At 29.6% G+C, this 120,733-nt stretch overlaps 11 protein-coding genes across 14 annotated transcripts; 6 read left to right on the forward strand and 5 right to left on the reverse strand.

Annotated features, from left to right (window-relative positions):
• Positions 1 to 6,948: 6,948 nt before the first annotated feature.
• Positions 6,949 to 11,166, forward strand: LOC100245659 (mechanosensitive ion channel protein 10). 2 transcript variants are annotated; one of them, XM_002279719.4, is made up of 5 exons: positions 6,949 to 8,870; positions 8,961 to 9,081; positions 9,533 to 9,826; positions 9,913 to 10,115; positions 10,705 to 11,166. In XM_002279719.4, exons 1-5 carry the CDS (start codon positions 7,486 to 7,488, stop codon positions 10,982 to 10,984), a joined length of 2,283 nt encoding a protein of 760 aa, XP_002279755.1. In that variant the 5' UTR covers positions 6,949 to 7,485; the 3' UTR covers positions 10,985 to 11,166. The 2 variants fall into 2 exon arrangements, with proteins under 2 accessions (XP_002279755.1, XP_059592136.1); XM_059736153.1 differs by lacking the exon at positions 9,913 to 10,115.
• A 417-nt stretch (positions 11,167 to 11,583) lies between these two features.
• Positions 11,584 to 16,661, reverse strand: LOC100242399 (thermospermine synthase ACAULIS5). The gene is made up of 10 exons (XM_002281075.5): positions 16,391 to 16,661; positions 15,638 to 15,704; positions 15,460 to 15,554; positions 15,020 to 15,122; positions 14,711 to 14,799; positions 14,214 to 14,370; positions 13,984 to 14,059; positions 12,985 to 13,043; positions 12,747 to 12,883; positions 11,584 to 12,486 (listed from the first exon to the last, which is right to left on the reverse strand). Exons 1-10 carry the CDS (start codon positions 16,537 to 16,539, stop codon positions 12,408 to 12,410), a joined length of 1,011 nt encoding a protein of 336 aa, XP_002281111.1. The 5' UTR covers positions 16,540 to 16,661; the 3' UTR covers positions 11,584 to 12,407.
• On the forward strand, positions 11,625 to 12,146 carry LOC104878987 (uncharacterized). The gene has a single exon (XM_010650075.3). It carries the CDS (start codon positions 11,625 to 11,627, stop codon positions 11,994 to 11,996), a length of 372 nt encoding a protein of 123 aa, XP_010648377.1. The 3' UTR covers positions 11,997 to 12,146.
• Positions 16,662 to 22,666: 6,005 nt separating the features above from the next.
• LOC100259512 (small ribosomal subunit protein uS3x) lies at positions 22,667 to 26,781 on the reverse strand. Its single transcript, XM_002281105.5, has 6 exons — positions 26,611 to 26,781; positions 26,164 to 26,311; positions 25,240 to 25,411; positions 23,861 to 23,915; positions 23,652 to 23,783; positions 22,667 to 23,541 (listed from the first exon to the last, which is right to left on the reverse strand). Exons 1-6 carry the CDS (start codon positions 26,638 to 26,640, stop codon positions 23,371 to 23,373), a joined length of 708 nt encoding a protein of 235 aa, XP_002281141.2. The 5' UTR covers positions 26,641 to 26,781; the 3' UTR covers positions 22,667 to 23,370.
• A 5,705-nt stretch (positions 26,782 to 32,486) lies between these two features.
• Positions 32,487 to 38,728, reverse strand: LOC100262831 (peroxisome biogenesis factor 10). Its single transcript, XM_002279748.5, has 11 exons — positions 38,344 to 38,728; positions 37,915 to 37,946; positions 36,854 to 36,943; positions 36,181 to 36,275; positions 35,839 to 36,049; positions 35,506 to 35,575; positions 35,332 to 35,410; positions 34,743 to 34,876; positions 34,142 to 34,233; positions 33,579 to 33,667; positions 32,487 to 33,499 (listed from the first exon to the last, which is right to left on the reverse strand). Exons 1-11 carry the CDS (start codon positions 38,549 to 38,551, stop codon positions 33,397 to 33,399), a joined length of 1,203 nt encoding a protein of 400 aa, XP_002279784.2. The 5' UTR covers positions 38,552 to 38,728; the 3' UTR covers positions 32,487 to 33,396.
• A 357-nt stretch (positions 38,729 to 39,085) lies between these two features.
• On the forward strand, positions 39,086 to 41,355 carry LOC100257708 (NAD(P)H-quinone oxidoreductase subunit U, chloroplastic). Its single transcript, XM_002281191.5, has 5 exons — positions 39,086 to 39,517; positions 39,721 to 39,782; positions 39,856 to 39,945; positions 40,102 to 40,242; positions 41,188 to 41,355. The coding sequence occupies exons 1-5, from the start codon at positions 39,262 to 39,264 to the stop codon at positions 41,281 to 41,283; spliced, it is 645 nt and encodes a 214-aa protein (XP_002281227.1). The 5' UTR covers positions 39,086 to 39,261; the 3' UTR covers positions 41,284 to 41,355.
• A 6,220-nt stretch (positions 41,356 to 47,575) lies between these two features.
• Positions 47,576 to 59,772, reverse strand: LOC100252571 (E3 ubiquitin ligase PARAQUAT TOLERANCE 3). Its single transcript, XM_010650076.3, has 15 exons — positions 59,489 to 59,772; positions 57,478 to 57,565; positions 53,782 to 53,839; positions 53,299 to 53,435; positions 52,655 to 52,725; positions 52,486 to 52,564; positions 52,267 to 52,397; positions 51,322 to 51,492; positions 50,913 to 51,230; positions 50,644 to 50,691; positions 50,492 to 50,535; positions 49,723 to 49,813; positions 49,441 to 49,633; positions 49,220 to 49,351; positions 47,576 to 48,793 (listed from the first exon to the last, which is right to left on the reverse strand). The coding sequence occupies exons 1-15, from the start codon at positions 59,655 to 59,657 to the stop codon at positions 48,136 to 48,138; spliced, it is 2,388 nt and encodes a 795-aa protein (XP_010648378.1). The 5' UTR covers positions 59,658 to 59,772; the 3' UTR covers positions 47,576 to 48,135.
• Positions 59,773 to 60,568: 796 nt separating this feature from the next.
• LOC104878988 (uncharacterized) lies at positions 60,569 to 68,369 on the forward strand. 3 transcript variants are annotated; one of them, XM_019219236.2, is made up of 3 exons: positions 60,590 to 60,824; positions 64,677 to 64,758; positions 68,103 to 68,369. In XM_019219236.2, exons 1-3 carry the CDS (start codon positions 60,653 to 60,655, stop codon positions 68,110 to 68,112), a joined length of 264 nt encoding a protein of 87 aa, XP_019074781.1. In that variant the 5' UTR covers positions 60,590 to 60,652; the 3' UTR covers positions 68,113 to 68,369. The 3 variants fall into 3 exon arrangements, with proteins under 3 accessions (XP_010648379.1, XP_019074781.1, XP_010648381.1); XM_010650079.3 differs by lacking the exon at positions 68,103 to 68,369 and adding an exon at positions 65,258 to 65,553; XM_010650077.3 differs by lacking the exon at positions 68,103 to 68,369 and having other exon boundaries at positions 60,569 to 60,824; positions 64,677 to 65,152.
• A 7,004-nt stretch (positions 68,370 to 75,373) lies between these two features.
• LOC100264614 (transcription factor MYB123) lies at positions 75,374 to 77,185 on the reverse strand. Its single transcript, XM_010650081.3, has 3 exons — positions 76,966 to 77,185; positions 76,223 to 76,352; positions 75,374 to 76,097 (listed from the first exon to the last, which is right to left on the reverse strand). The coding sequence occupies exons 1-3, from the start codon at positions 77,096 to 77,098 to the stop codon at positions 75,563 to 75,565; spliced, it is 798 nt and encodes a 265-aa protein (XP_010648383.1). The 5' UTR covers positions 77,099 to 77,185; the 3' UTR covers positions 75,374 to 75,562.
• A 19,221-nt stretch (positions 77,186 to 96,406) lies between these two features.
• Positions 96,407 to 97,606, forward strand: LOC100254320 (transcription factor MYB1). The gene is made up of 3 exons (XM_002279838.5): positions 96,407 to 96,624; positions 96,729 to 96,858; positions 96,947 to 97,606. Exons 1-3 carry the CDS (start codon positions 96,492 to 96,494, stop codon positions 97,512 to 97,514), a joined length of 831 nt encoding a protein of 276 aa, XP_002279874.1. The 5' UTR covers positions 96,407 to 96,491; the 3' UTR covers positions 97,515 to 97,606.
• Positions 97,607 to 112,835: 15,229 nt separating this feature from the next.
• On the forward strand, positions 112,836 to 114,621 carry LOC100244051 (transcription factor MYB1). Its single transcript, XM_002279864.4, has 3 exons — positions 112,836 to 113,219; positions 113,387 to 113,516; positions 113,799 to 114,621. Exons 1-3 carry the CDS (start codon positions 113,087 to 113,089, stop codon positions 114,352 to 114,354), a joined length of 819 nt encoding a protein of 272 aa, XP_002279900.1. The 5' UTR covers positions 112,836 to 113,086; the 3' UTR covers positions 114,355 to 114,621.
• Positions 114,622 to 120,733: the final 6,112 nt, after the last annotated feature.

Below are 120,733 nucleotides of genomic sequence, written 5' to 3' on the forward strand. Positions count from 1 at the left end.
AGATTCTCAACTCTTTTGTTGTTTTGGTAATAGACATTTGTCCAATAATTGAAAAATAATGAAGAAAATACTAAGTTATTTAGCATATATTCAACTCCATCCAAATCCTTAAAGTGATGAAATCTAAATTGTTCAATAATAATATAAATAAATAAATAAATCGAATACAAATCATTAAGATTTAAAAATATATACATAATATTATTTGATTGATGATATATTTTAAATATTTATTAAAAAAGAATATATGGTTAAATTCAAATAGAAAAATTATTCGCTTTTTATAGTCTCCCTTACTTAAATATTTAAAAGTAAAGTTATATTATTATTTTATAGTTGTATTTTAGATAATTTTATATTTTTGAATTTAATTTAAAAGTCAAGATTATAATTTTAAAATGATAATTTTTTTAATAAAAGTTTGAATATATATATATTTTTTTTTAAAAACCTTCTCATATAAATTAAGAACAAAAAATATTTTTTTTTAAAGACATATTATTTAAAAACTAATTATTTAAGTTGATTTTAACATATTAACACATTTATTTATATCAATTTTTAATATTTTTTACCTTCATTAATTTTAAACAATGAATTTATCATTTATTAAATATTTATAATACAAGCCTCATAAATACATAAAATAAAGGTAAAAGTGCTTTGAAATTTAGAATAATTTAATCATCTTATCTTAAGTCATGCAATTAAGTTATTTTGTTAAACACCAGAGTATTTATATATGGCAAAAAAGAAAAGAAAAAAGACGCATATTTTACTTCTCAAAAGCAAATTCAAATTGGACCATATATTCTATAAACACCTATTTTTAAATTTAAATTTAAATTTAAATTTTATTTTATTTTTCAGAGCTACTTTGGATCATCTTTCACCTTCACTTGTTTTAATTCCTTTAATTATAAGCACATGTGACTTTGATTCAATCCTGAGACAGCGAATCAACACAGGGCCCAAAGAGAGAAAGGGGCAGATGAGAGTCTTAATTTATAATTTCGTATTTTCCAATGGAGAATTGCATTGATAACAGGTATCCGCATAAGGTCTTTTATAAGACATGATTCATTGTATGATACTTATAAGTTGAAATTTAAAATTAAAGTACTACTTTATCACGGAATTGTCTAATAAAAGTCATCATCAATCATGTATTAATACATGTAGATTTCCAATCTCCTAATTTTATAACCAAATCTTATTTGTCTGTACTTTTGTAACTTAGTTTCATTTAATTGTGTTATCTTTAATAAATGAGGTTGGTCGAATACATTGAACATTGCCTCAAAATAAAAATATCAATCAGTTTAAACTACTCAATCTCCTAACGTGCTTAGCTATTAATCACGTGTGTTCCACCAACCGATAACATTTATTGAACTAACTTTTTTAGTGGTTTTTGAAGTCTAAGATAGATGATTGATATCTATGCTTTTTTCTTAAAGTTGTGAGTTGAGTCATACAATCTAAATAATTTTTTTATTCTTAAGGCAATGCTCGAGTGTGTTCCATAGACCTCATTTATTAAACCGACTTTTTTGATAGTTTTTGAAGGGTAAGATAGACAATAATTAGAGTTCTCAGTCTTTTGTTATAGCTTCATTTTTCTAATAGAGAGTTGCATATCCATTTAAGGCCCCAACTTTTATAAGACGTGATTCATTGAATATGCCACTCATACGTCAATTTAAGTTATGGTCTTACTCTATCACAAAATGATCTTTTTTTTTTTTGTGTGTTTGTAGGTATCATGAAGCCATCATCATCATGCATTGCTATATATACATTTTAGATCTCATGATTTTTTATATGAATCTCATTCTTCTATACTCTTTTACCTTGGTTCATTTTATCGGATTATTTTTAATAAATGAGGTCGGTGGAACACGTTGGAGCGTTGCCCTAAAAATAAGAATATTATTCAATTTGGATAACTTAATGGTTTAAAGCGCTTAAGTGTTGGTTGAGTGAGTTCCATTGATTTTATTTATTAAATTAACTTTTTTGATAGTTTTTAAAATCTACGATACACTATTGATACCTAAGCACTTTCCTTAAAGTTACGAGATTGAGTCATTTGAACACGTTACTATTTTTATTTTTAGGATGATGCTCGAGGGTGTTCCACTAACCTCATTTATTAAACCGACTTTTATTTTTATTTTTTATAGTTTTTAAAGTCTAGAATAGAAGATGATTAAAGCGCTTTTTGAAGGAGTTGAAGTAGTCACAATGCTCCATGAGCTAAATGTTTGTATTTTTTTCATTTGCTTATTAATTAATTAGAAATTAAAATTGAGGTTTTGAATCACCTAATATTTATCATTTTTATTGTACTTAGAATCATAAAGAAAATGATTAAAATTCATGGATTTAAGGCAAGGACATTTTGATATGGCAAATGGATCAAAGAATTTAGGAAAAAAAGCTCATGCAAATACTAGAATTATACTTGCAAAGCAAAACTTTTTGAACATAAAGGGGGTTGAGACTTTCTTTTTAAATCCCTTCTTGGATTATTGACTTAGATTATATTTGATTATCGGAAAATACTAAAGAAAGAAAAAAAATTATAAAGGAAAATGATTTTATCATGTTTAGTAAAAATATAAAAAAAAGTCAAATATAATTTAAACTAGTTAAAAACTTATATATTTTTAAATTATTTAATTTTTATATTGATAAGTTAAAATAAGTTTGAAGTAGCAAATAAAAATAATTAATCAATTTTTAATCTTTTTTTATATTTTCTTTTACTCATTCTTTTCTTCTATTTTCATTTGTATTTTTTTTCCCTTAAATTTTCTACAATCCAAACATAGCCCAAAGGTTAATCACTTTTGAGTGAAAAATATTCCACCATGTGCAATATTAATAGAAAATATAATAAAAATGAAATGGAAGATTTAACTAAGATATGAATTAAATAATACAAAATTCAAACATGTCTTTATCTCCTTGAATGGTTCTTGGAAAATTTAAGAAAAAAATACGAAATAAATAAAATAAAAATAATAAAAATTAAAAATTATTTTTACATGTTTTTTCTTATCTCTATAAAGATTAATTAATTAATTTAAAATTACCTAAGTTTAATGGAGGAAGAAGAGAATAAGAAATGGAAGTAAAATTAATTATTATATTTAGAAACTAAATTTTAAGAACATTTTCATTAAAGAGAATGGTAATATATTTTTCAAAGTTATAATAAAATAAAAACATGTTTTATAAATGATATTTGAGAGAAAGAAAAAACGTTTTTCTAATTCTTCATAATATAGATAAATTACATTGAAAACTACGAAAATTATAATTGAGTTGTTTCTTTGAAAGCATCGTAATTATTTAAAATATAGATAAATTATTTTGAAAATAGTAACACTCATAATTGAGAGTTAAAGATTCTTAAAAAGTATTTTTGATTTTTAAATACTATTTTAACTATTAGAAAATAATAATTTTTCCTTTTTCAAAAGCTCTTTATTAACTTATCTAAAAAATTATTTCTCTAAGATCATGATTAACTTCAATTTCAGTTACAACTATGACAAAAGAATCTAAATGAATGTTGGGAACCAAAATGTAGCTGTCTTGGGAGTGATCAAATTATCTTGTGAGAGAAATTTCCAAGCATTATCCTTGATGAAACTCTATTATTAGAAGGCCATTATTGGACCGTTAGTGGCAAAAACAACTGTCATGCTTTTGGTAATCAAATATGGAATTGTCTTGTTCCTTCACCAAAGGACAATTATACAATAATTTAAAAAATCATTCACTTTGAATAGCCTCTTTGCTTCGATGTTGAAATAAAATCACACTATATACTATTAATTGTTTTTTTATTTTCTAGCTTAATTAAAAGTTAATAATTAAGTTGGTGTTCGGTAAAATCAACTTAATAACTTAAAAGTGACTTAATGACATAATGGAATAACTTAAAGTAATAAGTAAAAAAAAATTAATTTATTCTTAAGACTATATATTTATTTTATCTTTTTACCTATATCTATCTTAATTATCTCTATGATCTTTTTTACTACTCACAATACCTTTATTATTATTCGATCTTCTTTGTTGTAGTTATAACTTATGATAATAAGCATGTCAATTTAATGATTTAAAATAAATTTTAAATTAATCTTATCAAATAATCTTAACACTTAAAATAAAAATTAAGTAATAAGTTTTAAGTAAATAATTTAAAGTATAATTTAATTTAAAGTTAATTTAAATCATTAAGTAATAAGTATTATATTTTATTAAATATTTTTAAATGAAGTTATAATTTTGATAAAATAATTTTTTATTAAAAATATAATGATTTTTAATATGTATTATTTTCAAATTTAATAATCTCCATAGCTAATCCTAAGGGATAGCTCAATTGATCCGGTCTTGGGTTTACTCCCCAATGGTTATCAGTTCGAGTCCTCTTAAGGCCACTAAAGGTTTTATCCGATCGTTAACTTCATGGCTTCGTAGATTAGTCGAGATCACGATTATCAAATATAATAATAAAAAAAAAATCTCCACAGCTCTATCTGTTTTCTAGATAGTTCAGTGATGATTTTTTTGAATAAGATTTTAATCCACTACTGCCACGTGCCTTTTATTCATTTACTCACGAGGCAAAGGACAAGGCATTAATGCAGGTGCAGGACCCTCATAAAATAAAGCAAGCGAGACTTCAGAGCAGACTTCGGAGGTTGTTGCTGTTCATGTTCTCACGGAGAATTTTCCTTACACACAGTGATAGAGAATATAATAAAATAATAATAAATAAATAAATAAACCTCAAAATGCAACGAGGGTTGAAATGAATGACACGAGAGCATAGACCATTGTGCCCCATGAGCTTTATGCTTGTGTTTTTGTATTTGCTTATTAATTAGAAATTTCGATTATAATTTTTTTAATCACCTACCATTATCATTTTCTTGAGTCCTTTAATTATTGTCTTGTGAAATTTCTATAGGATGAGAATTTGGGAAAAGAGCTCATGCAAATATAATACTCGAATAATCCTTAAAATGCGAGTTCTATTTGGTAACATTTTTAAATAATTTTTTCATTTTTCAAAATAAGGAATGGTACGATATATATAATAATTAAGAAATATAAAATAATTTTTATTTTTAAAAATATGAAATATGATATTTTCAAATAATATATTTTAGTTCTTTTGATTTGTTTTTACTTATTTTTTTAAAATATGTTTAAAAAAATAAATATAAAATTAATTAAAAATAAAATATTATATATAAAAATAAAAATTACTTTTAAAATATATTTAAAAATATTATTGGAAAGTATCCCAAATTTATAGTTAATAAAGATTTCTTTTTGTAAAGAATAATATAGAGTATTTCCTAATATATTATCTTAATATTAGATTTCCTTATATAATAAAGAAAATTGTTATAAATATTTTAAGTCATAATGCAAAAAAGTCATGAGATAGAAATGAACGATAAAAACAATACTAAATAATAGAAATGTGACGAAAAACATGAGATATCCGATAGAGCAAGAGGATTCGTGGTGGGATATGAATACAATAACGAGAAAATATGGGATTTTTGAGAATTTAATAATTTTATCTTTTGTAATGTTTTTTATTGTATAATCAAATTATTTTTTCTTGTCTATAGATATAGACATTATTAGTTGAACTACATTAAAACTCTATATTGTGTACTTTATCTAACATTATTTACATTAAAGTTTATGCATACACAACAAATAGAGAAAATAAGTTAAAAACATTCAAAAATTTTAAATAAACTTTTGTTTTATAAAATATTATAATAAAAAAAATTTTAAAATATTTTTCATATTCATACCTTAGGATTAGTGACTTCACGTGGAAAAAGACATTATATTTCAAAAAAGAAAAAGAAAAAAGAAAGCAAGGTATTAAAAGTAATAAAGTTGAATTCAAAATCAAATTAACTTTTAACAAGTCAAAAGTTTTTTTTAAAAATAATTTTATTAAAGGCATTTTTTATTTTTTTTATTTATTCTAAAAAGGTGAATATGAATCTAAGATAATATTTGTTCCTTTCAAAAGCTCATTGTTATATTATATGAAAATAATATTTTGCTTCAACTTCTAAGTTTTAGAAAATACAAAAAATTAAAGAGCTACAAATGGAACCAAATGATGGAAGAAAATGAAGGAGTTGTTGGTACTTGCAGAAGAAATTTCCAAACCTTGTCCTTAATCAAACTCAAATAATAGACTGACATTGTGGTACAAGTACTTAGCAAGGGGAAACATCTTTGGGCATGAGAAATAGAATTCTTTTTGCCTTTTATGTAAGAGATAATTGTACAATAATTTTCAAAATTATCCACTCTCAATAATCTACCTCTATATTTTTTTTAGTTAAAAGTTGAATTTTACAAAAATAATACTTGATTAATAAAATAATTTTGAGCCTTAATTTCTTTTACATAGCAATATTATTCACTTATATATTAATTTAATAAATATACTTTTTTTTTGTGGGGAAATTATTTTTGAAATTATTATTTTTAAATAAAAAATAAATTTCTAACTTAGATGTATTAATAATATTTTTAAATTTTATTTCCAAAATATATTACTTTTAGAATAAATTTAAGGTATTTTTAATTATTTTTATATAATATTCTAAAAATTAATTAAAAATATGAAAAATATTTTGATGATTTTTGTATTATATATAAGCATGTAACATCCAAAAAAATAAATTATTTTTCATATTTAAAATTTTGAGATAGAATTTTGTTTGAGAACTAGTTTGGGAAAGGCTTGTAATTTCATTAGTCACTTTTATTTTATTTTATTATTATTATTATTATTATTATTATTATTATTTATGATCATTGCAGCTTCGGCATCTCTGTCTTTGAATGAAGCCAATGATTCAACTCATAATATAAATTAAATAACTCATGACTCAACAGCCAAACACCATAGACTATAATGCTCCATGAGCTTCACACTTCTGCTGGCCAACATTGAAAAACCGAAGCATTGATCCTCAATACGCCCACCGCCCGTCTCACTCACCGATCTCTTTCTCTTTCTGCCATCTTTCTTCTTCAGTATCATCGTTTTCACACGGGTATCCCCGGAATCTGGCCGGAATATTCTGTTTTTTCTTGGACAGTTGCCGGAAAACTGACGCTGTCCTACAACCTGGCGTGCTTGTCTGTACTTTCAGTGTCTTCTACTATTTTTGTTGATTTTCTTGAAGAATCTTTCTTTCTATTAAGGGTCCCCTATTTTGTCACTTTCTTCCTACATCACCTGTTGAATATATACTGTATTTGATCTCAACTTTGCCTGAGAAGTGACTTTTCTTTTAATGTAAAGAATCGGGGTAACGTTTTCTGCCAGGAGGGAAGTGTTTATGTGGTGTTTTTGCAGCTGGGTAGAGAAAAGAAATAGTGTTGAATGTACTAGGGTTTGGAGGCTCAATGTCGGAGAAGAAGGAAACGGGCGGAGCTGAAGTTGTCGTGACGATTTCAGCTGAGAGTAAAGAGGCTAATGCCAACACAAAAGGGTCTTCGCCTATGGATTCGGAGACTTCAGCTCCAAGACGGAGCGGTCAGGGGGTGACGGAGGCGAAAACACAGCCTCACTGCCCTTCGCCGGAGATTGCTGGATTCACCGGGAGCCCGCACAAGCCTCCGAAAATCCCCACTTCGGAAGCCCTAGCTCGCCGGCGATCAGTGGCAAAATCGGTGTACTCGAGGTCTAAATCGAGATTTGGAGACCCCCCAGTTGATATCAACTATTTTGAGAATAACAATGGGATACTGCAAGAACAGATTGGTGGGTCTTCGTCTTACAGGTCTTATAGGGCGTCACCCGGTAGCAAACCCGGTAGTAGAGCAGTTTCCATCAATCAGAGAACTCCGTTGATGGCGTCTCCAGGTGGGGTTGAGGATGATGATGAGGAGATATACAAGAGAGTGAATAGTACTGAATGGAATAAGGAGAAGCATAGGAGAGTGAAGGTTAAGGTTTTGGTTGAGTGGATTGCATCTTTGGTGATTTTGGGGTTCTTGGTGGCTAGTTTAACCATTGACAAGTTGGAGAAAACTATGATTTGGGGCTTGGAGCTCTGGAAATGGTGTGTGCTTGTAATGGTGATCTTCTCAGGTATGTTGGTTACCAAATGGATTATGAACTTTATTGTTTTCCTGATTGAAAGGAACTTTTTGCTGAAGAAGAAAGTTCTGTATTTTGTTCATGGTTTGAAGAAGAGTGTTCAGGTCTTTATTTGGTTGGCCTTGATTCTTGTTACATGGGTTTTGTTGTTCGATCGAGGGGTTAAACGATCATACACTACCACCAAGATTCTGAATTCTGTGACATGGACTCTAGTTACTCTGCTCATTGGGAGTTTCTTTTGGCTGCTGAAGAATCTATTGCTAAAGATATTGGCGTCTGCTTTCCATGTCACTACATTTTTCGATAGGATTCAGGTCTCGGTTTTCCACCAGTATGTTCTTCAAACCCTTTCAGGGCCTCCACTTATGGAGTTAGCCCAGATGGTTGGGAAAGAACCCAGTGCTGGTCGATTGAGTTTTAGGAGTATAAAGAAAGGTAAAAAATCCAAAGAAAAAAAGTTGATTGATATGGGAGAGATTCATAGGATGAAGCGAGAAAAGGTCTCTGCTTCGGTCATGAAGGAATTGGTTGATGTGATATTGAGTTCTGGGCTTCCCACAATATCGGATACCCTTGAAAGCATTGCTAAAGAAGGTGAACAGGCGGATAAGGAGATTACTAATGAGATGGAAGCGATCGCAGCTTCATATCACATATTCAGGAATGTTTGTCAGCCTGGTTTCTCGTAAGAAATTCCTCCTTTCACTCTTTTGATGTTCTGGTTATTTTTCCCCTAATGTGGCCTTTCTTGAAGCACCTTTATCTTTGTGATTAGGTACATTGAGGAGGAGGACCTTTTGAGATTCATGATTAAAGAGGAGGTGGATCATGTGTTGCCACTGTTTGAAGGAATGGAGAATGGACGAATCGAAAGAAAAGTACTCACCAACTGGGTGGTAAGGCCTGTTGAATTCCACCTTGAAATTCAATTTCTTACTGGTTTCCTCATCTCTTAACGCTATGTAATGACAAAAAATGTGTTCATTCAGCCACTGAATCCTTGCATCTCATTTTCAGATTGACATGTAACTTAGGAAAAAAATATTATGAATCTATGCAATTTCTTCAGCCTTTTTTATTTATAGATGCATACATAATACTCCATTGAATTTCTGAAAAGCTGAGAAGAAACAAGATTCAGACAATTTGAACTATTTGGGAAAGTCGGAAAAGCGAATTCTTAGCTTAATCCTGTTTCAGTTCTGAGTCGTAATCATGTAGTATTTTCAGTAGTATGATATTAAATTGTTGTAGTTTTGATTCATTGAGACCACATACGGTAGAGGAAGCTTTGTTTGGTGGGAGAAAGGCCCGCACCCAAAATTTATTACCTTCTTATTCCTGCAGGTGAAGGCTTACAACGACAGGAAAGCACTAGCACATGCTCTAAATGACACCAAAACAGCTGTAAAGCAATTGAACAAGGTTGTGTCAGGGGTTGTAATTGTTGTCGTCCTCATTGTGTGGCTTCTTTTGATGGAAATTGCAACTACAAAAGTTCTTGTCCTCCTCTCGTCCCAGCTTGTAGTGGCTGCTTTTATGTTTGGAAACACCTGCAAGACAATTTTTGAAGCTATCATATTTGTCTTTGTGATGCATCCATTTGATGTTGGTGACCGTTGTCTCGTTGATGGTGTCCAGGTAACTCTCACAAGACATGTCTTATTTGGTATTGTTGGGGCTACTTCTTGATCATTAGCTCTGTTTGACACATTGTATCCTGACAGTTGATAGTTGATGAGATGAACATCTTAACAACAGTCTTCTTGAAAATTGATCGCGAAAAGGTGTACTATCCAAATTCTGTTTTGGCTACCAAGCCCATCAGCAACTTCTACAGAAGCTCGCCTATGGGTGATAATGTGGAGTTCTCTATTGCATTTGCAACCACAGCAGAAAAGATCGGGGCTCTAAAAGAAAGAATAGCAAAGTAAGTCTTTTCTCCTATTGACTAGGGTATCAAATTTAGGTTTGTTGGTATTTTTCTCTCATTCTGGGGTGTAATGCAACATGAATTTTTTTATTTTTATTTTTTTCTGATAGACATCCTGCCAAAAAAATTGATTGAGCTAATAACTTTGAAACAACATGAGTTTTTTTTTTCCCTTCCAAACAAATCAGTTCCACCACCTTCATCCAAGCTAGACCCGATATGGTTCATTCTACTTATTTGCCCTTGTATAAAATTCAAATTCGGCCTAGGGAAATTGAACTACTAACATTGTGGTTGCCCTACTCTTTTTCTCATCTAGGAAAACATCTTTGAAAGAGGTAGTATGTCTGAAAAATCGCAAAATTTACCTTGTTTTTACAATTGATTCCTAGACTCCTATGTATGTGCAATCTGAAAGATTGATCTAAGACTCTGGATACTGGCCTAGTATCCATCAAAATGAGGAATACCAGCCTTGACAGGAGCAGCCAATGGATCCACAAAAGGAGTGCTATGCATTCTGAATACATTTTGATGTAATTATACTACTCAATTTGGAAATTTTCTTATCAATTTCTTTTGCCAGGTACCTGGAGAGAAATCCCCAATACTGGTTTCCTGCCCACACTCTGGTAGTAAAGGAGATTGAGAATGTCAACAAGATCAAGATGACTCTATTTGTCAATCACACCATCAACTTCCAAGACTATCCAGAGAAGACTAATCGGAGAACCGAACTGGTGTTAGAGCTGAAGAAAATATTTGAAGACCTAGATATCACATACTACCTCCTGCCCCAAGAAATTCAGATCTCTAATACCACCACGCCAGCCACAATACACGGGCATGCCACCAAACATCTGTGACCCACTAGATGATTGTTGCTCATGGCTCAATAGACTCCATTTTCCTCTTTTTTTTGGTTGCTGTTGATTAGCTACTAGTGTGTACTTCTTCCAATGTTCTCCCTCGAGACGAACTTGTATCAGACTTTCAAGTCCCTGACTAGTGTTTCCTCTCATTAAATTCTAATTTTTGTGCCTCAAAAGTATATGTTTTGCGGAGACTGGGTTTCTTTTTGTGATAAACACAGGAGTCTTTATTCTTTAAGGGAACCCAGAGCAAAAATCCATTTGAAAAACCCTTCTCATGCTATGGATTCTTGGATTTATTATGGGATTCTAATCTTTTAGGAGCATGGCATGGGATATTACAGTGGCCAATGGGGGATGATTTGTGACCATGCGCTTCCCAAAGGGGCCTATGTGGCATTTGAAGAGAGGTCCATTCAAACAAGATCAATCTACAAGGATAACCTTATCCACCAACACCGGGTCGAGAATATGCCACGTAGGATAACAGTTGGGTGACACATCAGCAGAAAATCTCTTATTTCCACCTCTCATTTCCTTCTCTCCAATCTTTGTCCATCTATCTAAGCACCAAGCCCCAATCTCTTCCCAACAGCAACCACTAGAGCATATCAACAAAGAAGAATTGGAGACAATGGCTAGTGTTTCTATGGCTATGCGACTGACTTCTGCAAGCCAGAATAGGCTGCTCCAGAGGCCAACCTCTGAAGCCTTTTTCCAGCCACTGCAAGTGAAGCCATCAAAGAAGGCTGTGGCAGTGAAGCCGAAGTCCAGGGGCAGTCGGCTTGAAGTGAAGGCTTCTCTCAAAGAGAAGGCAATCACAGGTCTGACAGCCGCCGCATTGACAGCTTCCATGGTGCTGCCTGAGGCGGCTGAAGCAGCCTCCGGCGTCTCCCCATCTCTCAAGAACTTCCTGCTCAGCATTGTGGCCGGCGGCGTCGTCCTTGGTGCAATCGTCGGAGCTGTTATCGGCGTCGCCAACTTCGATCCCGTCAAGCGAACCTGAGAAGATGAATCCCGAATTTCTGTGAATTTTCTTCTTTCTCTCTCTCATCTTGTCATTGGTTTCTGTTGCCTAATTTAGCAATCTGCAAAACTTTTACCCATATGTATATGGATCTCATGATTTGAATTCAAAGACTCGTTGTTCTTAGAACACTGGATCAAAGCCAGATTCAATGGAGGAATGCCTCATGATTTATTCAAATATATAGATAAAGCTTTTCATACAGTTTTGTTATCTGGAGTCCTACAACACCCACAAGAGAAAGCTAACAACGTTTACTGTATAAAAACAAAAGCTTCTATGAATTGTTGTTTGATTGATTTTCTTCCTTTTTAACTTCTATTTTCATCTTCAACCCTTCAACATATCTTTCTGTACAGCAATTCCCCACAACCCGAAAACCTTTCTTCTTCAATCGCGGTAAGCCACCCCGTGTCCATGAATGAACCTCGCATCCTCTTCAGTGTAGATATGAGTTTCATGCAACAGCCTGAAACAACAGCTGGGTTAGAAACTCAAAAAACTTATGCTATGTTTGGTTCCCGGGAAAATAAAAGGGAAAATGTAAAGAAAAGACAGTAGAAAAAACAAATTAAAAAGGAAAAAAAATTAACAAATAAATTTAAAGTTAATAATTTGATTTTTTTTTTTTTTTTCATATTACAATCCTTTAGTTTTTTTTTCCCCTTAATACTTTTCTAGAATCAAACACATTCTTGATCTTATAATCTGAAAGGTTTGTGAACTTACGATAAGGAAACACTCTTGTTCATGGTGGTGGAGGAGATGAAGGAGGCACCATTCAAATATAGCAATTCCCCGTCTATTCTTTTGTCGATTTTCTTGTCTATTTCTTCAGCGTTTATACAGAATGGCTGGTCTGAGGCCTGAATCGATGGAAATATATGAATGAATATAATCAAATACTGATACTGACGCTGATATTCATTCAATCCAATGGATTTAAGATAAGCTTGTGTCTACTCACCATCACCCAACCCCATGTATCTGCAAAAGACGGAACATGAGCTGCATATGCAACCACATCTGCACAAACATAGAAGAACCAAGCCTTTAATCTACAATTAATTTATTTAAAAAATGAAATTACCAAGAGTATTTATTTGAAATGTTTTTAACCAAAGTATTTTCTCCAAAAATATTTTTGGAATAATCACTTATTAAATACTTATTTAAGAAACACTAGAAATTATTTTTCAAAGTTTTAAAAATATTTTCTAAATTTTGTCAAATTCATATCATTTTTATTTTTCTAAAAACTCTTTTTATGTTATAAATGTGTTCTAAAATTATGGTTAAACAGACTTTAAGATTATATTTGGTCCTAGAAAGTACTAGAGAGAAAAAGAGTCAGGAAAATGATTTTCTTGTATTTGGTTGTACCATGGAAAGTATCAAAGAAACTCGAATATAATTATAATTAATAAAAAATTATATATTTTAAAATTATTTAATTTTTATATAAAAAAGTGTAAATAAATGAAATGACTTTAAAATAATATATATAAATAATTTATTAACTCTAAATTTATTTCTATTTTTTCATTTCTTTTACTTTCTTTTTTTATTTTTTTTCCTTTATATTTTCCTTCACAATTTCTACTAACCACACATAACTTTAGGGATTTTGATTTCCATCTTCCCTTATGGGGCTTTCCATAAGAAAAATTCTAAGTTATCAACTCATTGAACTTGCAATCTCAATCATTAAAAGCATATAGTAAAATTTAAATTATTGAGCAGGCATACAAATATGTGATATTATGGCACAAATGAATGGTATCAATGTATAAGTAACGAGGCAGATTCAAAGTAATAAAATCAAATTATACATGTGGTATGTTGTGATTGGTTCGATTTCTAAGAAGTACTAATTTGGTATCGAAATGGACCCTTTCCATGGTCTAGAGCTTATGAATGACAAGACCCGAAGCTTTTGAATTTTGTGTAGAGATAAGAAACTTACACTTGAAGACCTGCTTAATTGTGTTGTATATGGATGAGAAGACCTCCTTGTGGGTAAAAATGCCTGCAGGTCCAGCCTATAAAGTGGCAAAATTCTCAGAATTTTGGTCTTAATTTTATGAAGCAAAAGAGAAAAATACAATGTCATTATGGCCATGAGAACAAGAGAAGTAGTTCTTGATGATTGGCAAAAGAAAACATGAGCAAAATAAAATGCAAAGAAAAACCCACTTGAGTAACAAAGATGCCATTGACATTGAGCTTAGGCTTGAGGATTCGCTCATAGAAGGATTTTGTATAGAGTTGATAACAAGGCCCTCCTTCAACTGGGTCTGCTAAATCTCCGACAATGATGTCGAATTTCTCGTTCCTCCTTTCTAACTCGGCCCTTCATGAACAATTTCAAGTTTTATCAAAAACATGTTCAATTACAGTCATATGCCATGCAATTTTTTATTTATTTATTATTATTCTATACTTGTATATGCTCATATGGGCCAATGGGCTTGTAATGGCCCATTGATTGATCAAAACGGCCCAACCCGCTGAAACATTAACCCAAATGGACCTACATTTGGGTTGGGCTGAGTAGGTCAATGTGCAACCTGACCTTATTAAGGTCTGGGCCGTGGTGCAAATTTGATGAGTGTTTTGAACACTGATCTAAACAGGCGCAAGCCTTAAAGTTAATTAAATAGCCTTTAAAATCAAAAGGGCAAATTGCTTACTTGGCATCATTGATAACCAGATTGAGCTTCTTGTTTCGGAATGCCTCTTGATTTACTGTGAGATATCTACGGCAAAAATCAACCACCTCCTGCAATCAACGGCAAGAGATCATAACACGTGTCTCAAAAATTTTTCTGTTTCCTTCCATTCCTCAAATTTTCTCGATAACCAAACAAGACTGAGTCCTTGTGGAAAGGAGAAGATTTGTATTATCTTAGTATGAAGTTTACAATCAAAGCCAAAGATAGGGGGTCAGTGTGAACAACGATGAAGATTGAACCACGTGGACTGTGGACTATACTAATTACCTGGTCGATATCACACATAACCACTTTTTCTATGGAATTATGCCTCAGTGCTTCTCTCGCAGCAGACCCTTCACCACCTCCCATTATGAAGATAGTTTTTGGGCTGTAAATAAAAAAATAAATAATGTGATCTCAAAAATCTTAAAAGTGCTTTCAAAAAGTAAAAGGATATATTAATTTAATAGCACCCATTTATTTATTTATAAAAAAATATATGCAATGAAATTTATTGAATACTCTTTTACACGATCAAATTTATCTTACAACATAATCCCATCAGAATATTCCATCAATCCAAATTCCATCCATTCCTCAGTTTGTCACAAAAATAATATTTTCTGAAAAAAAAAATTCAGATATTTTTCTAAAATATTCACCATACTAATACCTTCTTATAATATCAAAAAAGAAAAAAAGAAAAAAAAAAAAGGGAAACTGACTTTGGGTGGCAAAGGAGAGCTGGATGAATCAAGCATTCATGGTAGATAAACTCGTCGACTTCAGCACTTTGCATCTTCCCATCAATCACCAGGGCCTAAATCCAAAATCCAAGAGAAATGAATATGGGAGATACTATATATAGAAAATTAAAAAAAAAAAAAAAAAAAAAAAAATTACCTTTCCAAAGTGTTTTGTGTCCAAAAGAACTATGTCCTGGTACTGGCTTGTACCCTTATGCAGCACACTGCGGAGAGACAATGGTTATGGAGGTTTTCAGTTGATTTCCTTTCCATTATTCTTACTAAAGATGAAGGAAAACCATAAAAGAAATGGGGAAAACTCAATAAAATAAATGAAAACATGTTTTCTAAATAAATAAAAAATTGTTAAATTACCAATTTTCCTAAATGAAAAATTCATATTACGTTTTAAATCATCGTAGGTGCCTATGGAGAGAGAGTCGGTCATATGTAAATAAATGCAAATAATTCTTGTTATAATAAGGAAACAAATATGCAAATTTTGAGTAACACGTGATCTCTTATCAAAATTCTCATGTTAACACGGGTAGACGTGACCTCTTATCAAAATTCTCATGTTAACACTTACAGAGATAAATAGTTGATAGCTAGCCAAGGGTAAACAAATGCAAATAATTTTTTTTTACCTAAGGAAACAAACATGAAAATTGCGAGCAACATATGACCTCTCGTGGAAGCTCTCATGTTAAACTACCAATTTTTTTTTATTCCCATGTAAATTATAAATTTTTTTAACAGTTCAATCTTGTAAGATTTGAATTCAACATCCTATTTAGCAAAATAAAAAATAAAAGGAGATGAAAAAGAACCTACAAGAACCGTTTAAGCATGCATGCATGGCCATGAAAGAAGAAAGTAATATGAAGATGATGAACAAGGGATACCCCACCTATTCAAGGCAAAGGACCACTTGAGATTATCGTCAATGACTTCTTCATACCAGCAACACATGTGATTTTCATCGATTTTTTTCCCGGATTCATTGTGATTAATCCCGGAGACGCCATTGGAGTGGTAGAATTCAACAGCTTCACCCATCTTCAATGAATAGAAAAAGAGAAGAGAAGAATGAAAAAGAAGAAGCAACTTTCTTTATGTGAGTAGAAGAAGAAGAAGAAGAAGAAGCAACTTTCTTTATATGAGTAGCGATGGAAGTTTGTGTTGAGCTACTTGAGCCTTTTATAGAAGTAGCCCAACATGTGTGTTTAGTAGTAATTTTACAAAGTGTTTTTAATATCTTTAAAATATAAAAAATAAAAAACTTCAAGTGTTAAAAAGATTAAAAACACTTTCTAAAATTACTATCAAACGCACTCTCATGCACTTTAAGATTGTATTTGATAGTGATTATAGACAATGTTTCTAATTTTTTTAACAGTTAAATGATAAAAAATTTTAAGTATTTAAAATGTTAAAAACGATTTCTAAAATAGTTATCAAACGGATTCTAAATGTCCTAATAAAATAATGTTATAATTTTCATACAAAAATCTTTTCACATTTTCACATAGTTTTTATTTTATTTTTGCCTTTATTAATTAAAAAAAACTAAGATAAAAAATAATTATTGATCTTATACAATAAATTTATGTTTAAAAAACTGAATTTTAATATTTTTAAAATATTTAATTACATAATAATATTTACAAAAGACTTTGAACAAATAAGATATAAATTTATATTTGAAAATAATTATGATCTTAAATTTTTGGAAATATAGTATATAAATATTATATTAAGGAAAAATTATGGTATGAAAATATAAATTTTAATTAAATATGGTATTATATACTAATGAAACCTGTTGTCGTACATGTCGGCACATGACATTGATTGGATAGAAATTTTAAGAGACTGTAGGTAACGCAAGGATTACCCAAGGAGCATGCGCATTTGCGTGACCTGGAAATTATGGAAGGCAATTATAAAAAATAATATAAATAAAAGGAGGGAGAACACGTGGTAGATAAAGAGTAGGTCTGGTTGGATATAACAGGGGGAAAATGTTAAGATGGGGCCCACTGGCCCGACATCACAAATCAAGTTGGGCTTGGGTGGAGTGGGGCCCATTACTGTGCGATGGGGCGGCCTGTCGAGCGTGGGCTGACTCCACTAGTTTGTGGAGAGCCCACTCTAACACTATAACCTCCATCATATCACCGTGCCTTTGCGTGCAGTTCATCTGTCTGTTACTTGTCCAATGACCAAAATGCCCTTTTCATCTATTTATTTTTGGTTCGTAGGTTCAATGAATGCCTAAAGTTATATAATTCCCCCTTTTTTCATAATTAGAATTATGTACGAATAATAAATTGGGGATAATGAAAGACTTTGGCTTTGTCTCATTGTCATTAATGGATTAGAACATGGTCACAACAATTGGTCACTTTTTGTCAATTGTAATGAGAAGAAAAAGAATGATTTTATTCGTATATTAATTTAATATTTCAATTATATGTTTTGGTATATATTAGTATGTATAATTTTTTTTTTTGTAGCTAAAAATCTTCTTATTTTAAAATCAAAATGGTATGTCGTGTAAATATTATACACTTTAAATTCAATAAATCATCACAACATGAAAATATATTTATAAAACTAATAAAAGTTCATCATATTTATTGTATCAGAAATTTTTTCTCATAATCGATATGAAATATTACAATTCTTAATTATAACATTAAGTTCCAAACATACGTGCATGTTATAAAAGTGTTTTTTTTTTCTCTCTCTCCTTTTAGTATTTTTATTTTAAAATTATTTATTATAACAATGAAATTTTCAATACAGATATATTAATGTAAGAACACAAAGATCAAATAATTCACACACAAAAGTATAAGTGGTTCAATCAATCATGTTTACCCTATTCTTTGTATATATTAATTGAATTGTAAATCTTCTTACTTTATCGATTATCTTTTATTCTTTTTTATAATCACCACATATATAATTTTCATAAGTTGATCCTTATTTTATAACTTTTTTCCTTCATAACTTGTAATATTTACAAAAAATAATACCAATACTCTAATATTATAATAACATAAAATTTAGAAAATACTCTTTAAAAAAACAATTTGTATTTGAGATATTTTTCAATAATTTTATATAAAAATATCAATTTCCTATTAGTTACTTATTTTATTTATTTATTTAATTAATTCTTTGGATCCAATGTTTTATTTAAAAATATTTTGAATCGCATCTTACATCCAACCTCACACAATTTTTGCTTTAGGTGTGCCCTTGCCCTTGATGATTATTTTCCACTACAAAACAAAACCCATATAAGAAAAAAAAATAAAAAATAAAAAAATCTCATTGTTGAAGAGCAAATGAGTGGTCTATGCATTTGAAAAGGGCAATGTGGTAAATTAAAAGAAAAAAGTGCAGAGCACCAAGAAGTGCTTAGTTGGGTTGCCAGCTTTTCTTGTAATGGGGAGACAAGGGGGAACAAGAATTTTTTTAATGAATCCACAAGCTGTTTTTTGGACATTTCCTCGATAGCAAGGGCGGCTCACAAACAATCATTTTCAGGCCTTTGCAAAATTTAAAAAACCTTTTTTTCACTTTTCTCCCTAATCTTCAAGTCAATAGCTTAATAATAATCCAAAGAGGGTGACCTCCCGCAACAAGTCAAAGCTTTTTCCATATCCCTTTCCAATTTTTCATTTTCCTCCTCAAAGGGTCAACCCTGACTTAGGTTTATATAGATTTCAATGGCTTATAATCATATATGATTTTATTCTATATTAACTTTTAAGCCAAATAAAAATGATTCATCAACTTAATTATTATGTGTATTCATTTATTGAAAATGTCACCGACTTTTGTGAAGCGTGTTTAAAATAGTCTTATGCAAATATTAAACATAACGCCTGACTTATCTTCATTCATTATCTCAAATTACATTGCATGATTAAGAACACTAAGGTTGAAAATTAAAATTAGTACCTTTTTGGTTAAATTATTTTAATTAAAAAGAATGATACCCTCTTAAAAAATTTGTGAAATTAAAACTATTTATGTAATATATTGTATTTTTACCCAAAATAATTAAAATAAATGAAGTTCATAGGAGATGAGTGTTTATGTATCAATCAAAATTTTGGACTCTATGTAGAAGTAATGAGATGTTAATTGATAGATGAATAGAGACATTTAGGCCATATATCATATAATTGACATGTTACAGAGCGTCTATATATCTAATTGAGCTTAGAAAAAAAAAATTTAATTTAAATTAAAGTTTATTTAATAGTAATTTTAGAAAGTGTTTTTTGTTTTATTAATATTTAAAAACAAATTTTTAATTAAATTTTTTAATCTTTAAAAAAGTTATAAGTACTTCATAGAATTGGTAAGTTCTTAATAAGAAAAAATTTAAAATTTGAGTCATAAAAAGAATTAAAAAAAACTCTAAATTATAACAAAATTATTTCATGGCAGCCCACTAATTATCATAAGATGGAGTGAATGTGGTGGGGTTGAGAAAAATGATATAAGAAGGGAGTTGGGGACAAACTCATGTCAATTTTCCCTTTATTATTATTATTATTTTTGAGGGTATGTGGAGGGTGGGCTGTTGGGTGCTCAAAATCTTCTACTTTAATAGATCTCTCTCATTCTATGTGTCAAAGTGTGGGGCTGAGGAGTGACATGCCGTCAATTTGTCTGCACACGTGCTGTGAGTGCTTGGAAGATGACCAATTCCATCATCTCATACGTGATAAGGTTGGCGTCTGCATTTGCCTTTCACTTTTAAAATGTGTTTGTGATGCCATAAATCCTCCTCAACACCCCCACATTCACATGCCCATACATCAAACTCAACCAACAAAATTTATATATGAATTCTACTCTCTTTTTTTTGTGCTTTTTTATTGTTTCTTTGAATCGGGTAAGTAGATGCGTGTACGCACAATTTTTCTCAAAAAAAAAAAAAAAAAAAAAACAAAACAAAGGGAAAAGGGAAAAAGGAAAAAGAAAAGTGTGGTCAAATTAGATTTCATTGATTTGAAAAATGGTATGGGTATAATTTCTGTTTTATCACCCAATTTTCTCTTTTTAGTTGTTAACCAAAAGTTTAAAATAGGTTGATTTCATATATTTTGAACTTACTTCAGCTTTAAGTGTTAAGTTGACTATGGATTTATTTTTTTAGGATTAATTTTATTAAGACCTTTTGAAGTTTAGTGTAAATACATTAAGGTTATGTTTGGTTCCGGAAAATACTAAGGAAAGAAAAAAAATGCAAAGGAAAATGATTTTTTTATGTTTGGTTATTTAATGAAAAATATCAAAGAAAATCAAATATGATTAAAACTAATTAAAAACTTATGTATTTTTAAATTATTTAATTTTTATATTGATGAGTTAAAATAAATAAAATGAGTTTGAAGTAACAAAAAAAATAATTTATCAACTTTTAATCTATTTTTTTATTTTCCTTCACTTTTTCTTTTCTTCTGCTTTTCCTTTGTATTTTCTTTCAAATTTTCTGGGACCAAACATAGCCTAAGTCATCATAAGTTTCAAATTTTATCGTCCTTATAAATGTACTTTATATACAAATTTTATTTTTTAAAGAGTAAAATTTAATTTTTAGAGAATTATTAAACATTCCAATCTAAAACATTTTTATTTTGAAATCTCTTTAAAAAAATAAATATTATAAATAAAATAAATTTCTAAGAATACTAATTGATGAAATTTAAAACCAATGGAATGTACACCTAACCTTATGAAGTTTCAATAAAATTATCCATTTTTTTCATATGATTTAGATGTTAAAATTACTTGAATTTTATATCTTGATACCACTTGAATCTTATCTTGAAATTTAATTTAATATGAGTTTTGATGTAACTTATACATTAATATAATTTGAATCTTAACATGAGTTAAATCTCCATATGATTTAAACCTTAGCATGATTTGAGTTTTGACTTGACTTATGATTTGATATGATTTAAATTTTTACGAAACTTTAGCATGAATTTTACTTGGACCTTTACGGGCTTGAGTTTTGCCTTGACTTCAACAATGCCAACTAAAGGTTGAGCAACTTGATCTATAAAATTTTCCTGTTTTAAATGTTATGAAGGAAGATTGCTTTTATCTATAGATATGTTTCATATATAATTTTTTTTAAAATTATTCTTTTTAGAGAATTTTTAAACATATCTAATTATTATTTATTTTTATAAATTTTATAATAACTGAAATTTAACTGTAATGGTTAAGTCAAAAAAAATTTTCTGGAAATTTTATATGATGAACATGTTATATTTTACTTTAGTACTCTATAATTCATTTAATTAATGGTACCGAGGAGTCATATGGTTGTAATAAATTAAGTTATGTTTGGTTTTTGAAAAATACTAAAAAAATAAAATATATATATATATATATATATATATATATAAATGATTTAATATTTATAAATAAAAAATTAACTTTAAATTAAATATTTAAATATAATATTTATATGTAAAAGTCAAATAGGTAAAATATTTACATGTAATTAAATTTTAATATTTGATTTTATAGTATTTGGTTTTTATAGTATTTGATTTTACTATAAATTCTTTTAATATAATTAAAATAAATAAAAAAATTATAAAATTTTAAATTATTTAATATTCATATGTAAAAATTAAATAAATAAAATAAATTTAAAATAAGATATAAAAATAATATATTAACTTTAAATTTATTATTTATTTTCCTATATTTTTTTATTTCTTCTTCTTTCACTTTTTCCTCTATATTTTCTCTCTATTATTTTCACGAACAAATACAATTATAAATTTACCCAAAAGCACTTAAAAAAGAAAAATTACTTTAAAAAAAAATAATTTCCTCATATTTGGTTATTATTATGAACAATACCAAAAAAAATAAAATATATTTAAAATTAATTAAAAAAACTCGTATATTTTTAAATTATTTAATTTTTACATCTAAATGTTAAAATAAGTAAAATAAACTTAAAATAACATTTAAATATAATTTATTAACCTATTTTTTATTTTTTCTACTTTTCGTCTCAAAGAAAGTCAAAAGGATTCTTATAACCACAACGTCCCACGAAAAAACATACATTAAATTCCACCTCCCATGGATTTAGTAACATAATAAGCTCCATTCCAACAACCAATTCAAAAGACCTAACAGCTGTCAATAGTTCCAATACTATAATAACAGGGAAGCATTATCCCAAGAATTCATTACAATCATGTTCACCACAATAGATTGTGCGTTTACCACAAATGTGAGTCGACATCACTTCAAACGATGCCCATAACACAACTTTGTCTGGGCAACAGTCCCTTGGTGGCACCACAATACCACCAATTCAGTGGTGGGTGGGATTGATCCTCTCAACTATTATTTTCCCTTTTACAAAGAATGAGCACATCACGCATTTTGAGCTTCATAATCGGAGCATGCACATGCAATATTGGCTGTTCAAATCGCCATATTAGAATATATATCACTGGAGCATGACTCAATGACTCAATGGTGATAATAAAACAACTGACAACATCCAATAATTTGCCACTTGTGTTTGCTATTATAGGTAATGCAACAAGTTGTGATAAACTAACCCAGAAACCTCAGTGCTGATCTGGCACCATCAGATTCAAACCAAACATTTTTTTCATCAAATTCTGTAATGTAAGAAAAAAAGAAGCTTAAATAGCATGGAGAACAAGTGGTGTACTGAAGATATCCGAAAGGTTTTAAGTCTCAAAAAGGGGGTGGCTATTGTTCTATTGCTCGGAAAACGGAAGGTTAGGCTACTACACTAAAAGATAAAGCAACCTATCATTCCGGACTTGAAAGAACCCAACTCGGATTTTATACTACGATTGGGGGAACCTCAATATTGGTTGTGAGCACTGGGGGAACATACTCTTCTTCTTCCTTGGGTGTGTGAATAGTCACCAGATCAGGCAATGGAGTTGTGGGGCCCTGCTTGCCCTTGGGATCCCAGTCGAGCATGATCTTGACCTTGATACCAAGGACGCCCTATACACCATAGAAAAGGAAAATCAGCCGGGATTCAACAAATAAAATGATGAAATCAAGATGTGGCAGCTAACAATTCAACCAAAACCAGGAGACATTATAGCATGTACCTGTCTGAGGAGAACATGCCTCACAGCTGAGTCAATGTAATCCTTAACAGGTTGACCAGAGGAGATCATGTACCCATCCTTAAACTTCATTGACTTGGCACGCTGAGCACGGAGCTTCCCACTCACAATAACCTGCAGAAGAGAGATTAGATTTTCCAACTGCTCACATGAAATGGTAGATGAAAACATGGAAAGCTCTATAGACAAACCTCACATCCTTTCGCCCCACTTTCCATAACAAACCTCAGAACACCATAGCAAGCCCTAAAATCAGAATCAGAATGCAGTTCCAAGTATTAAAACCATATTTCAAAAAGAGAAAAAAAAATCTAATTGCTAACCTAAAAAGTACTTCTATGGGCATATCAAGACGATTCTACTAAAATGTTAGCATTAAACAGAAAATTGTCCTCCATTGCTTGTTAATAAAGATGATATTTCAAAAAATGGACAACATAGGACCTAAAGATATATCCTAGGGATAATTCTACACATATAATGACAATAAATGCCATCATTTAACAGATACGGAAAATTGCGGATTGTTGTTTATTTTTGGAAAATATAAACCATAAACCAAACAAATATAAGGCAGAGAAGAGTAGAAAACAACCTGTCTTCAAGCAATGCCCATAGATTCTAATACATAACTACTAAAAGCAACACTAATTATTAACTAAGGGGAAGGGCAATGAATACAGAATAATTCCCCCGCTGCATGAGACAAAAGAATAAGCGCCAGGTTACATGCTGGTCAGCAGCAGTAACAGACATTTTCCATCCTAACTTTTGTCACAAGGAAAATGAGCATTATTCCTTTCCTTGGGCTTTGTAGCAGGGATGGAATCGATGAATATAGTCATCCTCAGACACGAGCAGGTATTTGTGAATGACCAACTCGCTGTAAAGATGACTTAAAAGAAGTCCAAGATGTCATGCTATACCAACCTTACATGGACACATCAGGTTCTAAATTTATAAAACCAGATAACTACAGCATAACCAGGTATTGGTGCATCGGAACTATGAAATGTCTGGAGGAGAGTGATTATTGCTCCTGCCATTCATCTTCCTCTTCTTTCTTCTCTTGCCTACCATATCCCTTCTTATTCTGTCCTTTCTTGCCACATATGCTACGTTGCTTCTCAAAGAACTAGCCACACAGGCCAAAAGAAAAAAAGGAGAGGCTTCTATAGACTTTACACAAGTTGGGTCGGGTATGAAAAAACTTGCTGAGACTTTTCTTTATGGGATAGTGTAGTGCGTAAGTATGCAATGGATAACAGAGCAGAACACAAAACAAGTAAAGATGATAAGGAAGATAAACTGTGAGAGCAATGATCACAATGAGAACTTAAGATAGCTTCTTATGTGACAGTAATAGTGGCCAATCTCAGGTTTGCCTGAATTCAAAGCACCAAATCATGATGGGACTTCATTTCATTTGGGTAAGCATATCAATAAAATTTTATTAGTTGCACTAGCTGCTTCATAGGTCCATTAATGATTCAAACCGATTTGAAAATACTGTATCTAGTAGCATGGTAGAGCAACCAAATTAACATCAGATAACAAGAACTTGATTTACCTCCGAACAGCAAGTCCTCCAAGAAGCTTGTATCGCAGTGACTCTGCCTGAGCAATGGCACAGAGGCCCCTATTGTTAACTTTCTCAGCATAAAGCTCCACACTGTTTTCAGGAAATTTAAACCTCTTCTGAACCACTGAAGTCAGCTCCCTGATCCTTTTTCCCTTTTCACCTGAAAAATAAAAAATAAAAAATCAACCCATTCAACCAATAAAACCCTATGGTTAACAGCATGAAACCACATTTCTTCAATGCCGAGAAACAAGTGACAAGTAAACAAAATGCAAAATTGAAGCCTACATAACTCCCCCCAAAAGAAAAAAACGTTCAATTCCATGTTTTCTACAATGAATTTGCCTGTGTTCAGTATTCTAATTTATTTAGAAACTAATGCTCAATTTTGTTGCAAAGAAAATTGCCAGGAAGAAAAAATATGAGAATTTAGATCTATATATTATGCCACTTTGGTTTCCAAACAATCACAGAACTAAAAGCAAAAGGTCCCTAAAGAAATGAAAAATCAAAAGTCAAAATTTTAATACACTCTCACGCCCTATATTTTATCAGCAACAAGTGGAGTCTGGCTAGCCGATTTTGTAGAACACTGGAAATATTTTCCCCTTTTCTGTAATTTTCTAAGCAATCAAAATCGAAGCATAATTACAGACAACAATCCAATTCTAAAATTTTTTTAACTAAACTTCAGATATGTTTTCCCCTTTATTCCAACGTTTTGCCAGCAATCAACAAAGAATATAATAATAATAATAATAATAATAATAATAAATTTCTTTAACTAAACTTCAGATATGTTTTCCTCTTCGTTCCAACGTTTTCCCAGCAATGAAACAAAGAATATAATAATAATAATAATGATAAATTGAATAATAATAATAATAATAATAAATTGAAAAGCAAAATTACCGAGAACATTCTGAGTGCGAGTGGCACGAATGATAATCTCCGTGCGCATCGGAGTAACCCTAACTTCGACGCCCGAGTATCCATCCTCAGCAAGTTCTCTGGTCAACACCTCATTCAGCTCCGCGAAGAAGACTCCATCAGCCACAAACTGTTGAAAAAAAGTCAATGCCAAAACAGCGAGATCAAACACCTTCCAAAAATAACAATCTTTGTCCTGTTAGGACACCGCCAAACAAACGAGGGAAAAAAAAACTTTGAATCATTAATTGCCCATCATTAACCGGATTTGGCTAGAGATGAGTTCCTCACCTCTTTAATTCAAAAGGTTTTGAATCAGATTCTTTCCATCAGTTGTAATATAAGTAAATGAGAGAGTACTCTAAAATTTTCTTCGTTTTTCTGTTCCTAGTTTTCTCGGGAACCAAATGGATGGAAATAGTTACTGACCTTTCGCTTCTTGCTCATCTGCGTCGCCATGTTTGCAGAAACTGAGCTTCGGCGCTTTGGGAGTGTTACTCACCAAACCCTAGCTCTGCGTGGTAACGTTGGCGCATGATTGAAATAGTATAGAAGGAAGCGTATAAGTGAGTGCATCGGACGGTCAGAAAAATGGTATAATGTTTGGACGGATAAGATGAAGGTTTTGGAATTCTAGCGGACAACTTGGGTTAATTAAAACTTGATCGAAAATTAATTACCTATTTCACTATTTGTCACACTCCTTTCAAAAAATAAATTTTGACGATAGTAGTTAAAAATGGTTATTACTTATTTTTATAAATAGACTTTCATTGAAAACTGAAATGTGTACGAAGATATTACATGTACAATATAAAATGTTTTAAAATATTCTTTATATTTTTAATTATTTTTTAAAATATTATTTTAAAAATATTTGAAACATCTTAAATTTATTATAAAATAGCTTTTATTGAAAAAAATTCTCTGAAAATTATTTGTAGTATAAATTTATTAAACATTTTTCCAAATTAATTCCCTAATACACTTTTAAAAATTAGAGACAATTATGCTTAAGGGATTGTCGGGTCTGAAAATTAGTCTCCAGATGTTATACTTTGCATAATTAGTGTGATAAACCCTAAATGATGAATAAATGGGAGATTAGAGGTTCCAAATGTAAAACACTTTTCTTTTTGGTTTTAATGTGAGGTTAGGGCGTGTTTGGTTAGCAATTTTGGGAGAACCTTTCCCTAACTTGTACACTCTCAACTAGTGATGTGTTCTTTGACATGACAAAAATTATCTCCCACTTTTTATATCCCTTCACACTAATTATTATAACCCCTTGAGACTAATTTTCAGCCAAACAACCCCTTAACCATAATTGTCCCAAAAAGCAGTAAAGGAAATAGAAGCAAAAACATAACAAATTTTGCTTTGAATTTATGTTTTATGTCACGAAATATGGGATGAAAAATAATAAGTTTTGCATATTAGATTTATTATACACATAGGTTATATTGAAGATTACAAGAGATATAATATGAAACTAACTTATTCCTAAATCAGAAAACTATCTAACTGAATCCCTCAATTTAAGGGATTTTAAATTAATTCTCCTATTCTATTTACAACTCAATTACAACCTATTTACAACTTGACACTCCCCCTTAAGCTGAGGAATAGATGTCTTTCATTCCCAGCTTGAATACAAAATCATGAAACATTGAATTGTTCAACCTTTTTGTTAGGATATTAGCTAATTGATATTCTGATGGAACATATGACATACACACTACTCCTTTCTCCAATTTTTCTTTGATGAAATGTCTATCAATCTCAATATGTTTTGTCCTATCGTGTTGTATAGGGTTATGAACAATATTGATAGCTGACTTGTTGTCATAATAGAGCTTCATAGGACCATCCCACTTGATTCTCAAATCATCTAAAATAATCTTCAGCCAAAGTAGTTCACATAATGGTCCTAAACTCTAATTCTGCAGACGACCTTGTTACCACATTCTGCTTTTTGCTTCTCCATGCTACCAGATTATCTCCAAGAAAAGTACAATACCCTATAGTTGATCTTCGATCCACTAGGGAACCTGCATAGTCAACATCGGTGTATGCTTCTAGAGCAAGAGCATTGTTCTTCTTGAACAAAATTCCTTTCTCGGGGTTGTCTTTCAAGTAATGCAACACCCTGTAAGCAGCTTGAAGATGAGGTTCTCTTGGATCATGCTCACCGAGTAGGCGATGTTTGGCCGAGTGTGAGCAAGATATATGAGCCTACCAACCAACCTTTGGTACATTCTTTTATCCATCATTGGTTCTTCTTTAACTTCTCCCAACTTGTGGTTTGAATCCATTGGGGTAGAGATTGATTTACACTCAATCTTCCCTGTTTCTGCTAATATATCAGTCACATACTTTTGTTGAGGATGAAGATCTCTTATGTGGAATATGCCACCTCAATACCGAGGAAGTACTTCAGTTTCCCTAGTTTCTTTATCTCAAACTCTATTGCTAATCTCTACTTCACTTCATGTTTTTCTCTCTCATCATTTCCAGTCACTATGATGTCGTCAACATAGACTAGAAGAGCAGTTACTCCCCCTGCAACCGAGTGCTTAATGAAGAGAGTGTGGTCACCTTGACTTTGTTTGTACCCAAACTCTTTCATAACTTTTGCAAATCTCCCAAACCAAGCCCTAGGAGATTGTTTTAGCCCATAAAAGGCCTTTTTCAATTTGCACACTTTGTTACTTGTGCTTCCCTTAAATCTCAGTGGGATGTTCATGTAAATCTCTTTATCTAAATCACCATGAAGAAATGCATTCTTAACATCATACCATAAGAGTTGCCAATTGTAATGGGCAACCAGTGACAACAGGATTCTTACAGTGTTCATTTCTGCAATTGGAGCAAAAGTCTCCTGATAATCAACTCCATAAATTTGAGTGTACCCTTTGGCTACCAATCTTGCTTTATGTCTCTCAAGAGATCCATCAACCTTATATTTCAGTGTGAAAATCCATTTTTAATCAATAATGTTTTCACCTTTCAGTCTTTCAACAATCTCCCATATTTTATTATTTTCTAATGCACTCATTTCCTCTCTCATAGCATCCTTCCATTCTCTTTTTGTCAATGCCTCAGAAATAGTGTTAGGGATGATAATGGTGTTTAGACTCACAATGAAATTCTTGTGGGCTAGTGATAGGTGCTTAAGAGACACATAGTGTGATAGTGGATAGAGTGGTTGGTTAGTGCATTCTTTGGTGCCTTTTCTGAAAGCAATGGGAATGTCTAGGTCTAAGTTGTATGTTGAGTTAGTGGAAGTTTCACCAGGTTGTGTATGTAAAAGTGGGTCTGATCTTACCGTGATTTCATTCTCAGGGTCTGAGTTGGATTCTTGGACATGCTTTTGTTCTGGAATGACCTTTTCCCTTGAGTACACCTTAGGAAACTATGGAAAATTGCGAGGAGTGACACTAGTTGGAACAGGGGATGACACGGGTTTAGTGGTAAAATTGGGTGACTCATGTGTGATTGGCTCGTATGACTTAGGTTCTTCATCACCATGGATTGAGACATGAGGAAGGTCAAGAGGTTCAAATGACTCACAAGGACTATCTTTCATCATTGAAATCTCCCCCTAAAGAGATGTCTTGGATAAAAAATGTTTATTTTCTATGAAGGTGACATCTACAGAGATGTAAAATTTTATGGCTGAGGGATTGTAACACTTGTATCCCTTTTAAGTGGATGAGTAACAAAAAAAGACACATTTTATGGCTCAAGAGTCTAGCTTGTCTCTATGTTGGTTATGGACATGAACAAATACAGTGCGCCCAAATACCTTAGGAGTGAACCCATTTAAGGTTCTGAAGTGTGGATAGAAACTCTTAAGTATCTCTACGGGGTTTTTGTTGTCTAACACTCATGAGGGATTTCTATTTATCATGTATATGGCAATAAGAACAGCTTCCCCTTATAAGACTTAAGAACATTCCCTTGAAAGAGTAAGACTTGGGTTGTGTTGAGTAAATGCCTATTTTTCCTCTCGGCTACCCCATTTTGTTGGGGTGTGTTAACACATGATGAGTCATGGAGAATGCCTTGTGATTGAAAATAGGGTGACAAAATCTGGTTGAAGTAATCTTTAGCATTGTCTATCCTAAAGTTTTTTATTTTAACCCCAAATTGGTTTTGAACCATTGAGTGGAAATTATGTATAACAATGCTAACATCAAATTTTTGTTTAAGAAGAAAGATCCATGTAACTCGAGTGCAATCATCAATTAAGGATATAAACCAACGAGCCCTAGAAACATTAGGTATAGTCGAAGGACCCCATATGTCACTATGAATAAAATGAAAAGGATGAAAACTTCTTTTATTGCTAATAGGAAAAGATACATGAGTATGTTTTGTCAATTCACAAGTTTCACAATGAAACTCATAAATATCTAATCCTTGGAACAAACGAGGAAACATAACCTTTAAAACCCTAAAAGATGGATGACCTAAACGTAGGTGATACAACCAAATGGTATCTTTATTTGAGGAATTGAGAAAAGACAACGACAAATTATTACAAGTTTTCTGAGATGATTCAAGGTAGTAAAGACCACTCCTTTCCTTAGCAAGTCTAATCCTCCTCCTCGAGCCTTGTTCATGAAAAACACAATAAGAAGGGAAAAAAATAGCATAATATTTAAGATCATGGGTAAGTTTTTGAATGGAAACAAGGTTGGCCGACAATTTTGGTACATGGAGGACATTTTTAAAAATAAGGGTAGGTATGATGTATATGTCTCTAAAACCTGCAACGGTAGCTAAAAAGTCATTGGCCACTGCAATTTTCTTGTTTCTTGGGCTTAGGGTATAGGTATGGAAAAGTTGAGATTTGGAGGTCATATGGTCTGTGGCATCGGAGTTTATTATCCAAGAGTCATCATAAACCCTATGTGAGACATTTATGCAAAAAGAGAATGAAGGTGTACCTGAAAAAGCCAAATAACAAGTTTCAATAGGTTTGTCAAGGGATCCCAACAAACTTCTCAACTTCTCCATTTCTTCACTATTGAACCCACCTGTTGCTGAATTTTCCTCAGTTTTGGGTTGCTTTGCCATGTGTGCTTGAGGCCTTTGTTGCTCTCCACGGTTTCCCTATTCACGACTTAGTGGCTTACCATTCAACTTCCAACACTTCTTTTTTGTGTGCCTTGGTTTCTTGCAATAGGAGCACTAGAGATTGTTCTTGTTATCCTTCCACTGATTGTCTTTACCTAAATGTTTAGGCAAATCATTCTTTCCTTGCTCTGAATATTTTGTTTTTGCAAGTAGGGCTGATCCATCCAAGGTTTGTGGTTCAAGCATAACACTCTTTCGGCTTTCCTCGCCTCGAATCCGTGCCGCCACCTCATTAAAGCACGGAACCTCCTGCTTGCCAAGTATCTGGATTCTCACTTGATCAAATTATGGGTTAAGCCTAACAAGAAAATAATAAACTCTATCTTGTTCAATAAAATCCTTTAGAACAGTGGCATCCTCAGGACATTTGGTTTTTATCACCCTATAATGATCAAGTTCTTGCCACAAAGCTTTTGATTGATTGACATATTCAGTAACTGTTTTACTTCCTTATTTTGCAGCAATCGTCTTCACCTTAACCTCATATACTTGAGCCACATCTCTAGCTTTTGAATACGTCTGTTGGATTGCGTCCCAAATATCCTTAGTCGTAGCCAAGAACATACATGTGTTACTAATCTCAGGAGTCATAGAATTCCATAGCCACGCCATAATAATAGAATCTTCTTCATCCCATGCTTTAAAACGGGGATCTCCTGGTTTTGACCTTATACCCATAAGATGGTTGATCTTCCTTTTCCCTTTCAGCACAGTGCGAACAAGTTGAGACCATTTAAGGTAATTTTTTCGATCCAACCTATACACAGCCTGAATGTTTTGCAATTCCCTAGGTTGTTGAGATCGAACAATCTCCTCCGGTTGTGTTGTAGTAGTCGTCTGAAAAATCTGATCTCTTGGGAATTAAGGCAGATCGCAAAACAAAAAACCAGCAGTAATGAAACTGGTAAAAGAACATGTGAAATACTCTGTTTTGCCTTCAGAAATAGAGCAAAATAATGCAGAGAAAGAAAACATGAATATAAAAAATCTAGCTATGAAGGCAAAAAAAATGGTGATGAAGGCCAGAATGATGCCAAGGTTTTAAAAACTTACTACTCTGATACCATGTCACGAAATATGGGATTACAAGAGCCATAATAGGAAACTAATTTATCCGTAAATAAAAAATGCATTTGTTAAAAATATGAATAACTTTGAAATAAGACCGAGAAACAAAATCTTCTATTTTTCAAAATAGAATTTCAAAAATGCAAATCTCGAGTTTAAAAGTTCTATACAAATAGGATTTTAATGTCCAAGAAGCTTAGGGATTTAACAGAAGCCCATCCGATGAATACCCATCACTCTCGCAAGGCATAAATTCGAAAGGAGAGTCGCACAGAATGTTTGTTCAATTGCAACCCAAATGGGTATTTGACTAAGAAAATTTTCTCTTCCAGTATGTGGACAAGCACAGAAAAAAGGATAGCTAGAACCAGGAAGGGAAAGTGGCCAAATCTATGTCAAACCTCTAGCCAAAACTTAACAGGGGAGAGTGATACAAGCTGCTCAAATCAGAGGGAGCCCGAAGAAAAATATCTTGTAACAGGCTCGAACCCGTGGCAGAGATCATCATCAGTAACCTGTCCAGAGAACCATCCAGCAATGCACTGGATCCAAAGGGTGCCCGTAAGTTAATTATTTCACGTGGCGTAGTTGAGTTTCCAAACATCTGATGAAGATTGCCATGGATGAAATCCGAGGAGCCTGCAACAACAACGTGCTCAAGAAAGCATTGCCCAGTATGTAGACTTTGATGTGGAGTGAACTTGCACCCACCCAACCAATCATGGAAGAGGCACTCCCATTTCCCTTCCCCAGAAGCTCTAACGAAAAAATGTCTCTACTCTCCACCACTTTATGAGATCGCGATGCTTGATGATGGCTAAAATGACAATAATTATTGCCACCCTGCTGGGGATTACAGCTTCCGCTCAGCTTTATTCTGAGATGAGTAAGTGATTGCTTAAAAATGCATCATATGTTTGTACAAGAGAGAACAGCTGCTTGGCTCCAACCCTTTGCTCTCCAATTGTGCTTATTAGCTAGTGAGATCGCCATAGTCAAATACTAGAAGTCTGAATGATATAAACAAACTAGGCTTGAATGAGTCAAGGGTGTGCGGCAGAGTGGACATTCAGGCTTTTCATTGCACCATTCCATAATGCAACTCCTACAAACAGAGCAATGTCAAACACACAAAACACAAACACACACGTGCACATATTTTTCAGGGTGTCGAGAGTTAGTACCAACAGAATACATGACCACAAGGTGTGGCTGTTGGGTGTTGGCGATTACTCAGGCAGAGCGTGCATTTGCTGACCCCACTTGCTTGAGACTGCACAAATACAATAAATACAGTTGCAAAATCAAATTAGTGGGATTCTGATCATGTGCTCTGATAAGAATCCAGATTGCCAATCTCAATATGGACATTGAGCCATTTCTAGAATGAGCATGGGTGTTTAGATAGAATGACATTTTGTGAGGCCATAAAGGTGTTAAGCATTTAAGTGAAATCGGTTTTAAGGATAGAACTTTCCTAAGTTCCCAAAACAAAAGATACCAGATCCAGGCTAGAGCTCTCAAAAGTTTCTTTGCTATGTGGAATTCATATTTAAAAACCCGATATTCATGCCCTTTTTTTTTACTTAACTAGAAGAACTACTGCCCATGTTATTTTCAATATAGTGAAGCTTTTTTGTAATCTGCGCAAAGGGAAATGGCACTATACACCTTAATGATTGAGCAGGCACAACATAATGAAATAAAGTATATGATACAGTTTTTATGAGAGAGTTGGAAAATCTACCTCTACATATGTGGAATCAGAGACCCAACTTCCCTTATCAGCATCAGCTGCTATCAAATTGCCTTCTTCATTTAAAACAGGCAAACCTTGCCCTACAGACCAATGGATGAAAAGGCAAATTATAATTATAGTAAAATAATGACACAACAGTACACATGCCAGGAAAATCTCCTTTGGGGCTGCAGTGCAATGAAGAGGATAGCTAATATACTTCCCAACATCCGGAACTCAAATTCTTTGTTGGCTATTTCAGGTTCTCCATTAGGCTTTGCTATAAATGTAAGAGACTTATATTTGGTATTCCTAGTTCTGGTAGTGGAGCTGATATGTCTAAACTGTGCAGTTATTGTGTCAGACAACTTTTTATATGAAGTTAATGGAAAAGTACAAGGATCAGAATGAGACACTGTCATGATGAGACGGAAAATCCACAGAAGTTCATAATAATCAAAATAACAAGGGAGAACTAGTGATGATGCACAAAAACAGAGGTTTTTTTTTCAAGAAGAAATAGCATCACTAGGGTCATTTGTATAGAAATGTGAAGTAAAACTCCAGTAAATGAAGAAGATAAAGTAAAACGAGTGTATAATCAAGAAACCTGTTGCAGTTTGGTGAGCCCCTAAGGGGGTACGATGAACTGAACTTGCAATAGAAGATAAATTCCTGCGCCGTAATCCTTCAGCGGCAATGATACATAGCTGAATTAAAAGGAATACTCCCAATATTTGATATCTGCACCCAAAGCCAATATGATGAGTTGGAATATTTTAGTTTACAGCAGCATGGAATGTTTAGCAGCCATGGATAATTCAGTGTTTGTATAAAAATCCAGCACTTACATAATATTAATTTTTTAAACATGGAAAATAAGAGAAATCACCCAAAAAAGAGCCCAGCACAATCAACTAGATTGCACACTAGAACCTTCAACTAACACTCAATATGTTCCCACAGAGTGAAGCATGGAACATAAGACAAACTTTACATGTTCAAGTTTCCAAAGCCAAGAAAATACAACACACAGGAACAAGGAGTACTGTTGAAAGAGCTCTTCAAAAAAATGCTTCAAAAAAATGCATCAAACCAAAAACTGATGTCATTTTTCTTGCCCCCTTTGGCAAAAATCTTCTATGAGAAAAATTCTTAAAAATCTTTTACATATATATATATATAATTTAACTCCTAACCTAGGCCTTTGATTCAATGATTTTCCAATGAAGACATAACGAATGCCTGCTGCACGTTTCGAGATATGATAATATAAGCCTGCAGAAATACATTGCACAAAACAATTAGAATTCTCCCAAGACCTTCACTAAAACTTCCATTGAATATATGGGTCTTTGAGGCATAGTAAGAACCTTCAAAGTAGAAGAACATTAGATTAGTACGAAGAACCAATTGCAAGAACTCACGAGCTAAGGGAAGTACCTGAATACAACAGCAGAAATAGTACCTAAGAAATCAGGCATTTTCAGACGATAAAACAGGTAGTGAAGTGGTTCTTTAAGTTCAAATAAGAATGAAAGAAAAAGTTGAGTGCACTCTGCAAAAGTTTATAGAACTGTTAACCCAAAGCGTGAAAATATCTATGAGGTTTGTTTTGAAGGATGCTTGAAAGAAGAAATTTAAATTATAATTCAGAAAACATGACACCAAATCATATCCCCAATCCATTAGGAAGATAAGTATACCACAGGCCACCTCTGAACTGCATACAACCATGATTGATTGAATTTCTCCTTCAACCTTGAAAGAACTGAAAGAGATGCCCCTGATGCCGAAGAAGATGGAATTTCAGTAATTGCAGAAGACTGAACTTGACTGCTCCCAGGAACATTGTTTCCATAAAGCTCATCAGCCTGTGCATCAGCAATGGCTATGCCACGGGCCGCAACTCTAGAGCTGCAAAACAAATAGTTTGTGTTTTCCCAGTGAATAACAACCACATATGCTTCATAGATTACTGTGAAATAAAACTACATCAAAACTAGAAGTATCTAAAATGAAGAACCAAAAGGAAATATCAATTGAACCTGACTCTTTCTGCAATATAAGGAACTGCAGTCTGGTATAAAATGAAAAGAGCACGCCTGGCTGGTGTTGGCGAAAGTCCATAAGGTCCCGCAACCTACAAAACCCACAATGAAAACGTTGGAAATAGATCAAACAATACAATATTCATGATGGGAGTTCAAAGACCATTCATAAAGTACGATTAATATTTTTCATTCAAACAAGGATGGAAAAAAGTACATTTTTGCTCAAATTACACAAATTCCATTTAACATTTTAAGTTTTCATTAAATTGCCTATGCTTTTGAGTTCCATAGTTCAGTGCATATCACAATCATATTTAATTGTTCGATAAGGAGCAAAAAATATAAACCTATCAAATTGTGTGTTCTGGGTCGGTGAAGTTTTACTCATTGACCCTATTTTTTATTTTTTGATAGGTTTACTCATTGACCCTATAAATCACATAAGATTTCTTTAGTCATACCTGAACTAGCATTTCCAAATGAAAAAATATCTTTTGACAAGCAAATTATAAGGGATAACTATGTTATTTAATGTACAAAAATCATGGTGTTGATACAGGTTTCATTTTTTGACATTATTATAAGTCTGTGCTGTAACAACTTAAGTGGATGAGCTACTCTTTAAGTCCCAAGTCATAACTGATAAAAGAAACTAAGGCTTGCATACCTGAGTGATGTCACAATATTCTTCACCCAGTGTCTGCTGCCCTGAACCTGTTGTTAAGATATAATAAAGCATCTGTCCCAAAAGTTTTGTCTGCAAAATGATAGCCAGAAATATAATAATTGAACATCCAAATTGACAACGTATGCATGGCCAGTGGTAAAAAAATACCAAAAATATAGACCAGAAACAGGGCTTGGTTTTAAAGTTGAAAATTTTAAAAATAAAAAATATAAAACAAGAAAAAAAGAAAAAAGAAAATCAGAAGAAATAGAATCACTCAAAAGCATTTATTTCTATATCACAGAAGTAATATGAATCATTTAAAATGGACTCTCCAAGTGACGGTCTACACTTGTCTTACAGAAAATTACCAAAGGTGCACCACAGCAAGCAAAATGACATTCCATCATTCCTTTTTTTAGCAGTTTTTGTTTATTTTTTCCTCATTCTTTCCAAGAACCAACCAGAAAGTGAAGGCCTCCCAGAGGTGAAAACGGGCTTTTCAGACATGTATATTTTTTGAAAAATGAGAACAATAAACCTGTTCAGTTTTGCAATATTTTCAACACTTCAGTACTTGAAATTTTCAATAAGATGGAAGACAACAATACGCTATTTCCTGAAAATTTCAGGAGACGTTTTTAAAACAGTTTTTGAACTCATGTTATGAAACATTTTTCTGTCATTTTCATTTTCCTCTAAACAGAAAAATGCTCTCGTTCTTGCTATCAAACAGGTCCTAAAACTTATAGTTTGTCCTATATCACCAAAATTATGATTGCAGTATTGAAGTCACTTATTCCAGGGCATGACTTCAATATAAGATTGAACATAATTACTCGCATCTCTATTTCATTTTTGTTCACCTACATACGGACAAGAGCATAACAAATGGATCTTACAAATCTAAATTTAAATTGTTACAAGAGCTACAAACGGGTTGATAAAGATTGTAAAGTATAATGCAAATTTAAAACCCAGGAAAAAGGTAAGAGGAGAAAAGGGAAATAATGTTCAATCATACATGAGGGCAACCAAAATTCCAAGTTGGAAGGACATACCTCGCTCTGGTAAGCTACAGCAACTCTTGTCCCTGAATGTAGCACAAATTAGAGAATGAGAAATTAGTGTTTTTTTTTTAAAGTTTAAAAGAAAATCCAGTGCAAGAACAAAAAATAAATAGATTATTCAATAAGTTCTGTCTGTTTGAAGGAAAAATGAAACCAAGGATAACTGAATCAATATTCTTATAAATTCTGAAAAAGGATAAAGCTTCACCGATCATAGAGATTTATCTCCAGGAAAATTTTCTCCAAGAAAAAAAATGTTCTAGAAAATCTACCTATATGGAGTCTCAAAAGTGATGAAAATATTTCCGAAATATTTCCGCGAAATAAACGGAACCAGAAAATGGAAGTGAAGTGAAAATTTAAACAAAAAAATATATATATTAAAAAAAACCCTAAATTTTGGGACTGAATAGAAGAGACCAAAGAGATGGCGAAAAGCGTCGCGACAGGCTTCGTAGACGTGGGAGGCGTACTGGTCATCCTTCTCGGCAGCTCTCATTATTTCCGGCTGAGCCGCCAGCGGGAATCGCCGTGAACCGGACGGTTCTGCAGCTGTGGTCCGGCCCACTTCTCCGGTTGTGTCTCTTGGGTCGACCGAACCGGATGTCTCGGGCCGTCCCAACCCCATCTCTGTCTGCCTTCACAAGGCTACTCTCCTCACTAACTCTGGAGAAGATCGTATGAAACACAGAACTTAGAAAATAGTTTTGCGGGTGTTCAATAGATAAACCCAAACGCAAGAAGGCATGAAATCGAGATGCAGGACGACGTCGTTTTAGAAAACTGGAATCTTCTTAAAATGATATTACCTAGTTATTGTAGCTTGGAGGCTTTAATTATGTATGTGGGAAACCAAATAACTGCGAAAAAAAATAGACTTTTAGCAATTGTTTGGCATACACTTATCATTTTTCCCCTCATTATTGTAATGGAATGTAAGCGGTTAAAAATATGAATGATTAAAAATAAAACATTATCAATAAAATTTATTGTTAAAATATATTTAAAAATATAAAAAATAAGTTAAAAATATTTCAAGTTTTTAAATAAATTTTTATTCTACTAAACTGTTCTGAAAATAATTGAAAATAATAATAATAATAAAATAAAAAATAAATAAAAAACAGTCTTCTGTTAATCAGTTTTTTGAAGCAAAAATAGCTTTAGATATAAAATCCTCGCTCTGGTGAGCACTTCGTTTATTGGATAACGTTCCACTGGTGAAAAAGGCTCTCCTATCTCCACCAAAGAGCCAAATGAGCCAAGTGAGAGTGCCAGACCAATAAAACCCCCCAAAACAAACTCCAAAGCTTTAACACAAACCGGTTACCAGAGCCGATGGCTGTGACTTCCACTTCCGCCACCGCCTCCCTTCTCCGGCCAAATTTCAGAACGTCGCCGCCACGACACGGCGGCCAATTCTCAAATTCAATTGCGATCGCGTTCAAGCCGCGAAGATTCCGGATAAGGAGCTCCGGTGATGCTCCGCTGGAAACTACAGATGAATCAGACTCAAACAGTCCTGTTGAGACTCCGAAGGGACCTCCGTCTTTGATCTCGGCTTTGAATGTTGAAAAAGCTCTTCGCGGCATTGGTAAGACAGAAAATTACATGAACTTCAAACTTTTGTTCCTTTTTTTCTCGTTTCCGGATCTTAAAATTTACGTTGATTCTGAATTTAATTTTTGATTTGAGTCTACAACATCTGCATCGGATTGATGGATCGGGATCGGTAGTTTCTAATCAGCCTTTTGATGATTGTGCATTTAATTGATGAAGTTTTTCTTTAGAATGCAGCGATTACTGATGCAGATCACTACGGCAGACTTGGACTTCAGAGAGAATGCTCATACGATCAAGTCAGAGCGCAAAAATCTCATATGTTGGTCTATTGTTTTGGTTCTTTCTCTCATATTGTTTTTCATTACTCAGGTTACAGTTGCATATAAGAGAAAGGTTGAAGAACTGAAGAGTCAGGAATTGGATGAAGAGGAAGCTAACAACAAGCTTGGCCTCCTAAAGGTTAGTTGTAGGCTTGTGGCCTTCTAGCCTCTGGTTTTGCATAAAGCGCTATTCCTTGAACTTCTGATTTTGAAATTCGTGTAGGAAACACACAGCATTGAATATTTTTTGAATTTGAATTTGTTGATAAGAATCACATTTTCATTCTGTGCGTAGGAATCATATTCGATTTTGTCATCTCCGAAAGAGAGAAGATTATACGATTGGAGCTTGGCCAGAAGTGAGAAACGAGACAGATATGCCTGGCCTTTCGAGGTCGAGAAAGCAAAAACTCCCACAGAGGAGCCTCCTGCTCAGGTATGGCCAAAATCAATTCCTTCTCTACCTTCTTATTTATTTATTTATTTATTTTAATTACTATTATATTTCTTTTTAATTAGATAGCCCTAGATTTGATTTTAAATTTAAGAGAGGAATGATGTTTAGGTAATTTCTAAGTCGTTTTTTTGGTTCATGTCCTGTCAATTTTTCTCTTCAAATGTTTTTCATACAATCAGGTTAGAAAAATTGGAAGTTTTAACTTTTTTCGTTCTTAAACTTTTATGCATGTCTCACATTTTAATGAAAGGAAATTTAATTGGTAATTTAAAATTTGACCTTAAAGAAATAGTGTTTTATGGTCTATTTGACAATATCTTCATCCGCAATTTTCTTAAAAATAAATTTCAACAAAAAAAGAATGGCCTAAAAAAAAACATGTTTTAAGAATAATTATAAAAAAGTTCTTATTTATTTTCAAAAATAATATTTTTTTATAAAAATAAGTTTTCTCAACTTATTTTTTCACAAAAATTTTATTCACTTACAGAAAATTCTAAAACTCGTAGTATACGCAATATTTTCAATGATTCCTTGAAACATTGTATAAAAACCAGCTAAAAGTACATTAAATTTGCCCTCATAACAAATTTTTAAAATTTAATTTTTATCAAAAATTTGTCAAACCTATTTTCCAATTTAAAAACTATCTTTCTGCTTAAAATAAAATAAAATAAAATATTGTTTTCAAAAACAATTTTTATATTAGATATGTTATATAACGTTCCACTGGTGAAAAGTTATGTTATATTAGATATATATTTTTCTACAAAACACAATTTCCCTTGCATTTATCACAAATCCAGTCATCCAAAATTAGGGAAATCGAAATTGAATATTAATTTATACTCAATGGAAAAATGGAAAAATAGAAAACACAGTAGAAATCGAAATTCTCAAAACCTTTAATACATTTCATTGCAGGAACCGGAAGATGTGAGGCCTACTATTTTAGTGGGATACTTCTTGTTTGCTTGGTTGATTTTATCCTTCACGTTATCTATCGCTCTCAATAGATAGGAAAAATTTTGTATTGGAGTTTCTATTTTGGAAAATTTTAAAATGAAGATGTAAAATTCATCTCTTCCACCATTACAATTTTCCATTGTTTTAATATTTTAAAACTATCCACGAAGGGCAGTTTGTAACTTACAATCTTTCTACACTAATTCTAAAAAAAATTGTAATTCTTAATATTAGTTCTTAATTATTTTAAAAAATAAAATTTTGCATAAGATGAAAAATATTTTTCTCAAATTATTCTCTATAAATATAGAGCACCTACATGCAACATATATATATATATTTAAATGTTTATCATATTTTATATTTTTACTCAAAATTATCTAAATAAATAATTAAAAATACTTCAAATTTTATCGAAAAAATAATTATTTTCAAAACAAATTCTTAAAAAACTATTTTTATTGAAAGTTTGTTATTTTTTTAAATTACAAAAAATAGTTTTCTGTGGTTTTCAAGAACCATTTTTGGACATATCCTTAGCTTAACCAAAAATTAGGAAAAAAAATGACATAGTACTAATTAAAACAATTTTAAAAGATAATAAAAATTATAAAAATAAAACCATTCAAGAATTTGGTAAAATTGTTTATGACCATTGCCATCCCTTACAAAGTTCTAAAAATAATACATACACAAGATAAATGCCCCACACTCCGTGTAAGTATTTGCATTAACAAATAAAGAAGGAATTTTGATAAATTAATCATTTTTCCTCTTGAACGGTAGCAAACTGTCATGGCCTTAGATTGTTGTAGCAGTTGCCCTTAATTGGGCCACGTTTGGGTACAAAATGAACTGGGCTTAGAACATGTAACATGACTGGTTGATGCTTTCAAATTACTGATTTCTAATATCACATTTCAAGTGAGCTTATAGTAAAATATTATCAATTATATAAAATATACTATAACATAAAAAATAAATAATTAAAAAAACATTAACAAAAATGTCAAAAGATACACTTCATAAAAAAATAAAAATATACAGATAATAAAAAACCCAGTTATATAAATAATAAGGGATGAAAATATTTTAGTATAAATTGTTTTTTTAAACCTAAATCTTATTTTTAAAGAATATAAACAGTACCAACGAAAATGGTTTTACAAAGAAAACTAAGTGGAATATATTTTGACCTAACCAGAGGCTACTTGCCCTTTTTTTTTGACAAAATTCCTCAGGTGCAAAGATTGTTTGGCCTTTTCTAATTCATATACATATGCCTTCCTCGTCTTTCATTTATCCCCATCCAAATTCTAGAAAAAACTTCTTTATATATATATATAAGAGATGTCCAATAGTATAGTTCCAAACAAGGCACTAAACCTCTGAACATCGATTTTTTTTTTGTTGGTTAATTTCTTAATAATCAAAACCTCTATTATTCACTATTTTCATGCCAAATGATCTCTAGATCAAGCTTAGATTTCTTTTAATTTATTTATATTTATATCTATATATTTTCGAAGGAATTAGAAGAGGTGGAAAAGGAAATGAATATTTTAGGTATATAACATTTTGGATGGTTAAGTTTCTTATAAGGTTTCAAATTTTAGGTCCACCGAAAAAGGAGTTTATGTTAGGATGAATATATGGATCATCCTTTACTATTTTTTTTTTTAAATACAATAATATAAGAATAGATATAAAAAGTTATATATTTTATCCTATTAAAAAACATATTCCATATTTTTAAAGTAAAGATTATTTTTCCTCATTTAGAATTATTTTATCCATTTAATTTTTCAATTGATGTTATTTTTCACATCAAGACAAATGAACTTCCTAGAAGCCTCAAATATCCCCAAACAACTTCCCAAGGAAGCAAAAATGCACTCACCTAAATGATGGTGGTGTTGAATTTCATAAAAAGGTTTTCCTTTTATCTAGAAGGACATTAATTAATTTTCATATGAAATAGTCAAACCCCAATTCAAGTAAAACCATCTCAACTCAAAAACCTAAATACATGAATGTGATAATCCTTAATAACACTAAAAAAAAAGTAGTAATAGTAATAATAATAATATTTGAAACATGCACAATTGTATAAAAAAGAAAAAGTGGTAGGAGATTAGTCTTAAAGTTTTTCATTGTATGTATAAAGCAACTAGGAAGGGGTCAGACTTTGGAATTTTATACCCATATTCACTTTCCTTTTGGGCTATCAGCCTATCACAACCAATGTTTTGAAACCCAGAATGAACCGACCGATCCTAGTTGGCCTAAGTGAATTGATTTGCCATCAAATTGATATTGAATCGTTCAAGCCGGATAAATCATTCAGTTCCAACAAGTCCAAAATGACTACCTACATCTTAAATAGCTTAATAATAATAATTTTTTTATAATTATTATTAATTTTATATAATATAAATCATATATTTATAATATCATTTATTCGACTGTAATTTGACTGTAATTTGACCACAACCAATGAAGCAATAATTTTTCTGATTCAATAAACCTTTTCACTGGTTTGATTTTCAATAAAAAATTTTGAGAAAAAAAAATTTATTAAACGATGCATTTTTATTAACAAAAATCTCTTTCAAAGAGAACTGGATTTCTATTCTCACAAGTCACTATGATTTTATGCTTCTAAGACATGACAAAGAAAAAAAATTCCAAAAAAATACTTTATTTATAATGGACTTAGTAATTTCCTAATATCATTTATGATACTTAAATAACTCAAGTCATTTGATGTTACTAACGTATTGTTTGTTTTTTGGCTGAATAGAAAAAACCAAATATTTTGGCTTTTTCTATTCAACTAAAAGTAACATGTTGACATCATTCAACATAGTTAAAATGAACTTGTTATTAATAAGTTTAATTTAATTATATTGAATGATGTCAATAGGTTACTTTTAACTTAATGAAAAAATCTAAATATTTTGACTTTTTTTATTTAGCTAAAAAAAAGACACCACCTAAGTCAATCTTTTCCCAAACTTAACTTGTTATACACAACAATGCCATGCAACTCAGAAGCTAGGAACATCGAAAGGATGAAAGCTTGTATTACACTAGAACACTTTACAAAGCTTGTAACCTCTCAAATGCATGGTATCTTGACTAAATGAGGTTGTTTTCTATTTATACACTCGATAAACTCTCCGAAATCCGAAAGTTTTTTCTATTAATTTAGAATTCCTTACACAAATTCTATATCCAAGTTATGTCCAAGAGATTGTATATTTCACTAGAAATTTCTACATTCTCCATCTTCTTCCATTTATTTGTGAAGATGCGTGAATGTCTTCAAATTTCTCTAAAATTCTCTACACTTTTCCTTTAATAGAATTAGGGACATACAAATGACTCCAAATCTTTTAGAAGCATTTGTTCCTTATAAAGGTTCAAGTAAGGGATTATTTGAATAGATAGTGTGAGATTGTACTAAAGAAACCATTTCTATTCGAAGGAGGAAAAGATGGAGGGAAGAGTTAGGAAGAAAAAAAAAGAACATAACCTTGGTCTACATTGACATAATCAAAAGTGAAAGGAGTACCACAAAGGGATTATTTAACTTTCTAAGTTCTATTGAATAACATGCTTCTTTTAAAATAAATGGAGCATTAAGAATTATTAAGAATTATGTTTATTCAGGCTTAAAAATTGTTGTAAAGGATTACACTTTATATAATTAGTGTGGAAAGTTACAAGAAGTTATAAAATTGTTATGAAGGATATAAGCCTTAGTTTATTAGTAATAAATGCCCAAAATACCCTTAAAGCATTTTCTTTAGAAAATGTTCAATTAAGTACTCATGTATTTTTTTAAAAAGGACAATTAAGTACCCATGATAATTAATATATTAAATTTAAAAAAAAATTAAAATAACAAATAAAATATTTTTTTCAAAATTTATTTAACATTAATATAGTTTTTATTTTTTTAAAGTTGCAACTATTATCTTAATTTAATCTTATTAATTTAATATTTGATTATTATTATTTGTTATATTTAAATTTTGTATTTTTTTTAAATGTGATTAAATAAAAATTTATATTGATTAATTTTTCATTAATTTAACTTGCTTATAATTATTTTTATTTTTTATTTTTAAAATTTAAATTAATAAGAATTGTATAAGACATGTTTATATCAATTTACTTTTCATTAATTTCACGTTCACTTATTATTATTTTTTATTTAGAAAATTTAAAATTTTTTGTTTTTGAAACTTAATCAAATAAAAAATGTATAAAACATGTTTATATTAATTATTTTTCATTAATTTAATGTTTAATTATTATTATTTTTTATTTTGAATTTTTTATTTTTATAAAATTTAATTAAACAACACCTATATAACACATGTTTATGTTAATTTATTTTTCATTAATTTAATACATGAATATTATTATTATTATTTATTTTAAATTTATATTAAATTTAATTAAATAACAACTCTATAAAACATGTTTATCTTAATTTATTTTTCATTAACGTAATGATTGATTATTATTGTCATTGTTTATTATTTATTTTTGAAATTTAATTAAATAACAATTTTATAATGCACGTACTAATTTATAAATCATGAATTTATGTATATATTTTGTTTCATTTTCTTTGTTTGTTTTCCATACCAAATTACTAAAAACTTTATTCACATACATGCATAAATATTGAATATAATTTTTTTTTTTTCTATATTAACACATATACAAGACATTTTCACATTTTTAATAATTTTCATAAAAACACAAATATATTCATGATAAACACACTTCTATAAGTCTAGTACAACTAGTACAAATACTTGTACAATTAATACAAGTGTCTTGTATATATGTGAAAATATATATATATAATTATATTTGATATTTATACGTGTAAATAAAGTTTCCAATAATATGAATAATAAATAAAAAACAATAAATAAAAAAACATTTAAATATATTCTTGGTAGACTTGACTGGTAAAAGCCTTGCACGCCTAATATAACTTTTTTTTTTATAGGTACACCTAATATAAATGTTGTCTCGTATGTTTAACACAAGTGTCTCGTGCTTGTGCGAAAATGTAAAAAAAATAAATTATATTTGACATTTATTTATGTTTAAACAATATTTCCATCGGTTTGATATAAAAAACAAATTATAAAAATCAAGAAAAACATGTAAATAGAGATTAGTGCATATTTCAATATATTTTCTATTTTTTTATTTTTAAAATTTTGAATTAGTTAGTCATATTTCAATATATATATACATTTTTTTTTCTTTTCAAAAATAAAAATAAAGAGCCTTGTAAAAAATTATAAAACTTCTAACTTTCAACAAAATTTTAAAATTTTGAAAAAGAGCTTTAAGAACACAAATAAATTTCTATTTTTTAAAAAAGAAAATACGACATTTTATATTGAAGTTTTTAGTTCTTAAAATAAAAAATATCTAATATTTCTATTTTTAAAATTAAATATAGTAATAATTACTATATAAGATACAAAAATTCTTAAAATTATATTTGATTTCCAAAAAAACTGAGTAAAAAATAAATAAAATAAAGAAAAATAAAAAATAGATTTTAAAATATATTTTGATATATTACTTTAAATTCATTTAACTATTCAATATAAAAATTAAATAATTTTAAAATATATAAATTTTAATTAAATTTAATTTTCTTTAATATTTTTTAGAATTATGAAAAAATCATTTTCTTTTAACTTTTTTTCTTTTCTTAATAAATTTCGAAAACCAAGATTTAAATTGAAAAAATATAATAGATACAAATTTATTTTAAAAAATTATTCTTGAAAGTGATTTTTAATGACATAAAATGAATCCATACTTTTTTATACAAAATATTCTACTTTTATTTTTAAAATAAAACCAAAAAAATTGTATTGGCCATATAATTATTCTATTTTTATTTTTAATTTAAAGAGTTTTTCAAAAATTAGAAATTTTATTTCCATTTCAAAAATAAAAAGTACAAATATATCATTTGAAATTAACTTTTCAAATAAAGATAGCTCCATTTTTTAATAAAGCAACAGATCATGGTATGAAATGATTTGTGTCGGAAACCGTTTCCAAGACTCACTTTTAACATGTTAAGAAGAGCGAGAAGCATTATCGTTTTTCATACCTTCGTATCCAAAAATTTTAGGATTCAATCACTTTCAAAACCAAGCACTTTCGTGAAGGCTTGAGGGACCAGGACTTCATATATATATATATATATATATAAGCACACGTTACCAGTACTTTTTTGCCGGTGAAACCTCCTTGTTCTTCTGCACCCTCCTCTTTTATTTTATTTGTATTTATTTTTATTTTAAAGCATTCAGATACGCAGAAGGGAAAACATACCTTCTTCACCAGCTTTAGCAATCTCTGGGGAAAGATGCCTGTGGGCACAGCATAAAGCATCCAAGCCCTATTGTTTGGTAGCTTCCAGACTTCAAAAGCTAGAAAATGAAGAGGGGTCAGTTAAGTGGAAAACTAATAAAAAATTAATATCAATCACTTGATACGGTCCAAAAGCCCATCACTCTACTAGATCTGTATCAACAAAACCAACACAGAATTCATATTAGGAGCTGAATAAGTCTGTATCCAAAATTTTGTGCAAATCCTAAAAATATTTATATACCCATCACTTCTAAACTGATTAAAGATGATTAAACAGACTCTGCACATCCTAATAATATATCCATCACTTCTAAACTGATTAAAAACCAATTAAACAGACTACAAGTAATCAAACAAATTGGTACAGAAAACCTAACTGGAAAAGAGACAATACCAGATGGGTCACCTATGGTCGAGATGTGACTTTTATATACACTGTTACCTCCTCAGAAGACATGCCTGTTGCTTGTTTTAGTGGACTCTTTTCCGCTTATGACGAGGATGCTCGTCTCTGTGGTCGTGGTCTGAGCCAATGGCCATCTGCCACCTGTCATGTTCATTATCGTTGTTCATGGACTTTGCATTGTGCCTATCATGTCCCAACCCGTGCCTGGAGTCTCTCTCTTTTACCTGCTTTATTTGTTGGGTGGCCAAACCTTGCTCTGAACCAGATTGTGAATGACTGTAATGTTTCTCACTCTGTTTTTTTATGTTTCTTTCATCATCTTTTTGGTGTTTGGTATGATGGCGGCTGCGACTAGAATCGTTGCTGCACTGCCCTCTTTGGTCATTGTGTTTTTTTGAGCTTTCATGATGGTTTTTATGCCTATCTTCGCTATGCCAGCTGGAGCTATAAGGCATGTCATCTATTTCTAAGCTTGATCTCTCTGTGTGATATGGCTTCCTATCTCTTCCAACAATGGGACGAGAACTCTTCTCATGTCTTTCATCACCATAGTGGATGTCATCATCAAAGCGTTTGTCATGGCGATTTTTTCTCTTTAACCTTTGAGTAGAGCTGTCTTCAGAGTCGCTTATACTCTTTTCCCTTTCTATATGTGGTTTATGCCCATGTGACCTTTCTGCATCATTGTACCGATACCACTTATTCAGATCCTCATCTTCATCTCTGTCAAGCAGATATTTTTATTAGATATCTGGAGTAATAGTATATTAAGGATTAAGGAACACAATCATTTTTCTAGAGATGTCAAAACAACCAAATATGAGAAAAAAAATTTATACACCAAAATTAAATCTTTGGAAATTGTTTTTGGTTGAAGAAACTGAGTCTAAAACAGCACGCCATGAAGCACAGTCACAGGCATCATCACCCAATTTCATATTTTTAGGCTCTAGGAAAATATTAATGGAAAAACCCTTGATTGATTAATGGCTACAAAGTAAATGGCATTGATTCATAACAACTTGAACGTAGTTGAAGCATCAGTGGGATGGCATGAGGTACTTAGCATGTGTACAAAAAATAAAAACAAAAAGCACAAACCAAGGTACCAAAATTATCGAGTAAATGCCTTCCATGCACATAAGTTACCTCGTCATATTGCGATTTAAAAGTTTCTGTTTCTTTCTACAATCGTGAAGCTCTGAAAACTCTGGATGGCTTAAGGGCCGTTCAGCACTGGTCCCTACTGGTGGTGCCAAACCTCCCATCCCCATATATCCACTGCAAGTTAATAAAACCCCATGTATAAGAAAACTATTTGGACACAATCCATAACAAACAGCATCTAATAAATAAGAAAACAAACTTACCCATTAACAGGCAGACCACAATACATAGATGGAACATATGCAGGAACGGCAAAAGGTGTAACCGGAACCATGGTAGCATTGAAGGCCATCATCCCTGGGTTTCCATACATATTCACAGAGGACCTGCCGTACGGTGATGGAGTCCCATTCCAGTAAGGTGATAAACCGGGCATAACTCCAGGGAACATGGCACCTGCCAAATCACAAGATTAGGTATTGTGAACAGAGCCTTCCAAAGCATATCCACTCATATCAAATGCAAATGAGGATTATAATCTTTACCTGTTTGAAGCATAGCATTTTGACTGAGAGCAGTGGGGCAGTCTCTCATTAAATGATCTGGAGAACCACAAGTGTAACAGGCCCTGTCCCCCTGAATTTTCAACGAACTAACTTAGAATAGCTAGAAGAAAAAAATTCCCTTCCAAAAATTTCTTAAAATTATTTTCATTTTTGGTTTTGCCATGTTTGACATGACCACTAATTGAAGCAAGAAAGTTACTTGATAAAACAATTTTTCAAGTTTGTGTCACTACAGGTATGATATATGACATGCAGGAGATAAACCTGAAAAATTAGGCATCATGAATTGTATGGTGCTGAACAACCATTTAGGTGCAAAATAAAAAATAAATAAATAAATAAAAAGAAAAACTTAGATTTGAATTAGACTGGGGAAATTTGACATAATCAGCAACAAGAAATTTTCAATGATAATACCAGGAATAAGGAAAACATATGTAGTCTCAGGATTCAGTCCCAAAAATCCGGGTGCTTATCACAATCCTTGGAAAAGTTCTCATGTAGACATGTTCGATATCTTCTATTGGTCAAGTCCATAAAAGAAATTTTAAAAGACAATAAGGTGTTCTCCCCACATGCCTGTGCACATCCTCAGAATGCCAGCAAGGCTAATATAATAAAATGCATGCTTACAAATGTCTTAAGTAGTTGAACACCATATACTCTCTAATGATAATTATTGTATTAACATAAACTGTAACAGTAAATTTATTAGAAATATGAAAACAGACTTGGTCAAAATGTTTACCTTTTTGTTTCTACCATTATTAGGAATAACACTCTGGCCTCCACCTGGAAAATCCATCAGCGTTATTAAAATGGAAAGGAGATACAGAGAGAGATGATCCCTAGAAGAGGTTTCAGCTGAAGTAATATAAAACTGAAAGATGTAGATTGCACCTGATGCATTAACCCACAATTCCTTCTTCTTCTTCAGAGTGGAATCAGCTGGAGTGACATAAGAAACAACAGAAACATTAAGGTCAGAAAATAAAAATGATGTCTACAATTAACTAAAGTGAGGCAGACCTTGGAACTATAGTTCCATGAGAAAGGAGTGCCCTGAATCATGCCTACAATTAACAGCTAGACCTCTTTAATGCAATCCGATACAGCCAGAGAAGAGAACCTCAATAAAAGATTACAGGCAGAGAGAAGTTGCTCAATACCTTCCTCAGGCACACGACTTTTACACAAATTTGTAGGTATGTTTTCCCCTTGGAAATCATCGTTCTCACCAACTATTTGCTTGATCTTTTGTGACAAAGGAGCTGACTTCAAAGATTTACCAGCAGCTGAATCAAATCTATGAGAACCACCAATACCCATGGATGCATTATTTCTAGATGTTGAATCATAGGCAGATTCCGTCATAATATAATTGGACCCCTTCCCTGTGGCAGAGGGAGAATGAGGCAAGTCCAAATCTTTTTGAAGAATAGTCCCAGCAAAAGAAAAATCATTTGCTTGAATTCCAGATTCTCCATCTGCATTTGGGTAATTCAATTAGTCAAGCATCATGAAGAGTTTCCTTTTTTTTTTTTTTTTGGACAATCAAGCACTGATTTATTCTCTCACCTGGGGCATATCTATGAAAGGCATCATCAGAACCACTCAGCAGAATTTGAGACTCAAGAAAATGGTCTATTGCTTGCCTAAGGGACAAATTTGGCAGCAGATCTTCTACTCTGCATTTTGTAGAAGAGCACTTGGGACATTGTGCCTTCTCAACCAGCACTAGATGAATGCCTGCAACAGAACTCAACCAGTAAGATATGACAATGTTAGACACAAATGGGAAACATACAGCAGTAACTGCAATTTGTGAAAATTTTGTGAAGATGAATTAACTGTAGAATTTTGTGACCATAGTGACACATCAATTATGGAACACATTAATGCAAGGTTCTATTAAACCATAGAGAAGCATATCAAGGCGGCATGGTAATCTAAGGTCCCAAGAAACTATATGTAGAGACATGATGGTAAAACCTTATATTAAGGCCAGCATCGATTAAGCAATGAGGCAGCCTAATATCCTAGGAGACCATACATCAAGGAAGAATATCTCGAGGCAACACCATATTTAAGGCCCTATCAAACATAAACTGAGATAACATAGTAGTGTATGGTCCTAGGAAATCAAGTATTAAGAAAATATATGTGGGTGTGTCACTAAAAAGTATCACAAAGCAATGTGGTAGTTTAAGGTCATAACACACCATCTACGAAGGCAACAATTAGCTGACTCAATGTGGAAATGCCAAATTTCACAAAATCTTATAACAAGCAAGCACATATCAAGGCACCAGACCATGAATATTGAGGGAACATGGTGGTGAGATTCTTCCAGATCATATACAATCGAGGGGAACTACATATCATGTTCAATATTGTTAAATAAAATTGTATTTATGGGTGTATCCTGTAGTTATTGTGATACCTCTATCTATTTTAAGCAACCAAAACATGTACCTAATGTATCAGTGCAGAATACAGCTAACTATTGCTTTAAAAACTTACATTTCTCACAAAAGCTATGCTGGCAGCATGGTATCATCACAGCCTTCTTGAAATATGTGTTGCAAAGAGAGCATTTCATCTCTGATGGTAAATCAACATTCTGAATGGCTTGAGGATTGGCATGAGCCACTCTTTAAATTTACATTGTAACACAAAAATAACATGTGTGAGATTAATGACTATAAATAGAATGAAAGAAACAAACAAGAAGAAACTTACTTTTCTAACTTTGTCTGTTCTTCAACTTTAGGTTTTGATTTTGTCTGAGGAGCATTCCCTTGAACTTTGTGAGTAGAACCTGACACCAAAAGCAGAGCATTGGAAGATTAGAACTATGCACCAGAATGATTAGTCAAAAACCACACATCCAATCAGCAACATTACATACCTCTTGGACTAGCCTCACTAAGGTCACTTGATTCAAGCTTTTGACATACTATCACAGGTGGCTTTGAGCATCTAAGTCAATACCAAGTATATTATTAATGTGTGCAGAAAGATTTCAACAAAGAAAGAAGAAAATCAAAGATGCACTAAACTAAAAATCCAACAGAAATTTGTGGTGTTTGTGCTATGATAATCAGATTCCAAGATACATATATATATTTCAGATTTGGAAAATTCGGAAACAAAGATAATGAGGTTTAGCATTTTCCTCATCAAAATATTAAATCATGTCAACCACATTTAGACTAAATAATATCATGTCTGATGAAATGTGCATCATATGAATACAAAATGCCTAATGAGCTTCTTAAGGGCACACTATTATCTCAGCAACTGCATGTAGGTGTGGTATAGTTCATATTGGATGTAGATCTCAATTAATAATGTCAAAATAACGAGAATTCATGACAGTTAGAAGTGTCCAATGTGTGTCTTACAAAGGAACAACACTTGCTTAAAATGTCCATGTTGCAAGATCAGATATCTCAAAAAGATAAGTCCAACTGATATTTCCACTAACAAATCCTCAACACCAATTGCAACTGAGCACCCAAAGAGATCAAAATGCTGAGAAAACAACTATACCTTGGTACTGTACTTGGTTTGATCTCACTACCACTGCAATTCATCTTATCAATATCAAGATCAGAGTCACAAAAGGATGGCTGAGGAACGGGACATAAGTCAATCCCAAAGTCATCAAAGTCATCAATCTCCACAATCTGTAAAATAAGAAGGGTGACATCAAGGAGGAAAATGATAGAAAGATTAGGATAAACAACAGAGTGCAAAAGTGAATCACCATTTTACCCATGACTCAACAGACTTAACAAAAATAAAAAGCAAAGGACATAGATAAGGCGTTTCACAGGAGTGCAAGAGGCCTCAACATAGAATTATAGAACTAGTAGTGTTCTAATTTGAAAGAACTAGGGGCAGTGTAGAGCTATGTTATAACATCCCAAACTACTTCTCCTAGTGCCAGAATTGCACTAAAGCCTTTTATCTCCAGCAAAAATCACTCATTTATTTAAGATCACATGACAAAAAAGAGGTTTTTTAACATACTTTAGGAACAAGATTGGCGTCCTTGCTCCCAACATGCTTAATTGAATCAATGCAAGCCCTGCACCAAAGTAACATTATATAAGAGAAATCACAAAAAGAAAAAACACTAGCTTATACCATAAAAATAACCACCCAGACAAACAAGCCTTAGATCTATGGGATAAGGCTTGTTCAGGTGGGGTTCGTTAGGCTAGTTTTCAATTCCTTGACACAGAGCAGCAATTGCACCATTGCACTAGTGACTGAAAATGAAAAGTCTTAACCATCCATGTCTCAGCATGCAAATATGATTATATGAAAAAATAGTGGAAGCCATTAAAACAGGTCATAACATATATCCACAATTATATATTTCTTTGATTTCCAAACAAAATATGATGTGCTCAAATACTGGGAAAACACCATGGTAGAAGATCCTTGCTACCGGACAATTCATACGAAGGGAATAGACTGGTTAAATGGTGTTGGTTGCAATCAAAATGAGTGAGGTAATAGCCTTCTCATGTAGAGGTAGCACAGCGTATGGGCTTTGATCTTTTCTATTTTTCTTTCTTTCAATAAATGAGACCATGTTGATTTGGCATGATATTTTAATGGGAAGTTCGAGAAGAAACTGTGGAAGACAATTGCTTTAAGCCTCTTCTGATTTTTTTTTTTTTTACAGGTAAAAAATATTATATTGAATAAGAAAGAAAGTACACCTAAAGCATACAGGAGATATACAACAATCGACATACAAAAAGCCTCTTTTGATGTTTATGGGGGACAAAGTTCAAAGTACTGGACTTGGTCAAGTCATATCTGCCTCGACTAGGTTCAAGATGATTCCGATAACTGAGTTACGATTCACAACATTGAACACCAACTCCGTGTTAACTCACCTTGAATTGTCTAACTCGGCTGATTTTTTGGAACAAAAAAACTCATTTGACTCAAACCAAGTTTCGGATTCGACCACAATGCCCCAAGCTATGTCACAAATCCCTCTTCTTCTTCATCCATAAAATCACCCCTCTTGGTTGCCTGCTACTGCTATTGTGGCAACTGAAAGTTTAGAAGCAACGATGATGTTCTTTCTTCCTCCAATCATCGACTTGAAATATTTTTGCTATTGGTGACATCTTGAACAGTGATGTGGATTTTTTGTTAGGGACTATGTCTTAGTGGTGATACTTCACAAACCTCGAAAGCTTGAGAACGAAGAATCACCCTTACTTAGTATTTAGATTTTGGAAAGAATGGGTATTAGATATTTTTTATTGGGTATTTTTTTTACATACCAATAATATATATGGTATTATATTATAGTATTATCTGACATTATGGATTTCTGATTATATGTATGAGCTGAAGATGGGATTTTAAAAATATATATGGAAGGTAAATGAGGATGTTTATATGGCTATGGCATAAAGGTAAAAACATACATATTTATACGATTATAAATATAAACATTTGATAAATTAATTGATTTATAATTAAGTTTATTATACTTACAAATTGAGAAAAATAATTAAAAAATGATAAAGTTCATATAAAAGAATATCATTTAATATAGTTTAATAATTAATGAATAAAAATATAATTATTTTACCATATTGATTAATTATTTTTATTTTTGAAATTTTTTGAGTTAGTAAATTAACATATTTTGTGTATCGTTCAATACTGATTTGAGTTACTGAGACTGATGTGCCTCGATATTTTCCAAGTCATGATCGATATTGCAACTTTGAACCATGATGGGAGAAGCAGAATCAAAAGGGTTTTTGAAAGGATAGAACTATTGCTTCTGAAGGAAAGCTTTCCAATGACAGAACACCACCCAAACCCCTATATAAGAAACAAAACAAACAACTAAGGGAACGATTCTATTGGAACGATGTCCCTACATCAAATATCATCCCAAAACCTCATATTGCACCCATTCCCTAAAGAAATACTAGAAGGAATCCCAAGCTTTCCAATCCCTTTTCAAAAGCACCAAACCATATGTTCCGTACTCCATAGTTTTAAAAGAGCACAAGGAGCACCTAAGGCCTAAAAATCCTTTAAGGCTTAGGTGCAAGCCACAACAAAATGTGCATGCCTAGTTGAAATGAAACGCAACCTAAGGTGCATGTCAATTTCATAAAATATGATCCAATATTCAATCAAAACAACAAATTCAAGATTCTAGGCATTTAAAAGAATCATCCAACAAAAAAAACCTAAAGAAAGTATATAGAGTTTTAATATTCATATAGAAATTTCAAGAATAAGAATTTTATAAAAGAAAAAGAAAATAGATGAGGCATGCCTCTCCAACAAGGTACAAGCCTTGGCAAGTAAGGCCCTATAGCTAGGAAGCGGTTGTGCCTTGGGCCTAGGCGCACTATTAATAACTATGTCATACCCTCGGTGCACCACCCATCCTCTACTTTCCCAAATTTACCAAAGATGACTCAGCTATAGAAAACCATTTCACTTAATAGAAAGCCTTATTTAAGAAATATTTTATTTTCTAATACCTAGTCCTTCCTTTGTCTTCTCACAAAGGATGGTCATCCACATAACCAGGTGCATCTTTCTCTCCTGGCAACCCCCATACCATAGAAATTCTCCCTAAATCTTCTCAAGACAAATCCTTACTACTCTATAAATCACAAACCCTGACATGAAATAAATAGGCAAGGTATAAAGAGTGTTTGTAATCGAAATCAATCTTCCTTCTTTAAATACATTTTTTTTTTTTTGATAAATGTGCGCATATATATAAACGAGGCAAAAAGCCACAAAGCATATTCCTTCTTTAAATACATATTACCTTTTACAACAAACAAACCTCCCACAAAACCATTGGTCAACTCAATCTTGCACCACCCTCAACTTGAATGGAGCACTCAACAACAAAACCAAATAATTAGAAGGCAAATACCCAACCCTACCTAAAGCCATGCAATATCTCTGACCAAGCTTGCATTCTTTTCTTTTTTCTATTTAGGGTTCAGGTGCTCCCTTTATGTTTTCCATACAAGGGTGTAGCCCCCCTCTTATTAGGGCTTGTTTAATATAATTTTTATCTGCCTATCAAAAAAGGGGGAAAAAGAAACAGAGAGAGATTGTAAATACCAGTCCACATAGACAGAGGGTTGCTGATTGATTACACTAAAATATGTACTTACTCCCTCTTTATCTATATAACCCTATTAGATTTTCTTCCCTACTATCTATTATCTTCCCAGGAGGAAATCCATTAATACTAGCAGATTTATTTTCTTTTAAGAGGAAACTGCAATATCTATTCCAAAAAATAGTTAACATTAAAAGAGATTAATGTCACCAAAAGCATAAACTGACACTACCTTGGATGCCTCAGATCAAAAATCAGTAAATTTCCCTTTTGAATGGATTTGATGTAAAGCATTATATAAGAAATGATAAACAGAATATCTTTGCTAGCCTATCAATTAAAAGATATCTTTGATGGGGCAAAATATGTAGAGGATAATTGATGGTCCATTTCAAATATCTTGCCATAGTTCATTCCTACATTTTGTAATAAGGTTTCCCAATCCAAATAGCTCCACCATTCCTAAATTCATAATTCTCCTAATCATAAAATAACAAAATCTTGAATCAAAACCATCTATGAAAATTTTTCAGTAGAAAACAAATTTATTCTAAGAAATTAATTTAAAAGGTGAGAAATCTCACTTTGCTGCTGAAGGCACTGATCCCGCAGGTATTCTCTTAATAATTATACTTGAACCACTTGGAATTTGAAAATTTTCATCAACGTATTCTGCATCCAAACCCAAAAGAAAATTAACAAAAAAAACATTAACAAATAATAACAACAACAACAACAACAAAGAATGCAAAAGTTACTTATAGATTCAAGCGTAGCATTAATAGTCATACTCAAATCATTTTAAGTACAAAAAATTTTGTAAATTGTAATCCAAGCTTCCCTTGTCTGCTCATGGGATACAGAAAAGGAAAAAGGAAAGCAAAATTTTGAATCTTAGATTTTTCATCATTTGGAACTTGAGAAAACAAGGCCTTCTCACTTTATTGTGCCTATCAACCATTTGACTTCATTGAATTTGAGTTTTCTTTCATTTTTTGGTCAACCAAAATAATGTATAACTAAATTAAAAAAACAATTAAATACACACACAAAATATGCAAATAATACACATCAATCAATGGGAAATTTTTTTTATCATACTATAGGCTTTAGTAAAGAAAATTCAAGATTTTTTTTCTTTTAATACTTATCAATAGTTACAACTGCTAGTAGCATATTTGAAAATTAAATGTTTTCTTGCCATCACAAATTCCTATGCTAAAATGAAGAGAAAACAGAACAAAACAACACCTTTGCAGGAGGTCTTGACCACCTGCAAATCCAATCCATCCTTCAATTTTCCCAGCCATTACCAGTCCTGAGACAGATGCTTTGTCCATCCAACAAAGCCCACAGATACTAGCGCTTGAGGCTTGGCTCAAGTGGTAGAGGGATAAGGAGGGTTTGTGAGAGGTTCTAGGTTCAAGCCCCAATGGGGACAAAAATTTACCTATAAAAAAAAAACTAAAAAAAAAGCCCAAAGCCCACAGATACTAGTACACTGGAAATCTAGTTAAATTCAATACAAAAAGGAGCTAGTTTTTCTTTTCCCCCTTCAAACAGAAAATAAATCAACACAGAGACAGCACGGCGACATGAAACAGGTGGTCAAGACCTCCTGCAAAGATGTTGTTTTGTTCTGTTTTTTCTTCATTTTAGCAAAGGAATTAGTGATGGCAGAAAGTCCACATATACAAGTACACCTGAAATCAAGTTAAATTCAATGCAAACAGAAGCTAGTTTTTCTTTTTTCCTCTTCAAACAGAAAATAAATCCACACATGGACAGCAAGCCGACAAGAAAAACTAATTAAAAAACAAGGAACGCAGAGAACACAGGGCCATATTTCTCTTCTTTTTCTTCTAACATTCTTTTCCAACAGTCCCTTGGCAACCAACCAGAGCACATATTCAATTAAAAACCAACCAAATCACAAAAGAAATATGAATTAGAGATTAAATCAGATAACCTAGAGCTCAAATCTTTCCTTTACCTTATTTTCCCTTCTTTCTCTACGTTTTTTGACGAAACCAAAAATTGAAACAAAAACGAAGCCAACACTTACCATATAGAACAGATGAAACTCAAAGATTCGAAAAATGAACTCCAATGATTTCTCAAAACCAGCAAAATCACAAACGGAAGATGACTGAAAATTAACTATTCTAGGCAACACAGAGCTCGAATCTTTCATTTCTCAGCAAAAGCATATTTCAAGGGAGGAACAATCAAATTAGAAACCGAAATCAAATTCAAAACAAAAAGAAGAAGCAAATCCAGAAAAAAAAAACTCCACGCAAAACGCAAGAAATTCAATATTGAAACAAAGACAAATCCAATGGATTCAAAACGAGCTAAAAATTCAATCAAAGGACAAGGACGAGGTAGCAAGCCATCTGAGACCGAATTCGTGCCTCTTCTTATTCTTCTTCCTATTTTCTTCTGTTAAAAATGTAATGAGACTCAATATTGATATAAAGACGAATCCAAACGATTCCAAAACAAATAAAAATTCAATTCAAAACCAGAGAAATAAAAGAACAAAGAACAAAGAACAAATCACTGGCACATAAGGAACAGAAAGGGAGAGTTGACCTTGACCGGTGACGGCATCAGAGAACACGAGATCGAAGTCATGGCAGATATCGAGATTCTTGTGGCGAACGATCTTCGACCTGAGATCTCGAACTGATATGGAGGGCCGACCTTCTATGTCGACCGAGTCGAAGCTCACAGCGCTTCTGAATTTGAAACGTACGGACATGGCTGAGTGGACTCGGTGGAGAACAGCCGGGAATTGCAGAGAGTTTCGCAGATTTTACGAAGGCTTTGTCATGAGAGGTGAAGCTACAAAGAAGAAACCTAATAACGTGGGCGTGGGATCGAAGCGGTTATAAAGGAGAAGAAAGTCACGTGTCGTGCGCGTGACGCCGATAGTTTTGGGCCGGAACTTGGACCGAAGGTTTGGACCAATAAATTTGTTTTGCAATAATAAATGTTACAAAGATAGATCAACTAAACTGGTTTAGATTAATCAATTTGAAAGTTGTTCTTAGAAAATATAATTCACAAATTTTTAATTAAAGGGTTTTTTTTTAGAATTTAATTTAAAATAAGATAATAATTTATTCTAAATTTATTATTATTTTTGTAAAATGTTACCTGAAATGATTGAAAATACGATAAATGAATCAAAGTTTTGGTATTTTAAATAAATATATAAAGTATTATGAAAAATAGATTAAAATTTTATTTTTTATATTTAATTTGAGAAACATAATTTTACTTCCAATAGTAAGTGAGAATTATTTTTGAAAATTACTTTCACAAAGTAGTTTTTGAAAACAGTTTAGTAAGTTATAGACATATTTTTATAACCTTTATTTTCACAATTTGATGCTCTTCCTCAAGTTAAAAAATAAAAAAATTAATAAATTGGTGTTAATGGATAGATTGTTTAAAAAACAAGTGAGTGACTAATAAAATTGGATTATAAAAAATTCTAACTTTTCCTCCTAACAATCATAAGTAAAAACCATGGATTATTATTCAATCATCAATTTTTCAATTAATAGTATAATTAATTAGTGGTAAATTTTGATGTTTTGAGATATTTTGAAATATGTTAAATTATTATTATTATTTTTAAAAAACTATGGATTTTCAAATATTTTTATTATAACACGGTCTCCAAAAGCATGTTTTTGAGAATGGGTGTCACAAAACGCACCGTTTTGGACGGGGTTTTCGTCTTTGCCGATGAAGAACGACACCGTTTCACTGCAAAACAGAGCTGGGAACTCGAAGCCGGCCACTGCAACGACAGTGTACAGGTTTAAGAGAGGGCGCGAGCGGGAGAGATTGGAAGTCGAATCCCCAACTGGAGCACCCACTATGCTTCTTGTCCGATCAACGGCAGTGGTTTTCGCAGGTAAAGACTAGTTTTTCCTATCAAAGGACGAGGTTCGCTCCCAAGCTTGCTCTGTAAAGAACCAAGATCAATGTTAATTTTATAGAAAATTCGAGATAGGTCTTTGAATTTGATGCAGTTTTACACGTTGTATTAGAAAATGGAGAGTTGAATTTCGTGGGTTTTAGTTGAAATGGTGGTTTGAGAAGAACACTGACTTGAAATTTGCTCAGAAATTCATTACATCACCCACCCATTTGATGTTTTCACGAGTTTACGAGAATGAATTTGGTGTTTTAGAGATTGATGTAAATGCACTGGGTTTTGAAGTTGTCACTGCTTTTGGCTTTTTATATATTGAATTGAATTCTCTTGCATGTTACTTTTCTAGCTTTTCAAACTGAAATTCTGAACCAAAGAAGAAGATTTCATGAAATATAGAAATAACAAATAATGAATCATAAAAATTTTATTAAAAGGTTGTGTAAAAGGGCCACAATGGGCAATTGTAATTAGGCTGATTTGGAGAGGATATGGGGATAGGAAAACAAGTTAAAACAATTTCCCTGAGTAGTGGTTACAAGTTATTTTATTAACAAAAATATGTATTGTTATGAGCTATATCAAGTTTCATCTCTGCTTTATGTTTTGTCAACCAAACCTTTTTAATTCACATCTTTGTTGAAAGAATTTCTTTTGTGATTCCTTAGATAGTCATTTAGAAAATCCCGGAACTCCACCTACACTAGCAAGTTATTGATGGAACTTCGAAATGGCACCTTCTTTTGACCTAATTACTTTTTTCTCCTCATCGTACAAGAATTACAAGAAAATCTTAGGATAGCAAATATTCTCTAGAATTTCGCTTAGCTTTGAACCCGTCGCTAATGGTAGAGCTTTTATTTTTTACTCATACAAGCCCATATCTTTGCTTATCTATTGATCTTTGACTGTAATTCTATTTTTCCTCCCCTATTTGAGACTATGGTGCCAGTATAGACTTTAGATTTTATGTTTATGCACTTAATGGTAAGTCTCTTTGGTTATCTCAGCAAGGTGTACACTCCCTCTAGGTTGCTTGTTATTGAAAGAAGTTGGAAAATGGATTGACTTAAGAATGCTTTTTCTCAACTGTTTGGGGTTGAGTGTACAAATTTTGTTTTTAGCCTATTTGCTCTATCTAGGCCTCTTTGGTTGAGAACATTAAGGTTGACATGGCATTTCTCATTATTCACTTGTTTCAACATCCTCAACGTGAATTGGGTAGGTTGCTATATATGTTAATGGTATATGTTGCATGTGACCCGACTATCTCAACTGACATTCTTGTTAGCCCAAGGGTTCTGCTAATTGCGTTTTGATGATAACAAACCATGGTTAAGTGACTAATTGGTTTGAATTATAAAGAATTTCAGGTGTTAGTCTAGAAATTCATCAAAGGACCCAATGGATGCAAGATCAAGACATTTGGAAGACCTTTAATCATAAAAAACATATGTAAGATGAATGCATGGGTGCACTTAGGATTTTCGTATCTTTTCATGCATCTTTAAAAACTCGATTTATACATTAAAGTTACATTTCCATTAAAACCCTAGTTTTATCAAATGAAGCTTAGGCAAATCGTTTCAAAATTGACATATTAATTTACCTAAAGACGTTGCCTAAGTGTTAGAAAAGAAAAGAACAAAAAAAGATAGGTTTTTGGGCCAATCGGCTCAACCAGCTAGGATACCAGTCAATCGGTTACACTTTCTCGGTCGAGGTCCGATCAAGAAAGGCAAAAAATCTTCTCTCTCTTCCAATAACCTTTCTTTCCCAATCGAGGGATATGTCTTCCCAGCTGAGGGATATGTCTTCCAAGTCGAGGGATATGTCTTCCCGGTCGAGGTCCGGTCAAGGTCCGGTCGAGGCCTAACGATCGTCTGCCATGCATTTAATGCCCAATAGCTAGTGAACCGATCAACCCCCAGCTCGACCGGTCGAGGCTATTTTTTGGCATTTTGGCTCTCAAGGCTAGAAACCTATAAATTAAGAGCTTCACTTCATTTATGAGTAAAAAAACACCTGCATTTATTTATTTACCTACTTGTTCTTGCCTCAAAAGCTCTCATTCTCTCTTTGGTGCATTAAACCTCCATTTGCATATTCCTTAGTGCACCCTTGTGATTCTTCCTAGCTTTTAAGTTGTATTTGAACCCTTGTTGAGTTAGGTTGAGGGATTTAAGCTTATTATTTGAGTGTTAAAAGCTTCAAGTGAGTAGAGACTTAAAGGGATTGTGTAAGAGCCCATTGGAGGTGGAATCTAAGTGTAAAGGTGATTAGAAGTTTGGTTGAAATTTCAAGTATAGTAGAACCCTCACTCAGTTAGGAGCTTGAGGAGAGTGGACGTAGGCAAAGAAGTGCCGAACCACTATAAAATCTAAGTTTGCTTTCGCTAACCTCATCTCTTTATATTTGTGCTTCTTTTGCTTCAATTTATTGTGTTTGAAAAAGAATTTTTTAAACCCCAATTCACCCTCCCCCTCTTGGGTGTTTTCTCTATTAAGATTAGCTTTTATTTTCTCAATTCTCTTATCTTGTCCTCAATTTTGACCATAGGTTTTCCTATAAGGTCGGAAAATTAGTTTATCTGGTACTGTTTTAGTGCTTCTATGAAATGTTAGTCTGAGCTCACCAATTAAGGCAATTAATTATTTTTATTCTATGGAGAATAGTGACGCTAAGCCTTCTCAAATCATGGTACAAGTTGGTTCATATTTTGGTGCATAGTTGAATGAAATTTCATTCTTTACATAAGCAGCTGACTGCACTGCATTATACAATTGAGAGTTAATTTGCCTATTAAAAAAAATTATAATTTTTGCTAACACTTGTGGATCCGTTACCAAATTTAGAAGATAATGAGAGTTCAAGATTGTAGGTCACTCAAATGTCAGTTTCCAATACAATCATTTTATTGGATATTGGATGATTGAAAATATCCTGTATATCTTCTCACATGGGATCAGTGATCAATGCAGAGCACAAATACAGCATTTGTTCATATTACGTTTTATCTGCTAGGTTAGTTCTATGAATCTGTCTATTGAGATTGTTTATTTATGAGTGTGAACCACATCTGTTTTCTGGCATTCCCTTCTAGTTTCTAACTTTCTATAATATTCATGTACTGGTACCATAATATTTACCGCAGTTACTCAGGTTAGAATAGTAAGAAGGCAGGGCTTGTTACCTGTTTTGGGACTCAAGCCCCCGTACTGAGATGCCGGGGCTCATTATATGAATGAACTCCTGCTCTAATAATCTACTTAACAGGAAATCTACTACTGGATATAATCCTGACCTATTGGTCTTGGTTTCAAGTGTTCAAGCATTTATAAGAACTGAAATAATTTATTCCGGTTGAATCTTGAAAACGTGGAAGTTGCACCTTGCAAGAAATGTATGCGAGTTCTATCAAATGTGGCTTTCAGATTGAGTATGGAATTCTGTTTACTCACTTTGAACTGTGTGCCCATGCCTCTGTCTCCCTTGCCATGGTTGAAAATCATCTATTTTATTTATCTTTACAATTGAATTATCATGTGTCTAAAATAATGTAAAAAGGAGTGCTTCATAACATCGCTATTTGACTTGGACTTGTTCTTTGGCTATCCATTTAGCTAATGGTCCAAAATTCTGTACATTACTCTGGTTGAACAAGGGTAATTCTAAATGAAATTGCTGTGATGTTGAACGTCTTGAATGGAGAATTATATGTAATCTGTAGCTTCATGTCTATCATGCAATCATGTATTTAATGTTAGAATAAAAGAAGATATTCTTATAAGAAGCTTCCCTCACTTGCTGTTCTATCCTCCTATTTTACAGGGTACCCAGGCATGAGGCGAAATGAAGTCCTTGTCCAGAAATTTGGAATGAACTACAACACACTGCCATATATCAGGGAAAGGTGCTGTTTCTCAATTAGAAGTCTGTATTTTAGAGTCTTAAGAATTATGAATTAAGAATCATAAAGTAGAAATGGAGCACAATTATTATATTCATACAATTTCATTTTGAATTTGGCCAACTTCCCGCCTTTGACAAGAAGTACAAGTCAGATATCTAAAAATGTCAGGTCTTGCACTCTTACTAGCCTTCTTCGTTCATTTTCTTCCCCCAAATAAACTTTTAGTCATCTTCCGTTGGATCATTATTGTGTTGATCTACTTAGCTCAACTGAAATCCTTCATCAGCAATGTGAATCCTATTTTTTCCTTCCAGCTCTATCCGGGGTCATGTCATATACCAAATGTTCTTTATTGTCTGTGTTCTTCATTAAATGAAAATAATCTTTTGTAATATACCATCAGTCTATGAGTGAACATAGCAGCAATAAAAACTTGCTGTTATATGTTGATACCTCATTCAGTAGATATTTTACTAAACTTGGACTGCAACTCTGGCAGTTTGGGTTGAAGGTCAGCTCACCTAACCTCAGGGTGGACGTATTTAATCCAGGTTTGGTGAGGCCGGTCTGGTTGACGTCTACTTAATTATTCTCCCAACTTATACAGTTTGTATTACTTAGTGCCCCATCATGTAGTCGATTAGTCAAAATTTTATGACTTTAAATGTCAGTGAATATTTTATAACTTTGCATGTCTGCTGCAAAGTTATGTAGAAACAGCTGAAATAAATTAGAATTGGGTTTCTTACCTTGTTTATAACTATTAAAAATATTAAATAATATGGGTAATTTCTCTAATGATTATTTCCTTCTTAGTTTCTAATTAGAAATATTAATGTTTATGTAATACTCTGTATATATTAATTTGAATCATGTTGGTTCTGGTTTTCCTGATAAGTCAACCCAAGCCCAAGCCCAAGCCCAAGCCCATTTTAGTTGGTTTGGGATTTGTGAAACAAAGCTTGGCCTTTTGACGGATAGTGTTGGGTTCAACACATTCAAGTTTGGGAGAATTATCCAAAAGGGTAGGCTGAGCAAAACAATTACTAAAAAGGGTGGTATCTTTTAATAATTATTGGGGAGGACTTTAGTAAGTTTAATATACCAAAACTGCCCTTTAATTAAAACTTTTAAAATTCAAAGCATTTAAAGCACTTCACTTTATTTGTCAATACATTTATGGTACATGGGTCCCACATTTATTGTAATTATTGATATTTAAATTTTAAATCAAAATTTTGGGTTTAACCCTTATAATTATATATAATTTGTTATTTAAATTTACTATTTAAAACAAAAATATTTTTAAAAAATATTTTCAAAATATCATTTATTGTTTTTTTACCTTTTTTATTTTTATTCTAATTTTTAATTTTATGAAGAAAAAAATAAGTTTTATAATTATATAATAAAAATGATGATTTTTTCATATATATATTATAAGTTTAAATTGATAAATTATGTTTTTGTATTAAATTTAAGGAAGATAAAATGTTTAATTTTTCATTCAAATTCTCTAAAAATAATAAGAAAATGATAGAAAATGTTTAATCATTTTTTATTTTTATAATAAAATAATTTTAAAAAATTTATATGATTTTTTTTCCTTTGCATAGTGTTTTTTTTTTTTTTTTTAATTTTCATATAAATTTTTTTTCTCAATGTATCCAGTGGATGATGTTAATATATTTGATATGTTGAATATTAATAAGGTATAAAAGGTGATCCTTAAGATTATTACTTTTATTATACAATACAAGTACAACAAAAATATGTTATAATTACAATATAAATACACTTACATTACAATAAAACCTAATTAAGAAATTTATGAATTTTTTTATAAAAATGATAATTTTGTATGATCATACCATATTTCACAACATACCTATATCATAAATAATTTTTGAAATCAAATGAAATACTAATTTGAATTCACGTAGTTTATATATATATATATAAAAATTATTAAATAATTTCAAAACACTAAATAAATGTTGTTAATATATTAATACGATGTGTTAATACCAATAGGGTATGAATAAACATTTTTAAAATTATTACTTTTATAATAAAATATAGGTATGACATAAATGCATTATACTTACAATATAAATACACTATCATTACAATATATTATAACATAATTTAATTTATTTTTATTTAATTTTTTCACGTGCTATATTAACCAATGAATAATTGTGAGTTATTCCATTTAATAGGTGTGTGTTAGTCAATTGAATATTTATATATTATTCAATTGATGAGTGCTCGTAAAGAATAATTATTTATTATATTATGATAACAAAGTTTTTAATTGTATGTTTTATATATAAAATGATATAATAACTTTAGGATATGGTTTTTATTTATGAGATATTAAAAATTATTTTTTTATAAGGTTCTTTAAAAAATCTCAATTTAAAAAAAAATAACAAATTTTTAAAATGTTAATTGTTCAAAAGTCATAACAATTTTTTCAAATTGAAAAATGTACCGTTGATTGCCTATCAACATGTATTTATTATCATGTATGGGTCCCACATCATTTATCAACTTGTACTTATCATTATGTATGAGCCCCACATCATTGACAATCTCAATTTATTTATAAATAATATAAAAAACATATTAAAGGGTAAAATTGTCTTCTAAAAGAGTGAGCTTTCCTAGTCATTATTTTTTCTAACCCACCCTTTTGGGTAATTCTCCCTTCAAGTTTCTGCTGTGTTTGAAACTTGACAATGGAACAAGTTGCAATATGTAATAGGTCAGGAGAGATGTCAAGGCCTTTAGTGGTGTCTAGAATTGATTATCAAAATGGAAAACATTTATTGATTATGACCATAATATTCAGAGGCTAATGAAATGAAACTTCTTGGAAAGTTGACCATTGAAAAGGCAATCTCAGAATATGGTCTGTCAGAAATAATTTATATCAAATGAAGTTTGCTGGGCTATACATCCTTCAGGTATAAATAACATAATTTCAAAGGGCATAAAGAAATATGAGGATTAAATTCTTCATCCATTTACAACCTAAGTAGCAGTGTTGCAATATATTACTTCATGACACCAAACCATCTTCCTTTGGTTTTTAAATTCATATTTAGTCGGTCGAGACTAATTTTAATTCTCAATCCTATGGAATCATTCCTTGTTTCCTGTAAATCAAGTTTGAATCTTGGATTGTGGTGTGTTTATCAAAATTTATTTGCTTAATGTAATAGATTATTTTGTCTATTTCATGATATAGTTGCACTATTTTTTTTACTTTCTGCTAGTTGATGTCGATCTTTTTTATTATCTAATCCTTCTCTCTCTCTTTCCATGTTTGTGTTCAGATGTGCATAGGTGAGCTTGGAGATTCATTTGTGGATTTTTGATGAGAGTACGGTAGTTTTTTAAAATAATTCCTAAATTACCGTAATAAAAAAAATAATTCTAAGTCTACCGTAGTTTTGTCCAGTTAGAAAAGAGAAAAAAAATTGTAAGCGAGAAATCGTTTCTTCAAAAGACAATTTCAAAAAATACAAAGTGAGAATTAAGTGAAAAATCGTCTCTTAAAGAAACGATTTAAAAAAAAAAATTTAATTCTCACTTTAAATTTTTTTTTTTTAAAAAAAAAAACCACCTAAGTGGGAAATCGTCTCTTAAAGAGAAGATTTCCACAAAAAAAATATTAAATTAAATTTTCACTATAAAATTAAATAAAAAAAGAAAAAAAAAACCATGTGGGAAATCGTCTCTTTTAAGAGACGATTTCCACAAAAAAAAAATAAAATTCTCACTTAAAAATAAAAAAATAAAAAAAAACCTTTAAAAATCCTTTTTTTCATTCTTTATTCTATTTATACAATAATACAATTATTATAAATATGTATTATAAAATTAATTAATTTAATTTATAAATAATATACTAAATTTAATATAAGATAAATAATAATTATATGTTGTTTTTTTTCTTTCATTTTGGAATTAAAAAAAATTATTATCAATTTTTTGTGAAAATTGAGTTTAAAAAAATTATTATTAATTTATTAAATAAAAATAAAAAAACAAAAACATTTTTTTTATTCTATATTATACTTATACAGTAATATAATTATTAAAAATATATATTATAAAATTAATTTTTTTTAATATGGAATAGAAAAATGGATTTTTAAAGTTTTTAAAAAAAAAGAATAGTTTCTACCATTTTTGTTTTTTTATTTTTTATTTAATAAATTAATAACAGTTTTTTTAAATTCAATTTTCACATCAAATTGATAATAGTTTTTTTAAATTCCAAAGTGAAGGAAAAAAACCACATATAAATATTATTTATCTTATATTAAATTTATTATATTATTTATAAATTAAATTTAGTAAATAAAATTAATTATTTTTATAATACATATTTATAATAATTGTATTATTATATAAATAGAATAAAAAATTAAAAAAAAGATTTTTAAAGGTTTTGTTTTTTGTTTTTTTTTTTAAGTGAAAATGTGGACACATGTTTTTTTCTTTTTTCCTTTTTTTTAAAAAAAAGTGAAAATTTACTCTCTTTTTTTGTGTTTTTTTTATAAAGTGAGAATTTTAATTTTTTTTTTTTTTTGTGAAAACCGTCTCTTTAAGAAACGATTTTCCAATGGTTTTTTTTTTCTTCTAAATTTTAAAGTGAGAATTTATTTTTATTTTTATTTTTTGTGGAAATCATCTCTTTTAAGAGACGATTTCCTACTTTCTCACTTCATTTTTTTTTTTGTGAAAATCGTCTATTTAAGAGATGATTTCTCACTTACAATTTCTTTTCTCTCTCCTAGCTGCTGGATAAAACTACGATAAACGTGGAATTTTTCCTACTATGGAAATTTAGGAATTATTTTTAAAAACTATCGTACTCTTATACAAAATCCATTCATCTGTCGGAAAGAAGTGATGCCTATGGGACTCTAGCCAAGTCGTTGTACAACGAAAAGCTAACCCACTTAGTGCAAATCAACTCATGTTAATGTTGATAGTCTTTTATGTCTGAAACAGTTCAACTGTGCTTGTACTTAAAAGCTTTGTTGAAAATACAAATCAAGGCGAGGAAAATAAAAGAGCTTAGTGGGTGTTCTGTGCCATACTCTTGTGGGAAAGATGACCAGTGAAATGGAAACCTCAGAATATTAAATAAGGTAGCTCAGCTGTCCCTTCTTTCGTTGTAAATGACATAATATGAAAGCCAAGTTGCAGTACTGCAGTATTACACTATTACCTCATGGTACCAAACAGTCTTCCCCTTCTTTTCTAAAGTCATATTTGTTAGGTAGAGACACTAGTTTAATTCTTGACCTGATGATTAATTCTCTCTTCTCTAAACCAATTTTGTACCTTGGATTATGGTTTGTTTGCCTGAATTTCTTTGCTTTATACAATAGATTATCTCGCAAATTTCATTGTATGGTTGTACTCACTTCCTTTTTATTTTTTTTTCATTTCATTCTTCCTGCTATTGATTTGGATCTTTCTTATTTTCTGATCTCTCTGTCCCATTTTTGTTCTGATGTCCATAAGTTTGTTCAGTGATTAATTTGTTATGAGACTCAGCCTAGTTGTTGTATGAAGAGCAGCAAGCTCACTTAACACAAACCATGTTTGATGTAACTGGAACCTTACCCTACTTGGTTGTCTTTTGTCTTAGAAAGAACTTTGTTGAAAATGAACTGAGATAAAGAGAAGAACAGGGTGTTTTGGAGATACAGTACTTCCACCATTAAATAATTGTCCGTTCACGTGGTTTGAAGCATTCTTGATGCATACCTCGGCAGTTTTAATTTTTTTCTTTTCATGGTGAGATCATGAGAACCTGTATCCGATGCCAAGATATTTGCTTTTGTATTTATGTTTTCTCTCCAAGGCAAGAGGAACAGAGAGTAAATACGACATGAAGCATGTCTGTGTCATATCTGCCCTTCCATTAGTAGGAAATGCACCCTTGCTGGCTGGAAGGTTAGGTAGTTTGGCACCTTTAGTCAAATCAATACACTCTATTTCAATTTTCATTCTGAAGATTATTACAACTTTGCTTAAACCCTGTTTACTTTATAGAATTATAAGCTTCATGGGATTCTTCTTACTATGTCAAGCCTGATTTCCATCAAACCCGGTTTTTTGTTGCGGGTTTCATAATTTTCCAAGCATTGAATCAGATACTCAACTAATTTATGCAATTATTTACTATATTTGATTTTTTTATTCTTTAGTGTTAAAAATTATTTCCAACCGAATAAATATTATCTATTTTGAACTCACAGAACCTTAATGGTCTTAAAAAACGTATATAGTACCAAGAAACGCTCTAGGCTTTGATGCCAAGGGACCCTCATAGCTTAAAACAAGTCTATATAATTAAGGAAAATTCATACATATATAGTGTCAATAACTTTTTCCCCTCGTTGATGTGGAACATCACATTTAAGTGAGCTATGATATCCTGTTGTCATGGTACATGTTCCAACTACAAATACACTCTATTCTGTAATGGACGGTTTCCAAATCTATTTTGATGCTTTCAAGATGTTTCAAGCATAAACTTGTCTGCTTTGAACCTAAAAGAACCCTCACGGCTTTAAAATGCGTCTACTTGATTAAGAGAAGTCTTTACATATATGTCGTTAGGAACTTTCTCCCTTATCCGATATGAGATATTACAAACACCTCCATGTAAACACAATCAAACGTGTTTTAAAGTTGTAAGGGCTCATTTGGGAACAAAACGGATAATATCTATATGGTTGGGTGCAGGTCGTTACACACTCAGTGCTGATCACCAACATTAGAGTTGTAATTAAATAGAAGTTGGTTGAACTTTCTTTAATCTCTAAGGCATTTTATGCTTTGTTTCCTTGTATTTTGTTTTGTTTATTGACTGAGAAGGGAGGAGGCACTCAGAAAAAGTCTTCCATCTAATGCTATTATGCTGATCAATTATTATTCAAAGCCGACACAGCCAATCATTTCTGGGGATCGTTGAAACCTTCTCGTGGCAGCACAGAAATCTGTCACGGACAGGTGACATCGCCATCTTAGCTGTATGCCTCTGCCCTCTCCTCCCTTATTGGTCGACCTAAATCATAGTTCAACGATCGTCTTATCATATACATAATCATTTATATTATTCGTTCTCTAGCTGAAAACTGTCCTACGAGGATAAATATATGGGGGAATAAAAAGCCACAAGACAGATTGTTTGTTTCCGTGTTGTGACGAATGAAATGAAATATCATGGTGTTAGCTAGCTGCAAAGTTTGTAGGCAAAGTGAGAAAAAAAATGGGTTAACTGCGAATGATTTAGCGAAAAGAAAAATGGGTGTCTATCAAATATGAACTTCACTGTCAATTTGTCACTAAGCTTTCTACAAAACGTGGCTTCATCTTCTCTCAAATCTCATCATGGCTCACCAGCCCCTTTCCAGAGCGTGGAAAAAATGTTCTTCCTTTCGATCTCCTCCCTTTACCCCACAAAGGGAGCCACGGAACTGACTCTCCTCATAGTCGTTTTCAAAGACTGGTAACTCTTGCTTATATAATCACTTAAGTTTTGAAAAAGAAAAAACCCATAGTATTTAAAAAAAAATATCACAGTTGAAAAATTATTTTCCAAATCTCCATATTCTTTTAAGCTATATTTAGTTCTCAAAAGATTTGAGAAAAAGTGAGAAAAAGAAAATAAAAAGGAAAAATAGGAGGAAAAGAAAAAGATAAAAAATAAAAAATAGATTTAAAATTAATAAATTATTTTTATATATTTCTTCAAATTCATTTCACTTATGATCCTTTTTTTATATAAAGATTAAATAATTTTAAAATATATAAATTTTTAATTAATTTTAATTATATTTAATATTTTTTAATATTTTTATAATAAAATCAAATAGGAAAACATTATTATTATTATTATTATTATTTTCTTAGTATTTTTCAAGAACCAAAAGTAACCTTAGACATTAGTAGGAAGTATATCATGTTCTACTAATATAATTCACTAAATTATTTCCTAATAGAAAGTCAAAAAAGAATTGTTGATACTTGCTTCATTTTAAGCATTTAGGGGTTCTCTAATCTAAAGGGCTATAAGTTGTTTAGGATTCAAAGAAAGATTCTTTTTATTATAGTAGTGGAAGACAATCGGGAAGTCTTGATAGTCCTTCGACTACTAATTTGTCTATTGGCCCAATCTTGAATTGTATTGGATAGTTATAGGGGTAATCTAATTAATAGTTGTGAAAAGGATAAAAAATACTTCGTATACAGATTCATGAGAGTTTTTGAGTTTTCCAACATTCAATCAATATTAGATTGACCGTATAATTTTATATAAAATAGAAAAGTGCAAAAAGAAATTCTTTCTTTTTGGTAATCCCTAGTTTATGATAGACCATCTCCCAATTATCTCTATCAAACAATTGGAAGGCAATAAGGTTAGATTAAATGGGAAATAGAGGTATGTAATAGTAAATAGTGACCTATCTTGATTCTATATTTTTATGCTTTTCATTAATACCGGAAACAAAAGAAATAAGGGGTCTTATTATTCTCACATGTTTATTAGTAACATTCCTTTGATACTCTTCAAGGGTGTCACTCGTATTTAGTCTGTACTTAATGTTTTCTAATTATACTAGAAATCTTATAAGAACTTATTTTGTTATAAGTGGATTTATGAGATTGGTTATCTTAGGTTTTGTTATAATTAATTTTAATTACGTCTAACTATTTTTCAAATAAAATCAAGTATAAATTTTTTTTTCTTTTTTCTTTTCTTAATACCTTTTGAATCAAATAGAACGCTCCAAAGTTTCATTTTTTTAATAAAAAAATTTGGAAATATAAGGTTGGTCTTCCTTAATATTTTCCTCAAAAAAAAAAAACCATTTTTGGAGCCAATGATAATTAAATATGTTTACATCGAACCTCATGACACATAATATTAAATCATCTCTTCTAAAAAAAGGCAAAAGCAAAAAGAAAAAGGTGTTATTTTTTGCAAGTTTATGTTTAATTTCTTGGGGAAGGAATCTGTAGGAATCCGTACGGAAAATGCTTGAATTTATCGGCACAAGAGTGTACCAGAGGGACTGTAATCAAATTTTCCCGGACGCGTGAGTTGAATTCCACTCCAATAATCCAATTCAAAATCAGGATTTTCGGACATCTACTGCGACAATTTCCGTGGTGGGGAATCGAAGTTAAGGTAAGGTGGGAGGGCTGATTTGTACCTACAATTCAAAGTTAGCTAAATAATTAGAAAAAATCTCTGCACATGCTTAGGGGCATCATTGTTGAAAAGAAACAAGTTAGTAGCTAAGGATACCGTCCAAATTCAACTACTAATTCTCTGCTGCCAATCACTTCTTGTGCCACGAAGCTTCGGCCCCAGCTTTGGATCATCAAATTAAAGCAATTCAGTCAAATGATTCAACATCTAGTCCGGGGATTTTAATTCGAAACTAAACTAAGATCCGTAGAGAAACAAACAAGAAAAGATTGGAGGAAAATCCTTGTGAAAACTAAGCATCAACGGAAAAAAAAAATGGAAAATATTATCATCTATAGTTTTATTACTATTCATGTGATATGAATTCTATTAGTTCTATAAATATATATGAATCGTTACGATATCTTATATTAATCTAACTAAACAATAATTTATATGAACTCCAAAAACTAAAAGTGAGAAGGGAAGGATCGGATGACATGGGCCTAAGGGAAAAATCCAAATGAAATGTCAGAATAAAATTCATAGAAAAACTAAGCATGAAGGCAAAAAAACAAGGAAGATATTATATTATAATTGATAACTTCATAAGTGCTCATGTGCTATCTAGATGAGAATTTGGAGCTACTAATTTTATAAATATTTTGGTCATATCATTGAATCTTTATGATAATTTATATTAATCTAATTAATAAAAAATTATATAAATCAAAAGCAACAAGTGAAAAGGAAGAATGGAATGAGAAAGGATAAACAAAAAGATCCAAATGAATCGTAGGAGTAGGTGAAGAACAATTACATTGAGTATAATTTCTATTATTATAAAAACATACATGTAATGACTTGAAATATGTATAAGATAGCATATGGTACATTTACGTGTATTATTCAAGTTGATTTAAAATTTGTAAAAACCTTTAAAAAAACTAAAATATAAATATAAATTAATGTGCAATAATCCATACCTTTATTAAAAGTCACGTGCTATAGTTTAACATAGTTGTAAAATATCATAATCATTATATTGTTTAAATCGCAACGATGATTCAAAAATGTTTACTATCACATTATTGAATTTTCCAACCATGCTAAACACAAGTAATATGGTTTGAAATAGTCATAAATATCACAATCATCGTGTTATTTGAACTAAGTGATATAAATGCTATAGATTTTATAAATAATTACATATCATATTATTGAATCTTCCCGAACCATGCTAGAAACCCATGATACATATGTTAATGATTTTATAAATGTTCAGATCCTCGTATCACTCTATCTTACCAAACCACACCAAAGGCTTTTTCTCCATTGTTAGTAAGATCTTGCCACCATTATACTATAAACATACAAAATGACATCAAAATGTATGTCTTATTATACGCTCAACACAATACAAGTGGCAAACATATTTATAAGGCACGAGGACGTTTATAATGGATGAAACAACATTGTTTTTTTTGCACAAACTCGTGGCTTTTCTAAACTATTCACATTTTTTTTGCTTTTGTCGATGTCGTTGTTGATTGTTGTTGTGTCATATTCTTCTCATGGCCATTCCTCAGAGTTAAGTAAAAATGCCAAAGAGTCAAGATCCAAAGCGGCATTGTTCTCGAGACAGTCATTTGAAGCCCAATCCTCAAACTTGAAAGGAGTGACATTCTCCAAAAGGTTGCTGTAACTGTAGTCTTCATTAAAGAGATTAGAGTTTGTTATGGTGCCATAGTCAGGAGTGAAATCCGTTGGGCCCCAAGGAGCCACCGAGTGGGTTTGTTGAGGCTGAGCCTGAAGAGGATTTTGTGGGGTGGTTGAGTCAATGGGTCGAGGCTCACTAAGTCGTGGTGGTGGGTCTGTTGGCACAAGCACCTTGGTGCATCTTGTGGCCTTGGTTCGGATCACTTGGGGCTGAGCTGGTGCAGCCTCTGGCTCGATTGCGGTGGGCTTGTGGTCGATGGGTGGCTTGCTTTTCAGCCTAGACTGGTTTGTTGGTTGAGCTCCAATTTTCTTGCCAAGAGTGGTGTTCCAGTAGTTCTTGATTTCATTGTCTGTTCGCCCCGGAAGCCTTCCGGCTATTAAAGACCATCTGCATGAAAATTTGGAGGAAAATACTTAGTGACAATCAAAGAAAAGATGGAGGGAGGGCATCTGCAGGAAAGTCAAAGAAAAATTCAGTGGGAGTGAGAGAGGGAGGGGAGGGAGAAAACCAACCTGTTACCAAGAAGTTTGTGGAGTCTGATGATGAGCTCCTCTTCGTCATGAGAGATGTTTCCTCTCTTGATATCTGGTCTCAGATAGTTCAGCCATCTCAGTCTACAACTCTTGCCACATCTCTTCAAACCTGCATTTTATCAATATGGGGTCCAATTTTAATTTAATTTTGGATTTGGACAGCGGTTTCTTAGAAGTTTTAAGATTTCTTTTTCCTCTGATGAGTTCAGAGAAAACAGAGAAAACAGAGGAGGGTAACTGAAAGAACACAGAAGAGTTCAATTAGGACTTGGACAACACTTCCAAAACCATTTTCCATTAAAAATAAGTAGAGTTAGACTTGGACAACACTTTTAGAAAGCATTTTCCCACATGGGTTGAAAGAAAACAGAGAAAACAAAAAGTGGGTAACTGAGAACACACTAAAAAACAGAAAAGTTTGGCCAGCAAGCCATCAATCTCAACTCAACTTTGGATTTGGAAAACACTTCCGGAAAGCATTTTTCTTTCATGGGTTTTGAGAAACCAGAGAAAACAGAGGTGGGGAACTGAAAGCAAACCAAAAAGATCTCACAAACCCATCAACCCCAACTCAATTTTGATTATGAAAACACTGCCAAAAAGAATTGTTCTCTAATGGGTTTTCAGAAAAGAGAGGAGATGCATACTAAAAAAAACAAAAAAACAAAAAAACAAAACAAAAAACACTAACAGACTATGTTTTGGTCAATGCTTTCTTTTACCAGCTCTCTTGGGGAGGTTTCTCCATTTCCCTTCTCCATGGGCTTTAATGTAAGCCGTGAGTATCTTATCTTCAAGGGCCGTCCATGCTCCTCTATTGAGTCCTTCCTTGGAGCAACATGGACTCCTCCCCATCTCTCTCTCTCTCTCTCTCTCTTTGTGACTCTCTCTGTCTCTTTCCCTTTCTTTCACATTTGAGAGATCTATGGCCCTTTTTATAGGCCATCCAGTCAAATGACACAAATGCAGCGAAGAAGAAACAGATGACTTTTATACATCTGTAACCTTTTGTTTGGTTAGGCATTCAGTGTATGCAAGTAAAGTCCTACAAGAAAAGTGTTATTTCAAATAGGTTGGAGAGTGTTTCATGGCTTGGAAAATACTAACTCATGCTTGATTATTGTTGTATAGTTGGGACAATGATTTAGAACTTCTTGTCTTATACAGAAGTATTTTTTGTTTTAATCTGAAAAAAAAAATTATTTTTAGAAAATCTATTGACATTATTTTTAGGTTTTAAAAATGAAAATACTCGAAAAAATATTTACATTATTTCTATCATCGAAGAGATCCTCTAAATTTGAGCATATTTCTTAAATTATTTTACTAAAATATCAAAAGCCCTATAATTGAAAAGCTTTTATATATATATTCGCTTCCATTTAATTATTAGTCAAATTTACTAAAAATATCGAAAGCTTATCACCTATTTGAGTCCTAAAATATTTTTCATATTTTTAATTATTTTTTTAAATAATAATTTACATGGAACACTTGAAAACACTTTGACATTGCTTTAAAAAATAATGTTTTCAAACTAAATTTTTAAGAAAGTGTTTTGAATCAAATAGAAGGAAATTTTCAAAATCCATTCCAAACTAAATATGAACATAATAAAATTTAAAATTCTTAATAGTACCTTTCATTTCAAAAAAATGAAACAAAAATAGTTGAATTGGAAACTTTTCTTGGTGAGGTCATGGAACATTGCAGTAATGGAGGACTTTTTCCAAGTGTGGAGTAGCTCAATGTCTTTTGCTTCAGGGTTAAGCAGCACGTTTCCCATTGAATGGACGGTAAGCGTTTCAATTCCGGGAAATTTAGTTTCCATGCATATATCATGTATGTCACTTCCGCGCCAAGTGGAAACACATGTCACTTTCAATCCTCCCATTTCAAATTTTTAATTCTTCAATTCATATTAAAATTTTATGTCATTTCACATTATAGCAAAAATAAAATAAAATTAAAATATGTCATTTAATGGATGTTATTATTATTATTATTATTTTGATGGTATGGATAAGAGACGTGTTAGAATCATTTTTATCATTGGAATATTGTACTTAACTGAAATTTGTCAGGTCTTGTCGTATTTTATTTAGATTTTAATTAAAAGTTAAAATTTTAAAATTGAATTGGACTTATTATTACAAACATTTCCTAACTTGTTTGAATTATGAAAACCATTGTTACTTGGACAACAATTCTCCCTCCAAGCAATATCCAAAACTCCTGTGTTGGACGGACTCATCTTATGATCAATTATCTAGGCAGACACTGCTCAGGGTGGCATACATAGCCGGGTGCCAAACTAGTCAAAGCATCCATTCGAACAACTCACACTCCGGTACCCACATAAACAACAAAGAAAGGAGAAGATAGGAGGACAAAATGGAAAAATAAATAAATAATAAGTTTTAATTTAATAAAATTATAATAATCATTATAAATATTGTCCGTTTTAAATTCAAATGATCTCATAATTTGAGGAACTCGTATCAATAGTCTTAAGAATTTTTTTTATGCAAAAGTTGAGGAAAATAAAATAATTAAAAAATATATTTTTCTTAAGGAAAATGGGAACAAAAGTATTTCTGCCCTTTTCTTCCCTTTTTCCTTAAATAATTTTTTCTTACCTATATATTTACAAAACAAACATTGTCTTAGCATTTCATGTAGAAAAAAAGGAAAGGTGAATGGAAAGAAATGCAGATATTCTAGAAATACGACATGGGATTGTGGTAAGATGTGAACACAAGTTGGACTCTACTACACTGTTTGATTTTTCAAACCAGTACATCTCATTTGTGTATTGAGAAGGGCATATACGGGCCCTTTAAGGCGGATTTTCTCTTTTCTTTAACGTCAATACCTAATCCTATCTTATCATCTCTCCCCACCTTAACTCTTCCAAAGTACCTAATCTTTTGTAAACAAATACATAAACCAGTGTCAACTACAAGCTTTTTCTCAGAAACCAAACACCTGTGAAATTCTCTCTAACAATCTTAACCATTCTATTAGGAAACCCAACTCAAAACATACCCAAAATAGTGGAAATACAATTGTGGCATCTCAAGATTAGCTTCTCGTATTTGCAGGTTTACTGAAATTTTCAGTTTTGGGGTAGATTGTTGAGCATGATACAATAAAAAAATACGTCTAATTTCATTCTATATATATCTTATTAAATTTCGTATCTAATTGTCTAATCAATTTCCTTTTATATAAATATCAAGTGTTTTTTTAGAAAATATTATAAGTGATTTAAAAAAAATTTTAAAATATTATTTAAATATTATCCGACATCTAATTTTTAATTTTAAAAAAAAATTATTTTTAAAATTAAAATATTTTCTAAACTTACTGTCGAAATCAATAATTAAAAAATTCGTCCATTTTATTTCAAAGGTAGATGAACATCACAATCTTGCAAATTTCTTCCATAATTTTCCTTCTTGCCACCACTATTGCCCACACGAAAGGCTTAGCAGCCATGAAAAAGCTTTAGAACTCAACTACCTTTTTTCCTCCATCATTCCTCCAAAGAAAAGGATCTAAAGCCAAAGGCAAATAATAGCCATCAAAATTAACTTTGTGTGATCTCATAGTGACATTATTCCAAAGACGAAAGGGGAAAAATAAAGGAAAAATGGAACTTTTACCACAATGGTCTCATCTTTTTGAAATGATAAGATTATAAATAATTTTTGTCAATTCGGGATGTAGAATAAAGTTTATTTTTTCATATATTAACCCTTATTATAATTTTTTTCTCTTGTAATATTGCAAATCGGTCACAATTTCTTGATAATAATCATCATAATTTTGTACCTTAGTTTAGAAAATGTCCTTTGGGTGATGACTAAGGTTAGAATGAATCCAACTAAACAAATTTTGTGCTTTTATTTTTTACTTTTAAATAAATCATATTATATTTTAAAGTTACACATTTTTAGTGGCATGCTTTGGTTGAACTTCACCCACTAATAGTACTAGTCCTCCCATCACTTAGATGGGTTATCTACTTTAACTTTCTGATCCAATAACATCCAAGTTGGATTACAATCTATCCTAAGTTGAAATTTTGATTTGACCAATATTATTTTTTTTTCATCAAAATATAATTCATAAGTGAATTTTCTTTTATTTTTATATAATAATTTCAATTTCTTTTTCAATTTTCATTTTTAAAATTAAATTTTTGAAAATCATGTTTATCAAGGAGTTTGTTTTTTGGTATATTTTTTTTTTTTAAATAGAGATATTAAAAAAATGTTTGATTTTCAATTTATTTATATAAATTTTGAAGAGAAATTAATACCCAATGTTCAACTTTCTCTTGTTTGTGTGGTTCAAAGCCATTAAAAAGTCCATTTTTTATTTTATCTTTTGTTATATAATTGTCAAATTTAAAAATTAGTAACATAATTAAGTTTTTTTTTTTTTGAAAAATAGTCAAATTAAAAGTACATGTAGATGACACGTCATACATTGAATCCCAAAATTTATAATAATTTATGATATTTATTATTTATTTATAGGTGGTGATACATAACCATCACAAACAGTTGACGTGAAATGGAATATATTAGAGCATGCTTGGCTGCATGAAAATATACTGACACATATTATACGTGGCTGGGCGGCAAAGGCCACCTAAATTAAAGAAAATAAAAAATAAATTAAATAAACTAAAGACAAATAAGTTTTAACAAGATCATTAATGGTTTTTATGGACCACAAAGACAAGAACCCTCGTGACTCCCCTCCTTTTACCCATATATATATATATATATCATCCAGTCTCGGTTCAATGGATCTTCATAATTTATAAATTAAAAAATATGGAAAAAAAATATATATTTTAAAATATTTTTATGTATTATTTTAAATTCATTTCATTTATTTTAATTTTTATATAAATATTAAATAATTTTAAAATATATAAAATTTTAACTAATTTTAATCATATTTATTTTTTATTTTTTTTTTTAATATAATAAATATAAAAAATCATTTTTAATTTTTTTTTTCTCTTTAGCATTTCCCATACAACTTTTTTTTTTATTTTTTTATAAGAAGCTGGTGTATACTCTGAGATCAAATCAAATTTATAAATTATCAACATTTTTTTAGGTAGATATTGTTTGTCCATTTGGAATATTCCTATAAAGGGACCACATTCTTTATGAGAGCCATCGAATCCTGTCTGTGACTCTGTGTAGTCGTTGACAGATAGTGCACCAGCCGCCATGAGTTTGGCTCTATCAAGCTTGTCCGTCTTTTTCTTCTTAAAGGTTATGTGATGAATATATTTCTCAAATAAAAAAAAACGATGAAAAATAAATTAATGTCTGTATTTTTAAAAAATATTTTAAGCTTAAAAATATTTTTTTTAAATAAAATAAAATAAAATATTTGATAAATTTTAGAAAATATTTTTTAAAAATTTTAAATTTATTTTTTAAAAATCACTTATAATATTTTCTAAAAAAATATTTAATATATGATTCTCTTAAAAATATTTTTAAAATTTTTAACATAAAAATGACTCTTATATTTTGAAAAGACGGATTCAATAAAAAAAATGAATTTTTTTAAAAGGTAAATTTAATAAAAAAAATTAATTCATTGATTCAAAATTGAATTTTTATATATATTTTTTAAACAACTATATTTTAATAATATTTTTTAAAAAAGGAAAAATCCAAGTTATATACCTACCACTAGTTGATTCATGCACCTTCTCCATGGCTATTGAAAAAAACACCCTTTAATACTGTAATAGAATCGAACACCTATCGAAAAAACTACTTGTTTGTCACGGTAAAAGATCCTATCTTATAATATGTCCAATTTTAGGATCTAAAAGCATCTTTGATGCAAAAGCCAATTTTAGTATCTAAAAGCACTTTTGATGCATCACTAAGTGAGACTATTAGAACGAATATGACAAAAAAAAATACAAAGAATGTAAAAAAAGTATTAAAAAAACTTGTCAATTTACAAAAAATATTATTGTACAAAAATGATAATTATACTATATTTGGTTCTAGAAAAATATTAGAAAAAAACTTTAAAAAAAAAATTCTTATATTTTGCTTAACACAAAAAATTGTTAAAAACTTATACATATTTAAATTATTTAATATTTATACAAAAAAAAAGTGAAAATCAACTAAAAGAAATATGTAAAAATAATTTATTATTTTTTCTTTCAAAACTTTTTCTTTCTAATTTTTTTTTTTAATTTTCTAAGAACTAAACAAGACATCGAAATGCAAATATATTATTTTTTCTTTCAAAATTTTTTCTTTCTAATTTTTTTTTTTTGAATTTTCTAAGAACTAAACAAAAGATCGAAATGCAAATAATGTGATTAGAATATAAAATTTTGGTAGGATACTTCTTTTTTTTTAAATTGTAGAATTTTCCTAACATTTTCTATGTTTTTTTTTTTTACTTTACCTAGAAATTGAAAGTGAAGTAAAACTTCATGAATTTTTTTATGGAAATTGATACTTCTTAACTTTCATATTATTCTCCTTGTTAAGTTGAATGCTATTTTAAAAAAGCTTCCTAGGCATCAAATGGGATTTTTAATTAATTAAACAATTTTAAAATATCAAAATTATATTTTATTTTTAGTAAAAATATTTATAAAATATAATTCCCAAACACAATTTTTAATTACACAACAATCATAAATATCAAAATTGTTTAATATAATAAATTAACTTAATATTATAACTTAAAGTTAATAGTAATCTTAATAGATCAATTTCATTACTTAAATTTAAAGCAAAATTGGAGAAAAAAAAAGGGAAAAAAAGTGAAGGTAATTGAAAAATAAAATTTAAAATTAACACATTATTTTTCTTTGTTTTTCATTTATTTTTTGATAAAAATTAAATAATGAAAAAATATGTGAATTTTTAGATTTTAATTTTTTTTAATAATAAACAAAAAAATCATTGTTTTAATATTTTTTTTCCCCTTTCTTAATACATTTCAAAACCAAACATGACTATAAAGCTCTTTTTGTTTTCCTTTAATTGAATTTAGAAAAAGCAGTTTGAACTTAACTTTGAACTTTAGTTGCCGAGAAGCCAATTCGAGCATGCCTAAGTTGGAAGGAAAGGAGTAGTTGGATGCATTATGTTTGCAAAGTGCTTTTTGGGACAGGACTTTGATTTAATATGAATTAATGAGAGCAGGTTTTCTACAAGGTAATGATTCAGGTTCAACGTCTTTTACATAATGTATCAATGGCAAAGGCTGCCGTGGAATAAATTTCTTTTGTCAGTACAACTACTGAGCTGCGTCTGGTAAAGTGAGCTCCAAAAAATTTGTCTCTCACCACTCACCACTCACCATTGATGGTAACTTTTCGTGTGGAAGAAATTTCACCGCGTAGTTCCATTTTGTACTTTCTGTGTCAGGCTGTGAAGCACTGAAGCCTGATGCTTTTGTACAGCTCAACAGGCTTATCTACGCTTTTTTTTAAATGGTATGTAAATTTTGTCTCTTTTTTTCTCTTTAGTTTTACTTACTTGCCGTGGGCCATGCATGTTTTTCAGTGTCCCATTTTGGTTCGAATTAAAAGAAAGGAAGTGCAAAAAAATGATTTAAAATCTTTTATTTCATTTGCAGTAAAAATAGATGCAATTTAATTATAATAAAAATATAAGAGTAGCCCTCTCTCTCTCTCTCTCTCTACGCTTTTTTCAGATGTTTGATTTCCAAATATCAGAGTTTTTTTTAAAAAAAAAATATATATCCATTAGGTATGCTATTTAGTGACCCGATGTCCTATAGCTTATTATTGTTATTTCGTGGTGGTAGTTGATCTCCCTTCATCATTTCATCAAAAAATTCACTAAGAAGTATGTAAGGTGTCATGTCATAAATGCGAAGATAAATATAATTATTGATTAGACTCACGAGAAAAGTAATTGTTGATGCGGAGTCAATTGGAGTCAGATCCTCCAATTGATAATTAATTGACATGAACGTGAGAATCGGGGGAGATCCCATCAGCCACTTCCATGTCAAGTGTAAATGATTATTTGTAACAAGAGGGCCTTGAAGGTTGGTTGGAAGGTGTCATCCGCTTAGGGAGTTCTGTGTCATTTATCGCATGCTCGTGTGGTTCGGATGAATGATTTAGATACTGTGGCAATTATCCGAGCATCACCGAGGGGAGTGACACGTGGAAAAGAGTCCCCACAATAATGTCTAAGTCCAAATAAATTTGTATACTTAACTCTTGAAAGATTTTATAAATGGTTTTCTACTTACATCCTATGTTCAATATGTGATTGATTGTTCCTTGTTCCATTATTAAGTATATTTACCCAAAGAATAAATAAAGTTTCAAAATATGTAATTGTTGAGCTAAAAAAGAATGACTACCTATTCACATCCTTCTTACTAGTTTCATGAACCAATATCATAACCTTTTAATATTAATCGGATGAAACAAGTTTCTAGTAATCTATAGATGATGAATATTTTTCTAATTATGTAAATAAGTTTGAAAATTGTAAAAATCTATTGAATTTAGAGTAGATAATATTTATACGGAATGAAGAAATCACTACAAATTATATCAAATTTAGGGTGACAATTTAAAATGAATAAATTAGAAAAAGGATGACAAGGAGACAATTTTTTATTTTTTTTAGGCATGCAGCCAACCTAGTTCTTAGTAAAACGGATTTAAGATGAAAATGAACAAATTAGGAGTTGGTTTGATTTTTTTTTTAAACTTAAAAGGATAGTATTATCTTATCTCGTCTCATCTCACCTTGATTATATATATTCGTATTTTTTTTAAAATAAATAATAAAAATTTATAATACTTATTTATACCCAAGATATATTTTTATCTTTTAATATAATTAAAATTTTAAAAAATAAAATAAATAGGGCTAAGCCCTCCTTTGAGATTTTTTTTTATAAATGATGGGTGAAGATGAAGATAACTTTTCTCAATTAATCATGTTGCCATCACTATCTGAAATAATTAAAAGTAAATAACATGATTTGAATTTACATGACTCCTATCTCTATCTTGAATAATTAACTTTCAATCAAATCATATTTAATATTTTTATTATGAAGCATTTCAATCCAATTTCTTGATTGTGACGAAGTAAGCCACCTGGAATTGTGAAAAGAATCTAACTTTGTCAAACAGAAAATGAAAATAAAATCACTTTTGTGTTAGCTTTCAAGACCATTCCAAGATGACTTTCTATCAAGCAACCAAATTTCTTTGCTTTGTTATTATCATCTTTTAACTTTCCTCCCAAACCCATTCCTCCTCCGCTAAATCTTCAAAAAACCCTTCATATTTCATACACCGATGTACTGGGCGAGGTGACAAGAGGCCAATATTTTAGGACTCTTCAGTGATCCGATGAAGAGAGACAAAATATATATATAAGGTTTAGGTGACAGTCTTAATCTCAGCTGTCAACACGCTATCAATTGACGTAACTCACTATTTGAATTTTGCGGTCGCTTTCATGGAGGTTTATTTTATTTTACTTTAATATTTAGTAAATATTTGATGGGTCTCAGCTAACGTTCAAGCCCAAAAGCGCTTTTGAGACTTTTATGGGGGTTAGGTGCTTCTCTCGTTCCAACAATCACGTTTCGTCTCCAACCCACCTTTTGTTTAAGCCTAAAAGCAAATGTAGGTCAGTGGCCAGTGATTTTTATACTTGTTTAGCAATTCTGTGTTTGCGTTTGGGAAACAGTGAGGAAAAGAGGACTTCCACGATGCTAATAAATAATTTTAAAAAATAGAAACGATAATGTTTTTTCAGCTTTCAATTATAAGCCCTTTTTAGGCAAATGATACTCCATTGTTGACTTTAATTAGAAGCCCAAGTGGAGATTGAGGTGCTTATTTTTAATATTATTATCTACAATAGTGATAAATGATTAAAAAATAAAAATAATAATATCATGTTAATGGGTTTAGTTTATAATAGGACCCTGCGATAGTTTTTCTTTCTGGGCTTTAATTGATGGTTGACCCAAAATTAGAGCACTAATTTTTAAAAAATAATATTAATATTATAAATATTTTTATTATATATATATATATATATATATATATATATATATATATATATATATTATAGTTTTGTTAAACTCTTCTTTTGAAATTATTAAAATAAATAAATAAAGAATTTTAGGTTATGTTTGATTTTTAAAAAATTTGAGAAAAAAATACGAGAGAAAAAAATTAAAATTAATAAATTATTTATAATTTATTTGATTTTTAAAGTAAAAATTAAATAATTTTAAATTTATATGAAATATAAAATAATCATTTTTCTTAATATTTTCTTTTTCTTTTTTATCTAATATCATCATGTATTTTTCCAACGGTGGCTATCAACTTATCTACCTAAAAAAATTAATATTAAAAATTTAAAAACTTATGGATCTGAAAATTTATATATTTTATTCAAATTCAAATTTATATTTCATTTCAGTGGAATGGACACTAGAGATAAGATTTGTCCCCATTGCTACTTCTTGGTAATAAATTTGGTTAAATTAGTGGAGAAAATATTTAGAATCAAATTTGTTGTTTGAATTTCATTGGGCCATAAGTTGACAATTATTTTGTACGAAACACGAGGCCACGTGGTTCGCCAATTCTGGTTGGTGCTTCTAGATCTGAACTTGGGCCAGGCATTTATTCATGGGATTTTCAATTGATTTTTAGGCCCGACTTGTTCCCGTTCTACCTACTTGCCTTAAATTGTGTGTATCGGTTTTCTCACCCGTGTTTGGAAAATGCTCCTTCGAGCTGCGTTGAAGTTTCCCCAAAATCTGTTTGTTTTTATTTTATTTTATTTTATTTAATAATCTTTCATAAAATCTCTCAAAAATTTAATTGTACAAGAAATGGGTATTTATAAAATTTGAAATATTTATTTGTTGATTTGATTATGATAGTATAGAATTATCATTTGAATTATTTTTGGACTTTATGAAAATATGATATGGATGATTGGACTTTATGAAAATATCAAAAGGAAATTATAACAAAAGATGTATATTAGGTCGATATCATAAAAATGAGTTGGTACGACTCTGTATGCATATTTTGAATTTTTTTAGCAATTTATTATGGGTAGATTTTTTTTTTCTAGAAGAATAATTAAATATTGATAAAACATCGATACCCTTTTTGACATCGACACTACTAAATTATAAATATATTGATGAAAGTATTGAAAGAGATTTTCATTTTAGATATGATTAATAGTGATTACCAAGGAATTGAAATGAGTAAAATAAAGTTTAATTTATTTTAATAATTTTTTCAAACATATCTACAAAATGTAGGTTTTTGACGGTGGAATTTAGTAAAAATTATTATTTAATAATTTAAATTAAGTTTAAAATAAATTATATTTAAATTATTGACTTAAAATTTATTATTTAATTTTTATTTTATGAATTAAGATTGTTTGATAAAATTAACTTAAAATTTATTTTAAATCATAAAATTAATATATTTATCATCATAAATTATAATTATGATAAATGAGATCGAATAACAATGAAAATTGTAAAATAACAAAAAAAGATCGTGGAAATAATTAGAAACAAATAAGAAATAAAAAAATAAAATAAAAATATAGATTTCAGAATAAGTTAATTATTTTTATTTATTATTTAAAATTATTTTTAATTTTAAGTCATATTATTAAATTATTTCACTAAATATAGTTAATTTACTTAACAAATTAAATTATGTTATTAAATCACATTCAGTTATTAAGTTGATTTATTAAACATTTATTTATTTTTTATGTAAAAATTCAAGAAAAACTTAATTTATTTATCTAAAAATTATATTTTACAAAAAAGAAATGCATGTCCAAATATTAAAGTACTATTCCTTGCATTTATTTAATGGGATATTATATAAATTATTTTATTTTTAAATATTCCAACAAATGAAAATTGAATTGTTCAATTCAGATTAGTACAAAAATGCCACCAAATCAAATCATTCAAAATCAGCAACATTGACATCACAATTTTAGATTTTGTCGCATAAGATTTGTACACTGGGACCCTGATGGTTAGGATATAATTAATTTCGAATAAAATATATCTCCCCAAGAAACATCTGGGAAGATTGTTTGGAATTTTTGTATCAGAATAGTACTAGAAATAGTTTTTTTTTTTCTTTAAAGCAAGAAAAAAAATTGTAAATCGCTTATTTGATTTATCTTGAAAAATACAAATAAAATTAATATACTAAAAATAATTTTAAATTTTGTAGATTTTCAAAAATTTCATTTTCTAAACCGTGAATAAAAAAGCACATAAAATTTTAAAAATATATGGGAAAATTTTATTAAGTATAAACTTATTTTTATTTTTCAATTTTTCAATTTTTATTTCTATTTTTTCCTTGTAATAAAATGAAGCCATGCTGTCAACTTTTCTCTTAATTATATAATTAATTAGTAACAATCTAGTCAAATTATTAGACTGAAAAATCTGTCAGCGGATCCGCCAAAATTTTGCCTTAGTATTACTAGCTTAATGACCGTGATTTAATCAAAGTTTAGGCATATTTAACTAGAAAATAATTAAGATATTGAATTTTCCATGGCCAAATAACAATATTCAAACACATTTTAATTAATAAATAATTAAACAGTGGTTTCAAATGGCCCACTCAGGTAACAATATTCAAGCATATTTATAAAAATATCAAATATGAAAAAAATCATTTTCCTCAACAAGTTTTTTTTTTCCTAATATTTTTCGAAACCAAATATGGCATTAGGAAATTAACCTAGCAAGGATTTCACCTTGGATGATGTGTGAGGCAAACGGGTAAGACTAGTCTATAAATGATTTTGTTGACTATATGCTATGGAGTTTGTTCTTTTATCGAGTCTATAATAGCTTTCAATTCATTTAATTGAAGTTCTAAAGCCCCTTTCACCTTGTAAGATCATGCTGTTTCATTTTTAATCAATTTATCTTCTTCCATTGAAGGTTGTCAAGTTGGCAAAAGCAATGGTAGTACCATTATATAGTGAGTTGGGGATTGGTGTTCGAGTGATAATGCTCTTAAGTTGGATCCACTAATCCAATTGTTTTTGTTGCTTCTCCATCTACTCTTTTAACTACTACAACATGACTCATTCTCTTTGAGAGTATCGAACATTCTTCTCTATTACAACAAACAACATTAGATTATAAAAGTGATTAATTTATGTACATAGTTTTTCTTTTTATAAAAGATGATAATATTTAAAACATGTTTAACAATAGTTTTAGGAATCATTTTTAATCTTTTTAACACTTAAAAAATTTTATCATTTAAATATTAAAAATACTAAAAACGTTGTCTAAAATCACTATCAAACACACTTTTATATACATTACGGGAAAATGCCTCCAAGTTTTAATATGATTATTTTTTTAACTATTCCACTAAACTATCCCCCCCTTGCACTTCTCAAGTGTATGATTATTTTTAACTATTTCATTAAATTATCTCTTATTGTTTGCACTTCTCAAATCTCTTGGAAATCATGTTCCTTTGTGTGGTTGGCAAACTAGATGATTCAATGATCTATGAACCTACTTCACATATCAATGACACCATGAGTAGGCCCACTACAAGAATGATTGAGATTCTCTATGATGATGATGTGCCTACCAGACATGAAAATCTTTTAGTTGTAATATTTTTCTCCTTTTTTCTTTTAAAAAATATCATTATTATTTGTTTTGCATAAAAAAATGAAAAAAACTAAAAAAACAAAAACGAAATTAAAAAAATAAAATAAAATCAGACCAGACCAAACCACAATCATTGTTGAAAATTTTCTTTTGATATCATTGCAGATTTGAAAGGATGTAAAAGCTAAAAATAAAGTCACTTTCAATAACATGATTGAGAATTTCCACCAATCACATTTAAGATTGATTTTCACTTATTTTGATTTTGAGGTACAAGTTTTGAGGAGTAGGTGGAAAGGGGCTCCTTAATTGGTTCTTGTTTTCGAGAACCGTTTTCCATTTTTAAAAATGAAAAACACAAAAAGGTTGTTTGGGTAAGGGGATGTGTTTTTATTTTTTATATTTTTCGTATTCTCAAAAATTATTTTTTGGAGAACAATAAAAATGATATTTTTATTATTTTTTCACTGTTCAAATAATAAAATATTCTTTTTATTATTTTTTTTCTTGTGTTTTATTAATTGTTTTTTCTGTTTCTACAAAAGTGAGCTCCATCCAACCATCACACCCTCACCCACAAACCATTTCTTCTTCCTTAAATTATTGAAACTAATATAATTATATATGGTTACAAAGTTATTATTTATTTAAGAAAATTATAACTGGTGTAAAAATTTCAAAATGATTTTTTTTTAATTTAAATGAATTATGCATATGAAAATTATTTATAATTTATAATATAAAATTAATGGAATAAAACACTTTATTAATTAAAAAAATAACTTTCAAATATGTTTTTTGTTTTATTTATTCTAAAAAACCTTTTTATTAACTCAATCAAATATGTTTTTTTATAACAAAAACTATTTTCCAGAATTCAGTTCCCAAACACAATTTTTTTTTTCTTCTAAAAATACAGAAAACTGTTCTCAAAAGCTATTTTTCATAATAGTTTTAAAAAACAGCAACCAAACAGGCCCTAAGTCTTTCTTTCTCATATATGATTGAAAAGTCAATATTCAATTAGACTAGGATGAAAACATAACTCTATCTTAGTTCCTTATTTTTTTTTAAGAAAAAAAACATAGGATATGTTTTTAAAATTATTCTATAATGTTTTTAAAAAATAAATCTTTATTTAAAAATTTGAAATATTTTAAACTTATTTTTAATGCTTTTAAAAATAAATTTTATATCTAAGTGCTTTATTTATAATCAATTTTTATATTTTATATTTTATATTTTATAAGTATTTTTTAAATAAATAAAAACAATAGAAAATAGTTGAAAGATGCTATTTAAAAATATTATTTTTAAAAAATAAAAAATAAAAAATAATTTTTTGATTATTAAATATATTTTTTCCCAATGAATAAAATATCGTCATAAAAAATAATTCATATTGTAAAATAAAGATAAATACGACACAAATAAAGTAGTATGGATAAATTATATGTTACTTTGAGAATATATATAATGGGAAAAAGAAATCAATTAAGAAAGTTAAGGCTATGTTTGGTTCCCAGAAAATTTGAAGGAAAAAAAATACAAAGGAAAAGAAGAGGAAAATAAAAAGTGAAGGAAAAAAAAAATAGATTAAAAGTTGATAAATTATTTTTTTTTGTTACTTCAAACTCATTTTATTTATTTTAACTCATCAATATAAAGATTAAATAATTTAAAAATACATAAGTTTTTAATTAGTTTTAATCATATTTGATTTTCTTTGATATTTTTCATAGAACAACCAAACATAAAAAAATCATTTTCCTTTGTATTTTTTTTCTTTCCTTAGTATTTTTCAGGAACCAAACATAACCTAAGAGAATGAAAGAAAGAGAAAATTTTATTTCTTGTTTGGATGTGTATATTACAGGGGATGGGAAACACTTTTACAAGCTTTTCAAATAACTTCCATTAATATTCTTATTAATAAATATTAATGAAACTTGTAAATAATATTAATGATTTTCATTAATGAATATTAATGGAAGTAATAAATATTATTTAATTAATATTTATTACAATTAATATGGTGAAATTAATTACTTTAGTTATAACAAATTCCAAATACGTAGCTTAATTTAGCTTAATTTCTCGTAGTCCGTGCTGCTTTCTTTGATAGATAAGATTTCCAATTGCCCCCACAAACCACAAAAGCTGTCTCGTGTGTTTCCAAATGTGATATATAGTCCCTTTCGGCTTTCATTCAGAAAAAGAAAAGTTTTTAAAAAAAGGGTGATGTGAAGTGAAAAGTCCACACACGTGGGTAGCTCAGATCCACCCATTACTCTCCTCCACAGTCTACAGTCACTGCCACACTTTCCTCTTTCAGCCATTACCTTCCTTTAAAGACACCACATTCACAACTCACACTTCACATTTCATATTTCAGGTCCCGCAGCTTGTCCTTTGTAAATGAAACGAAAAAATCCACCGTCCACTTAGTCATAAATTCTATGATTTTTCTAATCCAAACAGAGCACATGGGTCTTCTCCTTCTTCTTCTTCTCCGGCTATTCTGGTGTCAGGGTATGGGAAATGGTGTCTACTGACTTTAATTACTCTAGTTTTTACATGCCCATGCCCATGCCCATGCCCATGTGGGTAGTGGGTTTAGCCACCGCGCTTTGCTCCCACCATTTTACCAATGACCAAACAGGCAAGTGCAAGACGAACGAGCCTGCAGGGTGATGCAGAAACTATTACGTACTAATAAAACTGATTCTAATTGTATTAAAGAAAATTGTAATTTGTTTAAAGAAAAAAAAATGGTCTCAATTACATAATCATTTTTACTGTTGAGTTTATTATTTGATTATAATATAAGTGATAATTAAGTGTAATAAAAAGTGATCATTTCCATTTATTAAATTTAGATTTATTGACGTCTAATAATCTTTTCCTGGTGAGGGTATTATCTGTATTTTCAATTATTAAGTGCGAAAATGTTTTTTTTAAAGAAATATTTTTAGAATAAGTTCTTAAAAATGAATTTCTATTGGAAGTTTGCTAAATATATATTTTTTAGTTAAAAAATTATTTTCTTTATAGAACTAGAGATTCTAACTCTACCCAAATATTAATTCTCAAATGTATGCTTGCTTACTTTAATCGGAAACTCATTGAGTACAAGATTTGAGCGGTTAATGGAAAGCACCAAACTCACGCGTCGATTTTGGGGCGAGGATCAAGGAGGCCGGATTCACCTTTACCGGCTGGCAGACAACTGGGCAATAGAAAAGGTATTCTCCCCTTTTCTAGCTTTACGAAAGATGATGTGTTCTCTTCCATAATGATACAATCAAGTGTGAGATTAAAATTATAAATAAGGAGTTCTAAAAAAGATGGATCATCCGATTTGGGGTCCATTAAAAAAAAAAAAAAAAAGTTGCATTTAGGCTCCCCTTTATAGGATTCAAGTGGTTAGCTTCTTTGGCATCTTAACTTTATATTAAGAGATAAATTTGGTTTGTTGGACATAATATGAAATGTTTAGTTGAAAATGAAATATGATAAGTAGTAAAAATTAGGATTAATTGACTAGAAATGATGAAAAGATTCCAAATTTGTAAAACTAACATATCCCATTTTTAAACTTGAACTATAACCCAATTTTGACATAAATACCTTTCGACACTTTTATTATTTACATGTGTATTTTAAAAGAAAATACTATTTTTGCAATAAAAATATGATAATATTTTGGTCCAAAATGAGTATTTTTTAGGTTGAAAAAAGGTGAAGGATTAGTTTTACAAAATAGGGATAATTTGATCATTTTTAATTAGATAACCTTAAAAATTACTTACCTTATTTAATCTTCAACCAAATATTAGATCATTAATAAGATATATTATGATATATTTTCCTTAACATATTTATCTATGGGATATAATAATCCGAAGTTAAGATATGAGATACACATATCCCATGAGTTACAAAATTTATGTTTACTATCAAATTTGTTTATTTTTTGAATAATTTTCTATATCAATACTTTAATATATAATTTCCATTGCATATATAAAAATAATATTCATTTGATATCCTAAAATATACATAATGATATGATATCTTAGGATATATACATATCTTATCATATCATATTCAACTAATTAAACATAGTCTTTATTTATAAACAATTATGTTTAAGGTTTAGTGTTGTGAAATATATGTGACACAATGGGGTAGATGAATGACTCTCAAAACTCATATTGATCATTCTTTTTTAGCTTCTACGTAGCTATGTCCAAGGTTTAGTAGGTGTGACGTGATGTAATAAGATGGATGAGTGACTAGTAAGGCTCATGTTGATCAGTCTTTTTTCGTTTTTGACCTATGAAGATTAGTATGGGTTTGAGACATTCGTCACTACCATGCCCGCAATTACCGCATGATAATAAGATTCAAAGGAAGAAATTTTGGGGGGAGAATCCTATTGCATCTACTTGCACTTATAGAGCAAGCTCGATTGTTTAATTTTAATCAAAGTTGTACTTTGATAATTACTTTTGACAAATAGGATTTATAAGATTACTTTTGACAAATAGGATTTATCTTTAGGCCATATATGATCACTTGAATATAACATATAATAAAATAAGAAATAAAATAATATATCATATAATATATTTAATTATTATTGAATTTAATAAATTATCTCATCATTTATCATCTTTATTTTTAATCAAATATAAAAAAAATAAGTGATGAAATTAATTATCCCGTCTCTTTTTTGCATTTCCTATCCAAGGGATATAATAATCACGAGTTGAGATATGAGATATTTCTTTCCTACTAATCATAAATTTACATTTCTCATGAATTTTCCTCTTTTTATTTTTCAATTTTCTATATTGCTCATATTATAATACACATGATTTTGATTAGAAAAAGAAAAGAGAAGATAAGTTTGTAGTTAAAAAAACTTGAAAATGTATAAAATATAATGTAAAATAATACTAACAAATATATTATTTAATACAATTTTAATATATACAATTTATATTCTATATTTAATAAAGCAATATAATATTTTTATTTTAAATATTTTGACCATAAATTTGTTATCATTCAATTTTTTTTAATCAAATATAATCATAACATAACATAACATATATTATATCAAGACAATATTTCTTTAACGGGGTGTTTGGTACACAAAGATAAGGAATAAAAATAAATATTTTGTTTTCATTCTTATTTTTTTATTAATAGAAATGAATTTGGTGATCCAATTTTTAGTATTTGAATGAAACTAAGAATTCAAGATTTGAATTATTATTTATTTACGTTATAATGTTTGATAATAATAGAAATGAGAATGAAAAAGAAATAAATCAATAATAATACCCTTACATATAATTTAAAATAAATTTTTTATTTTAAAAATAAATAACTTTTGAGAGTTTTTTTTATTAAATAATAAGACTAAAAAAAATAGTTTTATTATGAGATGAAAAAACATCATAATACCATCTACTTACGATGAATTAAAATTCTACTTATAATTAAATGAGATTTAATTTCTATCATAATTATTTTTTATTCTATTCCTGCTTTAATAAAATTTATCTAAACATAGAAAAAAGAGAGGAAAAGAATAAGATGTTTGTTCCGATTCCCCGATCGCCGTTAAACACCCCCTAAATATAATATATGATGATATAATATTTTATTATTATTAAATATATGATTTTAGTATATCATGTCATATTACAAAAATAAAGATTATCCGGGTAGCCAATCAAACTAGTCATAGGATGTAACCAGCCTTCATTGCCCGCCTCGGAGAAAAATCAAAGAATCCTGACAAATAAATTGCAGAAAGACAAAAAAAGAAAAAGAAAAGGGATTTGGCCATGTGGTGATCAGTACCTGTACTTGTGAATGGGTGGTTTGGTATACCTCACTCCTTTGTTGAACTTTGAAAACCAACTTTCAAAAATTCAAAGGAAAGTTAGTTAGTCTAAGAATAATTCGGAATGGTGGTTGAAGATGAACGTGTATCACAAAAAGACTACACAAAGTTATCATTACATGAACATCCAACCACATGACCACCATAATATTACAAAACCCACAACATATTTCTCCAAAAAAAAAAAAACAAACCCTACATGTGAATCATTTCCACAAGCCTCCAAGAACTGACCCAGTTGGTAGGTAGTCATCACCACCAGCTTTGCCAGTGTGGGGGCTCCTCCCTGCCCCCATCTGAAACCAATGAAACCACTTTGAATACTAAATCCATTGCTTCATCAATATGGACAAAGCCCTAGGCCCCTCTACTTCACATGCAACAGGGAACAACATGAATATTCTTAATTAATATACTTATTAACCTTAAACCCTTGTTAATTCTCTAAGCTTTTTTGGGTTCTTTCCCTCTTATAAGTATGTGGAACTCCCTCTCCATATGTGGGAAATTAACCATTATCTTCTACAAGAATTGAAGTGGGTGCAGTTGTAAAGAGAGTAGTGGGTGGTGAAAATGGGGAGAGGTCCTTGCTGTAGTAAGGAGGGAATGAATAAAGGAGCCTGGACGGCCATTGAAGATGAGCTTCTTGTAGAGTATATCAAGGTCCATGGTGAAGGAAAGTGGAGTGGCATTCCAAAAAAATCAGGTAACTGTAATAAATATATTGAACAGAAAATGTATCAAAGAAATGAAGAAAAAGGTTTTAGGGAAGAAGAATTGAACTGATGTTGATGAGTTGCTTGGTTGCAGGCCTTAAAAGATGTGGTAAGAGCTGCAGATTGAGGTGGTTGAATTATCTGAGACCTGATATCAAGAGAGGTAACATGTCTCCTGAAGAAGAAGACCTCATCATTAGGCTCCACAAGCTCTTGGGCAACAGGTATATACTGATAATTCTTTCTCATTTCTTAGTTTTCATTCTTAAGAATTCATAAATAAATAGCAATATTCATGCTTTGAATTTGTAGGTGGTCTCTGATAGCTGGAAGAATTCCAGGGCGAACAGACAATGAAATCAAGAACTACTGGAACACCAACTTCGCCAAGAAAGCTCCAGCAAGACAAACCTCAAGCTCAGAGAAAAATCCCATCATGATAACTTCTCCTCCATCAGATTTGCTTCCTCCAAATCTACAGCAACAGCAATTCACCAATGTTTGGGCCACTCCACTGCAGCCTGAACTTGAATTCGAAGCACTGCCACCACCCATGGATCAAAACTTCTCCAAAACTACTGCATCAGAGCCCCAATTCACTGACAATTCACCAGACATCATAATGGATTTAAACCCCGGGGAAATTAGTGTGTCAGAGATTTTTAACGATGACTTTATAAATTTTAATGATTTTGAAGCATCTGAAATGAGAAATATCGATAATAGGTGCAATACTCAAGTGCAGGAAATTGCTGAAAACTGGGCGGCCAGTGACTGCCTTGATCAAGCTCAGTATTACATGGGTTCAGATTTTTCACCATTGGCCTTTCTCTTTGAGTCTGAGGGGTGGGTTGGAGATGATGATGTAAATGTTGTTTGATTTTGCCATTGTAATTAATTAATTGAAATTTAATAATAATTTAGTCAGTATCCTCTCCTCATCAATTGTTTGAGGTAGAGGGCTTGTTTGAATGTGCGGGAAAATAGACGAGGATTAAATAAAAATTAATTTTATTATTTAGTTTGACAAATTGTATAAAATTGTTAATAATTTCATACATGTGTTTTAATTTTAATTATTTAAAATTTATATATTCTTCCAAAATTTTAATTTTTTGATTATATATATATATATCTATGAAAAGAATATAAATAGCATAAAAGTATATAAAAATTTTATTAAATTTGAACTTATTTTATATTGCTCCGTTTATCCACGTTTTTCCATAGATGTGACTGCAGCCATGAGTGGGCACTGACTCACTGGTCAAGAACTACAAGCTCTGACCCACTCTAATTATAGAAAGAAAGAGAAAAACTTTCCCCCTTTTTTTCCCTTGAAGGGGTACTGTTTTATTATCTTCATGGCCACAGCGCTTTCCCATTTAAAGCATGCGTCTGTTCATATTCTCTCAGTTTTTATCTACAAGAGAAAAGGGAAAGAAGAGAACATTATAAAAGTTGGTTTTTATGTAAAAGAAAATGAGGATGAGCTTTTGATGCACGGGAGCGAAACATCGTCAAATTGTTCAATTTTATTATGCTTCGTCTAAGATGTTGGGATTGGAGTTGTCAAGTTAGCTCCCAGGGTTCAAGCTCCTGCTAAGCTTGTTGAATGGGACAGTATGAGAAAATTTTTATGCGGTTATTGACTTAGTTTATCTTTATTATATATTTAATTATTTTATATTTAAGATTTTATTTTTTAAAGAGTTTAACCATAATCGAGAGGGCTTTTTGAGAACTTCATCATTATAACCCTTCTCATTTTTTTTTTATTAATGAATTATTAAGTGTCAGATGCATTTTGTGGATATAGGGATTATATTGATTATTGAACCACGTTAAAAATCTTTATCTTTTTCTTTATTTTCTATTTGTATGCAAATGGTTTGGTTAACAAAAATATATAAAAAATTTATAAATGTTAACTTATTTTAATATTTTTTTCTTTACCCTTTTTTATTTAGGTTATATTTGGTTTCAAAAATATTAAAGAAAAAAAATGCTAAAAAAAATAATTATCTTATAATTAGTTTCAGTATAAAAAAATATTAAATAAAATCAAATATAGTTAAAATCGATTAAAAATTTATGCATTTTAAAATTATTTAATCTATATATAATGGAGGAAAATAAACGAAATAAGTTGAAAAATTATAAAAAAATAATTTATTAACTTTAAATCTTTTTTTATTTTTTTTTATTCTACTTTTTTTTTTTCCTATTTTCTTTCCCTCAACTTTTCAAATAATAAAACATAACCTAACATAACCTTAAATTTTACGGTATCAACCCAACCCTTAATCCCCTACCTTTTTTTTTTTTTTTTTTACCTTTAATTTCTCTCCCCTTAAAGAAATTCACCAATATGACTTGAATAATTCAATAAAAAATGGGGAGAATTATGTTTTGGGGCCAATTGGGCCCAAAAATTAACATTTAGTCCATATAACTTCCATAATTAATGGAAATGATATAAGATATTAAAAGACCAATATATCCTTCAAATTTCTATATATTACCTTTTAAGGATATAAAATAGTGATGAACTAAAATACCCAATGACCTTTCACATAAGTTTTTTTTGTCTTTATTGCACCACTATTCATGGATCCATAATAATTCTATTTTAACAATTTGGATTTTTCATTGTTGTAATTTTTTTAATAAATAATTGAAAATCAGCATTATTTTCTATTTTAAATTATAAATAAAGAAAAATTACGTTCAAAAACTATTTTAAAAAATAATTTCTAAAAAAATGGTAATATAATTTATATTTTTTATATTTTCTTTTTGAAAAAACATTTAATTAAAAAATGAAAACTATTTTTAAAAATAAAAATTGAAAACCTTGTTTAGTACTATTTTTTATATGAAAATAATAAAAAGAATTAAATTTCATTCATTGATTATCCATTTTTATTTTTTTCCATTAGTTATTTTAATAATAAATAAAAAAATATAGTATGTTTACAATTAAACAAAGAAATTGATCAATTATGTGTTTTTTGTGGGACTATCTTTTACATGAAAAATAATTAAATAACTAAATTATATATATTTATTACTCTTTTTAATTTTATTTTCTTTAATTATTTTTTGTGTAATAGAAAATTTTAATATATCCATATTAACAAAGTAATAAATCAATTGTGCACATTTTAATCTATTAAAATAAATTACTTTCTAAATTAAATAAATAAAATGAAATAAGTAAATAAATTTGAGGTTATTTCTATTTTTTAACATATCTTATATCAATATTTTTTATGGTTAAATAATTTTTTTATTTTTTATTTCTTTAATTCCAAAAATAAAATGAAATAAATAAATAAATTTAGTATTTTCCAATTGATCTTATATTCATATTTCTTATGGTTAAATAAATTTTTTATTCTTTTTTCTTTATTTTCAAAAATAAAAGGAAATAAATAAATAAAATTGGCTTAAATAATAATTTTTAAGTAATTTCTTTGTCTTATTTTTAATTACATTTGCATTGAAAATAAAATAAAATAAAATAACGTTTTATTTGAGTTACCATACAAGGTATTTACACTAAGTGTACATGATAAATATACTACTTATATAAGGGTGTACAAGACTGTTATTCACTTATTTGTGAAGGATTTTAAGTAATTCTGAAAAACTTATTTGTTTATTTCCTTTAACCGAGGATAAATGACATTCCTTACACATATTGGATAAACATACATTCATATCATGTACTTCATCTAACTTGTTGTAGACCCCTTTCAAGAGCCGGGGACTTTTAAGTTTTTTTTTAAGGATTTTATAACATTGGAAGGGTGCCTTCTCATCACCAGCAGCTGGCAGCACCCTAGGCAAATGGGGGGACCCCTTCCCGACACATGAAACGAGCTGGTGGAGGCAGCAAGTCAAGATGGCCGGCCATGCTGGTGGTCAGAGGTGTCATACTTGCTGAAGGGAGCAATAGTGGAGCCGATAGTGGCTTGCTGTGGAAGATAAAAAAAGGCAGGGGCTTGCCAAGGAAGAGGGAAGGCAGGCAACGGCTAAAAAAGGGAAGGAACTGAGGGTTGCAGCCTAAAAACGCCCAGCTGAGGGAGAGATTTTCAGGTTTGGTTACCATGTTTTTCACGTATATTTTCATTCTTCATGCTTTTCTGTTATCTCTTTTGTTGATGCTCAGATGATATTTGTTGCTTGGGAGTGAGTATGTTCATATTTTGCTAATGGGTCTTTGCCGAAGTTTAGTTTGCCCTATTCTGATTTCTGCATGAGATGTTTTGTACCTCTGTTTTACCTTTTATTTGGTGCTCATTTGATTTCATCCACCCTCATATGAGCTCATTGATCGTTATATGAAATGAGGCTTGTATGGGTTTCTTTTACTCCTACACTTTGTGCTCTGTTTCTCTTTTCCATCTTCCCCTGTTTCGGGTATCTGGTCATGGAGTGCATCATTACTCCTATTTCCGTCCATGGGAGCAAAGAGTTACAGAGGATATATATTCAGTGGTGAATAGGTTATATGTTGCTGGTGCTGAATCCCATGCAGGGCAAATATTCTGTCAGGTTGGTGCTCTTGCTTTGACGGGTTCTCTGCATCATGTTGATGAGGACCTCTTTGGGTGGTGGTTATGTGAAGACAAGTCCAATCTGGAGGACTAAATGGTCTACCAAGGAAGCCTCCTGATGACTGTTACTCATGGTGAAGCTATCATGGCTAAATGGCTTCTAAAACTTCAGCCTGTGACTACTTCCCCTTGTGTATTATTATCAAACTTGTATGCTACAGATGGGATGTGAGACAGTGTTGCAGAGGCAAGGCTTGAGGTAGAAAGGTTGAAGAAAGAGAAGAAGCTGTCCTTTGCATTGTCACCAAGGCGTTTTTTTTTCTTTTACCACTCAAACGTCTTCTTATTCTCTCTCATGCGTAATACCCATATTTTTCCTTGACTTTTCCCCCGCTCAAATATCCTTCCATCCTCTCTCTTATGCATGCAGCCACATGTTTTGCTCCCAAACCTATTTAATATGTGGGGACCACATGTTTTGCTCTCAAATCTCTTAAATATATGGTGGTCCCGAGTGATTTTCTTTTCTTAGCCATCTAACCACTCCTAATAACAAAGCCACAACTTATATTTTAATATTATTACTTATGTCTCCATATTTTAATATCCAACCGAAAATCTCAATTCTAAATCTAATTTTCAAAATCTCAATTTTCATTTAATTCCCAAAATTCAACTTCCACATTTATTTGTTTAATTACCATTATTATTGTAATTATTACTATTGTTACTGTTATTGTCTTTATTTTATCCATTTATTTATTTTTAAATTCCATTCTCAAATTTTATTTATTTATTTATTTTTAAATTCCATCTTTTAAACAATTTTCATAATTGAAGTTCCAATTTAAAAAAATCCCAATATTCGCATTATTATTTATTATTATTTTCGTTTTTATTATTATTCTTTTTATTTATTCATTTATTTATTCTTAAAAATTTCATCTTTAAACAATTCTTCAAAATTCCGATTTTTAAATTTAATTCCAATTTTCGAAATTCCAATTTTTATATCAATTTATTTAATTAGTATCGCTTTATTCATTTATTTATTTGTTTATTTTTAAAATTTCATCTTTAAACAATTCTTCAAAATTCCAATTTTTGAACTTAATTTCCAATTTCCAAAATTCTAATTTCTTTCAAATTTAATTCCCAAAATTCCAATTCTTAAATTTAATTCTCAAAATTCCAATTTTCAAATTTAATTCTCAAAGCTCCAATTTTCAAATAAATTCCCAAAAATCAAATTTTCACTTGAACAATTTTAATTCTACTCCGATTCTCAAACCTTATGTTTTTCTTGGTTTTACATAAGCAAGAATAATGAATTTTCATAATTCCAAAATAATGGAATTTGTGAGATTAATTCATGCAAGATCAATCGGGCTTTGGTGGGGGGCCCAACATATGTGATTTCCTTATAATTGATTGATTGTTTGTTTGATTTAATTGCCATATATGATCGATTTTATTCTGCTCTATGACATGCTCGAAATTATTCCTTAATTGTGCGCTAACTTCACTTCTTGATAGCGCTTTATGGATTACTACCCAGATACGCATCCACACCCACTTGGGTCATTTTCTGTATGCATGTTTAGATTCTCACATGTGCATGATCACTCTGAATATTCATTGATTCCCTCATCAATTGCCACGATTGCTTTATTTTATTAGTAGATACCCCATTTTAGGGACTTAGAGGGGTGCTACGGTCTTTACTGTACCTTCCTGATAAGTAACCTAACCCCCGAACCCGATCCGGTTTTTCACAGACCATCTTTTTCAAAGTAAGGAGTCACACTTAGGGTTTTTCTTTCTTATTTTGTTTACCCTTTAAAAATAAAACAAAAATAAGTGGCGACTCCAAGTCTTTTTTCTTAATCAATAAAATCAATTTTTCAAATAAAAATCGAGCTCGCCATCGAGTGGGAAACGCATGAGCCCGAAATGCGGGGTCCACACTTGTATATGGTCATTTGAATAGGTACCTCACTTATGATGATTATAAAACAAAATTATATAACAATTTTTCTTCTTTTTTAAAACCAAACCAATGCAAATATGGTTAACCGACCTATTGTCAGATATTTATGAGATGATGTATGAAATTTGAGTTATTGTACAAAGGTATTACACTAACTGTACAAGACAAATTTACTAATTGTACAAAGGTGTACAAGATTACTTTTTGTTAAAGATTTCAAGTGATTTTGAAAAACTTTCCCATTTTTTTCCATTCAAAAGATTTTTTCCCCACTCAAATTCTCTCACTCAAGAATTGTTTCGAATTTTATTTTTAAATTTTATCATCAAATTTTTGTAATTGCATATTTTGTTTTTGTAGTTTTAGCAATGTTCCTTTTTTCCACTATTTTTTTTTTTGGTGAAATTTTATCCAAATGAATTTATATTTAAAATTATAATCATATTTATCAAAAATTTTACTAAGATTATATTTAATTCTTTAAATATATTTATACTCATTTATTTAAAAAATGAAAAACTAATTTTTTTTATAAACATGTTCTATTACCTTTCAAGTAAAAAATTAGATAAGTTTGAAAGTCAATAAAAAAAATTAAATACCACTTTCAATAATTTTTAGATAAAATTTTATATAATATAATTTATTTGAAATTTTATTTCTAAAGTTTCACTAAAAAATTGTATTGACAATTTTCTTATTGTGAATCAAAATACTTTGCATTAGTTTATCTAGATAAGAAAAACTATTAATATAATATTAGAACTCCATATCTTAGTTATTTTTTTCAATAAATTTATCTTTTTAAAAATTTTAAAATAAAAACATTAAAAATTAAAAAGCTAAAAGGATATATATATAATAAAGTGAAGTGATAGTCAATTTTTAAATTTTTTTAAATATTGTTAATGTAGAAAATATAAAAAATAATTAAAAATAAGAGAAAAATATAAATGAAAGGGTAATATAAATTTAAAATAAAAAATGAAAAATTAAACTAAAAGATAAATATAAAAAGATAAAAAATATTTGGATGAAAAATCCCAAAAATTTTGTCATTGCTTATAATAAGAGCAAAAGGATTCAATATATTTAAAAATTTAAAACAAAAAAAAAACATTATTGCTTTTTATTTGACATAAAATAGAAATATAGATTGGAATAAAAAGAAAAGAAAAAGTTAGAAATGAGTAATACTTAATAGGGAATAGAAAAGGGAAAAAAAACACAAAATTTGAAATTCACACTTACTTGTGCCTATGTAAGGGTTAAAGGTATTTTAGTAATTAATGAAAGACAATATCATTCATCTTAATTTTCATACTTTGTTTGGATTTTGAGCTTAAATATGTATGATATATGGACCAAATGTTAATTTTTTGACCCAATTGGGTCCAAAACACAATTCTCCCAAGTTATTATATCGTTTTATATATAAAACATACAATTAAAAACTTTGTTATCATAATATAATGAATAATTATTTTTTACGAGCACTCATCAATTGAATAATATATAAATATTCAATTGACTAACACACACCTATTAAATGGAATAACTCACAATTATTCATTGGGTAATATAACACGTGAAAAAATTAAATTATGTTGTAATATATTGTAATGATAGTGTATTTATATTGTAAGTATAATGCATTTATGTCGTACCTATGTTTCATTACAAATGTAATAATTTTAAAAATGTTTATTCATACCCTATTGGTATTAACACATCGTATCAATATATTAACAACATTTATTTAGTGTTTTGAAATTATTTAATAATTTTTGTATATATATAAAACCTACGAGTCTCGTGAATTTAAATTAGTATTTTATTTGATTTCAGAAATTATTTATGATATAGGTATGTTGTAAAATATGATATGATCATACAAAATTATCATTTTTATAAAAACTTTCAAAAAATTTCTAATTAGATTTTATTGTAATGTAAGTGTATTTATATTGTAATTATAACATATTTTTGTTGTACCTATATTTTGTAATAAAAGTAATAATATTGAGGATTACCTTTTATACCTTATTAATATTCAACATATCAAATATATTAACATCATCCACTCGATGCATTCAGAAAAAAAAAATTTATATGAAAATTAAATATAAAAAAAACACTATGCAAAGGAAAAAAAATCATATAAAATTTTTAAAATTATTTTATTACAAAAATAAAAAATGATTAAACTTTCTCTATCATTTTCTTGAGAATTTGAATAAAAAATTAAACATTTTATCTTCCTTGAATTTAATACAAAAACATAATTTATCAATTTAATATATATATATATATATATATATATATATATATATATATATATATGAAAAAATCATCATTTTTATTATATAATTATAAAACTTATTTTTTTTCTTAATAAAATTAAAAATTAGAATAAAAATAAAAAATGTAAAAAAACAATAAATGATATTTTGAAAATATTTTTTAAAAGTATTTTTGTTTTAAATAGTAAATTTAAATAACAAATTATATATAATTGTAAGGGTTAAACCCAAAATTTTGATTTAAAATTTGAATATCAATAATTACAATAAATGTGGGACCCATGTACCATAAATGTATTGACAAATCAAGTGAAGTGCTTTAAATGCTTTAAATTTTAAAAGTTTTAGTTGAAGGATAGTTTTGGTAAATTAAACCTATTAAAATCCTCCCCAATAATTATTAGAAGAGATCACATTTTTTTAATAATTATTCTGTTCAGCCACCCTATCGGGTAATTCTTCCATTAAATTATGCATTTGTCTGATAGCAACTAACGTCTAGTAGCTATTATTTTTAGGGGATAAAATATAAATTGACATTTTTTTTATTATAAATATCAATAGTTTTCCTTTCTTCAAATAAATCAACAAATGTTTTAATATTTAAGGGAAATGAATTTGATCCAAAAAAAAAAAAAACGAATCTTCATAATAAATTTCTTTAAAAACTATTTTCTATCAAAAAGCTATTAAAATTTATTTTTGAGTTAAAAATCAATTATCTTATTCAAAGAACATAAATTGTCTTCTGATTTTAAATTATTTCAATTATTTTTTTATAATATCAAATAAAAATTGAAAATATAAAGAATAATTTTAAAATATTTACATAAAATAACGTTATTTGTAAATAAGTATAATCAAAGAAATCATCCAAAAAATGGTAACAAGAGGGAATCGAATGTTAAAAACTTTTTCAGAACAATCAACCACTAATAAAAACAATAAAATAAATAAAATAAATAAGTATAATAAAATAAATTGAGAGAAGAAAAATTTAAACTATTTTATAATGGTTTAGTATTCCGTCATTCATCCTTAAGTTTCAAATCAAATAAAGATTCACTTGTTTTCAAGACTTTCATAGTTAAAGTCTTTCGACCTTTCACACTCGGATTCCAAGATTTCAAGAAATCTTATTTTATAATCATTATAATTGAATTAAAAAACTTATGAATTAACATTATGTTTTTATAAAAAATAAATAAATAAAATTATTTTTCTTGTATACATCAGCTTCTAAATAAAATTTTATTATTCCAAATAATTAACAAGTCCATTAACAATGTTTTTCAAAAAAAAAAAAAAAAAAGAAGAAGTATATTTTTAAAAAATCATTCCGTACTTCAAATAGGCTTTAAATGTCTTGTCATAGGCCACATTCATCGACCATTATTGCCAAAGACCTTTCATACCGTTGGTAAAATTAATACCTAATATAAATTAAAGAGGAAAAAAACTCCCAATGATAGAAAATATTATATGGCATTAATGAGACTATGAGAGCCAAGGGAAAAGATGTTGAAAAACAATTAACAATCACACAACGTGTGGAAGTCAAGTCATTCTCTAAACACGTGATTTCCGAGATGTGGTTTTTCAAAGCTTTGAAATATCACCCCCATTGATGTATTTAATATTGCATTGGTCATTTTCTTAATTAATTTTCATTTGTATAGAAATATAGCGACGTGTTACTAACTCCATTAAGAAGTCTTCAAAATTCTAAGCCTTGGGTTTGCTAGTAAGACTTGGCTACTTAGACTTTGTTTGGACGTTGAAAAGAAAAAATAAAAATATATTTAAATTAATGCTTTATGCCTTCCCAAATTATTTTTAAAATAAAGAGTACCAAAATAACCTTCCATTCAAGATAATGTTTTTTACATTATTATTATTATTAAAGAGATAAAAAAACACTGACAAGGATGTAAAAGGCAATGGGCTAATTGGGCTTAGCAATGTTCGTTAACTAGGCCCATGATTACCAAACCAGCCCGGATAATTGAAAAGGGAAATGCTTATATAGTGAACTTCCATTAAATGTAGAATGTGTAGTAGGAAAAGGAAAAGGGGAAAGGATAATAGTAGTTTTTCATTTTTTTCATTTTCTTTGTTTATTTATTAATGACATGAGATATATGTTGAATTATTTTTTGGCAAAATGACAATGATTTATACTAAGTTCACAAAAATAAATGTTACTTTATTTTAAAAGATTTATTTATTCCTCACATATGTTAACAATTTAGATACCATGTTATATTTGAAATAAATTATAAGACTTTTGGAAATTTATATTCAATGAGTGAGTATAGTTTAATTCAAAACTCCACACCATTTATATAGCAAGACAAAAGGCCACAAGATAGGGAAAGGGGTTTTAATGTTGGTCTAAATAGTGGAGCATAAAATGGAAAAGTGCTCTGTTGTGCCCTTATATGGACGATCAAGAGATGAGTTCATTGGCAATATGATCCAAGTTAATAAGATCCTAAGGATTGTGTTGATATGAAACGATATTGTAGTATGTGGCTCATATTGAGAGAGAAACATATATGAAGAAAAAAATAGCAAACGTCGGAGTAGAGCAAAGTGGAACAACAACATTTGCTATTTAAGCTTGTATTTTTGTTGTTAAGGGCAAATGATAGGTTGGGGGGTGTGCGGGGGAAGGCAATGCCCTCTTACGATACAGTTCAGGGGTATCTTTAAAATTTCATTACTTGAGAGTTAGTATAAATATCCTTTTATATAACCCTAATTTGATATATAGTGAAAATATTTTTCCTTATTCCTATGGACGTAGACAATCTATCGAATCACATTATGCTATGCTGATTTTTGTACCATAAAATTATTATATTATATGTTTTAACACTATTTTTACTTTAAACCAATCATCCTAATAATACTTGTGTATCATAAATATTCATTGGATCTTGTGTTATTTATAAGTTATTATGCTTATGCTATGCTAATTTTTATATACCAAAATTATTATATTATATATTTTAATACTATTTTTACTTTTATATCAACCATCTTAATACCCATGTACGGTAAATATTCATTGAATCTTGTATGTATCTTATAGATTAAACTATTTTTACTTCAAGATGAGGCCTCCATGTGCCGGTTGAAAAGATAAAATTAGCTTCAAAGAGTAAGTACTTGAGCACTTAGCTCAAACATTTTTCCTTATTAGATCTATAAGGCATATAATTCATTTCCTTGATTTGTTTTAAGTTTAATTTAGTTATTCACAGTTATTCAACTCGTGTTATAAATTTTTATTTTTCCTAGTAATTTATTTAATCGTTATTTCTTTACCAATATCATTTAGTTGTATTGTATCATTTTTCTATATTATCGATAAAATGATTCTATTTTGAAGTTGATTCATTGTTCATATCATATCTTTTTGAGCAAACCTTACAGGTAGAATTAGATATCAAATATACATTGATTGTGGGTTTGGGATCGAGTTTTGAAAATCTAAAATTTTTAGTACATAAATCTTAAAAAAAAATAAAAGTGAGGAGAAGTTAATTATCTCGAAATTTGCATATGAATAAACAACTCTTAGAACCAACCATATTTCCCACGATGACATTTTCTAACATAGTATAGGTTTTGGGCACGAGATCCAAGCCTATGATATCACCATCCATAAGAATGGGCAATTCATTAATTTGCTTTGAAAAATGGAGCTATGCATGAAAGGACAAAAGGGTCTTTTCCTGTCTCAACATTATATTTTTGTTCCTTCATAATGGAATTTCATTACTTATGAAAAAGAAAAAGAAAAAGGAAAACGCTTAGGTGTTCTAATTTTATTATTTTTAAAAAAAGAAAACATAAATGTATTTTCAATCATATTTTTAATTTTCATAGATATTAAACATGTTTGATAATTTTAATTTTATTTCTTTTTCTTAAAAATAAATATATTTTTTAATAATTATATAATAAAAAATAAAATAAAATGAGGCTTTCTCTATAATCTTAAGCATGAAATATGGTGAGTCCTTAGCTTTCTATTTAAAAAATTTAAGAATATAAATTTTCTATATATTATTTAAGAATTATCTCAATCAAAGTAAAAAATAAAAAATCACAATATATTATCAAACGTTCTTATAATTTAAAATTTTAAAAAACAAAATCCCACAAAAAAATGTTCAACTAAACATACCATTAATAAAAAAAAAGTCACACGTTATTTTTAGAGAAAAATATGGTTTCATACATTCATATGAAAAAATCATAAATAAGAATTTTAATTTATAAAATATAAATTTTAAGAAATTATTTAAAAATAATTAATATTTTATATATTTTTTAATCAAATATATTATTTTTTACTATTTTTGACCGGTAAACGCATGAAATTTGAATTACTTTTAAAAGATTTATATTTTGTAATTATTATTATTATTTTCAAATTCTTTTAGAATTATTATTTATACGAGCTCAAAAAAAAAAGTGAAAATTCTATTTATATTTTAGAATTCATTCTAAATGAACAATAAGATTTGAAAATACAAAATGAAAATAAAAATAATAAAAAATCCACTTTTAATATCAACCATGTGTCCCATAACGAAAATTTCTAACCACAAACCACTTTGATGAGGTTTTGGGCACGAGATCCAAGCCTATCACCACCCACAAAATGGGGGAGTCCATTAATTTGCTTTGAAAAATGGAGCCATATTGAAGAAAGGAGATAATATCATAATATACAAAGACGAAGAAGATCAGCTCAGCCCACGTTCCTTTCCGCTGCCTCCGGCCACTCTTGGAGAATGGAGAGTGAGGAATGGGGTTAAGTCAACACCCAGCTTTGATCCTCTCCATGATTGCCCCCCTCATACTTACGTGATTTATTTAATTCATTAAAATTTAATATTTTCGTATAAACGCGCTACACCATAGATTCCGGCCACTCCACGGCAACTTCCAACGGAAAATGCCAATGACGGCGAGGCCCCATGTCGCCTTACTAGTAAAATTCACATTTTAAAATAGGATTATGCTGGTTAAGTCCTTGGTACCGTACTTTAGGTTTGGTTGGGATAATATTTTGTACTTAGTTTTACTTAGAGGTGAAGACAAAATTAAAGTTATAATTTAAAAAAAAATAAAAAATCTTTTGGGAGTGATTCTGATTTTTTTTATATATTAAAAAATATATTTTATTTAGAAATTATTTTAAGTGATTTTTTATATTTTAAAAGATAATTTTTAAATATTTATTAAATACAAAGAAGTAAACACATGCACAAATCAATATAAAGTTTTCTAATTTTTATATTAATTAAATTATTTTTCAACTCATATATTTAGGGATGACAACATGGCGGGTTCGAGTCGTGTTGCCCACATCTCAATCTCATCTCATTTAAAAAATTGAACAGAGTAGGACGGTATGAGAAATTTACATACATGCCTCATTTCCTTTAACTTTTTTTATGAAAATTTTAATTTTTTTGAAAAAAATTATTTAAATTTTTTTTATTATATTAAAATAAATATATTTTATAAATAGTTAAATTATTATAATTTTTAACTTATTTTATTAGAAAATATTTTATTATTATCTATATATTAAAAATAAATAAAATAAAAATTAAATTAATTTAATTTTAAAAGTTAATTTTATATATAATGGTGGAGAAGACAATACCTTAACTCGATCTCGGTTTTAAAAAAAAAATTCAAATCAGTTTAATTAAAATTCAAATAAATTCAAATCAATTTAATTCAAATTCAAATCCGTCTCACAGGACGGTACAGAAAAAAACCATCCTTTTGCAATCCTATATATATTTTTTTATAAAATTATTTTAATAAGTACAAGAACTTTTAATAAGCTTTAAAAAAAAAAAGCTTTTTGACTTCCTGACATCTAATAAATGATGACAAATCACTCATATTAAAAAAAATTGAAATTGTTTAAATTATATGAGAATTGTAATAATAAATATTTTACAAAAATAAAAAAATTAATCGTGGAAAATTTTATTTTAACATTTAAGAATAAGATCATGTACTACTCCTTTGATTTGGAAGGGAATTTAAAAATAAATAAATATATACAGGCGGCTCTCCCCCACACATTTGTTTGGGACCATTTGCAAATTATGGTGTTTGACTTTCGGCTTTTTGTCATTATGTAGGCATCAAGTCATTGCATCATCTGACTTAAGTAAGCCTATAGTCATTGCAAGAAAATTATAAACTTTTTCCTCACATAAAAATAAATAATAATAATATTAAAAAAAATTAATTTCAATTTCAGCATATTTCTTTGCTGGGATAGTCAACACACGGAAGGTTCACTTGTTTTTGTTGTCGGCTGCATCTCCTCCACTTCCACGTCTTAGCAATTCTTACAGTTTTACCAAGGATTTTCCTCTGAAGAGAAATTTTAAAATTTGAGGTAGTAAAAAAATTTCAAAGCCTACAAGTTGTATGATTTAAAAATAGAAAATTATTTTAAAAAATTTTAAATATGGGTTGTCTGTTTTTCTTTAAAAATAAAGTAAAATAAATACCATTTTTTTAGAAAGCAAACAAAAATTATTTTTATTAGTTTTAAAAACAAAACAAAATAGAAAGAGTCTTAAATATATTTAGTTTAGAAAGTGATATTTGTTAGCTTTTATATATATATATATATATATATATATATATATATATATATATTTACAACTACAATAATTCTTGAAAAGCTATTATATAAAAAAATAATTTTCAAACTATAGTACTTGGATTTTATGACGAACTCATCTTTGGGGGAGTTTAGTACATTTCAAAATTAGACTTATTTTTTGGATATAAAATTAAAGTTATCTGTTGAAAAGACCAATAAGTTCATTTTTTCGAAGGACGGGTATAATATAAAATCAATACTAAAAAAAAATAATATATGATACAATAAAAAGTGTCTTATTTTTAAAAAATAAATAAATAATCCTTTATATTTGAGTAGGATTGGACATGAAATACCGACTCAATAAACAATGTTTATATCTTGTCATAAATCACGTGCATTGGTATACATACAAACAAGTAGTACTAGAATTTAAGGTCGGTTGAATAGCCTTTAAGGCACGTACCCTCCACCACCTCTCTTCTCAGAATAATCAACTAATCAGAGCATCTTTTTAGGAGAATTAAGTGTCATCTTTCTCTATGTCTCTATCTTATTGGGCAATTCTCTGAGTACCCAATAATAACATGAAGACTAAGGACAATCCCATCTAAGACTTAAAAGGACAACCTCATCTATATTTCAGTGCTGGGGTGCAGCAAACTTAAAAAATTTATTAGGTACATGTCCTTAGAAAATGGGATTCCATAGTCCGAACTTCAAAGCAGAGATCAGTGAGATCACGTGATAACAGGCTAGTTGCTATTCTTTAAGCTCCATCCAAACATGTTGGTTTGGGTAAATTAATGAGAAAGAGGCCATAAAAATAGTCATAAAAGTATTGAATCTGGTCATGTACAGATGAATAGAAGCCTCTATAAGAATCAAATCAGTGGTCTACCAAGATCCAAATGAGGGTCTTGAGAATTCAAAATGGGAAGAGCTCCATGTTGTTCCAAGGAGGGACTCAACAGAGGGGCTTGGACAGCTCTTGAGGACAAAATTCTCAGTGATTATATCAAGGTCCATGGGGAAGGAAAGTGGAGGAACATTCCCAAGCAGGCTGGTGAGTGGTATACCTACATATATATATATATATATATATATAGAGAGAGAGAGAGAGAGAGAGAGAGAGGGAGGGAGAGAGACAATGAGGATATATAGAAAATGGGGTTCAGTTTTCTTTGTCAAAATCAAGCTAAATTTTCTGTGTGATGCTTTATATATATGCAGGTCTTAAAAGATGTGGGAAGAGTTGCAGGCTTAGATGGTTGAATTATTTGAGACCAGATATCAAGAGAGGCAACATATCGCTGGAGGAAGAAGATCTCATCATTAGGCTCCACAAGCTCTTAGGCAACAGGTCTTTTTCCTTAATCATTTGCCATTTTTCTTCTCGGTTTAATTTTATACTCTCTACCTGCAGCAACTTCAAAACATTTATAATTTTTTTGTCCTTGAACTGCACGGAAAGTGAAGATGTAGAGCTAAAAATTTTCATGATCATTTTCTTTAATTTTAAGCATCTGGGTGTTGGATTTTTTTGCCTAATTTTTTCTGTTTTGGTGTGTGGGTCATTTTTCTTTAGTTTTAAGCATCTGGGTGTTGGATTTTTTTGCTTAATTTTTTCTGTTATGGTGTGTAGATGGGCTTTAATAGCTGGGAGGCTTCCAGGGCGAACAGACAATGAAATCAAGAACTACTGGAACACAACCTTGAGGAAAAAGGTGAATGGGAAACAACCAAATCATGAGTCTAAAGACGAGAAGAAGAAATCAAGTATCAAAGAGTCTATCGAGAAGAACCCGCCGCCATCTACTATGGTTGAATCCCAAGTGATTCGAACAAAGGCTTCACGCTGTAATAAAGTTTTCATCTCACAACCCCAAAAACTCCAAAACCTTGACAATGGAGTTGCAGCAAAAGAAGACTCCATGAATTGCAGACCAAAGGCCATTCCCTCAAACACTTCCGGAGAAGATGATTCCTTTAACGGCACCATGGACTTTGATGTGGGGGAGTTTTTCATGTCTGATATTTCAGATTCAGACCTCTGGAAGCTGTTCCAGTTTGATAACAACAGTAATACTGTAAAGGAAGATGGCAACAACAATGACGGTTTTCCCTTCTCTTCTGCAGACCAGCCTGGTCTATTCTCTGAGGAAATGATCAAAGACTGGATCAGGGATGATGAGTCTTAACTAATTTCTTCAATCTCAAGAGCATTTAATTGGCTTGGTGAAATAATTTAAATAATCAATAATGCATCCATCAAACAAAGAACTTACTCAAATTAGCTTGGTTTCTTTGATTTCTCTTTTCCAAGCATCTGTCAGTTTGTAATGGGTTGTTGAGTTTGTTTATATTAAGGGGGAAAAAAGAGGTACAATGTACAATAGATGATTCTCAATTTCTCTCACTATTTGTAATCTTATTGTAAGGTCCGTTGGAACTGAGATAATATTCAAGATTGCAATAGCAATAAATAAATAAAAAATACAAAAATTTAAGCAATCACCTTTGACTATTTATTTTGAAAAAGAAAACAAAAACATAAAAAAGTTTATAATTTTTTTTTTTTAGGGTTATTCTAGTTTACATTTATATTCATCAAATCCAGTAATTTATCCTTCAAAATTGTTAAATGACATTATTTTATAATTTTTTAAAACAACCTTTCATTCTTACTAGTGGAAAATATATGAATTTAGTTAAAGATTCAAAACCCATTTTTTTTTTAAAAAAAAGAAAAAATCATAAAGATTTAAACTATTTATTATTTAAACTAAAAAAAGTTTTTTTTTTTTAGTTTTATGAAGAGATGACGCTAATCTCTAAAAATACACAATTTCCGATAAACATCCAATAGAACCACATTACAAGACCAAGTGAATTTCATCCTTAAGATTCAAAAGGCTTATGCATGAATTCCCTTATTTTATGAACAAAATAGATGGTGGGTGAGCAAGTATGGTGGATAGATGAAATATCAATTGAAAGGTTTGTAAGGTATTTTTCTAGGTTAAGAATGGGGCTTCCATCATTGATTTTGGAGAGATATTGTTTCAAACTTTCTTGAATGAACCGTAAAATATTAGATATCGCATATGGGTGGACTTAGGTAGATGTCGTTTAAAATTATTAGGAACCATTGGATTTAAAATGAATAATATTTTAATAGAAAAGAACTGGTTACCACAAATAGTATCAAAACAAATTTGGTCGTGAATTGGAGCCACATCTTTGTAATTTGCATATTTGTTTCTTCATTTGGTCAGGTTTGGACCAAAATTAATAATTGGGCTCAGTCGGCCCAACTCATTTTCTAAGGCTTAGATCCCCAGATTTGGTTCAACATTTGGGCTTACAAAGTTGATTAGATATTTTTATACCCCACAAATAATCCACTATCTTTCAATGCGGGATGTGGAATTAAAGGGAAGAAAAGAGTGTGTTTGAGGGCATTTGAACCTTGCCCTCCCAAGTGGAAAACCGAAATCCTAACCACTCAACTATGAATTACCTTTGTAATATTATTTTCCACTAAATATATATTTTTCAAATTTTATCATATCAAACCATTAAATAAATGCTAATATTTACATTCATATTCATTTTTATAATAACTATTCAATTATAAATATGAAAATAATATAAATTAGTTAAGAGATAATTTTTAAAATTTTAAAATATATAAACTTATAAATAAATTAAATATTATAATTTTCTTTTTATCTTCAATATATCTTTAAACTTAAGTATTATATATTTCTATTTAATAAAATTAAATATCTTTATATTTATTTCTATTATGTAATTTGACATATTAAACATAAAAAATAAAATATTTTTAATATTTTTAATTATATATTTAAATTTATATATTATATAAATTATATTTATGATATCATCGATTTGATCGTAATTCACTGTTAGTCTAACCCCTGAATCATGAACCAATAACTTTTCCGATTCAGTTACTAGTCTAATTCTAAAATCATTGGGTATAAATTTAGTTTGGTGAAAAGTCGTAGATTTGAGTCTGAGTCACACATGGTAGTTCAACATTATTATACTTGTGATTTTTAAAACAGAATAACATTCAAGGATAAGATAATTTCTTATGAAAGATGTTTGAGTGGTAGGATCTAAAGGCTTTTATGAAACTTTACAACATGGCCTTTGGGCATTTATCTTTAAAAGAAAAATAAATAAAATTTCAAATAAATCATTTTCAATCTTAAAACTATTCCATTTCTCATAATTTATTTATTTATTTATTTTATTTGTTTTTGACATATAATAATATTGATTCAAATTTTGTTTTCTATTTATAATTTTGTAAAAACTTATATCATTTATGATATTTAATTATCTTTTATTGGTGACAATTAATTGTTATTTATTTATTCTATTTAGAAATTAATATAGTTTATAATATTCAATATATTTTATATGATTATTTCTTACCATTAAATTATAAAAGATGAATATGTGAATTTTGGGTGGATGAAATTATAATGAGATAAATATTTATTATGTACAAAAATTTTAAAATAAAATAAAACATACATACATAAGTGTGTGTATATATATATAAAAAAAATTGATGTTAATATATTTTTCAAAGGCAATTCAAATATAATTTAAAATACATTTGACAAAAATTTTAAAAAATATTTTTAATTTTTCTAACACACACTTATTTTTTACTCAAATATATTCAAATTAAAAATGGTATAAAATGAGATTGGTTACGAATTGGGTTCAATTCACTCAAATGAAATGGGCTTTTAAAACGGTGGCAAACAATGTCTAACCCTTTGCTAAAGATATTCCACTCCTAGAAGAAAAGAGGATCCTCATTTGATAATATTATTAAGCTCTGGGCCTGGGCCTAAACAGGCTAAACTTTGTCCTTTCCCACTCGTGGACCGTCCTACAGTGGTCCATGGACACGTGACTCACTCAATTATTCAATACTGGCCCGTATAGCTGGAAAGGACCACATTTCTACCCCTTTGTTTCTAGCAGGGGGAAATGATGGATCTCAAGTCCCGAGTACAAGGACGAAGGTGGATCCACTTTTGCCTTTCGTCCGTCCACCACCAAGGCTGATAGCAATAGCGGATACCATGTCTATGAGGGACATTAACGGTATTCACCCTTTCCACAGACAAACGAATGTGGTGAGAATCATATATATGAATTGATGGGCTTCTAATGATCAATTGAAGAGCCCAAACCTCCTATGAAGAAATAACAATTACATCAAGCCTCCGTAGAGGACTTATAGGCAAGCAAGGAGGATAGTTTACCCAAAGATTAAAACATTGAAAATCGTGGAAATATTGTGGTTAGATTTTCTAGAAATATTAGATGAAAGTTTGAATAAAAAATGATAGTTGAATGAAAACCGATGAAAACTTATATAAATATCCGAAGGAACTCCAAGAAATGATGAAACAAATAATAATATAAATATTAAAATTATGTTATTGAAGAAAACAATATATGCATAATATAATTTATAATATTTAATAATATAGTAAAATCTCGATAAATAAATGTTTGTTAAATTAATAAGCTTATTTAAATAAACAATTTTTTAATAATTAAAATCCAATTAAATAAAAAAAATTATGGATAAAAAAAATTTTTAATTAAATTAACAAGAATTGTATAACAAAATTTGAAGTGTAAGAACTAAAAATAATTTTTTTATTATTCTATTTTATGAACATTTAATCAAACAAAACTTTATTTAAATAAAAAAAAAACAAAAAACAAAACATCGACACATCATATAATAATGATTTCTCATCTCGAAGGTGTACAAAAAACAACAAAACATAATAAAACATATCATACAATAATGATTCTTATCTCAAAGGTATAAAAAAAACAACAATGCTAATTAAATACAAAAAGCATCGGACAAAGTACAAGTTTACAACAAATAAAATCAAACTTGTTTACAATTCAATTTTATATTAAAAAATTATTAATTTATATAATAAGTGTGGTCCATATGAAACTATATACAATTTTTTTTTTTACAATATATTAATTATAAATTTATTGAATTATTAATTTAGCATGTTGGGTCCAACTAGGGTCCAATGAAAAAATTATTTTATGTATATATATGTATAATATGCACATTATATAATCATGAGGGCAAATAGCCCTAGTGATGTGCGATTTGTCCTGTTTCTATCTACCATTTCTTTCACCAAGTTGATGGTCAAAGGACGAAATAATGAAGTTCAAATTCTCATTTCTCCTGCATACCTTGCTATTAGGTGATTCTTAGAAGAAAACAAAGTATATATATATTAATTAAAGATTTAAAAAAAATATTTTTACAAAACTTATTGTAAAATAATTACAAAAAATAATAACTGTAAATGTAATTTAAGATGTATGAAAATAAAAAATAAAAATAAAAATCAAATCAAGGGTTTTTATGGTGAGCTAAAGTGGAAAATCATTTTTTTTTTTTAAAAAAATTCATATCCATTAATCTATTTTTATTTTTTATTTTTAAAATTTGATGGTTGAAATTAAAAATTAGAAAATATATTTTTTTCATTACTTATCCAAATCATATTATCACATTTGGTAATATTTCTCATATTTAGTCACATTATTCATTGCTTGTGTTTTTTTATATCCCACTAATCTTTTTATTCTAATCACACTTTCATTTTAAGAAAAAACAAAAAGTAATAGTTTTAAAATCATACTTTAAAACCCATTTTTACATTTTTCTTCCTTAAAATTAATAATAAAAACTAAAAAATAAAAAATAATTTTGTTTTCATCGCCTATATATCCTAATCACATTATTTATATATGATAATATTATACATTTAAAAGCAAAAACTTAAAAAGATGCAAGAGTTTGTTTAGAAACTGTTTCCAAATTTGAAAATACGATTAATTAATTTTTATTTTTTATTTATCGAAAACAAATTTCTCAAAACTTGTTTTTAAAATAATATATTTTAATTATTTTAAATTATTTTCAATTGTTTTATGAGAATTATATTAAAAATTAATCATATAAATACACATTGTAAATAAAAATATTTTTAACATATATTTAAAAATGTAAAAATTAAGTTAAAAATATTTCAAATTATAAAAATATTTTTAAATATTATTCGAATTAGGGTAAATTAAGAATTATTTTTAAAAATAATTTTAAAAAATAAGTGAAAATAATTAAAATATGTTATTCAAAAATATTTGTTTTATGTTTTTAAGAATAGAAAAATGTTTTCTATTTTTTTAGTTATTAAATATATTTTTATTTTTTAAATAATTATATAAATACAAATAATGATATAAAATAAAGTATTATAAATAAAAGCTATTTTAAAAATTATTTTTAAATATAGAAAATATATTAAAAATATTTCAAATTTTTTTGTCTTCTATAAAATAATTTTTAAAAATAATTTTCAAACTTATTTTCAAAAACACTTTTCAATGGTAGCATATTTCTAAAAATGTTTGAAAGTTTTTCAAAATGTGGATTAAAGAATAAGGTCATGTTTGATTGGGCGATATCATATTTTATATTCAACAAAAATATGAGATAAGATAAGTGGTGAGATATATTATTATTATTATTATTATTTTTCATGTCTTTCACATGGGATATGTTAATCTCATGTTAAGATATGAGATATAAATATTTTATGTATCGAAAATTCATATTTTTTTTTATAAATTTTTTGTTTTTTAATCTACTCATTTTACAAAATAATTTTTTCTTTTTATAAATTAAATTTATAATAAAAAAGAAAAACTAAAAAAATATTTATAAAATAATATGATATATAAATTATTTTTATATATTAAATAACATAATATAAAAAAATTATTTGTAAAATTTAAATATTTTAATTATGAATATTGTTAAACATAACAAAATTTTCATTTTTTTAAATAAACAATATTTAAATGTGATATAATTTTTATCTTAAACATCGAAAATAATATATATTTTATATTATTTTTTATTTATTTTATAAATTAAATATAAATATAATATAATATATTTTATTAGATATATTATCTTAAAATATTATATTATATAACATATATATTCAAAAATATCATATCTCATTAAAAATAATATATGTACACATATGCACTCATATATAATATCTTAGAATATATATATTTTATTTTATCTTATCTCGCTTATCAGCTTAAAGTATCCAAATTATACCCAATAAACTTAGCACTCGGGATCTATGTGTATGTACAGCTCATGAATGGTTGAATAAAAAGTTTTTTTTTTTTTTTTTTAAAGTACAAATGAATAATAGGTCATTTATCACGTGGGTGACAAGTGGTGGCTGATTGTGGTTGTTTTTACTTTTTATGTCCTGCATGGTTTGGACAATGTGCATGACGAATGATCATTTTGCGTATTTTTGTTTTTAAATTAAAAAATTAAAAATTTTAAAAATTTAAAAATATAAGCGGCTGGAGGATGTGATTGGGGGGGTGAGAGGCGACGGATTTAAATAGAAGAGCGCGGGAGCCAACCATACTTCAACC

The sequence above is a fragment of the Vitis vinifera genome, chromosome 4 (genome assembly GCF_030704535.1).
Source record: "Vitis vinifera cultivar Pinot Noir 40024 chromosome 4, ASM3070453v1".
Taxonomy (NCBI): Eukaryota; Viridiplantae; Streptophyta; class Magnoliopsida; order Vitales; family Vitaceae; genus Vitis; species Vitis vinifera.

Bases quoted from the DNA above. Each gene is read 5' to 3' on its own strand.
- LOC100264614 (XM_010650081.3), bottom strand. From the start codon at position 77,098: ATGGGGAGGAGTCCATGTTGCTCCAAGGAAGGACTCAATAGAGGAGCA. The intron at 76,353-76,965 runs GTAAAAGAAAGC...GATAAAATGCAG, and splicing joins AAACCTCCCCAAGAGAGCTG to GTTTGAAGAGATGTGGCAAG. The intron at 76,098-76,222 runs GTTGGTTTTCTC...ATTTTCATGCAG, and splicing joins CACAAACTTCTTGGTAACAG to ATGGTCTTTAATAGCCGGAA.
- LOC100257708 (XM_002281191.5), top strand. From the start codon at position 39,262: ATGGCTGTGACTTCCACTTCCGCCACCGCCTCCCTTCTCCGGCCAAAT. The intron at 39,518-39,720 runs GTAAGACAGAAA...TTTAGAATGCAG, and splicing joins AAAAGCTCTTCGCGGCATTG to CGATTACTGATGCAGATCAC. The intron at 40,243-41,187 runs GTATGGCCAAAA...ATTTCATTGCAG, and splicing joins CAGAGGAGCCTCCTGCTCAG to GAACCGGAAGATGTGAGGCC.
- LOC100252571 (XM_010650076.3), bottom strand. From the start codon at position 59,657: ATGTCCGTACGTTTCAAATTCAGAAGCGCTGTGAGCTTCGACTCGGTC. The intron at 57,566-59,488 runs GTCAACTCTCCC...GTTTGGATGCAG, and splicing joins TGATGCCGTCACCGGTCAAG to AATACGTTGATGAAAATTTT. The intron at 52,398-52,485 runs GTAAGTTTCTTC...GTAAATTTAAAG, and splicing joins GAACAGACAAAGTTAGAAAA to AGTGGCTCATGCCAATCCTC.
- LOC100259512 (XM_002281105.5), bottom strand. From the start codon at position 26,640: ATGGCGACGCAGATGAGCAAGAAGCGAAAG. The intron at 25,412-26,163 runs GTAATTTTGCTT...TTTATTTTTCAG, and splicing joins TCGCACTCAGAATGTTCTCG to GTGAAAAGGGAAAAAGGATC. The intron at 23,784-23,860 runs GTTTGTCTATAG...TCTCTTCTGCAG, and splicing joins GTGGGGCGAAAGGATGTGAG to GTTATTGTGAGTGGGAAGCT.
- LOC100254320 (XM_002279838.5), top strand. From the start codon at position 96,492: ATGGGGAGAGGTCCTTGCTGTAGTAAGGAGGGAATGAATAAAGGAGCC. The intron at 96,625-96,728 runs GTAACTGTAATA...GCTTGGTTGCAG, and splicing joins TGGCATTCCAAAAAAATCAG to GCCTTAAAAGATGTGGTAAG. The intron at 96,859-96,946 runs GTATATACTGAT...TTGAATTTGTAG, and splicing joins CACAAGCTCTTGGGCAACAG to GTGGTCTCTGATAGCTGGAA.
- LOC104878987 (XM_010650075.3), top strand. From the start codon at position 11,625: ATGGCTAGTGTTTCTATGGCTATGCGACTGACTTCTGCAAGCCAGAAT.
- LOC100245659 (XM_002279719.4), top strand. From the start codon at position 7,486: ATGTCGGAGAAGAAGGAAACGGGCGGAGCTGAAGTTGTCGTGACGATT. The intron at 9,082-9,532 runs GTAAGGCCTGTT...TTATTCCTGCAG, and splicing joins AAGTACTCACCAACTGGGTG to GTGAAGGCTTACAACGACAG. The intron at 9,827-9,912 runs GTAACTCTCACA...GTATCCTGACAG, and splicing joins GTCTCGTTGATGGTGTCCAG to TTGATAGTTGATGAGATGAA.
- LOC100244051 (XM_002279864.4), top strand. From the start codon at position 113,087: ATGGGAAGAGCTCCATGTTGTTCCAAGGAGGGACTCAACAGAGGGGCT. The intron at 113,220-113,386 runs GTGAGTGGTATA...ATATATATGCAG, and splicing joins GAACATTCCCAAGCAGGCTG to GTCTTAAAAGATGTGGGAAG. The intron at 113,517-113,798 runs GTCTTTTTCCTT...TATGGTGTGTAG, and splicing joins CACAAGCTCTTAGGCAACAG to ATGGGCTTTAATAGCTGGGA.
- LOC100262831 (XM_002279748.5), bottom strand. From the start codon at position 38,551: ATGGGGTTGGGACGGCCCGAGACATCCGGTTCGGTCGACCCAAGAGAC. The intron at 35,411-35,505 runs GTTCTTACTATG...GTATTTCTGCAG, and splicing joins AATGTTCTTCTACTTTGAAG to GCTTATATTATCATATCTCG. The intron at 34,877-35,331 runs GTTAGGAGTTAA...CTTTGGGTGCAG, and splicing joins TCATTGAATCAAAGGCCTAG to ATATCAAATATTGGGAGTAT.
- LOC100242399 (XM_002281075.5), bottom strand. From the start codon at position 16,539: ATGGGTGAAGCTGTTGAATTCTACCACTCCAATGGCGTCTCCGGGATT. The intron at 14,800-15,019 runs GTAATTAGTATA...CGTTGATTGCAG, and splicing joins TTATGTGTGATATCGACCAG to GAGGTGGTTGATTTTTGCCG. The intron at 12,487-12,746 runs GTAAGTTCACAA...CTGTTGTTTCAG, and splicing joins AACAAGAGTGTTTCCTTATC to GCTGTTGCATGAAACTCATA.
- LOC104878988 (XM_010650077.3), top strand. From the start codon at position 60,653: ATGAAGAACGACACCGTTTCACTGCAAAACAGAGCTGGGAACTCGAAG. The intron at 60,825-64,676 runs GTAAAGACTAGT...CCTATTTTACAG, and splicing joins AACGGCAGTGGTTTTCGCAG to GGTACCCAGGCATGAGGCGA.